We start from the raw sequence: 144,179 nt of genomic DNA, 5'->3' as shown, positions 1-144,179 counted from the left end.
TAATCAAAGTAAAGCTAGGATTTGTGTTTAGAGCAGTGTAGAGAAATGTGTAAAACATCTGCTCACAAAATACCTGGCTTGTAAGTAAATAGAAAGCTTCAGTTTCCATTAATGTGATCTGCGAGCAGTAGTCAACAGTAACTAAAAGCTTGAGTGCTTACTGTTCAGCCCAAATCACACTGGAACAGGCAATTTGGGACTTGTTTAATTTTTTTAAAATGACTATTTTACAATGCAAATATCAACATAGGAAAAAGAAGGTGAGTGAGGATTTGCAATATTTGAAATGTGATCTAGTGCCTAGAGCAAAGAACTAGTTCCAAGTTGCCGATGTGCCACTGAATTACTGTGTGGTTTTGAGCAAGTTGCCTTGTATGTATCTTAGTTTACCCATCTGTAAAGTGAGTATGATACTTACCTGCCTTTCAGGGATGTTGTGGGATTTAATTAACATTTATAAAGTTCTTTGAAGTCCTACAATGAAAAGTGCTAGAGAAATTCAAATTATTCTTATTTTATTATGTACACCCCTCCCACGCCCCAAAGAAGAAATAATGGTTTGGAAAAGGAAGATCCTACATTAATTGCTTCAGCTACAGGTTTTTAAAAAACTGGACTCTTTATTACAAGTATTTTTAGGTATAGTGCTTAGATAGAAAAAACTAATTAAAGACTACCTGCACAATGGAAATAGATATATTGCTGTTCTCCAGGGCCAAATCCTTGTGACCTATCTCATGTGAGGAATCACATTGACTTCAACAGGACTACTCATGTGAGGCAGGATTTTACTTTTAATTTGATTTCAAAGCTCTAACTGAATACTGATTCCAAAGAGTATGACCTAATAACTCCTATGCAGTCTTAACTTCTGTTTCAATATGGTAATATTTAGCACTTTATATTATGCTTTATTGGCCTGATTCCACAATACACTGAGCACTGAGTGTATTGTGGAATCACCCTTTAGATTCAGTTGATTCCAAAGGGAATTGAAAGCACTCACTGCAATTTAGGATCAGGTGCTATATCTTTTAAGAAGTGCTATACAAATATTTTCTAATTAACAAACTTGCCTCCTGCTGACTTCAGTGAGAGCAGAAGCAGGTCCATAAAGAATCACCTTGTCCTAAGTATAATGACAGGTTTCAGAGTAGCAGCCGTGTTAGTCTGTATTCGCAAAAAGAAAAGGAGTACTTGTGGCACCTTAGAGACTAACAAATTTATTAGAGCATAAGCTTTCATGAGCTACAGCTCACTTCATCGGATGCATCCTTTTCTTCTTGTCCTAAGTGTAGTTGAAAAGGACCATGTTGGTTCAAATTCTTAAATTTAATTTCAGGGGAGTCTTTCTAGGGGTCAAAGATAATTCACTCAGAGGCTTCTATCTCTAACCTTTGAGGAAGTGGAGATTCTCCTTTTTGGAGTGTCACTTCTTCCACTCTAGCTCTTTTTAAAAAGATGATTACCAATCAGGGGACTAGATAGCTCAGGGATTGGGATATGTAGGCTCTAGGTTTCCAGTTCAAATGAGTTTGATATTCTCAGGCCAGTTCCCTGCGGTTAAATGTCCACATTATAGAACCTCCATCACAGATCTACTGATTGGTAACCTTTTAGCTCTCTCAACAGAGGTGCCAAGGACTGAAATGGCATGGAAACTGACCTATCGTCTCACCTCTAAAGATGGTCTGACTACTTCAAGCCTGATATACTAGATTTTGGAGGGCATAGATGGAAAGCACTTCTTCTGTAGATAAAGAGATTACTAGAATAGTTTCTCAATAAGCCATTGTGAATATCTAAGGCTGCTCAGACATCAAAATGATCTATGAGAAGCATATTAAATGTTCTAATGACTATAATTAGAAGAGGAGAAAGGGGAAGGCATGCATTCTGTGGGTATGTCTACACAGCAAAAATGAAACAAACAAAAAACCACCCCTGTGGCTGTGCAGACTCTTGCTTGTGGCGTTTCTGCTATGGTACTAAAAATAGCTGTGAAGATGTTCAAGGTTGTGCTGAAGTCTGGACTCTGAAGCCCTGGAAGGGGAGTGGTTTTCAGAGCCCGAGCCCAAACGTCTCCACAGCTATTTTTAGTGCCATAGTCTGAGCCTGTGAGACTGAATCTGTAGACCTGGCTCTGAGATTTGCTGCTGTGTTTTTTTTTTTTTTTTTTTTTTTGCAGTGTACACATACCCCCCCCCATGTTCTCTTCTGTGTCATGCAGTACTTTGTTACTGCTGATTTTAAAATACAGCAAAAGATGGCTGGTGATACATGATTAGGACCCACCTAAATTTCTGCTGTGATATGAAATTTATTGTATATTAATCTCCTATTTGAAGACTCGTGTGTAGCAAAAGCCAGTGTGTGTCCATTAAGTTTTTCAGTTCGGCGTTAAAATGAAGCACTTAATGACCAAAAATCCCAAGGTAGTGATGATCAAAATTTTTTAAGTTTTATATACAATAAGTCTGACTGTTTTTTGTGTTTCTATATGTAAGCTTGGATTTCTATCTGTTCTGTTTTTCGAAAAGATTTGAATGCATAAAACACTGTCCTTAACTGGTTATTTGAAGCTGTATATGATGATCATGTTTTGTGTTTATGTAGTGTTTTCATTCAAGGATCTCAGAGCTTGACAAACATTAATTATGCTTCAAGTGGCCAACACTTCTGAAAGGTAGGTCTGAGTTTCATGGGAGTGCATAGCTCACCGCCTAAAATTTAATAAAGAAATAATATACCACATTGCTTTGTGCAACTGGAAAAATCTGTGCTTTTAAATGTTAATTTCCTATCTTTTTTTCAGAACAATAACATCATGTTTGTGGTAACTTTTTCTTTTGTTGCGTTCTAAAGGCTTGTTTGTTAGACACATTGCATGTTAAGTGAGTGAAACCTGGATTCTCTCAGGATTTAGTGGTTCTCTTTATTCTTTGCTCCATATTGAAAATCATTCCTGTCAGCTGATGCTCTCCAAGCTGCCTGGAAGAACTTTGGCATAGTTTTCCTAACCTTTCAAACAGTAAAAGCAAAACTCTCCTTTGATAAAAAAGCCGGAGGACTTTGGCACAGAGCCATTAAGGATGTAGGTGACTCTGCTGTGATCTGACAGAATATTCCACAAAACACTGAAAAGCTCTCTTAAGAGTCCCTGGAGTGGGCCGCGGCACTTTGCTTGTACTTAACATATATCAACTGTCACCCGACGGCAGTCAGTGTTGAACTGAACACAATGGAACATCCAGATGGTCTAAACAAAGCGAACAAATGTTCACTGCTATTAAAAGCTGTTTACATCAACTTCCAGTATTTCATGGACTGAAGTTTATATTGTGTCACTACTGAGGTGCTTAGCTCCATTCTAAGTTCATATCAGGCTTTTTTATAAACTATTGTTGCTTATGTGTTTAAAATAGCATTATTAAATATCTTAAATACGTGCATTAAATACGTGAGCATTAAAACAAAGTAAGAAATTGGTCATTGTATGCTAATCATACAGTTTCATATATTTTAATTGGTTGTCCATTCTAATTTCCCTTTGCTGTTCACCCCATGCAGCCCTTCCTTCCAAAGCCTCCCCCCACCAAACACACATACAGTGTGCACAACTCCATGCTGTCTTCTCTGATTGGGGTGTGTAATGAATAGCTACTTAACTGCCTATCTGCCTTTGCAGACTGTGCCAAGAATTCTCATTGGCCATTTGATGGGGATGTTTGTGCAGGGAATAGTTTGTTTTCTTCTCCAGCAGACTCCGAGATATCTACTGCTGTCTTATTAGTGATTAAGATGCATGAGTGACAAATGGACATTTTACATCTCCTTCCTCTGACCCTTGTTCCTGGTATCCACTTTGCAAATTTCCAGGTCCCTGCCTTCTACTTGTTACATAAATTCATTGATGGGAGAAATGCCCAACTCACTGTATTGTTTTCAAGAAGCTACAATGAAATTCTTCAGAAGGGAGTGGGGGAGGAAGACTCTTTAAAAACTGTTCTATATTTTGCAAATATCTGATTTATGGTTTATTGCATAATATGCCTGAAACAGTAGAAAAATGAAGTAGTAAAAATCATTAACTGCACTCATTTTATTTTTCTATTTAACTGAGAGAAGTAAAAATCTGTAAGATATATGAGCACAAAGATGGCATCAAATCAACATTTTATAAATTGGCAGAATGTTGCTGTTTGCTAAATATAGATCAGCTATTTCCCCCTTCACCTTGTTTTAAAGGTGAAGCAAAGTGATTTAAAAGTAAATATATACAAAAAACTGCTTGAGGTCCTAAATCAGTAAGTCAATTGGATTGTCAATTCTTTGGGAGAGGAACCACATTTTTGTGCAGTGCCTATAGCGTGTGGTCCTGGTCCAGGGTCGGAACTCCTAGGCACTACCATTTTATAAATAATAAAATGAGAAGAATGAAATGATACACAAATACATTTTAAAATAAAATATTTGAAAATGGTTTCTGATCTATCAGGATCTATTTTTGGACTTCTTTTTCTCCTTACGACGTCACAGGCACTTAAACCAGCATATGGCATGCAGCTTCACGCTGTTGGTGTTAGTGATGTCATTTCACATTCAGGAAAAGTAGAACCCTGAACTCACATTCCTCCTATGAAACAAATTGTATAAAGTTTTATAGGGGCTAAATCTATAGAGTTCTGCAGCATCTAAATAGAGGGTACTATGGAAATGCTCTAAAATTCTATATAGAATTTTATAGGAAGTGATCGTCTTTCTGAAGTGTTTTTACTATGCAGAAGAATGCTATAGCAGGATTATAATTCTCTATTAAATTCTATTGCATGATTTAAAAAAACTGTAGAATTATTTATTTTTTGTGTTAAATTGACAGGATTTTTTCAATAAGGGTTGTTTGTTTGTTAACCTCCTAAGAACTCTGAGTCATGTTTAAAATGCATTGGTCATTTAAAAAACTATTCTACACGTGTATTATGTTAATTGTATTGCAGTTTAGTGTGTGTTTTTTAAATAGTGCAGTTAATCTTTAAACCCACTAATTGGAACTTTAACTTCAAAATTTAGATATACAGGTACTTTATTTATATTGGAGTTTCAAGGAATACAATGTGACTTGTTACTTTGCAAGTGCAATTTAGACTACCTATTTTTAAACATAAGAATGAGTGGTCCATGCTCTCTCTGACTTGGTTAATATAAGTTTAAAAATACTATATTGGCAGCTTTATTTTATAATAAAATATCTTGTTTTGGGGAGCAGCTTTCTTCTTTGACAGCAAAATTTGGACATTACATACTGTATAACATTTGATTTTAAAATGTTAAATGTTTTAATAAGTAGTAGTAGTAGTAGGAGTAAGAATCATGATGATTCAATATCGCCTTTGTCCTGCAGTAGATGTCTGACTGATAACTTTTTGTGCTAAATCCAAGTCCAAGATTTTAAAAAACAGGTGTCTAAAGCTAGGTTCCCAAATCCATATTTAGGCACCTCAATAAGTGACCTGACTTTCAAAAGTGCTGAGCAACCAACAGCCACTATTGAAGTCAGTTCCATTTACTGGATGCTTGGTACTTTTGAAATGGAGACCAGTTATATAGATCCCTAATTATGGATCGAGGAGCTTAACTTTAGGCTGCTGATGTTGAAAATCTTGACCCCATTTTTTTTTTCAGGAATGTGTTGTGGAGCGTGGATGATACTTGTCCTTGTGTTGTATGGAACTCTTTTTATAGTGTTCTATTTATTCTTTATATTATGTGGTAAGATCACCTGAGTGTGCTGTATAAGGGCCAAATCCTTAACTCGTCACACAACCCTAGTGATCTCCTCTGTGCTCTGCAGCCTGTGCTGCAGCCTTAGGGTTGAAATTGCTCCTGGGCTCCTGCATGCCTCTTCCATGGGGTCAGATGAGGGGTAACGCCCAGTGCATCTGAATGACTAAGGACCTATAGCCCACCTCCTGCTCTTGTGCTACCCTGCCACTTCCTTACTCCCAAAATCTCCTGCCCCTTGATACAGAGCACTACCCTGTTCCCATTGAAACTGGTGGTGTAGGATTAGGTCCTGCAGGCTCTTTGTAGGAAGCCAAGCTATTCCCTACAAGACAGTATGTTGGAACATGGCAATAAGAGAGTCAGATGTCATTTCCATATGACAAAAAGATTAATTGCTGACCTTTCCAATCTACTGGTGTTACCACATGGACTGTATGGAGAGCTGGGATGAGAAAATATTTAAAATAAAATGTGATTTTATTACCGTAAACAATTCCCTGATTTCACAAGTCCCATTTTCCTTAGTCATTCAGAGTAACAGAGAAGGAAAGATTTCTTTTATATGGAGGAGCTTAGAGGTGTCAGGACATAAAACTGTTACAAAACCTTAGTTTTCGTGTTTGACAGGGGTCAAGCTTCGTGCCCGCTTTAGATGAGCCATTTGGAGCCAGATTGTCAATCCAAATGCAAGCTGCTCCATTTCCTGTTTATGCCTGTGCAGAGTTACACATCCTGACTCGCTTGCCTTCAGCTGCAGGTTTTTCCGCACTCCCCGGGAGATTTCTTCCTTAAAATGGCTCATTATTTATCATTTAAGTAAGCCATTGGAATTTTGTTAATTCCTGTTTTACTTAACACATGCAAAATGCTATCATTAGCTAAAGGAAGATAATGTTAAGGTAGTAACTGTTACTGATAGTACTAATTAAATGACCTTTGCAAAACAAAACCTGATCAGAGAGTGCATGAAATGAAGAGAATTGATGCCAAGTTTACTGCCTCACAGAGACCCTGCCTATTGTATATCTGACCTGAGGTTATCAGCAATTAAAACCTGGTCTACTAACTTAAAAATAAGCTTTAGGGAAATTCATATATTTTGTTCATTACAGTTTTAGAACTTTTTGCATAATCTGGTGTACTTTGAATTAAGTCTTTTCTATTTAGAAAAGGAAATTAACAGTGAAAAGTAGTTTTGATGTATTCATTTAAATGCAGGGTGTATATATACTGTTGCTGAAATTGCTTGGGATTTTTCTGTTTTTCACTAATAACTTTTCTGGGTCCATTATCCTTTTTAGTGAGCTAAAAATGAACAAACAACATGAGGTACTCTGTGTCGTTCTTTAAAAGCCAAGTTTTTTTATAAATATAGGGCTAATGGCTGGAAATTTGGCTTGAATGTTCTTCAAAATAGCCATTACATGCAGTCAAGTTTATTGCCTAAGTACTGTCAGAGTCAAATGGGTAGTCATAGTCTGCATGCACAATTCCTTTCCATCCATTCCCTGGTTTCTTGAGAATTTTATTTGATAATAGCTGGTGTGATTATTTATATTTTGAGTACAGGAAAGTATTGTTTGATTATCATCTATTTTAATTTTTCCTTATTGTTTGCTTCCTATAGAAGATCTTGATTTAAAATGCAGAAAATAGCAATTTAAGCCATTTTCCTCAGTCAGCCCTTCAATAAGCATAACCTCATACAAATATTGTTCTGTACCCAAGTGAACTATAGAATGATTATGCATCTAATTCCCTTGATGATCATGTTCAGTGTAAGATGTATTAGCACACATTTTGTTTACCAGACCAAAAGAACATCCCATTGAGGGGTTTTCCCCACAGTAATCAAGGTTAAAGAGAGAGCAAGACAGCATTCCCTTCAGGGGGTACATGAATAAAATGAACTCAACAGATGTTGAAGACTAACCTGTAGTACCGATTCATTTCTGTGATATACTTCTAACATGATCTGACTTTGTCAGTGTAGCTAGACAAAATGAATATTTGTTCAAAACCTGTAATTTAATTTGCCACAAGATCTTTCCTCCAAATAATGCTCTCAAGGGTCAGATCCTTGTCTGGGGTAAATTAGTGATACTCATTTACTCTACCTGAGGATCTCGCCTATATTGTGTACCTATGTTGATATGCATGGGAAGCATTTAACTTCTCCTATTCTAATATATAGAGTATGCATTTAATTACATTCTTTCTTGCTGTGTCAATAAGTGTTGCATCACAATGTGAATTTTTTTTTTATTTTATTTACTTACTTGGGTAAAAGGTTTGAGTCCAAACCCAGAAGGGACTATTGTAATCATGTAGTCTAACACAGGCCATGGAACTCTCCCAAAACAATTCCTAGGACATATCTTTTAGAAAAACATCCAATTTTGATTTTTAAATTGCCAGTGATGAAGAATCCAGCACAACCTATGGTAAGTTGTTCCAATGGTTAATTATTCTTACTGTTAAAAATTCCTTATTTCCCATCTGAATTTGTCTAGCTTCAACTTCCAACCAATGGATCGTGTTACACCTTTCTCTACTAGATTGAAGAGCCCATTTTTAAATATTTGTTCCCCATATATGAACTAATAGACTGTAATTAAGCCTCCTCTTAACCTTCTCTTTGTTAAGCTAAATAGATAGTGCTCCTTGAGTCTATCGCTATAAGGCATGCTGTCTAATCCTTTAATCTTTCTTGTGGTTCTTCTCCGAACCCTCTCTAATTTATCAACATATTTCTTGAATTGTGGACACCAGGTTTGTGACCACAAAAATGTCTAACATTCCAGATATTTTTCTTTACAATTACAGTGAATGCTGATTGATAGCATCCCTGATATTAACAAGTTCCAGTTAATAGCAACACTTTACTGGAACCCAATCCTGTCCTATTGACTTTCACAGTAATGGGATTTGGATACTGGTAACAATGTGCCACGTACTGAGAACTCTTTTTGGGAGAAAGGCCCCTGCCTCAGGCAGGTCTGTGGGGCTGTAGATGGGGAAGGAAACACTGGGACGTGCCTTCCTTGGCTGCAGCTCTGCAAACCTGCCTGCACCGGGGAACTGCACAAGAGTTAAGGGGTTGGGGCACCCACATCCCCTCCTAAAGGGGGAGCCCCTGTTGGAGTCTTGGTGCCATAGCCTTGGGGAGGGGAGAGGGAAGGCTGTGGGCAGAGTACCAGTGGGGACAGGTCTATAGCCTGGATGCCAGGCTTTCTTCAGGGAGCAGGGACGCTGGGGGTTGCAGAGTTGCATAGTCCCTCTCCCTGCTGTTGCCCTGCCCACAGCCTCCCCTCCCCATGCTAAGCCCCATCTGCTGTCTTGCCCACAGGCAGGTTTGTGGGGCTGCAGCCAGGGAAGGTAGGTCCCAGTGTTTTCTTCCCTGGCTGCAGCGCCTCAAATCTGCTGTCAGCTCATTGGTAAATGCCAGATAATGGCAATTCTTTGCTGGCAACTGAGGGGTTGCTAATCAGCAGAATGTACGGTGTTATTTCCCCCTTGTTTGTTAGAATTCTCATTCTTGCCACAATGAGGATGTACCCAGCTATGCCCTGGTACAACTGACTGGAATGGAAATGAGCATTCCACCCAATTTGGCAAGCAGGTGAGCACAGAAAAATTAGTTGTTGTTAGCCTCAAGGGATTCCTGAGAAATGCTGTAATTGATGATGGAGCATCATAGCATACCTATTGCTGAGAACTGTGGGTTATACTCTCACCGTGGGGAAGCATGTGGGGGATAGATGGAACCCACTAATGAAGTTTGTGGGGGGGGGTGTGCGTGCGCGCGCGCGCATGCACATCTGCATGTATTTATAGTTCTATTAAAAAAATCCCCTTATACAAGGTGGCAGGTATGGAGAGGAAGGATGGTCCAGTGGTTAGGGCACTGGTCTAGGATGGGAGCGACTCGGACTCAATTCCCTGCTTCAGCCAGCTTGGCACCATCCACTTTTCCATACTTTCTAATAGGGTATTTTTAAATTATTGTAAAAAATGCCGTTCTTTTCCCTGCTGCTTTATATCCTCTGGCTAACAGGAAGTCAAAAGGATAACAATACCACCTATCACTGGAGAGAAAAGACAACAAAAGGAAAATAAAGAAACTGAACAAACATGACTTGATATCCTTCTATAAATGACTGCAGTGCTGTGCAGTGATTGTTCAAAGTCCTACAGCTTACATAGTTTAAGGCAATTTCTACAGAAATGTCTGTGGAATACTTCATCTCAGAGCGCCTCATTACCACTCTGAGGCGCTGTAGGAGGCTATAGGTCAGCAATACTCCTAGTCCTCCTCATATGATTCCAAAATGGCATTCTGCAATTGCGACTATGACCCAGGTGACTATGTGTGCCTGAAAACTGTGACTGGATCCGCGTTCAAGGCTTGTCCTGGTGTCCCTGATTGTTTTACAAACATGGATATTTTGTCCCTGTTTTTGTAATCCCTGCAGACCCCGGTCACCTGTCGGGTGGCTGAGCACATACATATGAGCAATCTATATATTGCTACTTGTCCTCTGTACAAAGCCAACCAGTGAGTTCCCTACTCCTCTCCTATCAAAACTCGTCCTCAAGTTGCCCAAACAATGCTATGCTCCTATCCCCAAACCTCTATCAGAACTGTCACCTGAACTAGGTAGGGGAAGGACATTTATGGAGTTCATGCATGGGTTGAGTTTTCTCTACTGTCAGGAGCATGGTAACAGTTTTTGGCTGTTTTTGATAGTTGCGAACAATTGTGGTGACTGCTTCTCATTATTCAGATGCAGCATGTATTGTTGCTTATGTTGTTCAAAATGTGGCTTGTTTATTTTATTTTTAAAAGGTGAGTCCATCATTTTTGTCCTCTCTCCTGGTGCCATTAGTAATGTATTACATAACAGTTATGCCTGTGTATTTATCTTTGAATAAAAGCATACTTTCTCTAGTGTATATCTGAAACATTTTTTGTGGGGTAAAGTTTCTTAATTTATAATGTGATGGCCTCAAAAAGCCATTGATTCTAAGTTCTCTGTTTTGCTCTTTCTCAAAGTTGAATTTCTTTATTTCATTTTCTTAAACTCTCTATTTTAAGTTCACAGCCATGACAGACGTAGATACAATCAGAGACTTCTATCAGTATTAACATCTTCACTCTAGACTTTGGGATAAATAGACTTCTCCATTTACCACTGAAGTGTGTGAAGAACAGCCTATATCATGATTGAACTCCATTGATTTTTCATAAAAATTTAATAAGATGATACAGGTCAAAAGCTTTGCAAAATTTGTAATAAATCTCTGTGGCGATCTGTACAAGGGGGGGAGGGATAGCTCAGTGGTTTGAGCATTGGCCTGCTAAACCCAGGGTTGTGAGTTCAATCCTTGAGGGGCCCATTTAGGGATCTGGGGCAAAAATTGGGGATTGGTCCTGCTATGAGCAGGGGGTTGGACTAGATGACTTCCTGAGGGTCCCTTCTAACCCTGATATTCTATGATTCTAAGGTTTAGTTGGGAAAGCTGGCATAAAAGGAGTGTAAATACAAGTTGAGTTATATTGAGGGTAATTAGGACTATGAAACTTTTTGGTTAATCATTTTGAGCCTTGTATATCAGATGCTGCCAAAATAACATTGTATTGATTTCAGTATATTTTTAGGTGTCTAATTTTTATAGGGGATTTTTGTATTTTTTTCAGTACATTATTTATCCTAACTATCCATCCACCCAGGCTTTTATAATAGCACCCACTGCTATAGTATCTGAGCACCACTCAGGTTAAAAACCAAATGTACAAATTGCCTGAGACCTTGTTTTCTTCCCTATTTTCCCCTGAGGCAATTGTTCAAACCTGAATACTTGAGTTTACTAAAATCATGTTGGGTTCCAACCACAGTACAACTTTTAACCATGTTGCAACCATGTCAGGGTACAATTCTGTTGTATTGAGTTCCATGCGTTGGTTATAGTTGTAGTATAGGTAGTGTTTGTACACTTAGTAAGAGGTTTCAGAGTGGTAGGCGTGTTAGTTGTATCAGCAAAAAAAACTAGGAGTACTTGTGGCACCTTAGAGAGTAACACATTTATTTGGGCATAAGCTTTCATAGGCTAAAACCCACTTCATCGGATGCATGCAGTGGAAAATACAGTAGGAAGATGTATATACAAAGAGATCATGAAAAAGTGGGGTGTTGCCATACCAACTGTAACAAGACCAATTAATTAAGGTGGGCTATTATCAGCAGGAGGAAAAAAAACCCTTTTGTCGTGATAATCAGGATGGCACGTTTCAAACAGTTGACAAGAAGGTGTGAGTAACAGTAGGGGAAAAAATTAGCACGGGGAAATAGTTTTTACTTTGTGTAATGACCCATCCATTCCCCGTCTTTAGTCAAGCCTAATTTAATGGTGTCCATTACCATTGGCCAAACTGGACAATCTCTACGCAAAAGAATAAATTGACACAAATCAGATATCAAGAATTATAACATTCAAAAACCAGTCAGAGAACACTTCAACCTCCCTGGTCACTCACTTCAGACCTAAGTCACAATTCTCCTACAAAAAAACCTTCAAAAACAGACTCCAATGAGAAACTGCAGAATTGGAATGAATTCTGCTAATTTTAACTGCAAAATTTTTCCCCCCTACTGTTACTCACATCTTCTTGTCAACTGTTTGAAATGGGCCATCCTGATTATCACTACAAAAGGGTTTTTTTCTCTGCTGATAATAGCCCACCTTAATGAATTGGTCTCGTTACAGTTGGTATGGCAATACCAACTTTTCATGTTCTGTGTGTGTCTGTATATATATCTATCTTCCTACTGTATTTTCCACTGCATGCATCCAATAAAGTGGGTTTTAGCCCATGAAAGCTTATGCCCAAATAAATTTGTTAGTCTCTAAGGTGCCACAAGTACTCCTTGTTGGTTTTTTTTGTACACTTAGTAGAAGTAGTTTATATCTCCTGTGTAGATATGCTGTTTGGAGATTATAATGTTTCCATTTTCTCTGTTTGTTCTGATAGAATGTACTTATTGTAGGATCAAGTCCTGACTGCTTATACAGGGTGTCAAAGGGCCTAACACCTGAGAAACTATAAGCTTCCATTTTGTAGGTGAGACAAAGCATCTGAACAGGATGACTCAGCATCCTCTGTGCACTCCAGATGGACACAGAGGAACATGAAATGGAGGAGGGGGTGTATTGCCTCCAAATGAGGGTGTAGCTGCTGGGTCTTCACATGCTGTGGATCCATGTGAAACAGGTGGGAAGCAGTGTGCTGCCTTCATTGCTCCCTCCACCTCTGTCTCCAAGAGTAGCTGGAAATGGAATGGTTATGTGGGTGCCCTGCCACTATAACATGTGCCAAGGCTGTGATTTTGTTCCAGGGTGTTCCAGGATTTTGGTTCCAGGGTGTTTCGGGGTGTGGGTCCAGGATTCCAGGATGTAGTCCTATGTACAGAATATGAAACCAGGAGACATTGGTACTATTCCCTATTCTGCCACTGGCTGGCTCACTGTGTGACTTTAGCCAAGGCATTTAACTTTTATTTGCCTTAGGTGCTCCAGCTGTAAAATAGGAATAATGACACATACCCAGCTTTGTACAGTACTTGGAGATCTACAGGTGAAAGGTGCTACATAAGAATTATTATTATTCCTTCAGCCCCATGGTGGGGCAGTTGATTTTTGTGCAAACAAAGGCCTTTTCATTAGGCCTTTTCTCATCTTTTCAAAATGGGGTTCATGGTTCATTTGCCTTTGCTACATTTTCAGGTGAGGAGCTGAATCATTCTCTCTTGTGGTTACATTATGAGAGATCTCTGTGCCTGGTTTTCTTACTAAAATTCGTGATGTTCAAGTGGGCCTAATGCATCCCTTATGTGCAATAATGGTTTTACTTTGTTTGATTTATGCTTCTGAAGGAAGCAGCCCTACAGGAATATATGGAATGCTCTATGCCAAAAACAACACAAAAATATTCATGTATTTAAAGGAAGAACCCCCCCCACCCAACAATAAACAAATTCAAATCCAGACCTATGTTTGCCAGTAAATTATTAGGAAGTTATGTAACAGCACTTTAATACAGAGTAACTTACTGTAGCTCAGTAGAGGTACACTGCATCCTGTGGGCATACAATAGATTGTTTCCTTGAGAAATACAGTTATTAATGTGTCATGCTAAAGGACGTCCTCTTACGGGTTATGCCAAACCCGGTTGGAGATGTCAAGGTAGGTAATCTTACAATTAGCACACAGCAGTAACAGATTGGTATGCACATTTGCCCCACTCTTTTTGTCCTACCTCATCACCTCAAGAGTCAGTGTTCACCCAGAGGTTCCCTATAAAAGTTCCCCTGCAAATTAGATGGCTGCATTTTAAAAATTGAGAACAGGGACACTTCTATAGCAATAGACCCTGCTACCCTGGCACACTTACTCCCAGCAGCTTCACCTCCCCTGCTGATACTGACCCACACAGCTCAGCACTAGACTTTTCAGATGGCCTTAAAGGTCCAAAGGACTACTGGAAGCCACAGCTACAGCACAAGCTGGGGAAGTACTGTTAACCCACCAATTTGTTAAATCATGAAGCACTAACCACCTCCTGCCTCTATGCCCCCTTTCCCTCTGTATCTTTCTTTGCCAGCCCTTTGTCTCCATCTCTTCTTCCTGCCTCCATTCCTTCTCACTTTCTTCCCTCGAATGCTCTTCTTGCCCCCTTCCTGTTGCCTCAGAACTACTCATTTACCTGTTCTTGTAGATTAAAGGGCCATCCAATGGTATTGACTTTCTACAGAGATTGAGCTCAGCTGCAAAGGGTCTTCCAAATGTAGTAGTTTGTTAATATTGAGCTGAGGGTGCCCAACACCAGCAGACTTTGGTCCTCATCTTTCAGACATTGTCACTGGCCCAAAATAGCTTTCATTCTCCTGAGCAGAACTGTAATAATACCACAAAGACACAGACAGAGATCACAGGAACCTTTGGCCTACTGAAAATCATGATACTGGAGAGAGATGCTTTTCTAACATGTACCAGAGAAAGTGTGCAGTAACCTGTGCGTTACATAAAGTGACCTGTAAACAAGCAAAGGATACAGGATCACCAGGAAGGAAAGCCAAGAAGAGGCTGGAGCTGTTGGGAATCAGCTTTGTCAATAGATATAGAGACTATTTTTTGATTTCAGAGAAATGTTTGCATACAGTACAAAGATATGTTTCAGAGTAGCAGCCGATGAAGTGAGCTGTAGCTCACGAAAGCTTATGCTCTAATAAATTTGTTAGTCTCTAAGGTGCCACAAGTACTCCTTTAGTACAAAGATATGTGGCCTTAGAAACATCATGCTACTGCCCCTGTGTCTGTAACTTCACTCCTGAAAATAACAAAAGGGTTTGATGTAGTAAAATTACCTAGGAGAGAGCTATGTAGTCTACATAGACAGTGGAATGCAGTTTGTTTTACAAGAGGAACTGTAAAGTGACTTATTTATATAATTGTTAGCCATGTTATCAGGTAGACCCTGGCAATCTGTGTTACTGTCTGCATACACTAAAGTGCTATAGCATTTGATTAGCCTAATCCAATATCTGAAAAGTTGCAACATAGGTGAAGCAAAAGAGAGCAGTTAACTGCAGAAGAAGGGAGGAGAGAACAACAACTCCCCTCTCCAATCTCTCAATATGCAAACCACCCTCCTTCCCCCAACCAAACTAAAAAAACACAGTTTTCAGAGCTTTTGCTTGGGACAGTTCTTTTTTTTTTTAAACTGGCTCATCCCTTTCTAGTTGGCTTTGTGAAGGTGAGCTCTGCAAATCTGTTACTGGCAATTTAACAGGTAGTCCACTCTATGGGCTATATTCTATTATACTGCCATGAAGATGAATAGATAGCTAATTAATGTTTATTTCATTAAGAAAAGGACTACTTGTGGCACCTTAGAGACTAACAAATTTATTAGAGCATAAGCTTTCGTGAGCTACAGCTCACTTCATTAAGGTTATTTGTAAATTGCAAGCATAAAGGAGAGACTAGTGGATTGTGTACTTTATGGGTGTGAATTATATTTTCATGGTTCCACACATCTTCACTAAATTTTGTATGTGCGCTGTAACCGGGGGGACAAACAGAGGTTTAAACTGGGCATGATCTGAATCATATCCTTCCCCACTTTTTAGAAAAAAAAAAAAAGTTAGGAGGAATGGATCTTTAGGCCATCCTAATAAAATATATTTTAAATCTGGTATACATTTCCCATTTGTTTTAAGATACTTCCGATTAGGAGTTATTTACTGATCATAATTGTCTTATGTTTCATATTTCATTAGAAAAGCCTATGATCAATAGTAGACTTAGATTCCTTCATGTTATATTCTAGTCCAGGGATTGGCAATTTTTGGCCCGCGGCCCGCCAGAGTAAGCCCCCCAGCGGGCTAGGCCGGTTTGTTTACCTGCCATTTCCACAGGTTCAGCCTATTGCAGCTCCCATTGGCCGTGGTTTGCCACTCCAGGCCAATGGGGGCTGCGAGAAGCCACGGCCAGCACATCCCTTGGACTGTGCCACTTCCCGCAGCCCCCATTGGCTTGGAACAGCAAACCGCAGCCAGTGGGAGCCACAATCAACAGAACTTGCGGAAACGGCAGGTAAACAAACCGTCCTAGCCCGCTGGGGGGCTTATCCTGGCGTGTCGTGTATCGAAGGTTGCCGATCCCTGTTCTAGCCTATAGAGGTGCTCATCACCACGGTGTCTGAGCATCTTCCAGTAGTGTCTTAAGCAATGTGACTAACATCTGCCATGCATTTGTTCTCTCATCCTCTCCCCAAGGAAGAGAAGTGGGTGCAATGGAATGTTTTGTTTTGGAATGTTTAATATATAGATACACACCCAGAACCTATACAAATGTTAAGGGATGCTGAGAGATTCCAGAGAGAATTTCTAGTTCCAGAGAATGGTGGGAAGTTCTGGTCATCATTATTTTGACTGGGGTTTTCAAATAAACTAAGGAATTTAAGCTAGGTGCCCAACTCTCCCTGAATTATTGGAACAAATAGAACAGAAGAACATAAGAATGGCCATACTGGGTCAGACCAAAGATCCATCTAGCTCAGTATCCTGACTTCCGACAGTGGCCAATGCCAGGTGCCTCAGAGGGATTGACCAGAACAGGTCATCATCAAGTGATCCATCCTGTCGCCCATTCCCAGCTTTTGGCAAACAAAGGCCAGGGACACCATCCCTGCCCATCCTGGCTAATAGCCACTGATGGACCTATCCTCCATGAATGTATCTAATTCTAATTCTTTTTTGAACCCTCTTATAGTCTTGGCCTTCACAACATCCTCTGGCAAGGAGTTCCACAGGTTGACTGTGCATTGTGTGAAAAAATACTTTTTTGTTTGTTTAAACCTGTTGCCTATTAATTTCATTTGGTGGCCCCTAGTTCTTGTTATGAGAAGGAGTAAATAACACTTCCTTATTTACGTTCTCCACACCAGTCATGCTTTTATAGACTTCTATCATATCTCCTCTTAGTTGTCTCTTTTCCAAGATGAGAAGTCCCAGTCTTATTAATCTCACCTCATACGGCAGCAGTTCCACACCCCTAATCATTTTTGTTGCCCTTTTCTGAATCTTTTCCCAATCCAAATATCTTTTGAGATGGGACAACCACATCTGCACGCAGTGTTCAAGATGTGGGCATACCATGGATTTATATAGCGGCACTATGATATTTTCTGTCATCTTATCTATCCCTTTCTTAATGAGTCCCAACATTGTTTGCTTTTTTGACTGCCACTGCGCATTGGATGTTTTCAGAGAACTATCTACGGTGACTCCCAGATCTTTCTTGAGTGGTAACAGCTGATTTAGACCCCATCATTTTATATATATAGTTGGAATTATGTTTTCCAAATTATTGAAATTCAATGAGATTTGGGAGCCATGGACCAGTGAATGCTGGACATGTGGAAGAAGGGTATAAAAATAATCTGTGATGCAGGACATGAGAAGGGTCACTGTGGCATTCTGTCAGCTGATCATTAAGTAAGGAATATTTTTGTGGCTCCTCCTGATCGAATATGATCCAACCACATTGGAATTCCAGCAGTGAGAACAGGGAAATGCAGCATGGCCCCCTGGATAGGGCACTGGAATGGATGTCAGAGCTGGATTCTATTCCTGTTTCTGCCACTCATGTGCTGTATGATTTTGGGCAAATCAGTTTCCCATTTTGTAAAGTGGGCATAATGATCACCTACTTTTGTGAAGTGCATTAAGCTTCTCAGATGAGAAAACACTATAGGCCAGGCTGTGGCTTATCCTCTGTGCCAGTGCAAAGAAGTAAGGGGGCTAAGTGCCCTGCCTTGCAGAAGTGGGTGTGGGGTGTAGAAAGGAGGCTGTGCCAGTGCATTGCAGAGTGTATACTGCAGTGGGGCTGGCACTGTTTACTCCCTCTTCTGAGCAACCTGTTGTGAGAGGCAATGCATTGTTGGAGAAGGAGGGAAAACTGTGAGTTGAGGAGTCACAGAGCCCCTTTTGGGCTGTTTTTGCTCCAACAGTGTGTTATCTCTCACAACAGTCTAGACTGCAGTCTGATAATCTCACCCTGAATTAGCACTAAGTATTATTAGTTATTTTTATAACAAAAGAATGAAATGAAAAATAATCCAAACCCATACGCTATGAATGTGTGAAAACACGGCTGACTGTAAAAGGAATAGAATATGACATCAAAGTGAAGAGCTCTGGCAAACTGTCAGAACTGTTCCTTGAGCAGCTGGAGGTGTCTTTGCTCATTTATGCTGTAAAGATTTTGGGGGCAGGGGAGGGGTGAATTGGGCAGAGAATTGTGAAGGGGATTCTAGGGAACCTCCACATTTATCAGGTGGCACTAGCAATCTCCTGTCCACAGGGAACACTTATTTTATTTCTGAAACTTAAAAAAACCATCATCGTGTAAATAAATTGAAAAAAGTACAAAACTTATCTTGATCTTTCTAGCCATTGCTATGTTTTTGAGTTATATATTGTCTAAGCTATGGCACTGCTATGATGTATTAAACTAATATATCATAAGAATGCCATAGCTTTGATGATGTATTCATGTAATACATCATTAAGGCGCCATTGCTCTTGCAACGTATTATTCCACATATTACCAAGTGCTTGGGTCAATGCACAGGGATCTGTGTATGTGGGACAGAAAAACAGGAAGTGTTTCTAAGTACGAAAATACAATAGAACTTAACGAAAATGCTTCACATGCAAAAACAGTTTAACAGGATTTGGAACCACATGGCTTGTGCAGGAATGGTTGAATTGAATAGGAACTTAAGGACCAAAACTGAGATTTGAATGGCAAAATTTATGTTTGAAACATACATATGACATTTAGGAAGAGAGAGCCTGGTCCTATTCCTGTTAAAGTCAATGGCAAAATTCCCATTGACTTTAAAGGTAAAGGATCAAACCAGTAGTCTCTAGGGATGGGCAAAATGATTTGGAATATCTATGAACCTACCTGAACACCTCTTCAGAACTTGAATTAAACCTGCAAAAGTGAAGGAATTTTTTGAAATTTTTGTACAGACTCTTTACAGGACACAGTTTTGCACCTAGCTCTGTACACCTAGCTCCCATTGACCTCAGTGGGAGTTTCATGGGTGTGTCTGAGAGCAGAATATTTCCCTTGCCTTTTACTTATTTTTTTCATTGCTTCTGCAGTTACAATTTCAGCTGGATGCAGAAGTGAAAGTACTCCATATGTGAGAGAGGTTGTTGCTGTCACAGCCTGACTGACATTGGCAAGTAGGGAGTGTCTTTCATGACAGTATGATCTCACAAAATTTCCAGCCTTTGCATAAATTTCTGAGAAGCATCCAAACCATTAATATGCCTGAGGTCCACCCAATTTAATATTCTCCTCAACAAGCCCTGGAAGTTAGGTACACATGGAGATGAATGTACTCAACAGCATCTGAAATGCTTAAAAAACTAACCTAATTATGTGATAACTATGAATTTGACAGTAGCCCATCATAAAATGTATTAATATAGTGATGTAAAATCTTACTCTGGTAAAAAAAACAAAAAATAAAAACCCAACCCACAATGTTTTTCTGCCAACAAAATTTTTTTTGTGTGAAATTTGCAGCCATCTTTGTTACTCTTCTATTAGAGAAATAAAATTTCTTTCTGTGGTATTGTCTTGGGCTGGACAGACTCCATCCTCTCCAAGCCTCTAAAAAGTTGACGGGGACCTCCTCAGCGGCAGCTGGTTGGTGACCCTGCAACACCTTGGGAGACCAAAAGGCTGCAGGTCAGAAAGGAGGGGTGGCTGCCAGAGAGGGTGAGGAACCACTGAGAGCAGGGGCCTTCAGCAACAGACTGGTCAGAAGCCTCCCAGGTAGTTTGACTTCCAGAGGAAGAGGATCACACAGTGTGCACCTGGGAAACAGTCTACAAGAGAGGCATAGTGGGAAACAATAAGAGATGAGGCAGGAGGTGAAACTGCTTTATATAGGATCTCTAGATTCAGGGGCTGCAGAGCACCATTTAAAGTGGAAAGGCCATAGATTTGCCTTTGATCCTCCTCTTCCCTTCTCAGATGCCCTCTCCACCAGCAGCCTGATCCCTTGGTTCATGAGCTCCTATACCCACTGCTTCCAAATTCCATTCTTATATAGGTTTTTATACCACGCACATCACTGTAGTATCCAGGTGCCTTCCAGTTGTGCATTAAGCAACATGACTACACATCTGTCACATGTTTGTTCTCTCATCATCTCCCCAGAAGAAGCAGCATGTGCAGTGGAGTGTCTTGTTTTGCTATGTTGGTGTTTTAAATATACCTGTTTGCTGTGGATTTACATTAGAGAAGGCAAGGTCAAAGGAATTCACCTTGAATTTGGAGAAAAAACAAGTAAGGTTTGTGATAGTCCTTAATTCCTGGGGGAACTCATTCCACAGTCTTGAACCATCCCTGGAGAAGATTTGTCCTACAGAGACCAGCTTTACTTTTATTGTTGAGATTTCCATTGCCAGAGGAGCAAAGTTGTCGAACACAGTCTTTGTTCTGGAGCATTGAATAGTCTTTTAGGTATGTTGGGCCCAGGACAAAGAGCACTTTGAAGATAAAGACTGAGATCCAAAACTTGATTCCAAATTGTATGGGAAGCCAGCATAGAGTGCAGAGAACAAGTGTGATGTCTTCATGGTAGTCTGTGTTGCTGCAGTTTTGTACTAGCTGGAGTTTCCTAAGTGCTGAAGGTTTCATGCTCAGGTATATTGCACTGCAGTTGTCCAGCTGAGGGGTGACAAAGGCGTGAATAAGTGAGGCCAAGTCTTCATCTGCTAGGATGGGAGGGAGTCTCCTAGCCAACCAGAGATGGTAAAAAGCATTATTCGCGGCTATTGCTGTAGCATCAGTGAGGAATCCAAGAGTACTCCTGGACTACAGACTGCATTGACCAATTGTGGATGTGAACCTTCAACCAAAGGAGACTGCACTGTGGTTGCAAATTCCTCTGCCCAACAGTGTTTTGCTTGGGTTCAGCTTCAGCCAGTTGTCCTTAACCCCATGAGCTTATCTCATCCTAGCACTGGACCATCTTGATGGTGGTGATTGTGTTGTATGAGATGAAGGATAAGTAGTGCTGTGTGTCATTTGCATATTGCTGGCCCTTCAGTCCATATCATCTAACCACTTCACCTAGAGATTGAGAAGGACCAGAGAGAGAATTGATCCTTGTGGAACCCCACAAGTGAGGGATCTAGTGGTAAAGTTAACATATTCGTAAACGATCTGGAAAAAGGGGTAAACAGTGAGGTGGTAAAATTTGCAGATGATACAAAACTACTCAAGATAGTTAAGTCCCCGGCAGACTGTGAAGAGTTACAAAAGGATGTCACTAAACTGAGTGACTGGGCAACAAAATGGCAGATGAAATTTAATGTTGATAAATGCAAAGTAATGCACATTGGAAAACATAATCCTAACTATACATATACAATGCTGGGATCTAAATGAGCTATTACCACTCAAGAAAGGGATCTCGGAGTCATTGTGGATAGTTCTCTGAAATCATCCACTCAATGTGCAGCAGCAGTCAAAAAAAAAAAACGAACAGAATGTTGGGAATCATCAAGAAAGGGATAGATAAGACAGAAAATATCATATTGCCTCTATATAAATCCATGGTACACCCACACCTTGAATACTGCATGCACATGTGGTCACCCCAGCTCAAAAAAGATATATTGGAATTGGAAAAGGTTCAGAAAAGGGCAACAAAAATGATTAGGGGTATAGAATGGCTTCCGTATGGACCTTTGGTCTGATCCAGTAAGGCTGTTCTTATCTTCTTATGTAAAGTTGCAGTTTCCCATCACCTGTCCTTGTGTGCGTCACTCTAGGAAGGACTCAGACCATGTTGGCACTTTACCTTGGGCTCCTTCCTCCACTCAGGTGATACAGCAGTACCTCCTGGTCAATGGTGTCCTCATAGAAGTCCAGGAGAATGAGAACAGATACCAGTTCTCTGCCAATTGACGAGGGGAGGTCATCCATCAATGTCACTAAAGAGGTTTCAGTTCTGTGCCTAAATGCAGATTGTGCCAGGTCTAGAATGTGGTTAATAGATCTTTGGCGAGAGCTACCATGAGCTTGCTCAGAAATGACAGGTTTGACACTGGGCAATAGTTGGCTAGGACTGTAGTATCCAGGGTGGGTTTCTTCAGTGTTGGCTGGATGATTGTGTGTTTGAAGGACAAAGGGAATATTCCTTCTCTGAATGAACATTGGCTATTTTAGTGAGGAGTGAGTAAGTAGCATTACAATCTGGTACATGGCGTTGCAACGCCACTCAACTCTGGCCCTCCTTCCAGTTCTGTAGCCTATGGGATTGGAGCCCAGAGGAGTGTGTGTCTGGGTTCCCATACCAACTCCGGCAAGGAGCTATTAAAGCCTGCTGAGCAAAGTCTGAACACCTAGATGGAGATACTAGGGTTACCAGCCTGTTGACTCACTAGAGGGTGAAGACTATTAACTTCACTGCCCTGAGAGGGTAGAGACTATTAACAATACTGTTGGAGGGCTGGAGTTACTTTGAGGACCTACCAGACAAGTGGCTGAACTGTGATTGGCTGAACAAAAGGGAAACTGAGGCAGAATTGACATACCTGTTCGACTGAGAAGGGTGCCACTGGCAGAAAGCAGCCCCAGACCAGCATATATCATAGAGACAAAAGCAAAAGTACAATTCCTTGCAAAGTCTGAGAGGGACTCACAAGAAAATCTACAGGGAATAAGCAATAACATTTTCATCACAAATCACTGCATTTCCTGCACTCAGACTTACGTACCTACTAGAAGCATTTCTCTTTTCGGTTCTTGCCACTGTAATATCTGCAAGAAGTTCTTACACCTTTTAGTCAATTTCTTACATCATATTATCCTCACCTCTAGGTGGTATTGGTAATGTACTTTGGTGAGTAACACATTTTCCATACCATCTCCCCTCTTTAACCCCCAACCCAAAATGTATGGAATTGATGCTATTACAAATTCTTGACTACTAGGACTTCACAATTGTCTCTTTGTAGCATGGTCACTTTGCACTTCACAGCAGCTGCAGGGATAGAACCCAGACACTTCTACTCCTAGAGAGCAAACTCTGTTCTTTGAGCTTAAGACAAATCCTGCTGTCTGTGAGCAGTGAAAGGTCTATGATATACAGTTGTGCAGTCCTGCTTCTAACTAGTAGAAAACCTGTATGTGTACTACTGGTTTATTCATACCAATATCATCCATAGATTACTTTTTCACCAGATAGTCTGTATTCTGATACCACTCCATCTACAGTCTTTGTTTTTGTTTGAGAACTCTTTTGAATTGTATCATATGATCTCACTGGGTGGTGGTGGTGGTGGAGGATATAGTCAGAGTTGTTGGATGAGGCAGTCACTTGAAAAGTGTCATTTCCCTAGAAATATCTTGCACGTTCCCTGGATTTTCATAAGAAGAGTGAAAAGAGAGCTTAGGTTTTGAAGCTAATAGCCTAGCGTATGTTAATTTCATCCTGCAAACACAGAAATGACCAACATTCTATTAAAAGATTCTGGGTACCGTAGTCAAAAGGCATTTCCTGTACTAAGTAGAATTTAATTGGAACTACCATCAGAGGGCAATAAATCAAAATGCAGTGCTATGTGCATATATTATAACATTGTTTTTCCAACCCAATAGAACTGAGCAGTGTTTTGCGCAGTCATGTGCCCATGGGATTAAGAGCTGTAAAAACTTGGCTGCCATCTTTATCATTGCTGTTTCTAATCTTGGACAGCTTTACGCTGTTTTCTTTTACAAAATTATGTTTGAACATAGATTAGGGCTAGGTCGGTGGCTGGTTGGCTTCAACTCCAGGTGATTGTGGCCTAGCCAGCAGTGGGATCTTCATCCAGCCTGGGTGATGTCAGGCTGAGGGTAGAGAATAGAGGTCTGAACGACTGAAAAGAGAGATCTGTGGAGAAAAAAATTGCCAATGGGGGATGAAGAACTAGAGGAGAATTCCAAGGACAGTAAAGGAATTTTCATTATAAGAAACACCTATGGACATAGTCCTGTTCTGGATAACAAATAATTTTGTGTAGCTGAGGTTTGACTAGTTGAGGTATGACTATAGTAAAAATGAAATTTCTAAACTATTTCCAGAAATACTTGCCACTGTTTCTCCATCTCTGTTGCTGTGGCTGCTACTGTTGTGCCATTTTACTGATATTACCCAGCAGCAGACCCAGTGTGGTGGAAGGAGAGTTTAATAATTTTCTATTAAGCTGCATGTGACTAATAGCTCAGAGAGCACACGGCTAAAATGGTGCACTAATCATTGCTGAGGGTCACAGTAAACATACAGAAATCATAAGTGGGCATATAACCTTCAAACTCATTTTGCAGTTTTCACTACATTTTTCTGAGCATAAGTGGATGCACATATGTTAACTGTGAAGATAAATTATTTGCCTTGATTTTGTCAAAAATCTAGCTCACTATTGCCCTGATCTTGCAAAAACTTATGTTTACCAACTTTAACTTCTAGGGTAGTTCCATTGAAGTCAAGATCCCATTGATCCCATTTGCAGGATTGGGACCTAAGTCAGTTATAGATTCACGAGGCTCATATTTTCTGACTTGTGCATCTAGAAATGGAAAACACAGCTAAGTTTCTTAGTAGCAGAAAGATGGCAAACCTTATTTGTGCTAAGGCTGGAAGACCATAGTAATCTTCTGCTGATTTTTTGCAATACAGGGAGACTGTTGTACTGCGGCAGAAAAATGTATAAGCTGTTTTTTGCTGTTTGGGGTTTTTATAGGTTTTGTTTTCTAAATGCTACACCTTTATTGATGTAGATTTTTTTTAAAATAAATACACCTCTCTGCCAATAGGCTTTTCTTGTATGATGGTTCCTGAGATACTTGTTTGTTTTGACAGCAACTCAAGTCGGGTGCGTATGTTACAAATGGTTGCTGAAATAGGTCACAGACAGCTTGACAGTTTGGCACATTTTGTGACAAGAAGCAGTTCTCAGACCTAACAGATGCTACTTCACTATTCTCTTTGATCACTACATGCCTGCTTAAGAGGTACTGCTGCTGTAAGTATGTCATTTTCAGTTCAGAGCTTGCCTATTGATATCAAGTGACCACTGCTGGGACTGAGACTGTAGTCTGCATTACATGGGAACTTAGTGTCTCCTTGGGTATACGCTAGACATAATAAAAATTTCTTTCCATCAGCCGATACAATTTCCTTTGGGATGTTGGTGTTAAAAAGGGATTTAAAAGCTATCCAGATCTGGTGATTGGCTAGGAGGAGATCACTAGTAAAAAAACAAAACAAAACATACTGCTTTAAATATACTAGGTGGCTTTTTTCCTCCTTAGATTATCTCATAATTTGCGTTATTGATGGAATTTACATATCATAAATAGCAAATGAATTGTTTATGAAACAATGGCATGTACTTCCTTTTAATACAGCCTTATTTACTGCAGTAGTAAATGTGTCTTGGAGTGGGAAACCATTCATAAGCAGCCATTAATGGAAATTATTTTAATGGTAGTTTAGTAACATGACATCTTACTTACTGCTACAGGGAAATGCATTTCAAAAAAAGTCCATTTTATAATTCTTAATTGTTATCCAACTTTTTAATAATTAAAAATTATGAAGAAAGTATGCATAGAAATGAGAGCAACAAAAACTGAAAAGTTGCAATGAGTCTAGGAACTTTGCACTGCTGCTTGATACGAGTGGAAGTGTGGGGATTTAATGCCACTGCCACCTCTTACACTCCATTCCTTTAATTAAACATCCACATTATTTAACATTCTCACTTGTATTATTCCTGGGGGAATTCTGTGCCAAAAAATTAAAAATTCTGCACACAATATTTTAAAATTCTGCAAAATTCTGCATATTTTATTTGTTAAAATAATGCAATATAATTATTTTGGTAATTTATTTAAACTACAATACAATGGATGAAGAATGGGAGTGGGGAGCACTGGAGGAAATCCCCAACCCCCTCTGTCTAATAGTAACATAGCTAGTATTAACCCCTCACTGCTGGTTATTAGTCAATAAATATATGCAGCCATATGCTCAGTGTTACATCATAGGCAACTGAAGAGCAAGCGAGGGCTGAGGACTCAAACTCTCAATTTATATTGGCTACTGACCATCTCCAGAAAGGTCAGTAGCAAACAGTTCATGGAGCACATTTTGATAGGATATTTTTTCAGTCCAAAAATTTAGACCAGAACAAGTATTTATAAGGCCACACTGGCCTTTACAATAAGGCTCATTTACACCACTCTGGTAATGTAAAGGGACCTTAAAATTTTTACACCCGTTTTATACTTCTGGGGGAATTCACTAAGAACAATGGGAACAATTCACTAAGCAAGCAAGCTGCTACATTCTGTTCTGCCAGTGAAGACAGAGCCTGCCCCAGGCCTACCTCCCCAGAAACACTCCAAAGCTCTGCCGCTCCACACAGAGCATGCCTCAATAGTGAGTGACAGGAACAGAGTGGTGTTTCTCTCTCACATGCATGACTTCCCAGCCCTCCCATCCCAGCAGTGATTTATGTCTCTACTGGCTGCTCCAGGCACCCAAACTGATCTGCCTGCGCTGTCGGAGTGGGGAGCAAAACCGCTCTTGCAGCTTCCCTTTGCTTCCCCATCAGAAGCCATTTTTCTGCAAAGAAATCTGTGGGGGCCATGAATTCTGTTCATGTGCAGTGACGCAGAATTCCCCCAGGAGTAAAAATTAATATTGTAGTAGTGCCAAAGGCTTCTTGCAGATCAGGATTCCATTGTGTCAGATGCTGTATAAATACTTGTCACATTCTTCACAATGGACCAAATGGTCCAACATTCTTTCCGTTGGTATATAGAGAAAATCAGTGATGTTACAAGAGGAAAATGTCCCCCCAAATTAGGAATGACATCCTTTTTCAACCTGACTGGCCCAAAAGTGAACAACTTTCTTTGCCATGGAAAGGTGGTACAGTAACCTTTTCTTACTATGTTTCGAATTAGGCACTCTCTTCATCATTAATATTTCCTGGGGTGTAAGTTCAGCCTGATCTCTCGGCATGATAAAACTTCTCCATTCCTTGACACATTGCTTTCTTTATTCCAAAGACCCCTAATACCCACAGCTTATACTGGGTGGCTTTACCCCCACAATAAACTACTTAGCATCTGAGTCACAGTTGCATCCACTTTATACCTGCACATTTGAAATGTCAAGTATCCCATCTTAGGTTACAATCTTCCTACAGATTCCTGTCATATTCCTTGTAGATATTTTGATATTGCAGGACTTGGGCATCTTTGAGATCTACTGAAAGAACCGCATCAGAGCTAGATATTATTAATACCTAGGTATTATTAATGATTATTTATTGTAATTTTGTGGGCTTTTCTAATTGCCTGCAGTTTTGCTCCCCAGAAACCCCCAAATAGCTAGCCCTAAACACAGAAAGAAGGAAGGATTAGCTAATTTTTGCCTCTAACTGAACAGAGCTAAAAAGCCCAGAGGGTGGAGCCTTTCTTTAGCCTTGCCTTTCTGGCTTTGTCTCCTTACTATTAAAGTGAAAGAAAAATTATACTAGTAAAATGACTTATTTCATTCTTCTGTCTCTTCTCCCACAGTCAAGCTGGGTTTGGTTACAGTATTGTGAAACATGCCTGCTTTCATGTTGTAAAACAACATACATTGCCCTTCTCTCCATGTTTTCAGAGTTCTTAATGTTTCTGAACAGCTACTGGTCATTACTAAAAGCTATGCATTGTGCTGTGACTCTTCTTCCTATACCCAGGCTTTAGATCAAATTGTAGCTTAATGGTTACCTTTAACTTTTCCAAATGTGCTTCATAAGGGTGAAGAAAAAGTGGGGAGCTTTCTCAGATCCTCTTCATGTGCAAGTCTCAGTTGGGTAGCAGAGGCCAGTAGGATATGGAAATACAGGAGTGGGCTCCTCCAGGACCAAAGTGCAGCTGTTCTGCCTGCTTATTTGAACAATAAGTAACTACAATAATGCAGTACTTAACAAAGTTGGGTTAAAGCCTGATAAAAGCAGAGTAATGAAACAGATTATTGGTTGGCTAATGTGTACTAAATCATCTGCTGTTGGCCATGTTCTCGGTTCTTATGTCAGAATTATGATTCACCAGTCCAGGGGCATTTATACTCTAAACATAAACATCAAACCAGAAATATACTATTTAGAACAGAGTTAGTCCCATTGGCTTTAAGATATGAAGTGCATGTGGGATCCTAAGAAGAAATGGATTGGGATTGGCTGGCTAGAAAGACAATAGGAAAACCAGGAAGCATGGGTCTCTAGTAACTTTATATGGGGGTACAGAATCTCACTTTTGGGAAAATGTAATATGTGCCTAATAGTTTTGCCCAGCCTTTCAGCAATCTTCAATGAAGTTTGGAGGGATGATTCTTGAAAATCAGCTAGAGCCTGAGAGCAGTTGCCGTAAACTCAGACTACTGGGAAAAGTAGGAGAGTGGTGGTAAAGTTTTATTTTAACAAATTCATTGATAGTAACAGTGGTTGTAAATGTTCTTTGTTACTGGCCTAAATATTATTGAATCTCTTGCAGTAGCAGTTTGTACTCTACTTAAGTGTCAGAACTACTTATATGCATTACTATAAACTGTCAAGTACCCCACTCTAAAAAGAGAGGTGGTCTTTGAAATCAAAATAGCTAATTTTTTTATCTATTAGCTTCACAAGGAGTTGCTTACGACTATAACCACTGACCCAATGAGTCAAGCACCTCCATCAAATGCTTCACTTAATGGTGTCTTTTATTACAGTTCGGCGACCCAGTAGACTACATATTTGGTTGCTGTGCTAAGCACCTCTGAGAGCTCAGCATAAAACTTTCTGCATATCAACTGCTGCAAAATGTTCTCTTGTGACTCTGAGCAGGCATTTCTTTTTTACTTTTGCTTAGAAATATCAAATGACAGGAAAATAAATCAGGAAAATCAGTGCTTTCAAACCTCCCATTTATAGTCAGAGATCCCTATTCTGATCAATAACTTGATAAGGTATAAAATTTATAGAACGAATGAAGAAAAAATGAAACTGTCTTTCTGATTCTCTTCTCGCTTACACTGTTGTAAATCAGGAGTAACTTCATTAAGTTACATCCATGTAAAACTGGTATAGGCAAGGGGCAAATCAGACGCTTAGTTTTCAGTGTAAATTGTCTTTAGGCTAAGTCCTTTACAGCAATACAACAGTGAAGATTTCTGTGTGTGTGTGGGCGGCACCTCTATTCTGTTATATTTTCTGTTATGTTTAAAAGCGTAGTATCATCACTTTTTTATCACAAAGTTCTGTTGTTGTTATAGGTTCATCCAAAATTAAATTTAAAAATAATTAGTGAACTTCCTGATAGAAGAAAGGAATAAGGATAAATCAAACAATAATTAGTAATTTAATATTCAACATACCATGTCCTCATGCAGGATCATATACCCCCCAAAGTCATCATCCAACAAATACATGATGAGATCAAATTTCTGAACTAATGAGTGGGATTTTATTTCCAAAGAGGCTATCACTTTGAACTCTAAATTCTGGCTGGCTGGCTGGCTGGCTTTTTTTTTTTTAATGGCACCATAAAGTATATATCTGTACCTTTCAGTGCTGTGCTGTCTTGGATTGATTTTCTTGGACCTAAGATTTTGCAGCCGTGGGACTGACCAGCAAGCAAATAAAATATATTATGCATATTAATTCTGGCTTTGTAAGATAGTGAATTGCACAATACTCCCCCAGCAGAGTCGTCTTCAGATTGTCTTGTACAAAGTTGAAGGAATTGCTTTGGTTGGACTTAGATTGGTAATGAAGCTATCATAGTGTTTGATAGGTTGGCATGTAACAACTGCTCCATGTATTTCAGTTCATATTATCTCTGCAACATGTCTTGGTCTTTTAACAGTTCATTCAGTAAAGGAGAGAGAGGGTATTAATCAACAGTATATCATTGGTATTCTCTGTGGAAGGGCTGCTTGTAAACAATTTCTGAAGGGGCACATACTGTAGATTCCAAAGTAAAATAGTATTTAACATTAGAACATTGGAATTAGACATGGGTAGTATCCAAAACCCAAGATCCCCCAAAATCAGAGACATGTGGAAGTTCAGATCTGAATTTTGAAGCTTGAGATTAGTTGCTGGGAGATGACACTGTCTAATTTCTAATGCTGAAGACTAACCCACTGAAGGAAAGAAAAAAGCTAAAGTGCTGGGTTGGCAGGAGTTCTGTAAGATAAGGAAAGAAAGAAGTTTTGTGTTGTATCTGATCGAAATGTTGTTGTCATTACATTTTGTACTTGTATAACCAGGGGTGCTGAAACAATTTATATAGTGAGGGTGCTGAGAGCCAACCAAACTGTAAACCCTGTATATGATGGAAACTACTGCAAGCCAGGAGGTGAAGCAGCACTCCTATTTCCCTCACCTATGCATATTACCCTCCCCAAATAAATCAACAAAACCCACCTTTCAAACAAAAACAAAGAGATGTTGTCATTATTTTGGTTGCCTGTTGGAAGATGTGCTTACCTCTTTGGTCCTTACTTTTTCTTGTTCAGTAGCACATCAGAAAAGAGGGAGTTAATCAGAGTCATGTCCAAAAAACTCAACTTCTCTAGGATCACAAAGGAGCTGGTGACAGACGAGGGAGTGGAATTTAAGACATTGTGGCTCCCAGTCCTGTGAGAAGGACCATTAGACCACATCTCTTTCTTGAAGAGTGTCCTAGATTTTAGCCTCTTGACTAATAGAACTGGTGGAAATGGTTCAAAATGTTAACACATTCCCCTCTACCCCCCAATTTCTGTTTTTTATACAGCTTATGATACTGGTCAGTTTTTTTCTCCGAAAAATGATTAAATTGTTTTTTGAAAAAAATCTTCACTATATTTTGAGTAGCTATATTGGTAAGTATGACCCTTCTTATAGCTTTGAAATTTGGAAAGAGTTAAATTACAAAGCAACTATTGGGAAGATCAGCCTAGCTTTCACAATATTCTTGGCCTTAATTCTATCACCCTTGCAAATCTGACTTCACTTCCTCTTTGGAATTTTGTTCTTGTTTTGCATAATTACTTTTTATGCAACTATAGCCTTCAACCCCCTGAGTTCTCTTTATTGAATTTCATTTTGCATATGTAAATATACTATGAATTTATTTAAGAACAATGTGCTTCATGATACATTCTGTGTCTATTGAAGAAATAAGTAAAATGTGATACAATTAAATGATTTCCGTAGTAGTTTTTAAAACTCAGCTTGATGGTAGGGTTTCATATATGCTGCTTTCTCAGTTGACCATAGTGTTGAAAACATTTGTGTAGATGAGTCTTTGAATGCTCCTAGGGCTAAATTCTGATCTGGGCTATTTGTGCATGTGTCCTGTTGCTTTCTTTTTAAGGTCTGATTTACTTGTGTAGGAACCACTCATGTGAGTATGATTTGCACTGCAAGAAATCATGTGACTTTTTTTTTCTGCAAGACACACGATAAGTGTCGTTATAACAAAGTTTAGGAGAGCAAACAAAAATCCACATTAATATTCCCTCATCTCTAGATGTCCCATCTGTCCTGTATTGTAAACTCTTTGGGGGCAAAGACTGTCCTCATTTGTGGGAACTGGAGAAAGCTAAGCATATTGTTGGTGCTAAATGAATTAATTATGATAGTGATAAAGTGGTCTCAGTGTTACTTCTGAGGACCAATAACAGTTCATCCTGAGATCCAGTTCATGAACTAAAATTCTCAGCTGTCATTTTTTCTGAAAACAAATTTACTAAATACAGATAGTTATTTGATTCTGTAAAATAGTTTCACTTGAGCCAAGATGCAGCAGGCTGACCAATGACCTTGTCTTTGCTGTTGGCCGGATGATTCTTCAGGCTGATCTGACCAGGGCCAGCTGTTGCTTTTCCTGTTTTGACATGTTTTGGTCATTTTGCTGCTTTATAAACACAGCAGACATGTTATTTTGAATCCTTGAAACTATTTTCAGGTCACATAGGTAACATTCATGACACCTTTCACACATTTTGTTCAGTTGATTTGTAAGCTTTCTTTGAGACATGGAAAAAAGAGGCTACAAAGAGAGAAATGATGTAGATATTAGATGGAGAACAGATTTAGGGGGAAGACTGAGGGGAGAGAGAAGGAGGTGAGAAGGCAGCAAACAGGAGACAGAAACAGAAGTGTGTTCATGTTAAAAAGGACTTTGATCTGAGTAGGAAAGCCTGAGTGAATTAATCATTGGAATTAGAGTGGAATAGATGGGCAGAGATGAATAATGAATAGAACTGGAAGTTAAAAACAAGCAAACAAATTTTCCAAAAGGAATAGAAACAAAATAAAATCATTGCATTGATGAGTGAGGTGTCAGGAAACTAAGTAATGAGAGAGTTAAGAACTTGAGGTAGATGTCCCATCTAGTACTGCGACAGGGTCGGGCCAGATGGCTACAGGAGAGTAATAGAAGGCACATATATTAGCCCCAGGTTAAGTAGGTCCCTTTTCCCTGGGTAAGGTAACAGGGAAGGTTCCAAAACAATCAGGAACCTTCTGGAGACAAGACAGACAGGCTGATTAGAACACCTGCAGCCAATCAAGAAGCTGTTAGAATCAATTAAGGCAGGCTAATCAGGGCACCTGGGTTTAAAAAGGAGCTCACTTCAGTTTGTGGTGCGTGTGTGAAGAGCGGGGAGCAAGAGGCACTAGGAGCTGAGAGTAAGAACGCGGACTATTGGAGGACTGAGGAGTAAAAGCATTATCAGACACCAGGAGGAAGGTCCTATGGTGAGAATAAAGAAGGTGTTGGGAGGAGGCCATGAGGAAGTAGCCCAGGGAGTTGTAGCTGTTGCACAGCTGTTCCAGGAGGCACTCTAGACAGCTGCATTCCACAGGGCCCTGGACTGGAACCCGGAGTAGAGGGCGGGCCCGGGTTCCCCCCAAATCTCCCAACTCCTGGTCAGACACAGGAGTTGACTTTGACTGTGGGTTCAGAAAAACGGTCAAGTTGAGGGCTGCCGTGAAGCTCCAAGGCAAGCAAATCCGCCAATAAGTGCAAGACCCACCAAGGTAGAGGAGGAAGTTTGTCACAGTACACGTGTCTTGGTGGTAAGTCATGCAAGGGGCCATGCATGGGGTCTCCAGAACTGGTGAGTTTCTCCCTTAGACCACAATCCAGCAAAGCTCTTAAACCCGTGCTTAACTTTAAGAACACAAACAGTTCCATTGACATCAACAGAACTATTCATCGACTGAAAGTTAAAGATATGTTCAGTGTTTTGCTGGGTCATGACCTTAATGAACTTGAATTTATGAAGTTCTATTTACAATGAAGTAGAACAAGAGTTCCGTGCTTTGCAAAATGTGAACTGTACATCCAGTTACTTTTACTCACAGAGAAGTTGTTCTGTAGAAAAAATGAGTTCACTGTCTTTTGATCATACTTTGGGGGCTTATATTCTAAATGGAAAACAATCCTTTTACAGTTTGCATTTTCTTAATAGTCTGTGAGAATCGTACTGTATGATTTTAAATAAAAAACGGTTTAATTTAATCAGAGGCTTCAGTTTTCACAGCATGATCTGAATGAATTGATTGATAATTTAATCAATTATGCAATGCTCTGGTTTTCTTAATCATCAGTTTGTATAGATTGAGTAAAACAAAGCTTAGATGTATTAGATGTAAATTAATAACAATGTCACTTTATATAGCAGCTCCCCGATATACATAAACAATAATTTATACAAGACTTGTTAACACTTCAAAGCAATAATAATAATCCAGCATTTTATTTAGTTTTATTTCTTCTAGATTAAAAGTGAACTAAGTTTTTAAATATTTATTAAACATATATGTCATATTCAGCATCTGTGCTTCCTTCTAATTGTATTGTATTTTTATTCTAAGTTCTTTCTCTGCTCTTCCCTTACCGCATCCCCTTCCTGTTACATTTTATGGGCTGTGTTCACAATAACATAGAAATGGACACAACTGCATATTTCTTAATATGGAATGCTAATGCAAATAGTCCTCTAGCTCATCTGTTAGCTCAAGTACGTTGAGAGTACCCAACACCCCAACTGGAGACGAGATGATCAGCACCTCTGAAATTAGACTGCACCAGTAGTTATCTCAAGATAGGAACCTCTAAATTAGAAGACACTTGAAACTTTGTCCCTTTTATCTCTCTCTGTCTCAATTTCCCCATATATAAAATGGGGATAATACTTATCTACTTTAATAAAAATGCTTTTGAGCCTTGGATAAAAGATACTACAGAACTGCAGAGTATTAATTTCATCAGTCTGTAGTGTGCATTGAAGAACTTCTTTCATCCTTTGCTGCATGTAGATCTAGACAGAATCATGAAGTTCCACAAGGTTGTGATCTTCCAAAGGAACATGGCACCAGGTGCAGTTGGTTGTATATGTTATACATGTATGGTAATAAGGAATCAAGAACTGACAAATTACAGTCCTGAACTAGCTTGGGCCCATGATACATGCTACAATTTTTACCAGCAAGTCTGAGATCCTTTGCTCTTGAGGAGCACAGTATTACTTTTGCACTGTTTATGAGGCTACGTTGGACTGATTGACTTGTGTTCTTATGCTCTGTTGAATTTTGTATCATATTTGAAAAACTTTTCCGCAGTACTTGAAAAACAGGAAACTAGCATGAGGGAATGTAAATCACAGAGTGAGTAGAAATCTCCAGCTTCTCACTTTTGCTGTACTTCAAAAGCAAAGTCTAAAGGCTTGGTGGATCTGAGCTCAAAGGAAGAGAAGTCCCACTCTGAAAGCACGCTCACATTAGAAATTAACATCTATCCTACAATGAACCACTGAAATAAAACAAACAACCCAAATTTATACCAAATTAAATATAACAAAGAGAAACTAGTTTTCTTCAAATTCTGCATAAGGAATTTCTCCCAAGCTGAGATGGCATCATATCAAACTTTATCTCTGAAGGAATTTATTATAATTGTCTGAAAACAGGAGTTTAATAATGAAAATGCCACTGTAACTTCACCTGTAAGATACCTGCCACTTCACTCTTGTATGGCTTCTGAGAATGACGAATGGCAAGGAAAACAGCTTGTCACCTGGAATTGCATGATGGGAGCCTTTCAACTTTATCTATGGAATTGCAATATTTTGTGCTAGGTACTATAATATCTAGAATCTGCACTGGAAATCTCCACATCTAGTTTTTAGGTCTATCTGTGACCCTTTACAAGTCAGAATGTGAAGTGCTTGTATGGCAGTCAGTTTAAAGAAATATGCAATAGCCATCTATTAATAGTAGGTTAATTTAATAAGATTCTGGGTCCTGCTGGAGCCGTGGGATGGAATGAAAACTCTGAAACTACTTTTATGTTGGGATGGATTACAGCCTACCTGACAGCTGAGAAGGGAACCCCCCCCAGTCTGTATTTCTGGCAACTAAGGCAAGGAAACACGCATTTTACCAGAACATCCAGTTCTTCCTCTGTTGAATCTCTTTACTTTTAGGTTGATGCTGAATGACTTCCATCAATTTAGCTTATGTTTCTGAAGACTATACTGAAGGAAGATGGGAGAACACCAGTTAACTCTCCAGGAAACTGACCTCACTTCATTATATCCAGTGGTCACAAGAACATTCTCCCCCACTTTAGTGATGCAGGGCTGTGGGAGTAGAAGAATGTACTGTTCAGTAAAAGCACTGGTTAACAACACTTGGGGGCTTTTATCATGTTTTCATCTTTAAAATACTTATACCACTACTGTAAAGGCTGCTGAAATTTCCATTTTATTTCTTTTGGAAATATTAAAGGCAATATATACAACAAATAGTCAGTCTGGAAATGTCCTACAAATAATTAAAAGAAAGTGATGATGCATATTACAAATACTGTGCATTATTGCTGACATTCTCAAAATGCTTTCCAAATGTTAAACAAGGGAGCGTATGGACCATGGGTAAAGCCAATTTGCAGCTCTTCCATTAACCCCTCCTTAATAGAACCTCATCAGAATCTGGCCTGGGTGTGAAGCTGCATGCTAGGGGTGGAGTCTTTCCATACGTAAGTAATATTGACTGATCACTAGGGAGATGTTGATGTATAATGTCCCAATGCTAGCAGCATGTTGAATATAATTATTGATAGCTAACAGATTAGACCTGTTATCAAAGGAGAGGGTATCTATTTTGGAAAGAAGACAAAGTACTCCATCTTTAGGACAGCCATTTCTAAACACATTGTGAAGCTGACAGTTTGGCACTCAGTTTATGAATATGCACTTGGCTCTCACATGGACAATGGCTGTTAAACAGAGGATAATGTGATAAACCGTTTCTGCTACTGCAACTCTACTCTAAAAATTTAATTTGATGCCAATGGTTCCCTTTCAGTTTTATGCTAACTATATATTATTGATGGAAATTAGTAATAACAGCTTTCTGTACATGACATAAAAATTGCCATTTGTGGCATTTGGGGTGTGTGCATGTGTGTATACAGTTACTGGGTGACATCTAGAAATGTATAACACACCAACTGCAACTTCTTCTGGGCCCTTCACACAATTTCACTTTCATCTCTCTAGTGCAGGTTACTATTTGCTATGTTATTACAAATGACATTGTGAATTAATACCATCCAGGGAAACATTCTGAAGCAATGGTTACTGTGTGACTGACATCAGCTCTACCAGAAAGTTTCTGTTCTGTTAAGGCTTCAACTGAGGCTCCTGAACTCTGAGATATATCGCGTACTGCACTGAATGTAAGGGGTATGGATTCAACTTCTTTTGAGTGGCTGCAGCAACATAACAATGCTCATTAGTGTTGCTGGGAGCATTCTGAGTAACATTCTGAGCCTCAGTTTGAGAATTGTTTCCCTCCTTTAGAGTGTGAATTTAGTAATCACAAAAGTAAAAGAGGGGGAACAGATACCGATGTGCAGCATTTCCCCATGTTGCCTTGCTAATGTGTGTCAACCTGTGTGGCGTTATGGAGACAATTCCTGCCGTCCCTTCGCTGTTCTGACTCAGGCAAAGTCCCCACTAATTTCAATGTGCCACTACTGGCTTTGGCCTATGACAGCAAGATTGAGCCACAGGATTGATAAAGAGCTTTTATAATGCTGACAGACCCCGGTCGTCAGCATTGAACTTGGGGCCTTTGGAGCTTAGTGCATGAGCTTTTACTGCATGAGCTAAAAGCCAACTGGCTGTTAGCTAAGGCTGTAGAGCAGACTCATTTAACTCTCTTTAAGTAGTCTCAGTGCCACTAGATGGGACAGAACACCACACACAGAATGTGTGTGGGTTACACTTGCATCTTACCACCCTGTTGCTTTTGCTTTGTGACTTCTTCATTATACTCGGAGTGTAATAGCTGGAGGCCCCCTTGAAGCGGATGGTTACTCTGCAGCTGGCTCTGTTAGTAAACCTGGGACAGGTCCTCAGCTGGGGTAAACTGACATAGTTCCATTGACATTAATGGAGTTGCATCAGCTTATGCCAGTGGATAAGGAGCTGGTTGTCCCAAGACTGTCAGTTAGCGCATCTCTTTTATATTAATGGCAAATTGCTATACTTACACTAATATGAAAGCCAGGGTCTGAGTGAGCTCTCCTCTGCCATCTATTGATGAACTGGGGGAAAAGACCTACCCACAGACATCACTAAGAGCTGAAACCACTAAGAACTGGGCTAAGTGGTGGAACTGCTGAACACAGCATTGCAGTTAGAAGCTGAGGTGGCACTGAGCTGCAGCAAAGATGACGGTGACAAAGGCAAGCAGTGGCAGAGACCACAGTGACAGTAATGAGCAGTGGCAGGGGCATTGCTCAAACCATCTTCCTCCTTCTCCCATTCAGGGGTAGGAGGTTAACTTACATGCACATCCCTGAATTCTGGGACTTCACTGACCTCAGACAACCAACTGTGAGTGGGGTGTGATGGAGGGAAAGAGGCATGGCATGTTAAAGGGACATTTGTCAGACTTTGACACCACAATGTGAGAAACTGAGGCAAAGGTCTATGCCCATGATACTGCAGGGTGGGTGTTTACTTATAGTTTGCATACTTTTGAATAAGTAGTGCAGTGGTTTCCCAAATTAATCCTGAGTTCCTCCTGTTCTTTTGTTACACACAGACTCAGTGCTTGCGAATGGGGAAGTATTGCCTCTTAGAGGCACCCCAGGGGTGGTGTTTAGTTTTCCTAGCTTTCTGGGTGGAGGTTTAAGCTAGTTCTGTTTTGTAATGTTAAAAGTAACTCCTCAGTATTGGACCTGGCCCTTGTTGCTGAGGACACCACCTGGCAGAAGGGTTACAAATTTTTTTTTTCAGAATATATGCAAATAGCAGAGTGCTGCTTTGACACACAGGTGATCTGAATCATTCCAGCTTCACTAGGGTACCTCTATAAAACTGTCTTAATACCACGTCCCTAATGTTGTTGTTGGCTGAACCACGCTATGATCATTGTTACTTTAACACTCTTGGACCTACAAATATTGCCAGCTTAGATATTAGCATCTAGTTTCTACACAACAACTTTTCCTATGAAAGGTAGTAGCTCATTGTGTAATGTTGCACACAGCAAATGCTTTGATGAGAGTGAAAATATTGTTAATATATCTTATGTTAGAGACTGAACTTCAGGCTTCCAGTGAAGGGTTAAAGAAAACTGTTTTTTAGCATGCCAGGAAATTGTCAAGATCACTAAGTGTTGAACTGTGTTGTCCTGAGTTACATTGAACTCTCTCTTTGCATGTTTCCAATAAAAACATACATCAGCTTTCTTCAGAACCAATGTCAAACTTAGTTAAAGCTAAAATCCCCTCCTAGTTTGTGTGTACTGTGGATACTAAATACATCACTCATATATATTAGGAAGTTTTTTCTTAAGTGATGCTAACTTGATAAACTTGACATTATCTTTGCGGGCTGATCCAAAGTTTCTTGTAATATATGCTCCTTCAAAATAAAAACATATTCCTCCAACATTTAAGCCACACAATATTATCTTTAATTTTTTTGTCTCTTTAGTGAATTTGTGTTTCTTTTAAGCAAAATATTTGTACACAACTAATTCTAGACCTAATCTTGTACTGCTAAAGTTTTAACATTGACTTCAGTGGGAGCCTGATCAGGGCTGAAGAGAACAAACACTTTAAGCTAGAAAACGAATTGGGGCAAGGTGTGTTTGATCTCAGTAGTGGGATTCTATTGACAAATCATAGTGTACCACTATTCCTCATGTTCTTGAAATGGCAGGCAAAATAATTTTTCTAGTAGCAGCAACATCTGTCTCTTTGGCAGAGTCCTCTGGCAGTTGAGTTGGAAGCTCTGCAGTTTCCCCTGGCTTTGTCATGTATTTACATTGCTGACAGGTTAGTCTGAGCTCTGCTGTCCCCCTGAATGCTGTTAATTGATTCTCTTTTGTCTTTGTAGGTAACATTGAATATCAAACTGCTATTCAAAAACTAAGAATGCTGTTTAAGAATACATATATAACCATATATCTATAAATATGCTATTTTGAAAGGAGATTTATCTTACCGCTCTTTCAAGTCATGTGTATTGCATTCAGCATATGCATCTACACCATGTTCATCATGATATCTGAGGTTCTGAATGTAATGTTTCATACAGGCAAATTTATATTCCTTTCTGCATCAAATTTTCTTTGGCCTCATCTTCAGTATTTTTTAACTCCTGCTCGAGTAACTGACTTTTCTTTGACTAGGACTTAATTTCCAATGCAATGGGATTATCATAAAAACAATTTTAAAATAATCAGGATGGGCATATCAATATTTATTGAAATACTGAAAAAAAACCATAGGCGATGCATAACTCCTGGCAAGAACTGACATGACAATAGGTATTTCACTGATACAGTAAGAGAACTTCAACTTCAACAAGTAACTAACTGCACATTCTAAAAGTTGCCTGGATTCAAATCCAAGGCAGTCGCAGAATATCTGTAATTCAAATATTCAGACATTACAGATTGTCTGCTTACAAATACAGAACTATAATAAACCAGGCAAAGCCAAAACCTTTGTATTTCAGTCTGCTTTTACTAATATGTCCTGCAATCAATAAGGCAGTCACAAATAAATGTCTGGTTACAAAGTGGTTAACAATTAACTTAGGGAGATTTTTGTTTAAAAACTTTGGGCAATCTGGAGGGATTCTTGGAACCACAGATACTGCTAATATATGTTATAGTTTATCTGAAACTGTTTCCATTAAATTGTATGCAAATTGTTGCTTATCTTTTACATCCTTATATTAGTACTCTTGTCCTGTGCATAGATAATGGTGCTGTGTATACAGTTAGCAACACATTTTTATTTATTTTTTAAGCTTTAATATTCAGTGAGGTTTACTGTAGTGTTTCCATAAAAACAAATCAAGAATTTACAGAATATGAACACTTGAAAAAGAAAAAAGAAATGTTATACCCATGTTGTACATATGTGACCACAGCAACTTCACTACCACCCTCAAATGCCATTCACATCTTACTTTCTATAAGTTTAATTGTTTTGTTTTTTTCAAGTGATACTTCGATTCCTATTGGTTATACAAGATACTCAGGTGAAATATTTTCATATTAACATTTGATCTGTAAAACAGCATGAGTGGTGTTCCATGATGTGAGACAGACATCTACGTGCTGCTGACACTAGGCTTAGCTAGGTTTGTACCCTATACATGGACGGAATATTAGAGATTATTAATACAGATGATTAAAATAATCTGTTTTATACTAATGCAGAAATAACTGATGTCTTTGGTATACAATGTACAATGTTTGGAAAAGAATTTAAGATAAGAATGCACCTTGTTAAATTCACATAAACCAGAAGAAGCTACAAGTCACATAATTTACAATAGATTTAAATAAACTACATTTAGGATTATGAAGATTTACAGACATTTATCAAGTGAATGGTTTTAATTTGTAAAGACCCTTGTATGTCCCTGAACTATGTTCCACTAACTTGAAGACATGCTACAGTAAACACATATATTTGGCTTCTTCATTCTGGCTATATCTTATATAAAGATGAAACGAAGGACCAATAAATTAGCATCATAATTGTCTACAGTGGAAACTATGATATACAATATAAATAAACTATTCAAAAGCCAGCGATCTTCATGAAAAAAAATTAAGGGATTAGGAGTTTATACAGTTTCTACAAGTGATTGTGCAGCCGATAATCTCAAAAAATTAAAGTTTAAATGAGATTCCCTTTTTGATTTTAGTGTCTCACGACATACAGTAATTCAGTACTGGTAAAATAATTACCAATCAGAAAGCAACACTAAGGGAATCACTTCTTTGCAATCTTATCACAGATTTTTTCCCACAGGACCTAAAGAATGTAAACACTAGGTTCTTTTTAATGTAAAGTATTAATACTCTTATTTTAAACATATGTTGATCCACATTTGCCCAGTTACTTTGTAGGATAATGAAATAAGGCATGACTTTCATAACTGTGGCACTACATGTTATAATACTGATATCTTCATTTGGATAGAGATGTAATTATTTGTCCTTCTCCAATATTTGTTCTGCAGCAGACTTTGGTCTACAGAGACATGGCAGTATCACTCTTCTTTACCCATGTAGAATATTTTAATTACTTAACTTTTTTTTAAAAAAATATTTGTTTTATTTAAATTTTGTGTTTAAAACTTACTTTCTTCTTTTCTTGATAATTTTAAAGATCACTTCTTAGCAAGCAGTTTGACTTCATCAGCTCAGACATTTTGATTGTTGGTTTTTTTGCATCGCTAAATGCACTTTAGATGTTGACTTGCATTATTTAGCAATGTTACCATTTGAAATCTGAGAAGATTTTATTTATTTTTAAAAGAAACTAACTTTAAACAATGGCTAAAAGACTGAGAAACTTCAGCAAGCTTATTTGGCATGAAAATCTTAGACAATGCCAGAGCCATGTTTTTGACACTGTAATTGAAACATGGTTGAATTGGCGAATTTGCTTTGGAGCAACTATTTGTGATGTTTTATATCCATCCTATGTAATACTAGTAGAAGAGGGATACTGCCTGATTTAATTACATGAACACACAAAAAACAAACTTCAGAACATATTAAGAATGTCAAGCTAACTTATTAACAGACTCTTCATATTATCTATTTGCAGGCCTGAGACACAGACATTCAAAACGAGGCTTTTATGATTTGGTGGAGTTACTATACAGTATGTGGCCTACTCCAGACCTTTATTACAGATTGAATAGTTGCCACAACATTTATCACAGGCAAAGTAAGTGTTGGGTCCTTGGAAGGATGATAGAAGATGTTGATGGTGCAGTTTTGCATCCTTTAGAGTTGTTTTAGAAGTCCTGCTGTACAATGAAGGATTTTAGTGCACTCAATTTCTCCACTATATTAGCTTAATAACACAGATCAGTTTGTTCCTAAATTTCTTCATAGTGGCGATCAGAAAAGTTAAATATATAAGAATTGTTCCGGTTTTTTTCATGTTGACATTGGTGGTAGATCCACTAGTAAGCTTGTTTCATTCCAGTACAAAGTCCTATACAGATTCCTTTGGGGATGTGTAGCATTTGATTCACAGTTTGCAATACAAATACCCTGATACATCACTTATTTACTATTAAGTATTTGATTATTATACCATTTTGCAAAGTCTTAAAACCAAGTTTTTAATTAGCATTGCTTGGAGCAGTTCAGAGTGTTTTTTTTTTCTTGAAAGCAGAAGCTCTAATGGGTATAATTTATGCTCTCTTCGCATGCAGCATTTCAATGAGAAGGTTATTACATGGCACATCCCCATTCAGGTGTTTGTAGTAGAGGTATTCTTCGGCCTGCATACTGATGGCCCGGATTTCTGGTAACCGCAGGAGAAGCTGCCCAAATTTGTCTGTCTGTTGTGGATAGTTGCACATTGTATAGTCCAGCAGAGCAGCATTCACTTGTTCCTGAACACCTTCCACAAGCTGGAAGTTCTCAAGGTTTTTGACATCTGATGGGGGGGGGAAAAGAAAGTAACATTTCAATTGCATTTGCATTAGTAAACAGGAATTCAATGTTTTACTTAAAGGATGTTTTTTTCTCTTGACGAAAGCATACTTTACATGCTGCTGAATATTCAGCAAATCCATTCCCCAACTTTCCTGGGAAAATGATCACAAAAGAACTCTAGCAAAGTGTCTTGTTGAAATTTTGCATATACCTCAAATCAATTAGACACCAATGGATTTTGAGCAAGGTCAACTCTTTTCATAGCTTACAAAAGGAAAGGTTGAAGATTTCTGAAGTAGATGACCATAATATATTGCCAGCAAATGAGTCCCCAGAGGAAGACCTATCTTTAACCCAGTATATTAAACAATTCATATAATTCTGTATTAATTTTTCTGACCCAAGGTGAAATCTTTGTTCAGGGTATGATGTAGTTAATTCTAATAAAAAGTGACAGGGTTCTTGTTTCTGTTTGACATTTTCTAAATGATTCTGAAAGCCTTTGACTTGTCTAGCCTATGCTAATGAGCCATCTGGTACACTCCAGTGACTGCCAAAATAATCTTACCTACTAGAAACTCTCTAAAATATATATTTCAATGACTAATGATCTTTATCAAATAAAACCCATGTCCTTTGAACAGAATAAAAGATAAGAAAAGTGCCCTTTAACCTGAATATGGTTTATAAATTCTGATACATTGATCTTCTTTGCTATTGGACAACTGTCATTCACATTGGTGAGGTGGGCACTGACAAATTGTTCATTCTAACAACATACGATTATCTATACAGCACCTCTGAGCTCTCTAGGAATGTTGAAATAGATGGTTTACTAAAAGGTAGTTTGGTGGCATACTTATTTTGATGTGTCTATATTGCAGTATTATATAGTTCTTAACAGGAGATGCTGATCTTTTTTTATTATTCAAAAGAGTGTAAATTAAAGTTCTGTTCAATGCAAAAGACAACACTATTGGAAAGCTTAGTTAGAAACTAAAACACAAAAAGATCTAGAAATTCAAAATTTCAGGATAACTAAAATAATCCTGCTTACATGTATGCATCAGATGCTGTTAAATTAACAACTTTATATATATGTATGCAGTGATCAAGGTGCAGTTGCTGTGAGAAAGTGTCTTGGTTGTCAGCATAACGTTATGACAAAAATGAATGTTAGCAAGAAACACAATAACAATGTTAATTAACATGAATGTAGAGGCTAAATTTTCTCCTGTGCAGATTTTTCCAGCATAGTAGGCAGGGAACTTGCTGAATTCCCACCTGTGGAGTCTCCTTCAACTCTTATTGGTGAAGGGAGGTGAATGGAGTTTTTCATTATGAAGAGCAAGAATGGGTTTTGGCCCCGCCCAAACTCACCAATGGCTTGGGATACATGTGGCACTCACTCAAGCCCAAGCTTTGACCTAATTTATTTTAAGCTTTAGGCTATTAATGCTAGAATGTGTTTTAATGCTTTTAATAGTTAAAAGTAAGGATAAGAGTGCTTGAAATGCAAGTAGATGAACACATGGTATAAATTACAGGCTTGGCAAAAAGGTGAGACCTAGCAAGGCCTATAACAAAGTTGGCATAACTAAATCAGGAGTTCGCATTAATAAGTCACCTAGGGTCACCAGTTTTGGGGACTTTTTGTGATTTGTATCTTGTGACAAGCAAGTTAGCCATACAGAAATGAAAAACAAGTTACATAGTAGCTTTTGGGGGGATTTGGGGTACATGTATCCATGGAACTGACTACACTGATGTATCAAAAGTAGTGGGAAAAGAGTTGACCTAATAGTGAGGCCAACTGTAGAAAGTTAATTATTGGTAGTCAGCATACCAAACAAGGTTTCCCAGAATATCACAAATGGGTAGGGGCTGAACCATTGTCAAATATCGTCCCAGTCATGTGTAGATGTAAGGAAAGAAAGGGGTATAAAGAAGGCGTGTATCTGATCTTTGGTGAACACCTGAGAAGCTGATGTAAATTGGACCATCACTTCCAGATTATTGGACTCCACTGACTATATCTATTTTTATCTGTTTCCTATGTTTTCAGAAGTTTTAGTATGACAACACTAGGACTGGCTGTTTCTATGCATCTGATTTTTGTTCAGTTGCGTGAATGATTTGGATGCTTTGGTTATTAAATAAAAACTCTATTCATGCGATTCACCAAACTCATTTATTAAATAATAATTTATGTAGCTGCTAGAGAGGGAACCTGCTAACTGTGACTGGTATACTTTGCACCCCAAATCAATTTTTCAGCCTATATGCCAGAGATCAGGTCCATCGACACCTATTCCTAAAAGTACTTCTGATGGAGCAAAGCCTGGTTCCTGCGCAGAGCCCAAATAAATTCTGCTGTGTGCAGGAAGACTTTGGAGGTGATTGAAGGACAGAATTTTCCCATTCCAACCAGGAAACAAGGTCTGAACCACTCTGAAGTTTCTGCATGGCCATTAATGCAGATTTGGGGTTACAGTAGCATACACAGCTCTTTATATGGGTTGTCCCATAGCCCCAAATCCCTATTATGTATGCCTGCTGCAGAGACTGACATCCAGCAGCTGCACTCTTCAGCATGCTGAAAATATGAGGTTTCCCTCCATGGTGACTCTGCACCTTGCTCCTTCAAAGTGCTAGTTTGACTGTGTGTGTGAGGCCTCCTGTGACCAAGGTGTATTTGGCCCTTACACTCTCTGTCTGAAGAGAGGAACAGCCTATGCCTCTACATTGAGCTGAGTTCACTTATCAACCCTGGGCAATCCACTTGCCTCCTTTTTATTGTGCTGCAGGCCTGAGCAACTGGGAGCACAACCTCCTCATGAATTGCTGTTTGGCCTTAAGGAAGCCAGTGGGAAATCCCTAAAATTGGAGCAGGTTCTATCCATAGCTGGGGGTTCTAGAAACCAGACTTCAAAGCCTGATCAGCCACCTCCCCTAGTTATCCAAACCCTCAGTTATCCAAAGTTTTCTGGTGTCCCCAGAGATCTTTGGTTTGCATTACATTTTAAAAATATACCATGCATTGTTTTTAAAGACATTGTTTCAATGCTCATAATTGCAAACTATGTGGCTGTAATTAGTCCTCCAGGTGGCTGTAATTAGTCACTTTTACTCTTTACAATGTCTTGTGTGGGAAATGGCATAATTTCATTTTCTCTAGTCTACAGAAAACAAAGTGCACAGAATTAAATGTGAAAAGTTGTACTGCTCTCCATAAATTACCACTGCCATTTGCTTTTTAAAAGAGTAATGACACTCACAAGGTATTTTGCAATTCTGCAATGGTTTAAAAATCTGTCTAAAATATGTTTCTGGGAGGTTGTTAAGAATACTAACATTACAATTATTTAAAATGGGTTACTTTCAAATATGAAATATAATCACTAGTTTGCTGCTATAATGTAAGAAATTCCCACAGGCACTGCAGGTGAAGTAAAAGACAAACAGATAAATAGGGAGTATACAGTTTAGACTATATTAAATGAACAATGATATGTTACAAAATCGGTATGTCGAACATCATCTTATAAATGTAGCTTTTGAACTGCTTTCAGCTACTGTGGACCTGATCCAAAACCTATTAAAATTGATGGGCATCTTTCAACTTCAATAGATTTTGGATTAGGCCCTATTTTAGGTTAAATTATTATAATATTTTTATAATAAGTTTAATCCTGACTTCTGCTCTATGATCTTAAATATTACTTGTGTTTTCAATTGTAACTTCACAAAACCACTCAATTTTTAGCAGAGAAGAAGAACAACCAAAGTCTGAAAATACACATACTTCTTAAGTCGGTGTTTTTTTCTTCTTGTTTTTTGTTTAAGATATGGAGGCAAAGTATGTGCTGTTGAGAGACATATTTTGTTGTCAGATGTGCTGGTATCATATTGGAGTCAGTGGGGCTACATCCTGCTCTCAGTTAAACTTGTGCTACCTGTGACCTATGACATTCGTTACGCCTATGTGACCCTTTGTGAGATCAGTGGCTCGATTTGATTTAATGGAGGATGCATGGAGGTGAGGGCAGAATCTGTCTCTGTGATATTTTCTCACTTCAGTGCACAGAGCTTTAAGCATTCCTATAGAACAGTGGTGACCACTCTAGGAATGCCATATAAATAACTTCAATTAACAATGACATTAAATACCAGTGCTAGTATTGTGGCTAAAATGCCACATATTCAAGTTGAAATTACACTTCTTAATGCATTTGCTTTAGAGAGGTATTCTTAATAAAGTATTACTATTGTCTGTGGTCTCGGAAAACCCCCTTGGTCTCATAAATTATGTGCAGAACAAATGTAGAAAAACGCAGGAGATAATTATGCGGCATTGATATAATGGGAGTACATGATTTTAGGCTTCATTGTGAGGCCCAGTACCCCTATAAAATATAGCATTTACTTCATAATTTTTTTCATGGAACCCTTATGGATTTACTTAAAAGTAATCACAGTAATAAATGTAAATACTTTTTAAAGAGATAGACAAGGTGGGGAGAGGTCCACCTCTGAGAAGGATGAGTAACAAGGGAAAATAGAAAATGTAAGGTATTTCTGTTGTCGTCTTCAGCTTTGCAGGTTAGAGCAAAGGAGATTATAACACTATTGGGTCCATTGCTGCTTCCTGATGCTTGTGTATTTAGCTGATTATTCATAATGTGGTATTTAACAGTAATTTTGATTCTTTTATTTTAGCTATTCTAGGATTTTTTTTAACATTTGTGGTTGTAGCTCTGGGTAAAGAGATTTGATTTATTATCAAAATATTTGTCTTCTGACTAAAGATTCTGTGACCACTAATGTTTTATGGGGACAAAGCACATTATACTGAAATCAGTTGGGATGAAATTCACCTAACAAGTATAGTAAGAAAATCTGTAGTGCTTTTTATAAAATTATTCAACCTATTCAGGTTTTTTTTGCAGTCTATATGTCTCCTATCTATCTTTGTATCTCTTAGTGAGATTTTAAAGTACACATGTTTAAACTTAAAGTAATAAATTAGTTTCCAAGATTTAAAAACTTGTAAAATAAAGTGAGCAGAAATAGACCCCCCCCCCCCCGCACCCATACACCCTTTAAATTCTAGCAACTAGAAAACGCAAGTCCAATCTCTTATCTCATCTGCTTTATTCACTCAGGGACTAATTACCAACTTTTTACATGAAACAGCCTTACTGTGAGCTCACAGTGGGGCGCACATCTTTTTCCATCCTTATTGGAGAGTACACCCTTAGGTCTTCTGGAATATATTACATGTTTTACAAGAACTAGCAATAGCTATTCTGTCAAACATAGACTTTGTGTTCTCTATAGTTTACTTCTGAAGATGAAGACAAAAAAATTATTATAGTGGTGCCAGTAGCAGCCCTATAGTCACAGTAAAGGTCTGTCAGTATTCTCACTAAATCCTCAATTTTCACGGGTTCATACCTCTGTCATCATATTGTGCTCTAAGCTGAAACTTTGCATACAAGATAAGCACACTTGGGTTTTGAAGAAAACACTTTTGCATATTTTCCAAAAAATGGGTCTGGCCTTTAGAGGGGGGAAATATTTAGGTTTCAGAGAGATTTCCTCCTGTCAAGTTCCAAACTTGAAACACTGAAATTTGGTGTGCTATTAATCTATAGAGAGCTCTCTCTGGTTTGGGAATTTTAAAAAGAAAAATGAAAGGGAATGAGAGATTTAACTTTGAAAAATAGTTACTGTGCAGGAGCTGTGTAAATATTTTTCAAAGAATGTTAATTAATTTTTAGTACTTCATTTCACCAGCCACTCCTGTTTGTATCACATGAACCAACTCGCCATGCACATGCACAGAACCCATACTTCCACTCTCTCCTCTCTGGACTTTGGAGTTCTCAGCTCCTACTCTAGTTCCACAAATGAGAATGCTAAAGTTCTCAATATTTTAAGATATGAGAGCAGAATTTTTCCAGAAGTCAAAAAGTGAAGTACTTTAGAGATGAAAATTCTGAAATGGTTCCTTTTTGAAATGTTTACATTTTTCCCAATGTTTCCTTGCCTCTCTTCTCTTAGACTCCTAAAATCACATTGGGCTGCAAAATTTGAAAGAGAGAGATTTCGACAACATTTTGTAGCAATAGGTTTTGTGCTGTATTTATAATACTTTAAAGTAACTTGTTATTCCAAAAGACCATGATCCATACTTCTGCAACAGATCTGCTCCCTATAAGTGTTCAGAATCATATCTACTTACTTTTATGTCAAAATATTTTATAACTGCTTCATACTCCAGTTAAGTTCTGGAGATAAATATGACTAGGAGAGAGTGAGGTGGATTCTGTTCCTTCCTTCCTTCCTTCCTTCCTTCCTTCCTTTGTGCATCAACATATTTATCACATCTGCTTGCTCAACCCCAGAAGACAAAGAGCTTTGTACAGATTCACCTAGGCCTAATTTGACCTCCAGAATCTTTATTACTGGTGATGATGCATGAAAAGAAATGAAGCCAGCTTGACTCTCAGATCCCAGGTTGAATTTGCAGGGCTGGCAGATAAAACAAAAACCATTACTACTTTTAAACTGAGGACATTTATCATTGAAATAATTGAGACACAGTAAAAATGGAACCCCACAGCAGCATATTTACCAAGTCACTTTTCAAAGTAGAGATTAATTTAAGTCCTGCTCCAATCCCTATTGACTTCAGTGGGCTATAGATAAAATTCTTAAATGTCTTGTATATTAAACTCTGTTTCTCAAAGGACTCAGCTGTAGGGAAAACATATGAACAAATACAGTGGTATACTTGATGTATACAAACTGCTTGGGTGCCCTGTTTAAAGACCTTTGTTCTCCTCTGCCTCCTCACCACATTTGCAGCTGCTGAAGCACCATTCAGCCTCAGCCTCTTGAGGTCACAACTGGCATTTACACTTGGACTTTTTTGGCCTATCAGCAGTCAGATGCCTGAACCTCCCACTCTCTCCTCTTTCTTTCTCTTCTCTTTTCTCCTCATGCCTTCATTTCTTCCCTCTCTTCCTTCTGTCCAATTTATTTCTTCATTATTCTTCTACCTGCCCATCCAAAGAATAAAAAAAGCAAATCTGGAACTAATAAACCATGTGCCATCCATTCCGGTGATCACATGCTTGTAATTTGCATCCTTTCCCTACATTATTTATTTTTGTCTTTTTAAACTATATACCCTTCAAAAGAGGGACTGTGTCTTTCCATATACAAGGTTGAATAGCAATTATGATATTTTGGGGTCTATCAAAAATAAGACTCCCCATAGGTTTCTAAAGTTGAACAGCAAAATTATAGGATATTTTGGACAATTTGGGCAGAAGTGACTTGCTGAAGGTAATATAAGGAGTCTATGGCAGGGAATAGACTATATCTACATTTATGGTGGCGTGTACAGAACAGGCACTACACATGTCACTACCTGGTGCAAGGAAAGAAGGCAGGCAAGGTCCATACTTGTTACTGCGGTGTGTAGCTACATGCTACAGTGAAAGGTTCTGGCAGTGGGGGAAGGATCTGGGAGCAGGGAGATAATGGGGAAAGGCTCTGGCAGCAGGGAGTTGCTGCCAGAGCCTTTCCTCATTGTCTTCTGGCTGCCAGAGCCATTTACTCTGGTGGAGAAAGGATCTGGCAGCAAGACTCTATACTGCTAAAAACAGATGTGGGAGGCTCTACTTGGGCATGTAGAGAGCTGTGTGGACAGTGTCAGGTATGTACACAGGGGTTCAGGCACGTGGGGCACACTACTCGTGTAAGTTGTGTCTCACTGTCTCCACTGATATTTATAGTGCTGGCTGGATGTGCACTGTCTGTACTCTACACAAAGAAAAGGAGTACTTGTGGCACCTTAGAGACTAACAAATTTATTTGAGCATAAGCTTTCGTGAGCTACAGAAAGTTTATGCTCAAATAAATTTGTTAGTCTCTAAGGTGCCACAAGTACTCCTTTTCTTTTTGCGAATACAGGCTAACACGGCTGCTACTCTGAAACCTGTACTCTACATGTTGCCATAAGCGTAGAACATAGATTAGAACCCATATTACTTAATTCCTAGTCAAGTCCCCACAGTGGCTAATGGCTAGAAATATTCAGCTTACCAAATATGGCAAATACTTGTACTTCTAAGCAAGCTAATGATTTCATTGGTCTAATAATTCTTTCTTCTCAGAGCCTCTTTGTTTCAAGAGTTGTTGACTGAACTAACGGTAGTCATAGGAACCTGATTTGTCAACATATAATGTTTACAATTTGTAGGTTATGAATATTCAGAAATCAGTGTAATTATATATGAAATTCCTGGAAATGGTGGGTGGGGCAATCTTTCAAAAGACTTGAAGCTGAGAACAAAGGTAAATAAGGTGTTATATTTAGTTAATGACAAATCACAATAAAACTTAGAAGGAATGTGGAAATACACATTCCTTGGATGGGAAGGTACTGAAAGTTTGGAATAAAGAAACAGGGGTTTTTAGATAGGCATTTTAGGGGGGGAAGTTGGAATATTATGTTTCCTCTTTACTAATTAAACACTGTTTATTAGAGGAATAATGCGCAGATTAATTTCAGGTGTAGTTCCACTTTAGTCAGTGACATTACACCAGGAATGAATATGACCAAAGAAGAAGTACAAATATTTTTTGAAAATATAGCCTATATAAATTTCTACTGTGGTTAAAACACAGAAGTGCAGCTGTCACTGAAACCCTCTTGAGTATCAGGCTGTATCCTTTTATAAAGCCCATCTGTCTCTATGAAAAATGCATGATCATAAAAAGCAGTGTTCCTTAGGGAAAAACCTCTCTGTGCTAATCTTGTAGACACTTTACAAAACATTTTTTTAAAACTTAAGTTTGCTTTTGATTTTCGTTCTGGAACTTTTGTGTTTTTGCGAAGTTTTCTTATTCTATTAGAATAAGATATGAGGTTCAGTTTGTTCAGGTGACAAGTCCAGACTGTGAATAAGCTATGTTATAATATGAAAGAGAATTAAACAGGCAGATCCAAGTGGGGATATATTAAGCCAAATTTAAGCTCCAATTGTTGAATTTAGCCTGTACTGGATGTCTGGTTTGCCTCGGGATAAATTCAGCTTTTAAGCTAATTGAATGAGGAAAACTGCCTCAGGTATGATAAAATTTACAAGAGAGCTCAGTCAAACAGTTCTTGTTATAAATATTAGCTTAAAGGCATTCTTATGGCTTTTGGATCAGGACTGTATTTACATTTAATTATTACATTTAAAACTTTTATCAACTTGGCTAAAATGTTAGGTCAGCCAGTTATATTATGATACTCTATAGGTAAGAGTAGAGCTTCATACTCCTTTTACTTTTTTATTATTCTGTGAATTTTGTTTGGCTACACAATGCCATTTGGTTTCAGTGTAACCAAGTCCCCACAAGAACAAGAATTGTAACTTCTTTTCTTTAAAATGAGAAAATATAGCTTATAGTAAAGATGTTTTAGTGATTTACTAATCTTGGAGACCCTGTACAGTGCCATGTTTTTCTGCCAACATAATAGATACCTAATTTAGTAATTAAAACAAAACAAAAAAATACAGATAAAGAACATAAATATTTAGGTGTACTGTGGAATCTGGTTGATAGGTAGCTGTAAATTTGTATAAGTTTTAAGTGCTAACCATAGCAACATGTTCTGTATGGTATGGTAACACACAGCCCTCTCCTAATGGAACACAGTCATAGACCGTTTGTATTTTTTTTTGAAGTTTTGCACATTCTACAATGTGAGTGGAAATTCTTTTTCCATTAAGCAAATGACTTTTCTTAGTCTTTCTTCTTTAGTCTTTTGTTTGTATTCACTTGAACATTTTAGCTCTTACCTTAAAGGGCTCACTACTGCAAGAAGCTGAGCACTCTGGTCTCAACCTAGCAAAGCAGTTAAGTGTGTGCTTTACTTAATGTGTGTGCTAAGCGCTTTGCTGAATCTGGACCAGAGTGCTCAGCAGGATGGAGCCCACTGCAGCAACAAAACAGTGCAGGCACACTCACTATGATCACAATTCACTTTCCTGGGCCCAATCCTACACCACTGAAATCAGTGGAACTTTTGCCATTAGTTTCAATGGGATGAGGATCAGGCCCTGACATTTCCACATGGCAAGATTACAAAGCCGGGGCCAAAATGAAGGAAAATAATTCAGGGTCCAACCAGCATCTTATTTCTGGGGGAAAAAATCCATTGTCAAAGTGATTTCCTAACAAGGTCATTAAAGCCAAGTTCTTATCAATAATTTTTTGACATTGTTTAAATTATTAATTCATCCAAGTGCTTTGGGAAATGTATTTTGTGTATGATGGACAGTAAATCCATAGTGTGATTTTTTGTCTTCTGCACTCCAAAGCATGTGGCTGAGTGAGCAGCAGGGATACTGACCAAAGGAATCTCAAAGTATATTAGCCATTGTAGCTCTTACTTTTTATATATATATGTACAATGAGGTGTGTTAAGAATGGAATGACAGCCTCACTCTTTTCCATGCGTTCAGTGCTAATTGTAGGGGGTTTTGTTGTTCATAATATCTATTTTGCTATATCTGGCAAGTAGTTACCATAATGAGAATAAAGATTTGTATAATTGTTATGGTTCAGTAATGTGCTGTGCAGTATGGTATGATAACAATAGTGGTAATAAAGTTTGACTATTTTTACATAATATCAATGAAAAACTTGAGCTTTACTATTATTACATATGGGATAGTCTTTATTGGGAGCATCTGTGTTTTTCACAATGTAGGCTTTACAACTACAAAGATGGCTGGAGACTGGTAATGAAATATGGGGCCTTTCCATCTAGGCCACTGGTTCAAATCCATCCAAAGTTAGAGCTGATCAAAAGTCATCTGACGCCAGTTTGGTGTCCTATGTAAAATGAAGGGATGGGAAGTCCCATTCCTCACTGGCAGATGTGGATGTCACAAAATCCACCATCAGGGCCGAGTGTGAGAATCTGTATCTGTGCAGATAATAGGTACTGCTCTTGGCATTCTTGGCAGAGAGGCCCAGGAATGAATGGGTGTGGAGACTTTTCACCTTTCCCCCCTAAAAGTGGTCCCTCTAGGTCAAGGCGGGGCACTGCTGCTTCTTGTTCCATAGATAAAAAGCAGGCTTCACTTTCAGAAACCTTGACCTTTCACTACCATTAAATGCAGTTTAACTATGTGATTTACTACTAGAATATTTCAAACCATCTTTCTTTTTACATAGCCTTGTTACTTGCCTGAAAAGTGGTAACATAATTTTTCTACCAAGACTTTTTGTCTACTCTTGGATATAGAAGTGGTTTGGATACTTAAATTACAGAGATAGATTTCATCCTGTGGCTTCCACATGTGCACAGGCACTTTTCAGGTACAAACGCTTGCATATGTACTTTAAAAAGTCTTATACCTGTACACATGCAAATGTTAAAATCTGTATTAATTATTTTCCCCCATTGGGTCTTCTGTATCAGTTGCTAACTTGCATATGCAGATGTTTACAATTTCATGCACACACATGTAGTGGCTGGGTAAAGACTCCACTGAAATTTTACCCCACAGTGTGATGCTTTCCACAGCACAACTTAACTGTAGATTCATGTCTATGAATTCTATTATTTATTTGTATTCCGGTAGTGCCTGTGGGCCCCAGTGGAGATCAAGCCCTACTGTTCTAGATGCTGTGTAAATAAATAGCAAGAAGCAGTCCCAGCCCCCAAGCACTCACAGTTTTGGCAAGATAGACGGGGATGGGGGGAAAGGAAGTATTATTTTCCCTATTTTACCGATGGGGAACTGAGGCATAGAGAGATAAACTGACCTGTCTAAGGTCACACGGGAAGTCAGTGGCAGAGCCAGGACTTGAACTCAGATCTTTTGAGTCCCAGTTCAGTATCTTAACCAAAATCCCATTCTTCCTTTCTAAATATTATTTTATTTTATGCTTGGTGGCCATTCCATTTTGAACACATGACATTCTCATGAAGTGAGCTTTAATTTTCAGTCACCTCCTTCATTTTCCTAGTCACAAATCTATTCAGAAAGGCTTCTATAGTGTAGCAGCAGAGCACATTTTAAAAGTTTTCCCTGGTGTAAATATGAGGGCTAATTAGGGATGGGTGAGCCAGGTTAAGTAAATCCTAGATCTCAAATCAAATTTGAACCATTGCTGTGAATAAATACTTGATCCTGTGAGTTGCTGAATGCCCTCAAATAAGTCAATGTGAGTTCAAGGTGCTCAACACCCCAGAGGATCAGGCCCTTAATTCTGCCTCCACTATCAAATCTCTGTAAAGACTACTAATCCTAGTTCCATCTCCCACTGCTGTTTCCTCTTCCACAGGGCTCTGGTGGGCACTAGGCTGAGCTCAGGTGCACCACTTACTGTCACCTACTGCTTCTCCTTTAGGGACCAAATCCAACTCCCACTGAAATCAATGGGAGTATTTCTGTTGAATTGATTGGTATTTGGACCAAGTCCTACTTGAAAGTAAGTGTCCCAATGCACCTCAGAGCATGTGAATTTTTCCAGCTTTGAGTTTCAGCAGTGTTTACTTGTGGACAGGGTTACATTTCCCATTCACATTTTATTTTAAAGAGTGGGATTTATATCTTCATTTTAATTTTTTTTACAGATTCTCATTAATCTTTCTAAATTAACAGTAGAAGTTACCCTGGCTGGAGCTACAGAAATCTTTAAAGAAGTTTGAGTTTCTTACTTTTAAATGTGAGGTCATGACCGCGAAATATTGCTTTTCCATTAAATCACAGTACTGAAACAAGGGGGATATATGTTTTGTGGGATATAATTTAAGTAAGTATATACCCGCACCCATGTGTTATATATTTATATAAGCATGCTGACTTTCAAGTTCAAAGGTATTCAGCAGCAAACATTGGATTCTCTGGTTATACAGGATCATATCCTAGAAACGCCAGAGGAACTGCTAAAATTTGCTGCAGCATTCTCCCACCCTTGCTGCAGAAAATGATACTTCACTGCTGGAGAAATCTAAGGGCCCTGATCATATCCCAGACTATCAGCTCATAAATTTTCTTTTGTTTCTCTGCATTCTTGATTTACATTCACTAATTGGAAGTTAATGTGCTCCCAGAGGCACATAAATCATATTTAATCTAAAAATCATACTACTTTCTTCCAAGGTGTGCTTCAGAAGGCCACTGAACATGTTAAATATTCTAAATGCCATCGCTGTATCTACTATGTCTTTGGTAATATTATAGTGAACCTTTTTTAGTAGGTAGTGGTGACTGGGTGTTTAACACAGAGGTTATTGTACCGTTCGCTTTAATCAGAGAAAGTTTTCTGAATGTGGACTAGTGAACATTAAAGCAACCCTCACTATATCTGTCCAGCTGAATTTAATTAAATTATTGCAAAATAAAGCAGTGAAAGATTTCATCTTGATATTAATTTCCTAGTTCAGCTTTTGGGGTAAACAAACAAACAGTTCCCAGTGTAGAAAAGACAAATCAGCCTTGGCACCTACCCTGTAAAAGAATTACCAGGTAGAGTAACGTGACATAGGATCCAGTTGCATCAAAAATCCCAGATATTTGATGTTTCGAATTCAGACATCCTTCATTTAGACCGAAATAACAGACATTTATTGTGTACCTTGCAGTTGGTGACTATTTAACAGCAAGGTGCTCTCACAGTATGGTACTCTTTACTTTATGTGCACAGTAATGAAAGTTCACTATTGATTTTTTGTAGCTGCTTGTAACTATTATAGTTGATACATCAATAGAAAAGGAAAGCACAATGTTTCACAGGAGGCAGAAAATCAGAGAATACATGATGCTGTGATAGTAAATCATGGCATAATCTCAGGAATTGATAGATGGTTACTGCTCACTTGAAACCCATGGCTTTCTCTGAAAAGACTACCCTATAATCGCCCAATATGTTTTAACAGACTGACTGCCTGTAATAGTGCTAACTGACACAACACAATGTTTCATCTTCAAAGTAATAGTTTCCACAAGCTCAGTTGTTTTGTTGTTGCAGAGTCCATTTTGCATCTTATTGCAAAGGGAGACAGAGAGAATATGGTTTGAATATGGGTAGGACTTGAACTTTGTAAGAGATTATTTCCAGAAAAGAGCACAGAGGATTTAAGTAAGTTGTCATTAATTCTCAGCTTGCAGAAGTCTGCAGGTCTCGGTAAAGGAAATGCCTAAGAATTGGTTATTGTTGGTGTCAAAATATTTGAGCTGTTTTGTCAGAAAAGACAACTGCACAGAAAATAGATTTACCACAACCACTTCCGGTTCCACAGTGTTCTGAAAGGGTGCCAGAAGTCATGTGAATAATTGGTGAGGCTCTTAAGTGTCTGCTGCTGTGTCTGCAGAATGTTTTCAGGGCACAAATATGTCTGAATTGTACAGTATGCCTTGTGAGGTTTTTACCAGGAATGCGCTCAGCTGCTCCATTCCCTTTTCACCCCTGTCCCAGCAATGGTAGTTTTACTTGTGGTTTTATTAACTGTATGGTCCCATCTCACTGCTAAACTTTTAAAATGTAAAGATCTGTGGTAAAGAAATGGGCTATTACTGGGGGCAAAACTCCAGATAACATAGCTGGCTGGATGAAGCTTTATGTATTATTTATGGCTCTCACAGTAGCTATTTACCCATGTTCCTGCACTTGTAGAAGTCCCTTCTAGTTCTTTTTTTGAAGAGTTCAGGGTTTGACTTTTGGCCTTCTCAGCCTTCCAAAAAGCAGCAGATGATTCCATCTCTGCAAGCCTGGACATCTGCCAGAAAAAATGGGTATCCACAAAGGGAACAGACATCCTCAGAAAATCACCTGCCTCCCTACCGAACTTGGACAGCAGCTGCCCTTTGAGGAAGAGTCTATCTACAGTAATTTATTCTGTTTTGGTCCATAGGCATTTTTGGAGAGGAATCATCAGGAGGAGGCCCAGAGTCCTTGCCTTCCCTGTCCCCAAGCAATCCACCCCCATGAAGGGTTCCCCTGCAGTTGGGAGAATGGAGAGGGTGCTGTTGAGGTGCCACTCCCCATTTTGGTATCCTACCCCTTCTGTAGCTCAACAGCAGCAAGTGGAGGGATATACTGGGACCCACATTTCCAAAGGGCACTGAAAGTCACTGTCTGGTGATGATGTTCAAAGTATATTTTCCGCATAAACTCTTGAGTTTAATTTATAAAAGCAAGTTAAGAATATCCCCAATAATTAAGGACAGTGAGTGAATCTTGTGCAGGCTGAGGTTTTGGAAACTGCATTGAGTATTTTGGGGGCTTCTAAAGCTAGTTCCTCTCTGCTCACTCTCTGCTGCATGCTCTGCCATTGTGGTAGGCACTGTACAAACAGATACAGACATAGGGCCTCTTCCCTTAAGAGCTCATGTACATAATTATGTATCTGTATTGTTGTAGTGTCTAGGAGTTCCAGACATGAACTAGGACCCATGGGGCGAGGTTCTGTAAACACAGTACAAAAAGACAGTGCCTGCACCAAAGAAATTGCATCTAACTACTGAAGCCCGTTTCTGCACTTTCTTCCATTGCTCTTTTCCTGTTCATTTATTTTTTTCATTCTTCCTCCATCTCTCACTTTTACTCTTAGTTCTATTCCATTTTTCTCTTTCCTTTCTGCCAATTTTCTCCTCCCCACCTTTTAATATTTTTTACTTCTTTCTCATGACCCTCCATTCTCTTGCCATCTTTTCCTCTGACCCCCATACCATACTGTTCTTACCCTTCATCTTTTACACTTTCACCACTTCCTCTTTTGTCCTGACATGCTCTTTTTCCTCCCTGAACTTCCTTCTCTCTTGTTGGCCTGCTCTTGCCTCCATTTTCCTTTCCCTCCCTCAGATCCACCCATTATTTTTTCTTCCTCCTTTGCTAGGAAGCCACTCAAACTGCCCCAGTTGTTCCTTCTACTCCACCCAGGGTCCATATTCCTTCCTTTTCTCCACTTTCAGGTCTCTCCCCCTTCTGTCTCTCTTTCCAGGTTGTCCCCTCTTTGCTCTCTCCCAGGTCCTCTATTACATGTCTCCATTAACTACCTCAGTCCCCACTATTACAAGAGTACACCTCTAAACGCGGTGTCTGTGTGTATATATATAGTTAGTTAAATAATGTACTAGAAGATGGTGCTTAAGAATATGCAGCATTGCACACAGGTTTTCTAGGAGCAGTAAAAGTTGTTGTTGTGCCCTGCAAATGGACTCCTTTGTGCAGCTCTTTACTTCAGTTCTTAACTGCTTTCCTGTCTCCACCCTGGCTAATTCCAGCTGTGTTTTCTTGGCTATAGGTAGGATAGGCCCAAGAATCTCTTCAGCCTGGCTGCAAAGATTCTTTTGATGCAGAGCCAGGATGAAGCAGGAGCTACTGCTGCTATGTACTTGCATGGCCCTCCACATCAGACCTCTCAGCAGTAGGAAGCAGAGGTCATGTCCACTCTTGCTGCACAGCAAAGAGGCAGGCAAGTGTACATTTGGTTGGCCAGCAGGTGACAGGAATAAAAGCTGCCATTTGGACTGGAGAAGGCACTGCTCTGCTCGCAACCTGGCAGGGCTGCTACAGCCATAGTCAGGCATCAATGGGATGAGAGAAGTATGATGGGGAATTTTGGCACACTCTGCAGCATGTGTTCCCTTAGAGGCTGACTATCAAGTTTATGTTGGCTTTCAGGTGATCATCTATGTTCATGCTGTGTTTAAACATGTTTGTAGCCAACAGCTCTGATTCCAATGTGGAATGGGCCTCTGTTGGGGTAGATTGTTCCATATTTCAGATTTAGCTCATAGTTATTTACAGAACTTCATTATTCCCTTCTACACCTCATCATAAATTAATGTTTGTAAACAAACTCTCGAGATGTTAGAAATTGGCTGGGAAAATCACTGTTAGGATTTTTAAAGGTTCCATATATTTAGTACTGCTAACTCCTACAAGTTAGATATTATGACCAGATCCTGCCAATCCTTACTCATGTAACTAGACACATTGCTTACTTACAGGAGTAAGGATTTGCAAGAACCTCTTAGTTTTACTCTGGCAGGGGGGAGTGATAGAATTATTATCAGTTCTATAATTATCGCTTCTACATAAAAATATTTAATTCTCAGCCTGGTACAATTACTTTCAGAATTTATCCATACATTCAGAATATTACCTTATGTCTCAATTCAACAAAGTACTTAAGATCATGTTTATCTTTAAAAATGTGAGGTGGGCCTATTGAATTCAAAATTAATTTTGATAAATTAATGGATAAATTTTGCTGGATTGGGGGCCTGGGACACCAAAACAGAGGAACCGGTCTAAGGAGTTTACTGCTTCTGCTTACAGTACTTGAAAATTGTGTATGTATGCTCATTCCCTCCCTCCCCCCAAACACATGCAATCCAGTACCATACAAATATTGAACATATGTAATCTACCTTAAAGACATATATGGGGTGCACAAATTCCAAAGTGACCTATCAGACCCAACTGTGGATATGTGCTGTTTTCAGTATAGCTGTTAGCAATGGGGGAAGCATCTAATACTATAGTGACTGACATTCTATAAATTCATTAGATAGATAAAGTCCCTTGGTGTTATGATTGCAGAAAATACTGGTAGGCTTATTCTGAAATCCCCACTGAATGCATATAAAGGCAGTATAGAATACAAACATCACTTGGATACCCATGTTTCTAATTACTGACAAAATTGTATCTAACAAATATGTGACCTAATTTTCTTTTCAGCATCTGATCCTTTTGTTGTTTAAAAAATTGCATTTTTAAAAACCCAGTGAAAGAAACTGCAGGCTTTTTTTTTGTCTTGAACATCCCCCCCCTTCCCCAAAGGTATAGTGACCATATCGGAAGTAGTTCATGCCTGGTGTAACTCCATTGAGCTCAGTGGAGTTACACCAAGGTGAATCTGCACCATTCATTGTGTTTTATCAAATAAAATCAATGCAAATGAATGATTATTTAATTTCTACATAATTTTGGCTTACTGCACTTGTTAAAACACAATCAATATACCCATAAAACAGAAGGGTAACTCTGCTTCCTTTTGAGGAGTTTATTAACCATGACTCTAACATCCAGAGCTGAGGTGAATTATAAAGGATGAAAAACCAAAATGGCTGGTTTAATTCCTCCTCATAATTTATTAATCCCCCACCTCTGTTCATTTTACTCCTTTAAAATAATTTACTTTTTCATAGACACTGAACAGATATAGATTGAGAAACTCTTTGAAGAAAGGAAAGTAGAAAACAAATGTTAACCGTCTGTTTTTCTTCTGAGCTGATTGTACAGTGTTTGGAAACCAGCATGGAAGGCTGGACTAAAAAATTGTCAGCTTGCCGAATAAGTATTGTCCAAGAAGCAAAGAGTAGTCTTGCATGGTCAACCCAGTTTATCAAAAGCGGCAAAGAGTCCTGTGGCACATTATAGACTAACAGATGTATTGGAGCATAAGCTTTCGTGGGTGAATACCAGTTTATCAAAATCCTCACTCCACACATCATCATTTAGCATCTGTAACAACTTCAGGAATCAGGACTCATTTTCCATTATTTGGCTTTTTGTTGCTGGTTATGATGGATGAAGTAAAAGGAAGACAGCTTGATTTCTTTCCCTATATTGAATTTAGAAGGTCCAGAGTAGCAAAGGAATATGGTTTTGATATAAGTTTGCAAAAGAAAGTCAAGTATGTGTCATTTTTTGCCATACAATATATGGAATGTAAGTGTTTGGGTGTGAAAACTGACCTTTGAAAGGATTAATTTCAAAGGGTTCCACACAGTTTTAGCCCCTTGATTCCCACTAACATGAAAATGTAGAAGGTAACTCCTTCAGGACAATATGTTACACAATTTATAAAGAAAAAGACTTCCCCCAACATCCATAAAGGTTCTTGAATCAGGGGCCTTTAGCTGCGACTTTTATGGAGTCAGTTATAAGGCATCCCTGCCTGGAGTGCCTGCCTGTGACAGGCTGCAGTATAACAGTCATGCTTGCCTCAGTTTTCCCTTTCAGAGGCCCCAGTAACTCTATGCAAGCTATCTAGATCTACTTCACTCACAGGGTCCAGTCACCCTGTCTCAGTGCCAGATGATATTTTGATTATGATACTTTCAATTATATAGCATCTTTCATCCAAGCATCTCATTATTACTTACAAAGGTGGGTAGAGGCTATTACCATTTTACAGATAAGGAGATTTAGGCATCATTTGAATAATCCAAAGCCACATTGTGAATTTGTGACATTCAGTAATAGAAAACAATTCTCCTGACACCCATCCCCTTGGGAAAATCCTTCATAACATGAGTTAATCCTAAATCTGTTCAAATCTAAAGCAGTTAGGATCAAAGACATAGAAAATAAACAAAAGCAATATGTGAAATATCTTTATTGGGCCAACCCAGTTAAACCAAACTCTACTTTAATAGATTTTAAGGCCAGAAAGGACCATTATGATCATCTAGTCACAGGTCAAAGAACCCCACTCCCCCAGTAATTCTTCCATCAAGCCCATAACTTCTATTCAAGCTATAGCATATATTTTAGAAACACATCCAGGCGTGATTTAAAATCTTCAGGTGACAGAGAATCCACCATGTTCCTAGGTGGTGGTTCAATAATTAATTATCCCCCCTGTTAAAACTACACCTACTTACTATGACCTGCCTAAAAAATATTTATTAGCTATCTCACCAGTTCCATTTAGGGCACACTTAGGGCTTGATCCTAGAAATGTGAATAATCCCATTGACTTCAGTGGGATTACTCACACTAGTAAATATTTGCAGGACTAAACTTTTATCTGATAACCAGGGCAACTCTACACTAATAAGCAACCAACTCAATGAATTTAAAGGTGTCTCCTTGCTTGTGCAAGTCATTCTTAGGCTGGGAGTAAAGAACAGGGAATGTTCATTTCCAAAAGTAATCTACGTTAAATATCATCAGTTAAGTAAACAACACTATTAATGTAACAAGCATCACATGGGATAAATATATTGTCAAACTGCTGTTTGAAAAATATACTTAAATTCATGGCGTTTTTAGCTACTGCAGCCAGCTGCCATCTCATAATAAATGAAATTCATTCCTTCCCTTGATATAAATACATATTGATTAGGTTTAAACTCTGAACTTCAAAATGAGTTATATCTGACCATGGCTCAACTGCTTTGTTCACTAGACAGAGAAAAAAACCCCAACAACTCCAGCACCTATTATACTGCGTTTAATTAAGACAAGCATCAGCTTTATGTACAATTATTTGCTTCTGCCAAGTCTCTATGGTACAAATATTGAACGGTCACATCTCCTGAATGCTAATCAATCCTTTCTGAATTCCAAATGATTACATAAATTTAAGGAAATGTTTATTTGCCAGTATTATCCTCCGATGCATACATTAGTTAGACATTAGGATCAAGATATGTGCATCTATTTGAAAAAGTGTACAGTAAGTATTTTTTCAAAATTAGGCTATCATATGGGGAAAGTTAAAAGCCACGGCTGCATGCTAATAATGCTGAGAACCCCAGGATATTTCTCTTGCTTATCTGAGTTTACTAGATACAATTTTTCTAATGCACTCGGGTAACAGTATGTGATGAATACATTACAAAGACCTCCAATGGTTATCACTTAAAACCATCGTAATATTAGACCAGTTATAAAGAGGTATATTTTATAAGCTATCAAAGGTAAAACAATAAATCTGGAGTGATCACGATGCTCATTCTGAATAAGATTAAATTAAACCATAAGTACTGTTTGTTACTTTCAATAAGAATCAAGCATATTTAAAGCAACAATTCTATCTTTGCATGCATGTGTGCAGTCAGCTTTTACAGAACTCAACTAGAGATCTGCATTAGCTATGGGGGCAGAATTTGTCCCACAGAATACTTCACTTCCACCTTGTAAAACTTGTTTTGAGATCTTTGAATGAAACATGCTATATAAATGCAAAGTATTAGGAGTATTATCTATGAGCCTCACAACAGCCTTTAAGATAAAGAACTATTATTGTTCCAGTTTTACAGACGGTGAAATAGAGTCTTAAGTAACTTAAGTAACTTGCACATGTGAACTGGAAATAGGACTTCTGGGAATAACTTTGTCTGACCTAATCCTTCCTCCTGTTGTTTTATGTTCCAAAATGTATAGCACCTTTAGTGAACTGTGCCTTTAACCCAAAAGCAGCCCAAACCAGAAAATTCAAGTGGCTGGGTTCAGGTGTGGTAGATGCAGAATGATCTCTGAGGAAGCTGCATTAAAGGTCTGTTTGTTGGGTTGTGTCTCTGTGTGTGATAACAAATTGAGGATCATATACCCCTGCACTGATTAGTTTCTGTCTAGCTCTCTGATATTGTCCTCTGTTCCCTCTTCAGACCCCTTTGCCCTGCTCAAGTCACATGACTCACTTTGTTCCATCTCACACTCACCAGATCTGTGCATCCCTAAGCCTTGAAACTCCAACATAAACCAGTCCCCATGCCCCCTTCACATCCCTCTTTAAAACATACTGCTTTCAAATGATATCCTAGTGTTCCTCACCCAAGATGGGCTAACTAACCATGTGATAAAAAATAAACCCTCAGCAAAAACTGTGGAAGTGACAAGTTGCATGTGAACCACAAAGCTTTAGTAGTATTTGTTGCTAGCTTTTGTCTGTTTAGATTGTAAGTTCTTTGGAGCAAGGGACCATTCCTTGTCTGTAAATCACCCAGCACTCTGTGGATGCTATAGAAGTAAATAATAGTAATAATTAATAACAAAATGCTTTTCCAGCTTCAGACTGCTGCTGAGCTCTTGGAACCAACTGAAAAGCGTTGCTGCACAGATTTCTCTGTGTGCTTTCCAAGAAGCAAATGATGGAGCACAATAATGAGAGCTGTCCTCTCCCATCTGTGCTTGAGTACTATAGAGAATACACAGACATAAGTACAGGTTTCTTTGCAAATATTGCTCCTACCTGGCAGAAAAGGGGCACATCCCTAATGGACAATATAACATCCAGGGAGAGTGAATCACAATTGTTTCTCCATGTGACATGGTGGCCTGCTTGAAAACTAAGGCTTTCTTTGCTTTGTTTAATAGCCCATTGTTTGCCATACATAATGATTAAACGTTTACTGTTTGTACAAGTCCCTGTTGCCTCATGTTAAGTGAGATGCAAGATCAATAGTTACTCTGCAATTATTTGCCCATTGATAAAGCCTTCATTTCTTAAATGAAGTACATTTATCTGTGTTCTGACAGTGATGAGAGAAGTACCAGTCAGTTGCTGCCTATTCTAGCATTAAACTCCGCAGGCAGACAAGTGGCTGGACATGGGGTCAAATGATGTCTAACTTTCTTCCTATTGGCATTTCACTTCACAAACTGTTCTGATGGAAGCGTTGACAAATCCTTGCTGAGTTCTAATGATGAAAGCTAGCAGGACAAATAGGAAGTTTTGGTAAAGGGAAAACAATGGCTGGATTTCAGTTTAAATGACTTGACTGTAAAAATACTGGACAGCAATAAAGAAAAGATCTGTTGCACCTGAAAACTGAAGATGATGGAAAATATCCCAATGAGAAACCTGCTTGGTTGTTAAAATGTCCATCTTAAATTAGTCATTTAGGTAATGAAAAATTAATCTGAACTCTTTTCTTTTGTAGAAAGGGGACCTAATTTAGAGCTCAAGTGTGAAATCCTGGCCTCACTGAAGTCAGTGGCAAAATTCCTATTTGTTTCAAGGGAGCGAGGATTTCACCCAAATTATGCGGTGTATCTGTTTCTGCTTTAGGGTTGCAGAATGTTAGTGCTAGTCAGTGAAGCAGCAAGGTGACGATACTGTTCTGCTGCTAAAATGCATGCACTTTTCTGTTCATGTGTGTATGTGAAGAGGAATATTTTTGACATTGGATTTGTAAATAATTCATATGTTTGTAGCTTTGTTTATATTAGCTATTATTATCAAGCAGTCTGCAACTAGTATTTTAATTATGTTAGATGTTTAGTTTTGTTGGGGGAATTGATAGCTGTTTCTGTGTGTACTGATTATTTTATTTAGATATTAATTTTCAAGGGTTGGGTGGTAGTATAATAAGCAGTTAGTACCTGTGGCTACTTTGCTTTCTAGGTCCAGTATTTGGAGATGGAAAATCTGTGCATGGGATGTTAATACATTAGGGACTTTATCCTGTGAGATGCTGAACTACATGTAAGATATGCTGAGCACTCTCAAGTTCCATTGATTCCAAGGGAGAATTGAAAGCTCTGAACCCATTGATGAATCAGGATCTGTCGATAGAACTATTCTGAGGAATTAGGTATTAGGATATTAAAGCATCTATTTTCTACTATTTTGACCCATCTTGGTCTTCAGTTCCCTGTAAAATGAGATCAAGTTGTATCTGTCTATTTTTGAATATAGGGATATAGAATTCCAGACCATAGTTTGCTGCCCTGTTTAGAAATGCCCTATAAAGTTTAATAGAAAAATAATTTTTCTGTAGGTTTTGGACCATCTTATAGAAAATTATACTCCTGCTGTAGAATTCTATTGGATATTTCTAAAATCCCATAGGAAGGATCCCATTCTTGTTAACTTCTATAAATGTTGAAGGTAATTTCAACAGAACTCTGTTTAATCCCCATAAAATTCCATGGGATTTTCCATAAGAGGCTCGCTGAGAGTGATCCTGCTCCCATTGAAGACAAATGCAAAACTCCCATTGACTTCAATGGGAGTAGGATCAATCCCATGAAGAGCTCAGGCTTCAGTGGCCTGTTACATTTTGTGAATGTCTGGAATAATTTCTCGGGGGTGGGGTGGGAGGGGAATTAAATAGGTAACAATTTAGTTATATTTTGGTGAGACTTGATTTAATTGTGGCAGAAAAGGGGTGTTTATTGATTTCAGTCTAATTTATTTTGGTGTTATGATCTCTGTGGGTCACATCCTGCTTCCTTAAAGGGGATGCTGTTTCCAGATACCTGGACTTGCTGACTCTCTCCTGATATGCTCTGCTCTAGCTCCTCTGCTCTCTATTCCTTGCAGAGTTAGGCTATGGACTTAGATCAAAGGTGTGATTTGTAACTGGAATAGGCATACTTGTGCTAGCTTTAATGTAATTAGCATAGTTAAAAATAGCAGTGAAGACATGGTGGCATGGACCACAGAGTGGGCTAGCAATGTGAATACCTACCCAGGGGGACTGGGCTTGGAGAGGGGTCTTCAGTGAGAAGAGAAGAAACAATGGGATAGGGGTGGGAAAAAGAGATGCCAAAAGGAGCAAGGGAAAAAAATGGAACAAGGAAAATCTGTAAAACTCTCTCTCTTTTCTGGTTCCTAGCTAATTTTGGGATTGGCTGGACTTTGGGACTACAACATGAATCCTCTCATTTAAGCCTCAACATCCTTTTATTATCTCTGGAATCAGTCAAAAGCATTTTTCTGCACAAGCCCTTTGAACCGCTTTACTAGCAGATACTAACAGTCTACTTCTTGAATTTTATATCTAGACCAGCGGTTCTCAAACTGTGGGGTGAGCCTCCCAAGGGAGGAGTGGGAATGTGTCAAGGGAGGTGCTGTGTGCTTGTGCTTTTTTTTGTGTGTGTGTGAAGAGCTCTGGCTGTCAGCACTGGGTGGCTGGGCTGGGGCTTGTGCAGAAGGGCCATGACACCTGGGAGGCGGGGATATGGGGACAACCGGAGCCCCACCACCCAGGATTGGGCTCTCCTTCCCTCCCCACCCCCCACTCAATCCTTCATTGGGAGGCAGCCTGAGCTCAGACTCTCTTTCTCCCCCACCCCCAATCCCTCACCTGAAGGCGACAGGGCTCCAGCTGTCAGCCTTGGGGTGGCAGTGGCAGGGCAGAAGTAAGGATGGCAATGGCATGCTAAGTCTGCGGTGAAAAGTGATATTGACAATATCACTAGGCAACTATCTGCATCTTTATGTGCCTAAAAACCTTCAAAAACCTGGCCCTTAAACACATACTTGGCTTTAAGCCTGTGAGCAACATCATTGACTTCAGGGGGATTATTCATCTGCTTAAAGTTAAATATGTGCTTAAGTGCTTTGCTGGAAAGGACATCTGTGTTTACTATATTAATTGTCTCATAATTCCACTTAAAATTTCTGCCTTAGTTAAGTGAAAACTTCCAATGATGATGAGGATGATGATGATTAATATGTTTACATTTTACTCTTAGAAGGATAACACCTAGCTTCAAATATTGGGCCAAATTCAAGCATGCACTAAGTAGGAGACATTCTACTGAAGTCAATTATGTTATACTTGGATGTGCTAGGCCTGAATTTGGCCCTGTGAGTAAATCTGTTTTCAGATGCACTGGACCTCTCTCAGGTACAACGCTTTAAACATGCTGATACATAACTCCTTTGATTTCAGCAGAGTTGGTCCTAATTTACACTAGTGTAAGTGAGAGGAGAATCAGACCCTCTGTCTCTGCAAAGGGCTGGGCACCATTGCAAGATGCTGTGTACCCTCAACTCCTTTGAAGCCAAGCTCATTACCTTGCAGAATCAGGCCAAGAGCCAAAAATATAAAGGCAGGGAGCAGAATACTTCCTAACTGAATGGCAAGTAATTGAGGAGCTGATGATAATGATCGGACATAAAGACCGCTTAAAGTAAACGTGAGTGTTTTCCAAATGTAATTCATTTTTTCAGCTAATTTGAAACACCACTGAAGAGAGATGAATTTCTCTAAATATTTTATCAGGGAAAAGCTACAAGTCTCCTCAGACCTTTCTATAACATTGTCTAATGACTACAAAAATATACTGTACTAGAACTAAAGAAGCAGATGCCTTGCTTTACACCATGTTAATTCATAAGACAATACAACTCCTGTCAAGAAAGGTCTGCTTTTCCTTCTCTGAACTTAACATATGGGAAGAGACAGATCTCCAAATATAGAATGTTAGTATGTTGCGGTCAGTAGATAAATTACACCTCATTTGTTTTTGGGATTGAGCATGCACAAGCCTTGCAATCACCCGGTAGGCCTGCCAATGCTGACATCTTCAGGTTTTTTCCAATAACATTTCTGGTTATGTTATTTCACTATACGTTCTATGTCAGAAATTATTTTTTCTTCTTTAAGATGCCTATATTTAAAATGAGTTTCCTTCACAAACACTCTAGTTTTCAACAAATGCTGGGTGGCAAGTCCAAGAAGCATGCAAGGCACTAGGGGACAACTTTGAACATTAGGATGTAGCTCTCGGATTTATGCTGCTGCCCAGTCATTTTGCTCCTGCAGTTTATTTACAGATGTGTTGCAATGATTCTTTATTTTTAAAGTTTTATTCCTTTGCACAAGAGCTTGTAACTTGAAATTAAAGAAAAAATATCAGTAAATTTCAGCATTACTAGTATTTATTTGTTTTTGTTACATTTGGCTCAGTCCCGTACCTTCTATTTGGACAAAATGCCCTTTGATATAAATGGGATTTTTGTCTATGGAGGGATGGCTGGATCTGACCCTATTTATATTTTTCAAGTCTCCTCCTTCAACTGTCTACAAGCATATAATAAATTCACCTGGCAAAGCTGTATTTGCTGGCTTTATTAAGTCAACAAAACGCAAACCTAAAACAGAAGACAGGCAGAAAAATCTGGTCTCCGGAAATCAATAAGAATCCATCTCCCTAATCCCTTTTTTATTCCTGGCAATAGTGATTTTTCTTGACTGATTCATTGGGAGCACTGATTTAACTAATTTGTCTTGCATAGGTATCTTTTCCATTCTAAGGCCTTTCCACTAGTACAAAATAATCTCCCCTTTAAAGTCTATTTCCTGGATAGATCTTTCATAAAATGACTGCCATTTATTTACACTTTAATAGTGCCTTTCATTGTGCTTTTAAAAACCATTAGTTATGTTGTTGGTTTATGTGTTGCAATACTGACACCAAAATACTAACAAGACTGTGTGTACTTACCATGCACACTCTTTCAAAATACATGTATATTTCAACCTTACTACTTCTCCATCTCTTACAGAATTGCTTTATAGAATTCAACACAAAATTATGCCTTTCTATAGTTTTTCTGAACCCTCCTTTAGAATTTAGTAAAGAACTATATACCTGGTTTAAAATTTTATAGCATGTTAAAGTACACATTCAAAGCATATCATACCCTTTTAAATCCCATAGAATCATTTCCACAGAACCCTATTTTGTAAATCCCTCCTACATTGTATAGCATTTCTCCAAACATGATAATTCAAAAATAATTTCCAGGTTACTGTGAACATCATAAAATATTTTTCAAAGTCTTACTTCATTTTTCAGGAAAAAAATAAAAAACATTTTATAAAGCCAAAGATTTTCAATTAAAAGATATCAATATTAAATAATGCACAAATAATAGGATTTACCTACCTAAACTAAAGAGCACCAAGAATTTGAGACACACAAACTCTCGTAGATCAAACTGCAGGGAACGAAGTTTTGCTACTAGCTCCTGTGCGTGGCTCATAAGGTTGTTGAGGGTGGCTCCCGCTTGAGATGCTATTACTGAATAATCCATCTGTAAAAGAAGGTCACATTTTTGTCTGATTATCATTCCCAGATATTGTGTCCAGTTGGAGAGTCTCAAGAAATCTTATGCATGTGAGATACCCCAGGAAGTAAAACATTTTACTTTAATCTCAAAATAATTATGGAATCAAATCAAGAAGATTTTGTTTAGAAACCTATTCTTGCATGGCATTGTACTTTTCAGATGTTATTGGTGTAAAGCATTATGGTATGTAAGAACATTTTTGAGTACCCCGGTTTGTACTAAATTAAAAGATAAAATATTTTTGATATGACACTATGTATTATCAAAACTGTCTCATCTATCTGTTCGTTGTATCCAACTGTTCTGTCTCATCCTATACCTAGATTGTAATCATAAGATCCTTCAGGCAGGGACCATCTTTTCATAGTGTGTGTGTACAGTACATATCTGACCCTTGATTGGGAACATTTGGTGCCATTACAAACTGGAGCATGAAAATAGTTTGATTCAAGGGGCTGAAATCCTGCCCCTAATAAAGTCAATGGTAATTTTGCTATTGACTTTAATGGGGGCCAGGCTTTCACCATAGGACTTTATTTTGAGGATCAAAAAGGTTACTGTATTTAAAATATAAGGAGCCATATCTGGCCCTCATTTACACACTCCTGATTTCAGTTGGGTTGCTCAGATGTAAATGAAGGCAGAATCTGGCCTGACTTGTCTGCTCTGCAGTTGAAGCCTGTACTTTAAAAAAGGAATTTACAATGGAAAGCACTTTTAAATTTATGTTTGAGAAGGGCTATATAGGAGCTAATTATTATTATTATTATAATTATTTATTATGAGATGAAATCCATCCTCAACTTTAGATAACACTTCACTGTAACCGAGTTGACTGAGCGAAATTTACCCATTGGAAGAGGTCTTGTACAAGGCCCTCTGTATTAAGGAAACATTGTGGTACCCTTGCTTGGAGGGCACTGGTTGAGGAGCCTCATAGGCTGGTCTTTGCTCCTGTTGTGTACCAAGGAAGTGGCCTCCGAGCCTGCTGTGAATATACTGATCCAGAGGAGACTGGTGCCAGGTGTTTGAGAGGAGTGATGCAGCTTCTGGCAACCTCCATAAATGAGACATTGGGGGCAGTGTCCTCTCTTCCAGCCCATAAACTGGAGCTACAACTGTAGTCTCATAGAAATTCCTAGGGCTGTGGGAGTGGTTTCTCTCTCTCTCAACCCCTGTCAATCCAACAAAGTCCCATTTGCTTTAGTGAATTCCAGTGGACTTTAATTCCTCTCAGAGGAGTGAAGCAGGAGTGCTACAGACAGCAGCCTCATCCACAACACACCATTCCACTGCTGCAACGAATGTAGCAGATTTCTTTACATAGGGAAGAAAGCGGGACTGCTTTGGGGGTTTGCCTTCATTGGTATGTACCCTATTTACTCTGTAGAGGAGCTAGGACTGGCTATGAACTTTCCTACACTATCCTCACATGCAGAAAGAATTGACTGTTGGAATTCATACCCTGAATTACAAAACTTGGTGTGCATGCACAAAGCACATTTTTTTTAAAGTAGCTTTGATAAATAAAAGCCAATTTTCACCTGCCCACTTATTTGCAAGAGGGAGACATTCTGTCTGATAAATTTCAAGTTTCAACATCATGCACTAGAACTGTTTTAAAAAAAAAGTCAGTGACAAAGCCAGGATTTAGAACCCAGGATTCTGACTTGCAACCTTGTGTTCTTGTCTCTGGCCCAAGCTGCATCCCACAAACCACCTTAATCACCAAAATAAGTTAATTGTTTCAGTAAATAATTTTTTTTAATGTTAACATAGCTGTCAGAACCACAATTTTCTACTAGTGACATGATACTACTTACTGCTGTGAAACTATTCACAGCAAAATCATCTCATTCACGACTTAATTTCCCCTTTTGTAATTGTACTGCTTTGTTGGGGGAAAAACATCTCTCAGTGCTGTACTAATTTCAGAATCTTCATGGGTAAAATATGATCTTCACTTCCTAATAATTTAAGATGTTTGGATGGATTTCAGGAATATTATTGGCCTACTGCTATGATTATACTATAATGGAAAAACCCAATAGGTGTCTGAATGTCCCACCTTCCCTCTACTGGAGAGCTCTCGGGCAACCAGCTACTCTTTCAGGTGCATTTAATATTTGCAGCACCAACAAATTTGTTTGGGAGGCAAGTCCTCATCTGCCACTCACCAAGAGCAGACTGTATTAAATTTTTATATTTATTGACATTTCATTACCATAATTGACTGCACTTGGTTCTCTAGTAGAAGGCACAGGGCTGCCTCCTAAGCAGGAGAATTGGTCCCTTGAGGAGGATTTGCAATTAAAAACAAGACAGAATGGATTTTTTTATTGTGTAAATATGATGAGTTGAATTTTCAGCTTTAGCTAGAGAATACTGGGTGTACAGAAGCCTTTTTCAAGAGTGAGAAAAATTATGAGTCAGTGGAAAGACGACCCCCAAAGGTGTCAATCAGTTTATATAAAGTCAACTGTGCATGAAAAAGCCTCAGTTAATGTCTATTCTGAAAAAAAGTGTTCATGTTAAACAGCATGGTGTCCTATTTGCCTTGTCTGTGTGCACTGTACACAACTAGAGGTGTATAGTCAGGGTGGTTTTATTTCTGTATCGAAGCAACTAAATACTAGAAACTCACAGATCCAGTAACTATCCGAAATGCACCAAGCAATCTGTTATCTACAGCCAGGCACTCAGATACCACAGAATATGCTCTGAGGAGAAAGACTAGGACATATATCTTAACATACAACCACCTTCACCAAACAAGGACACTCCACCAAAAAAGTAGACTCCATCATGGAATGGGCTACTCAGAGACCCAAGAGAACCTGCTTCAGTACAGAAATACCTCCCCTCAACCATACACATCTAGTTGTCACCTACCACCACACATTGGAGCCCATATTGGATATCATCAAACAATTACAACCCATACTTGATGGGGATCATCCTGAAAGAAATCTTTCCTGAACCCTCTCTTCCGGTCTTCAAACAACCCTCCAACCTCATCATCAGAAGCAAGCTCCCCCAGACCAGGACTCACCAATTCAAAGCACCAGACCCTGCCAGAACAACAGATGCAAAATCTGAGTATATCTCCACTGCTACAATGATTAACACATCTTTCAAGATCCATGGGTTCTTCACATGCCTATCACAACATATGGTGCATCTCATCCAGTGCACTAAATGGCCCAATAACTACTGTGTGGATGAAATGACGTAACCACTACACTTTCAAATGAACTCACACAGAAAAATTATGTAAGACAAAAACACCATATCACCAGTGTGTGAATACTTTTTACAAAGCGCTCACTCTGTATCTAACCTCTCAGTTCTCATCCTCAAAGGAAATCTGCACACCTTCAAAAGACAAGCCTGGGAGCTTAAATTCATAACTTTGTCTAGATATTAAAAATCATGGACTGAATAGAGAGATTGGATTTATGACTTATTTCAACAATCTATAACCTACTTAACTTCCCCAGGTTTTTTCCTTTCCCCTCTATGACTGGAGAGATGTTAAAGGGGCCACTTCACCTTGAATGGTCCTTTGAAATGTGTAAACTACTTACGCTAAACAATCTCTTCAACTTTGTATTTAGCTGTGATGTTCTGAGTATATTTCCCAGATCTGAAGAAGAGCTCTGTGTAAACTCAAAAGCTTGTCTCTCTCACCAGCAGAAGTTGGTCCAATAAAATATATTACGTCAGTTACCACGTCTCTCTAAAAACCCCCAAATAAACTACAGTACTTGTAACTTGAGCTGCAAATTCACGTCATATGCAATTGCACACTGAAAAGCATAACTTTTACCTAATAGTGAGTCGTACTGTGCCATCAATGCTGGTTAATTAACCAAATTAACCAAAAACCTGTTTGAAATTAAATGATGATTTCCGCCTTACGATTGATGGTCTCAGAGTAGCAGCCGTGTTAGTCTGTATTCGCAAAAAGAAAAGGAGTACTTGTGGCACCTTAGAGACTAACAAATTTATTAGAGCATAAGCTTTCGTGAGCTACAGCTCACTTCATCGGATGCATTTGGTGGAAAAAACAGAGGAGAGATTTATATACACACACACAGAGAACATGAAACAATGGGTTTATCATACACACTGTAAGGAGAGTGATCACTTAAGATAAGCCATCACCAACAGCAGGGGGGGGAAAGGAGGAAAACCTTTCATCGTGACAAGCAGGTAGGCTAATTCCAGCAGTTAACAAGAATATCAGAGGAACAGTGGGGGGTGGGGTGGGAGGGAGAAATACCATGGGGAAATAGTTTTACTTTGCGTAATGACTCATCCATTCCCAGTCTCTATTCAAGCCTAAATTAATTGTATCCAGTTTGCAAATTAATTCCAATTCAGCAGTCTCTCGTTGGAGTCTGTTTTTGAAGCTTTTTTGTTGAAGTATAGCCACTCTTAGGTCTGTGATCGAGTGACCAGAGAGATTGAAGTGTTCTCCAACTGGTTTTTGAATGTTATAATTCTTGACGTCTGATTTGTGTCCATTCATTCTTTTACGTAGAGACTGTCCAGTTTGGCCAATGTACATGGCAGAGGGGCATTGCTGGCACATGATGGCATATATCACATTGGTAGATGCGCAGGTGAACGAGCCTCTGATAGTGTGGCTGATGTGATTAGGCCCTATGATGGTATCCCCTGAATAGATATGTGGACAGAGTTGGCAACGGGCTTTGTTGCAAGGATAGGTTCCTGGGTTAGTGGTTCTGTTGTGTGGTGTGTGGTTGCTGGTGAGTATTTGCTTCAGATTGGGGGGCTGTCTGTAAGCAAGGACTGGTCTGTCTCCCAAGATCTGAGAGAGCGATGGCTCGTCCTTCAGGATAGGTTGTAGATCCTTGATGATGCGTTGGAGAGGTTTTAGTTGGGGGCTGAAGGTGATGGCTAGTGGCGTTCTGTTGTTTTCTTTGTTGGGCCTGTCCTGTAGTAGGTGACTTCTGGGTACTCTAATGGCTCTGTCAATCTGTTTCTTGGTCTGATATTGTGCAATAGATTTTAATGCAGAAGAAGATGGTTCAACATGAAGATTGACACTTTCAAAAATAAGAGCTTAAAACTAAGCGCCTAAATCCCTGTTTAGATGCCTGAGGGTGGGATTTTCACAAGTGCCTAAATAACTTAGGAACACAAGTCCCATTGAATTCAATGGGAGCAATGTTAGGCCAATGCTGAGTACATTTGAAAATCACATCTTAAAACTGTGAAAAATGATGTTGTATTTGGGAAAACTTATATTGGAAACCAGATCAAGTAATCTCTAGTTGATCAATACAATTGTAAGATACTTACTTAGATGAGGCCAAATTCTGCGGTCCTTACACACAAAGATCTCTCTGAAGTCAATGAGAGGTTTTGCCTAAGTAAGAATTTAAGGCAAATCTTGTTTACAAGGGAAAACTATATTCTGGGCTAAATAAGCTTTGAGCCTGAAAGCCAGGATATGAATACGACTGAGTTAACAGGGACCGTCAAATTGATTGGTGCTCTTATGATTTATTGTGCTCTCCATCTCACATGTGCTCTGACCGGCTACTGCCCATGACTGCCTGAATTTCTTCCAAACCTGTCACTTGACTTGTGGCTGGCCTTGTCCACAAGCAAAAGGGGTTGTGGCATTGGCACAATGAATCTTTTGTGCCCTGAACAGGTGCCAGCAAGCATTTGGGAGCAGACCTAGCTAGGACTACTTCTTCGAGACCTAGCTGAAGAGTTGGCCGTCGTAGTCGTTCGCCATTTGGTCTGTTCCTGCCTGGCTGCAAGGGTTTGATGGCCTGAGAGTCCAACATCAGAACAGATTTGATGAATCCATGTAATAGGGGATCTGCCTCTTGGTTGCTTCCACCTCTCGGTTTGTGGAATTTTAGCCCAGATGTTACAAGCCACCCAAAGAACGGCGTTCGCTGCAATGTCTTGTGGTATTCTCACTAGGACTAGTAGCCTCTTAAACATAGATTAGGAAAGATAAGGTCCTCATCCCTTTCACTGGACAGCAGAGCAGCACTGATCTGAAGGGGAGAGTATGCTGCACCCTCTTGTAGGGCAGCAGAGGTCCTGCTGCAGTGGGCTCCTCAGGAGAAATTCTGGTTGAGCCAGCCAGAATTCCACAAAGGATTCCGCTGCAATAGAACTCTTCCATACAGATCCTAATACAAGTCCTAAAACGTAAAAGCGCAATCTGGCTCCTTTCCTGCACTAAAATTAATTCTTTTTTTAAAGTTAAATTGTATTTAACATCTAGGATCAGGTGGAGAAATAGAGGGCTGGTGGGGGAAGCATGTGAGTGGGGAAGTTGAAGCTGAAGTGGTCATATTTGCTGAATGCTTATGGATGGGGTGCAGTAGCCAATCATAGTGTAGTGATTTTCCATAATCACTGTATTGTCCTTTTTCAATAATTAATCCTCTAATTGGCTAATAATTGTCCTCAGACTAATAGAGTACAGTGACTTTCACAGTGTATAGTTATAAAATACCAACTGTACCACTGAATTTTACATCCTCTTCAACCAGTGCCAGGAACTGCATAACTGAGGAATAAAGCTACAGTTACAGATCAATAACTGGACAGCAACTGGACATTCTGACTGGCTGAGATAATTTAATTTCAGTTTAGTGACATTTAATTCATATATAATTTAGTAAATTAACTTACTGTTTGTGGATAAGTGGGTGTGTTTGGGGGAGGGGGGTGGACAGGCAAGTGACTTAACATAAGTTAGCTTCATACCTAAAACTTTCTCATAAGGATGTGATACTATAGTGACAAGCATGGTTTGTAGAGAAGGATTATTTAATATCACAAACATAATTATGTTTCTATTGTTTGCTGAAGCGTGAGACTGTATACCGTTCACGGGCAACTACATTTCACTTTTCACTACATTTTTACGTAGCTATTAAAGCTCATTTAGAACTTTTCATGTATAACTTGCCTCAATAACTTAATATTTTTCATAAATATTTGCTTCCAATTTCTAGAGCTGCCTTTGTTTTACATAAATTGAGATGGGCTCATATTGGACAAAGACAGGAAGGTATAGTTAAATCAGTTTTAGTTATATTAATTAAAATTGTGATGACTTGTACAGTGTAAGATGCCTGTCATTTTAACATAGTACACAATAATAGAAGATAATGAATTAAGTTGCCAGTGGACCTTTCCTTTAGAATGATGTTATTGTGGTTGCTAATTAGCTATAATATGCAAATAGTAAAACTGATAACACTTCAAAGTACTGTATTTGTTTTGTCTAACTTACATTATAAAGACCATTAGTACATCAAGATAGGAATGGATTGCAATTTACTGTATTGGGCCATATATATATTATCTACAGTAACTGATTTGACTTTGTTATAAAACCTATCATTGTAAAAGTATTCTCCAGGTGCTATACAGAGAGCAGTTTTAATCAATTACTTATTTTTTTTATAGAAGTAATGACCAAGATCAGGTTCTTCAAATTAACAACACTATAAACATTATGTTAAAGTAACATGCAGGACCTGGCTAACTCAGTCACCACAATACATTGTTAAAGTGCCCACTCCATCCTTTGCTCACCTTATCTTGATTAATACTATCACATCTGTTCAGAGACGTCTACAAAATCACTATAGAAATTACTATAACGAATGATCCTCCCCTTGGCGTACAACCTACGTAGAGTTGACCTGGAACCAAATCCCTGAGTCTGAACATGCCAGAACTTTGGAGAAGTTTAGATCTAAGATCAGAACTTTCCACTTTTGTGAATGATTACACAGATGCCTTTGTGTCATACTAATTCACTATTTTCCCATTGATAAGGAGTGAGAAGGTGCTTTTAATTCCAAGGATTTAACATTTCCCTTTTTACTCCCCCCTATTCTCAAAGATTTTCAAATCTCCTTCCACTGGAGGAGGACTGTCTATGCTCACTCTGGAGACCATCAGTGTCACTATTGCAGTTTCTCTGAGGGGTTGCTAGAAATGATATAGTGTCCACTCCCTCCAGGGATACTGCTTCTGAAATGCTCCCATTGCTTGTTGGTTTTAGAGCTTGAAATCTGATATGGGACCCATACTGGCACCATCCTTGTGGTGCTGCTACCAGCTTGCCAGTGTATTAGCTCATGGTTTGGCAATGTTCCTCTTTGTCTTTCTGGAAACACTGTATTAAAGAATGAGAAAGGAAAACATTTCTCAAGGAAGGGTCTAGTTGTTAAAACTGTGTGAAACAGCAATTTTGGTTCACAGGGATTAATAGAAGGTGTTCTCCTTGCTGTGAGGATCCTCATCCCTATATATTTTTTTGAGTTTTAGATTCAAACTGAAAATCTCAGTAGTAAACTGGTTTTGTATTGAATGCGTAACATAGCAAAGCCTCTTAAGCAAACACTAATCATGCCAAGATTGCTGAAAATCTTGGCCCAGGGTTACTTAAAAGGTTCAGGATCCTTAGCAAACCTTTAGACCAACCTGAATTTGGCATTTGTGATTAAGCCTGCCGTCTGGTGAGTTTTGTGTAATTTGGGGTGTCACTGTAAACTTTTAGCACAGCTAGAATGAACACACCATTTTATCATCAGAGATGAGAGACTGTTAAGGACAAACCTAACACTGTTTTAAATATGTGGGTTAAGGTTCTGTTTTTTCCTTCCCTTTTGGTCAGAGATAGCTAGATCAGATGAGACTTGGGCAAATCTGAACACAAGAGGACAATAAACTGAACACAAAACAATCATTGCTATACACTGTTTGTATTCACCTTGTCCCAAATCCTGCAGCCCATTGCCTGTGTAATGACTTCAGGATTTGGCCGCTTGTGCACAAATTAGTACCGGATGCTCTGTGCGCTGATGCTCTTTTTAAATTTACACCACCACGAGCTGCACTGACTGCAATGTGATCTTGTCATAAAGTTAGTAAGAAAGCAAAAAGAAATACCATTTTGTTTTCAGAACAATTTCATGCAAAAGCTAACATCATTACCATATGCCTCCTTTTATAAAAATCAAGGGTAATTATCATTTTGTTGTTAAGTATTGCAATATACTGACTGTGGATTCCATTTCACTAATAAACTAGGGGTGAAATTCACCCCTGTAGAGGACTAACATAAGGACTATTTGCCATTTAGTTCCTACTTCAGCCCTTAAAATTTCTTCCAATAATATTGGCTGAGTGCAAAACAAAATCTCATATACTTAACACGCAGCAAGTTGGAAAATTTGAAAGTTCTGCCTAAACACATCGGATGGACAAATTCAGAAATTGCACTTTAAGAAAAGTTGAACACCTGTAACACCAAGTATATATCAGATATTTATTGAATGGAACTGGGGTTTATAGTTGAAATGCCCTGTGGAATGAAAAAGTGATTGAGTAGATTATAAATAACCCCTAAACAACATTAAAGGTATTTTTTTCAACCCCAGGAGAAATAATTTTCCATTTTATAATCTAAAACTCTAATTTATATATTTTTTCATTCCTTCTCCACAAAATGGAGAAAGAGAAGAACAATTCACTTATGTCCCTTCTTTAACAGCCCCTCTTTTCCTCTCTCCCTCCAACTCTTTCTCCTGTTCCTCCTATAATTTTATTTAGGACTGCTTCTGAAATGGATTCATCTTTCTCATGAAGTTGTGTGTAGCCAGCACTAGGAAGCTCAGCTGTGCCCCCAGATCTCTCCATGAACTATGTGCTATCAGGGTGGATCTTGAGGCAAATTTGGTCTCAGCTAATATGGCTGAGGTGAGTAAGTGTAAACCAGAAATTATGGCAGCGCATAAAAAAGCCCACCCACTCCCCACCCTGCCAACATCTGATAGTAATGGGGAATTGAAAGAAAGCTGCAAAGTATTTCACCAAGAGATGGGTTCAAACCACAATATTTAGATGTAGGTTGAGATTCAGATCTTAACCTGCTTCAAAACTTGACGTTGTTTAGAACTTGGATTTCAATTACAGCCCATCCTCACAAACTCAATTGGGGATAGAAAATCATGTGACCTGTTTCAGTCAATTGGCCAACCAGTCAAAAATTTTAAAAAATATCTCAAAAAAGTCTGAGTTTTAGGCAAAGTTGTGAGTCATTGTTTTTTATTTGAATTGATTTGACCAAATGTGGTGATCTGGGGTAATCTGTCTGTACAATTTTATGAATTAAGACTGGTGCTCTGAAGCTGTTCTTATGAAAATACTGTATTTTGGAATACCTCTGTGTAAATGTGGAATTCACCGTGTGCTGACAGGGCCTGTAGCACATACAGACCAGATTAGAGATGATGGAGGGTAGTTAACCATAATGATTGTACTCTGCCCATATAATAGGTATGCTAAGAAGGTTGGCTGATGCAAGGAGAACCAGTTTTTTCCAACCCCTCCACTGGGGAATGGCATTTAGAGCAGTGGAAAATCCCCAGAAGCAGAACAAAGGACATATTTTTGTTGGTGGGACCCCTCTCCCCTTCCGCTCATTGGAAAGTTGGCACCTGTAGCTACAGCCCCAGAGTTGGTGCCTATGCAAGGAGCCAGATATTAACTTCTGAAGAGCCACATGCAGCTCTGGAGCCACAGGTTGGCCACCCGTGCTCCAGAGGCTTAAAGCACACAGGATACAGTGTTTGGGTTCCCTCACAACTGTCTGATGAATGTCCAGTAGGGGGAGCTCAACTAGATTTCTAATACCATACTAAGAAAGCCCAGGATTTTACTGCAATTATAAGGGGAGCATGGGTAAGATCAAAATTAATAACTCATGTCCTGGCAACTTGGGCAATATATCAAATGTTGCACATTTAACTACTGCAGCAAAATGCATGAACAATGAATAATAATCCGTTGTAATTTGTAATGTCTACTCTTGAGTTCTGAGAACAAGAACAATGATCAGCAGCTTGTTATGTAGAGAATCCAGTAGGATAGCACATAACCCTGGAGGAATTAGTTTCTCTTTAATGGGAAATGGTTTGTTACCATCACATACCACGCGGTTAGCCTGTGAAACCTGGAACATGGAAAGCAATGTGGCAATGATTTACAATTAACTAATACAGTGCAACTCATTCCTTGGTTGTTTTGTGATATGAAATTTGAAGAGATGTAAAATGCACCTGTGCTAGTTTATGTCCTTTTGAAATGGTAATTACTGTTGCTGAGGGGCAGCATTTAGTTCAGAAAATGAAACGTGCACAGAAAGGAACTCATCTGTGAGGAACTGCTGAGGGACCGTAATGATCTGAAAAAGTGCTTTCCCGCAACATCCCCCCTGCATTATTTATGAAACTCCAGCCAAATAAATAAATTAAAACAAAGCCTTTCTGTGCAAGCCCCAGTGCTTGCTGCTTTGCCACTGACTGTGCTCTTTCCTATCAAGGGTCAGAATGTGGCTGAAAAGAGGGCAGTACAGCTGTGCAGAACTCCAACCAGAGCCCCTAGACATCCTGTACTTGATTCAAAACCTTTGAAAGGGTACAGAGTGTGCTTCATGCAATTGGCCCTGTTCTGCTGGCTGGGGTGGAGTAGGTGAAGTTTATAACACTTATTCATCCTGTTCTTCCCATGGCCTTAGAGAAGGTTGGCACCACAAGCCAGGAGCAGTCCTTCCTCTATGAGAGCATAGTGGCTATGATTATAACCAGCTCATGGGCAAAGGTGCAAGGAGGAAGGCTTTCTGGGCTCTCCTAACTTTATTACCTTGCAGGGCTAGTCACAATCTAGCTTTTAATGTCTCCAAGTTAACCAAGCAGACTATATAGGATTCCATTTACAATAAATGATGGGCTTGTACTCAAAGATAGTGACAGCCAGAACCACAAACATTTCTCTTGAAAGCTTGTATGTTGCCCTATAATCTTGCTTATAGTGAGGATGATAATGATAAATAATATCCATAGCAATTCTCAGTCAAATGACTCAAAGTACTTTCCAGACATTGAGCAATTTAATGTCATGACAATTACTTAATATAGGCATTATTGATGTGATGCAGGCATTATCTGCATTTTACTGTTGGGGAAACTGAGTCACAGCTTTATATCTTGGGAGCTGGGCAGCAATCAACAAGCACACAGCACGCTGCACAATAGCAGAGGTTGGAAGTATTTTGGTCTAGGACATTGGCGCCCCAGAATTACTAAAAACACAGTGGGATCTTTAGCATCAATGTAAAGCTGACAACAGTTTCTAAGCTTTCTATCAAAAATTCTCCCTGCATAGTAAGCCATAGTTTCAGTTTATCTCTCTCAGATATAAATAGGATGAGTTTATCCTGCCAGGATTTGAACTTGTGGTTCTAGTAAGTCTGGATATTTTAAACCTGATCCTTAGAACACTCAGCTAGCCTCTCTGTAAAATAGTTTCTTTTAGTCCTGAATGGCCTTTTAAACTGAGTGTTTTAAAATTACAAGTGGCAAATTACTTATACTGGCATAGTTAGAGCAATTCCATAGTTCCCTGCTAATGTTCCAGGGGATACGCCACTAGCATAAACAGACACAGTCAATGGAGTAGCGTGCACTTCCACTAGCAATAAATTTGATTCAGTATTGATGGTGATCAGAGTAGGATGAGACTGCATACCTAGAATCTACCAGCTGTGTGTTTGATTTCAGACTATTTACTGTCTTATTACCAGCAGTCTCAGACTGCTGTTATTTTTGGATAGCCTATTTGATCCAGCTGCTGTTCATCTCTACTTCTCAGTGAAAGTCTATAGGAGATTAGCTGGAGACTAAGTTAGTTCTCAGCATGAGTGAAGTGAGCAGTAGCCAATCCATAAGGAGAGGCACTGAAATTGGTTTTTGTTGTTGTTCTTGCAGGGGGGTCCCTCTATTCTCTAAACATTTCCAGTTGAAGGAAGAGTGTTCAATGGATGAGGAGAAACTCTTTGAAGGGGCTGCTGAGAGTGCCTGCACCAACTAATGCAGGACTAATGCTGGAAGAGACGTAGGTGAAATTGAGTCTGAAAAGAGTACATATTAGACCAGCTTGTCAGTGGTGGGGCAAAAATGGATGCAATCAGTCCAATTTAGTCATATTTTGAAACTCTAGTTTTGCCTGGAAAAATAAATTTTCCAAGCAACTCTGATAATTTGTAAGCAATGCAATTATTATATAGCCTGCTGTGCATTATTGCCCAATAGTCATGAAATGTTCTGCTTTGTCTTTGTATCACAAGCACATCTTTTTTTTTTTTTTTGTTTTTTAAAAGTACAGGCTAAAAGTGAACTAGGCAATAAGATTACTATTGCATATAAATGGATGCAATGCAAGGGAATAAGTTAATCATAAAATAAATTAAACATTAATTTACTACAACCCTCAGGAATAGAAAACTGCCAATGTGCTCATAGTAACAGATAGCATTTTCCATTTTGAAAGGGAATTATAAACATAAAAATCATAAGCATCCTTGTGTGGTAGGTAAGCCGCTACTATTATCTTCATTTTGCAGATGGGGAAACAGAGGATCAACTTTGCTTTCACTGACAACAATATAAACCCAGAGTAATTCCACACATTTCATATGATATCAGTGTGGGGCAGAATCTTGGCCTAGGGACATTAAGTTATTTGCCAAATGCTGCAAAGGGCATCAGGATTGGCCAAGATTAGAACGTGGGAATAGTGTGGCTGCCCAATCCTGGTCTAGCACCAGTAGACCATGTCTGTGATGATAAACTTTCTAATAGTAAGCAGAACACTTCTTCTGAGCATAGGGAAATGGTCTCCATTCATAAAATTATGACTAAGTCTCTAAGCAAATTCTGCACAGCATAGACACATGCATGATGTACTTCTGTAGTTGGAAAAAGGAGTTGTTTCCCATTGTGCATATCAATCTAGGCAGCTTAGTTTTACTCCTGAGGGCATTCTGCGCCAAAAAATAAAAATTCTGCACATGGTATTTTAAAATTCTGCAAAATTCTGCAAATTTTATTTGTCAAATAAATGTGGAGGCTCCATAATGGCTCCACTGGCCACACAGGCCACTGGCTGCACAGAGATGGGAGGTCACTGTGCAGCTCCCACCCAGGACATGGACTCGGCGATGAGGCTGCACTCAACCCTGACACAGTGCAAGTATTGGGATTGCCCCAGAACACCCCAGGGCCTTGACCCTCCATGCCAGGTGCACCAGGCAGGCTCCAACTGTGAAGGGGCTTAGTGTGGGAGGGATCCAGGTGTGGGTTGAGGAGGTTTTGTGTGGGGCAGGTAATCTGGGTGCGGGCGACTCAGTGGCAGATCTCAGTGCAGAGGGTTATCTGAATGCACAGAGGCTTGTTGAGGGATTCTGGGTGCCAGAGTAATAGGACTCTGCAGGGGGTCCAAGTGAAGGTGGTTGGGGCTCAGCAGATCGGGGTCTGGGTGTGGGGGGCTCAGTGGGGAGTCCTGATGCTGGGGAGTAGGGCTCAGTGTGGTGGGGATCCAGGTGTAGCTGGTTGGGGCTTGGTGGGGTAGGGATCCGGGTGCAGGTGGCTCGTTGGGGAGGTCCAGGTGCCACGGGAATGGGGTCATCGTGGGGGGCGGGTTGACTGCTCAGGTAAGGGAGTTAAGGCTCAGTGGGAGGGTCTGGATATTAGGGGGTCTGGATGCATGGGGGTTGGGCAGATGGGGGAGCAGCTCCCTGTAGAGGGATCCCTCCCACTGTAGCTGAAGAGTGATGGGTGCAGGAAGCAGGGGGTGGGGGGCAGAATTTTCAGAGCTTCCTGCAGCTGGGAAAGAAATTGGGGGATGGGTCTGACCCAGCACTGGATGCCATGCAGGGGAAGAGGAAGCCCAGTCCTCCTCAGCCCAGCCAGGACTAGCAGCTGAGCCCAGTGCAAGAGTAGGAGCCACCAGCCGGGTCTTCCCCAGTCCCGCCCCCTGCCCCACAGTGATTTACCCTTCTGCAAGCTGCTGGGGCACCGGAAACATACTGCTGGGGAGGGTCGCATGACTGCTCTTTTGTCATTCCTTTGCTTCCCTGTCAGAAAGTCATTTTTCTGCAGGGAAGCAAAGAAATCTGTGGTGGACATAAATTCTGCACATGCGCAATAGCACAGAATTCCCCCAGGAATATAGTTTGCAGTTATTTAAATACCAGTGGACCATCATTTGTTTTCATTTTGAATCAGGAACCAAATGTACAGGCACACTCTTCCTTTCACTGATACTGTACATTTTGTTCCATTAAAGTCTGAATATGTATTCTATTAATAGGTTCTCAGTTTCATTGTCAAGCCCATTGTACTTTTGGAAATTTTAAACGATTCAAAGCTTTCTATATTATTTTGATTTTCCCACAATTTTCCTCATTTCATAATTTAGCCTGTTTTTTGCTGTGTCAGACAGACTATACCTCTGATGCCTGGAGACAATCAGCTCTTTGAGAAGCTGTTTAGCAACACTGGGTAATAGCTGCAGGGAACTTCTGAGCTGACCAGCGATTATTTTGAGTAAAACAGAATTCTCAAAGAAAAATAAACTTTTATTGCTCAGGTCTAAACCCTAGTTTTTGTCAAAAAGAAAAGGAGTACTTTTACTTACTTCATCGGATGAAGTGAGCTGTAGCTCACAAAAGCTTATGCTCAAATAAATTTGTTAGTCTCTAAGGTGCCACAAGTACTCCTTTTCTTTTTGCGAATACAGACTAACACGGCTGCTACTCTGAAACTAGTTTTTGTCAGAAACCATCTGAGCCCTAGGAAATAAAACTTCTTGAGAGACACTTCTGGTCTCTCTTTCAATCATAGTGGTATACAAGTAGATTGGAAAAGCAAAATGCTTATAATTATATCTGCTTTTATAAGTTTAACGGTAATCATTGGACTAGAAACAGAGTGCACAAGTCATTTTATCTACATTATTTGTAGCCAATCTCTCTATTTCAGAACACAAGTGCTTCTGACCTAGTTAAGTTCCTGCTATTTTGAAGATGATTAATAAAAAAAAAACACCTCTTGGAGTCTGCACACTTACTTGTTGCCCAGTAACCAGAAGGATAGAGCCTTCTTTCCCATGTACCACTTGCCGGAAAATGTGATCTAGAATTAAGAGTTCACTCCAGCAATTCTGAAGCAGCTTCATTTGGTCATCAACCTGTAAAACAAACAGAAAAATTGATAAAAAGAAAAGGAGTACTTGTGGCACCTTAGAGACTAACAAATTGATAGTATTACTTTGGTAATAACTTTTACAAAACTCAGACTGCACAGATTGCTGAAGGAGAAGAGGGTAGCATACCACCCTTTTTAGTTGTCTAGTTAAGTTTCAGATATTCAGATTTAATGTTTTGAGAACTGAAGTGATGTCAATAATTATTGGTGTCAGAACACTGATATCGCAGCTAATAGGCCTTTGTCAATAGATGGCACAATCTACGGTTAAGTAGAATATTTACAACTGATTAACTGCTAGAATAAGGTGATCCATGAGCATAATATTTATATATTTATATATATATATATATATATATATATATATATTTATAAATTTACCAAATTATATCGGACACCTGGTGAAATGCCCACTGACCACTAGGAGCAATTAATTTTATTTTTCCACCTATTAGGTGTTTATCTCAGGAGATCAGCATTCTTTTCCTTTAACAACCACTAGCCTGCTGCGTGACATCATGCCTCAATTTCCCTAACTGCAAAATATAGATGATACTCACTTTCCTTTAGACTGCTTTGAGATCTATGAGTGAAACGCTCTGGAGAAGAGCTGAATATTATTATATGCCTATTATGCTATTATGGCAATGTTCTTTTAAACTGGAACTTTCACCATGGATTAATATAAATTGAATAACTGAGCATGACACACACTTGAAAATAAGTAATTAAAGAATTTTAGGCCTTCTGAAAAAAAAAACAACCCAGCTTTGAGGAGTGGATCTTATTTGACTCACAGAACAGGCACAGAAAAGACAGTGCTAGTGCAAGCATCTCCATGCTCCCTGCCACTGAGCCTCGCTCTTTAGAAGTACTGGAGAATCAGCAGAAAAGTATCAAAAACCCAGATGCCTTAACAAGCCCAGGTCCAGGATTAATCCCGTGACAAGGAGCAGGCTGAGGAAGAAGTAAATACTGCATCCATCAGTGGTGGTGTTACACTGAAAAAGGAAGGATGCTTCCTCTCCACAGTTTACTTCTAGAAACAAAATGGAGCAGGGTGGCTCCAGGCAGGAGAAGAAAATATATGTACAAGCAGTAGTCAGAGAATTTGTACAGTAGTAAGAGCTGTATCACTGACTGCATCTGGTAATAGCAGAAGCATATCTGACACTAGTCCTGATTCTGACCACCCAGAATATTGTCCAGGCATTGAAACATAGCAATTATAATCTGAGCAGAGGACAGACTGGAAGAGGCTGAGATTAAAGGAGTCTGTCTTCTCCCAAAAGGGAGGAGGAGAAAAAACATGCAAAATAAAGGGTACATTTCCTGTGAGTAGTACACCTTCCTGAATACAGAGAGTAAACAGTGCCAGAATGAACCTAGAGGATTCATGGTGCTACTATATACTGAAACCAAGATTTTCAAAATGCATTCCTGAATTTAGGTTCCTAACTGATTTAGGCAACTTAATTCAAATGTGCTGAACATTTGAAATCAATGGCTGTTGCTATGTGCTTTAAAACCTATGGATTTAGGAGCACTCATTTTTTAAAAACTTAATCTGAATAAGTAGGCGTGACACAAACTAAACCAATGCTGTGGCATTAGGAGTGGGACCAGTGAAAAATAATCTTTTTGAGAGAAAAATGCAGGTAAAGTGCACAATTTCAATGTTTTTCTTACAGAAAATGGCCCAGATGACATAGATGATACAACATGAACAGCCACAGACCTGCAATTGTAATAAGACTGTATAATAGTCATAGATGAAGCTTCAAAAAAAAGTGATAATTTTTTATTGCCACATTGTTAATCTTATTTCTATACTTAGAACATATTGTAAAACATCTAGAGACTAATGGAACCATATTTAATATCTTTATTAATGCTCAAAAACTGGGGGCATATTGCACAGTACTGAAACTTGAATAATACAAAAGGCTTGCTCCAACTATCATTAAAATTAAGGGAAAACAGCATTTGCTAGAACTGCCAGAATGAGTGATAATAGCGAATAGCAAATTAGAGAGAAAACTTTAAAATATGATATGGCTGCAAAGAACTGGTTTGCAGTATGAAGCTGCAAACAGGTGGCTTGCAGTACAATGTATATATGTGCAATGCAGTTTGGGTTGCTTATGTAAAGAGGCACCGTATTGCAGAACAGGATGGTCCCAGCAACTGTATCTCTCCGTGAAAATGTGTGTGACTGCAATTGGAATATTGTTTTTAGTTTTGGACTTTCTTTTCCTGGCCAAAAAAAAAAGAAATTGCAGGGGAATCATATAAAAGCAGCACAATTGTTAGGGGGTGGAGAGTCTGACTTTTAAGGTATGATTAAGGGCCTGACCCTACAGTCTCATTACGAGTAGTAGTCCTACTGACACCAAGTGAAGTTTTGCTTGCTTAGGATACTGCATGATTATGCCCTAAAAGAATACATATTTGTACAGTAGCTTTGCTGGGCAACAGTTAAATGGGAAGCATGGTAAGATTCAACAAATATTTAAAGGCTGTAAACACCACTGATGGATAGGAACTGAGGATAATTAAAATGTTTATAATTCAGAGAAATAAAACAAAATTACAGATGGGAAAATTTAAGCTGAATATCTACCTAAAACGATTTCTGAGAAACAGACCTATTAGGCTGCAAAACAGCGTCCCAAAGGAAGCGGTGGACACTACACAATTTGATACATTTAAAACTAGACTGGACAAAGCACTAGAAAAATGTAATTCAGGAACAATCCTGCATAACTGGAGAGCTGGAGTAGGTGATATAATAGGTCTTTTCAATTTTTAACTTCTAGGACTCAATGAACTTTTTATCAGTTGCACCCTTTCAGACTTAGGCTACAGCCAACAGGGTGGTACTAATTTTATGGTTTGCTTAGCCTAAGAAACTGAAAGCTTTTATTATAAGCAGGGCTAGTAGTGCTGCCTATTATTAAGGCTGCCTGACACCTCCGATTATAAGTTCCTGTTTTCAGTTGCCTATAATTTTGTGAAATTTTATCCATTTGGGCTGAAATTTTCCATGGTGGTTGTCTGCCTCAGCCTAAATTGTTGTGGAAAGTTTCAGCCAAAACAGTTCAACCACTTTCCAAGAAAGAAACTCTGGAAAAATGCTTTGTTCTTCCCCTGTTTAAAAAAATCCTGGTGACCTTTTCATTGAGAACCTTTAGCTCTCCCATGCTTTGGAGCAGGGACTTTGGTCTTTGTATGAGGGATGTATCTTTTTCCAGCCCCGTAAAATCTGCCCAAATTTGGTCAAGTTAGAAGCCTTTGAAAAATTGCAGTTCACATATGCTCAGTACAGACCTTTCAGATTTTTAGCAGCTAAATTTTCTGAAGATTCTGTCTGTACTTGGCATGTTCCAGCCTAGTACTGAGCAGGGCTTCTGCTGCAATTGCAGTGCTATCAACCAATACCTGTAAAATACCTTTCTCTCTTCTCCCGCTATCCTCCTCACAGAGGATGACAGCCTACTACTGTTATCAGTTACTCCATTAGTTTAAGTGGTAGAGATATGTGGTAGAAATTCCAGACCTGCAGATGACCTATATAGATATCAATTTGATGCCACATGATGGAATTTTGTGGGTTTTTTAAAAACCTAAGAAATTACACACAACATCTACAATAAAAGAATATTATTAAAATTACAAAGTCAACCACTCAGAAGTTAGGTAACGCCAGAACTCAAGTTACCTGTGCAACTTTAATTTGGCCTTGTTTTGCATATGCATTATGATACGGCTTTTAGCTGCATAATCACATACTATTTTTTCCATAGAACCCTGTCTCATTCAGTGTGCAAGATGGACCTGCTTTGGGGCTGAGTGAGGATTTTGTAGTGAAAATATTGGTGACTGTAGGATACCTGCTTCTACCTTGCAGAATTTGGAAGGTACATACTATTTGTAATACTGGGGCTGGCGGGTCTAGGCCTGCTCATAACTAAAGGCCCACCTCCTCAATTAAAGAGGGGGAGCCACTAAGTCCAGGTTACAATTTATTGTTGGGGACAACAAAGAAGAAAACAGGAATGGGAGTGAGGTTAAAGGTTGAATATTAGGAACCAGAAGGGGACACTGGGCAGAGAGCCCCGGACAGTACCCCCTGCTTCCCAAAGGAGCTCAGGAGTCAGTGGACACTGCCCAGAGGAACTCTGCCTGGAGATGTGGCAGACAAGGGACTGGAAATAAGCTCCACAGTTGCAGAACACCCCTGCCCTATCCAGCTTTCTCCTCCTGGTATGACTGATGGCCATCTTGGCCAATGCCAGAAGGAGGTTGATGAGGAGGTCTCGTGAAGCAGGGTGGTGGATGGGGTGTGCGAGGATCAGGAGATGTGGGGAGAAGTGCAGAGACAACCTTAGTAAGAGGTTCTGGAGGAGCTAGAAGAAGGGCTGCAACCTGATGCATTATGTAGATTTGTACCAGGGTCTCCCTCTCACCACAAAGGGAACAAATGTTGGAGGAGTTTGGGAGCTATGCCATGTACATACCCATGCTCATAGGTCCATGGAGGAGCTGTCAACTAATATCCCCAGTGGATCATATATTGGTAGGTATGTAGTGAATGAGGTGGGAGATTGTGGGAAGAGAAGAGATGGTCTCACTGTTAAGGCAAATGAATGCTACCCTAGAAATTAGTCTATCTCTGCCTCTGCTACAGAGTTCTTGTGTGATGCTAGCCAAGTCACTTGAACCTGTCTTTTTACAGTTGTTTAGTAATAGTGTATTCCTCATTATCGGTGTGCCTGAACTGAGATTCTGGGGTCTCATTTGTAGAAGTGCTAAGTATTCATAGCTGCAGCTGAAGTCAATGGGAGCTGTGCTTTGAACACATAAAGTGCTATATTATGGTAAGTACTCTAAAAAACCAGGTCCTAGGTGTCTCAACGTGTGCACCAAAATTAGTGGATATTTTTGACCTTAATCTCTCTGTGCCTCACTTCCGCATCTGTAAAATGTTCCTTCATCTCACAGGCATGTTGTGAAAGTAAATTCTTTAATATTTGTGAAGTATTCAGATACTATAGTGGTGACCACCACAGAAAACACCACAAGGAAATTAATACTTCTGTCTTCAGAGAAGAGTTTGAATAAATGTACAATAAATAAGGCCTGGGGCCACATATTGAACAACATGTAGAAAAAATATTGAATAGTTTCTTATTCAGTAGCACCATCCATTCTGTGCACTGCACGAGGCAGTGGTCCTGTGGAAAAAATAGTATGTGATCAGATAATTAAAGACTGTGTCATGATTCATACGCACAAGGGGGACAAACTAGAGTTGCACAGACCATCTTTATTCTGGCATTTCCTAACTTTCGAATGCTTGACTTAGCAAAAATGTTCTTTTAACGTGTTTTTATGTGAATAATTTTAAATGGATTAAAAACCCCCTTGCTGTATTTATTACAATCACAGGGTGCAAGCCAAGTTAATATATGTATGCTCCAATATCAGCTACAATTCACATATCCATTGGCAATAGAGACGGAGGAGAGAAAGAGAAGTAGACTTAGTAGATGGATATATTATGGATCAAAGTGAAGCTGGAGCTATCACAAACTCAGCCTTGTTCTGTCCTGATGTTGTGTGTGGCCATGATAACTCATTTCTGTTCAGATCACAGAGCAAGGCTGAGTGTGTATTAAAAATGTTTCTTTTCCTCTGCCCACAACGTGTATTTGACACCCCTTGCCATTTCAACCAAGCAACATGTTAGCTGGAGAGAGGATTGTAAATTACAACATTCATACACACCCAGAAAAGACTATGGGTATGTCTACACAGCAACCCACCCTTCGCCCCTGGCAGCGATGAGTTTCAGAGCCTGGGACAATTGATTTGGGCTTATGGGGCTCATGCTATGGAGATGAAAATAGTGCCTGGGATCCAGCCCAAATCTAAATGTCTACGTGGCTATTTTTAGCCTCACAGCTCAGGTCCCATGAGCTTGAGTCAATTGATTTAGGCTGTGAGATTCTCTGCCATGGGTGGTTTTTTTGCTGTGTAGATGTACCCTATGGGCCAGATTTTAAGTAAATGGAATTACTTGGAATTTACAATAGCATAACTGTATTCAGAATCTGCCACTATCATTTGAATACCTGAAACTCTGCTTTGTGGTCATTTTGCTGTAGTCTATGCTGCACAACAAATATTATAAAATCATTTAAACCATGCTCTACATATAATAATCTCCAACATAAATTGCAATTCGCACATTACTGTGTCTCTAACTCTGTTTACCACATAATAAAACAAGCTTTGAAAAAAGTTTAATCATACAGTCTTCATGAGCAACAACTCATAACTGGAAAAGAGGCCAAAATACTTGACTCCATTAATGCAACTGCTCATAGAATATATTTTTAAAAAATCTACCTCTCCTACAGGCAGCAACTTTTGTGAACAAACTACATTTTGCATTTCTGGTTTTAGAAGGATCCAACAGCAGCTAACATTATCAAAGCTTACCTCCCAAGTTTTTATCATCTCATTACAAAATCAGTGCTGGGAAAGCGCTGTGAGATGACAAATTCACCCCCCCTCCCATGTTTTCACATAATCTGCTCCTGCTGTTGTACAAGATTCATAAAACTAGCAACAGTGAACATCTGCCAGTGGCTCACAAACTCTGTACCTATTTTAATTTAATGAGCAAGAGCCCATAAAAGCAGTAGAGAAAAAGCAAAATACACATGCACAAATTAGTGCGTTCTTGAGAGAACCTAACTGATGCATCTCTTTTGACACAGAATCATAGAATATCAGAGTTGGAAGGGACCTCAGGAGGTCATCTAGTCCAATCCCCTGCTCAAAGCAGGACCAATCCCCAACTAAATCATCCCAGCCAGGGCTTTGTCAAGCCTGACCTTAAAAACCTCAAAGGAAGGAGATTCCACCACCTCCCTAGGTAACACATTCCAGTGCTTCACCACCCTTCTAGTGAAAAAGCTTTTCCTAATATCTCTTAAATCTCCCCCACTGCAACTTGAGACCATTACTCCTTGTTCTGTAATCTGCTACCATCCTTCTTGTAGTGTGGGGCCCAAAACTGGACAAGTACTCCAGATGTCGAATAGAGGGGAACGTTCATGTCCCTCGATCTGCTGGCAATGCCCCTACTTATACAGCCCAAAATGCCATTTGCCTTCTTGGCAACAAGGGCACACTGTTGTCTCATATCCAGCTTCTCATCCACTGTAACCCCTAGGTCCTTTTCTGCAGAACTGCTGCCTAGCCATTCGGTCCCTAGTCTGTAGCGGTGCATGGGATTCTTGCATCTATCAGAGAGGCTGGTAGAGCAGCAGAATGTTATACAGTTTGCATTAGAAGGCCACAGAGATGAATCTAAAGGTGGTGGTGTTCTACTACCTCTTACAGGATGTGATCGTTTATGGAATATTCCTGTATGCTTTTGTAAACTGGGAAGAGCCACATAAGATATTGGTATAAGTGAAATAAACTTAGCCCCACAGTCCACCACTGGAAAAAAACATGGTAAGACAAGATGATTGATTGATCAATGATGTGTATAAAGCCTATAAACGAATAAACGAGGTGCTGGTATATAAAGGTTTTTCAAAAATTGCACAGCTAAACCACAAGGACATCACTACCTCCAAGTTACATGTATGTATAACCTACCATAAACAAAATCAACCCCGGGCTAAAGTAAGTAAGTGTCACTAGCATTGTTTCCTGATGGCTACTCGTCTCATATTCTGGTGGCCCAATAAGTGGAATGGATTCCCAAGATGAGGGGAGCCTTCTGCTGAAAAAGCCATACTGCTCATCCTGCCAACTTTAATCCTATGAACCAACAGTAAGATCATGCCAGCAAATGTTAACAGGGTCAGTGGGCTGAAAGGTAAGAGGTTGGCTCTTGGTTAACTGAGTCCCAGAATGTTCAGGACTTTAAATATTATCAGCATCATCTTGAATCACACTGAGAAGTGAACTGGAAACCAGTGCATAGACTTTCACTATTAGATGAGAGGAGAGAAGACGTACAGAAGAAGGTAGAAGTAAGGTAAAACCTTGAAAGCAAGGATGATAAACCTGGACTTGATTTAGACTTGAAGGATTCAAGTGTAAGGGTGTGTGTGATGTGACTGGACTGATGAGTGAGCAAGATGATCTGCCCATAGAGGAGGTTACACATAATTAGTGAGAGGTGGCCAAAGCATGGACCTGTGCAGTGTCTTCTCTCCTTGACTTGGAAGTGGACACACACAGGTTGGGGAAGAGACTAGAATGGAGACTGGAGCATCATCCTTCTAACAGTGCAAGTTTATGCATTGGTTTAGAATCATAGAATATCAGGGTTGGAAGGGACCTCAGGAGGTCATCTAGTCCAACTCCCTGCTCAAAGCAGGACCAACTCCAACTAAATCATCCCAGCCAGGGCTTTGTCAAGCCTGACCTTAAAAACCTCTAAGGAAGGAGATTCCACCACGTCCCTAGGTAACCCATTCCAGTGCTTCATCACCCTCCTAGTGAAAAAGTTTTTCCTAATATCCAATCTAAACCTCCCCCACTGCAACTTGAGACCATTACTCCTTGTTCTGTCATTACTCCTTGTTTAGGTGGGGGAGGAAAAGAAAGCCAGCTACCCCCTGACTCCGGCTTAGAGTTAAGGGGAAGAGAGAATACCCTCGTGTAGTCCTTGGCATCTACCTTCTGGTCAGTGGGTGCCTGGGAATGAAGAATGGCAACAGGAGTCCAAAGGGAGTAAAGAGATCTAGGATTTAAAGCTCCAGTAAATTCAGCTCAACCCCTGTCCAAGTGATGTCCTTAGAAGCCAGTTTAGAAGGGGAGACATAGAGTGAAAGAACTGGGAGCTAGATGTAAGCTTGTATCTCATGCTGCTTGGATTATTTGTATAATCTCCTTCTGTAAGTAGAGAGAAATACATAGTTGTCACAAACACCCAGCAGAAAACATCCATTATGCTGCCTATCAGTTGCTTCTCCAGTGGGAGTCTCTGCATTTAACAACCAAATATCAGCCTTATGAGGAAAGTGCCTGGCATGTAAAATACTGAACAAAAAACATGGCCAGTTTAATGGTGGGCTCCGGCTGACTATTGATTTGCACATGGAGCTTCCACTGATGGGTGTTCTGCATAGGGTTACCAGATAGCAACTGTGAAAAAAACGGGATGGGGGTGGGGGTAATAGGGGCTAATATAAGAAAAAGTCCCAAAAAACGGGACTGTCCCTTTAAAAACGGGACATCTGGTCACCCTAGTTCTGCATGCCGGCTGATGGCAGGATACAAACCTGTATTTGTTGATGAGGATTTAAGAGTTTTTCATTTCAGAATTGGCTCAGAATGTGTCCAGTAAAATTAAGATTGTTGTTAATTACCCAAATGCAAGTATGAAGATAGGACTCTTTGCCTGAGTTCCTCCACTGACTCACTGTGGAACCTTGGGCCAATTACTTATGACTCCAAGTTATTTTTAAAGAAAAGTTTGAAGCTCTTTATGAGATAACTATGATTAGAAAACAGCTATGCATGAGAAATATATGAAATATATACTCATTTTGGCTGATTTCTCTTACATAGTATAAAGAACATAAAAGGATCCAGTATAGGATATTTTTGTGTGTGAGGTAAACACATCTGTCAAAAATGCAAGATCTGATTCTGAGCATTGTGGCATCACAGTGCCTCCAGGATCAGAGCTATCTGAGGAGTCCTGCCTAATTTGGGCCCAATCCTTTCCTAAAGAAATCAACAGAAATTTGTCATTGACTTCAGTGGAGCCAGGAGCAGGTCCTTGCTGACACTGCAATACAGAACACATGCTTATCAAGTCTAGTTAAAGGAAGGACTTATCTCAAAAATGTTGGCTACTCATCGTAAAAATGATCTATGCTGGTGTTATAGATGAGGGAGGCTAGTGCAATACAACGGTAGTATTGTTGGACAGTGTATACTTCCCACAGCACAGAATGTTAATCATTAGAAACTTTTGTTTTCTTTGAAGAAGAACACTGAAACTGGCAAACAGTAAAATGAAGAAAAATGTGTATGTTTTGCTGAAATGCACTATAACCTTATCAAAACCATACTGTATCCTTCTTTTTTAGAATAGCGCTTCACAATACTTATCGTATTGTAATCAACAACTGCAGTTCTATTTCAGTTTTCCTCTTGAAGAAGTGCTTTCCAACTGGAACTTGATGAATTACCTTTATGAGTTTTCAGGGATTACACATTTTTGTGCACTGCATAAAGGTATATATTTTACTTATTATTGTTGCAGTTTTTTTGAAAGAACGCAACCTGCATTCCAATTTTACAGCTCCTTTTTTGAGAATCCTATTTCATGCAAATATAAGTTGCTTTTTAAGTTGCTTCAACTGCCAATATATTTTTGTGATCTATTGCTAGTAAAAATTCAAGAGGGTATCTAATTACTAAAATTAAAATCTAAAACTGACATGATAAAAAGTTATAAGTGTTAGCTTTGGTTGAATTGCTTTTACTTATGTTTCTAAAATTCAAGAAGTAACTTGAAGCATTCAATTCAAAATGTTGCTTTTTAATTCCTAGGCAATTGAATAGCCGTTTCCCAGTGAATCTGAAGTGATTAAACATCTGTCTGAACTGTTCAGCCTGAAGCACAAAAATTCAAGGGATGCTGGAACTTTCTTTCAAGAGTGGTTTGGAGATCACTCAAAAGTCTTTGCACGTCTATAGCTAAAGCAGTTATTACATTTTCTTATGCTATGGTGAAGCAAATCCTCCCATATCAAAGTTTTATAAGACAAGTGCCACTTGAAGGGCCAATTTCTGCCCTGGAATGCAAGTGTAGCTCACAAATTGTTACACAGGTGGGGAGGGGTTTGGTAGATCTTGATATGTCGCTGGTAACAATGAAAAATTCTTGCACACAGCATTGTCTTCTGAAAGCAGGGTATAGCTGTCTATGTGGTTTTAAATGACAATGCATATTACTCGCTGAATCAGTGAACACTATTATAAAGTTTGATGATTATCTGTATGCTCAGCAATAAAGTGCTACAAAGTCCAAGAAAAAATGATTTAATATTAACTCTGATTGTTCCACCATCCACACGGTACTGTAGTAGAAACCTATCTTCCAATAAAAGTGCCCCTCCTAATTAAGGGAGAGGAAATATGTTTACAAACTAGGGGGCCAATTCACTATTGCCTGTTATACCAGTGCAGAGTGGCTATCAGATCCATTCTGATTTGGTAGCATTTTACGTCCACTTGGTGCTTCTGTGCACAACTCCAGCAGGTGCAGGGCAATGGTGAATCTGGCCTAGGATAGCCTTAGGTGGGCAATGGCTAGTCCAGTGTATTTCAGCGCTAATAGATATACTAGTTAACTGTACATTTTATCATGATTTGTCTATGCCGGGTGCTGCTCATTTATGGTCTGTATAGGTGGCCTTTTAAAAAATTTTAAAGATATATTAAACATTTGGAATATCAAGACCTGGATTCCCCCTTTCAGTCTGTGGAGGACTTGGAGAGTGACACCTACATTATATCTTCCCCTCAGCTAACAGTAAGGGGAACATGAGGCTAACATCCCCTCCAAAGTCACCCTTGCTCCAGGGTGATGTATGATGCCTTTTGTTTAGCAAGGCCTGAACAAGTTGTTTCCACTGTGCTCCCAACCACTACCAACCTCCTGGAATGAGATGCAGGACTAAGGAATAGACTTTAGGACTAGAGCTGGTTGGGGCGGATGAGGGAGAGAATGTCAGCTGAAACGTTGCAGATTCGGCAACAGCAAAAAGTTTTGCAAATTCATGTCAGTTTTGCCAGATTATTCACATCAAAAAAATTCTGAAGTCTAACTATTTCATTTCAATATTTAAAATGAAACATTTTCATTTAAAATTTTTTTTTCCAGATTTCCTGCAGTTTTATTTAAAACATTTGAAAATGCTCAAAATAAAAAAAAACATGTTTTGTTTTGTGTCAAATCAGTTTTTGACTTTTCAATATGCTGAGAATTTTAAAAAAAATTGGGGTTGACCTGTAATGATTTTTTTTCCAGAATTCCCAGCAAACCAAGTCACAGCTCTACCTAGGACTCTGACATGCAATGCAGGGCTCTTGTTGCTGACTATTCCACTAACCATTGTCTTTTGATAATTCAAACTCCTTCCACTGTTCTGAAAAAGTACGGAAAAATGTGTACTGTATAGTCAGCTGCAACATACTGGGCTCTTCTATAGTAGCTGTATTTTGACTTTGCATTTTATAAAGCTGCACTTGAGGATCAAATACTCACTTTAATAATCTAGGGTTGGTTTCCTCCACTTACACAGGCAGAAAGGAAGAAATTGTGTGGTAGAAACTGTGCAAACGGAGAGCAATGGCTCTGTGGCATGCTCCCTTCTGATATGCCCATGAACACCTATGCATAAGATCGCTGCAAAGTAGGGACAGGCCAACAGTCAGGCAGCAAGAGATTGCCAGGGTGCGGCAATTTCTAAACTGCATACTTATCTCCCAAACTTGCAGAAATACTGGCATTAACAGCACCAGGACAGGACAAAGCTGGGTGAATTTTAAAACGCTGTTGGTGATTTTATTTAAGAACATAAGAATGGCCATATTGGGACAGACCAAAGGTCCATCTAGCCCAGTATCCTGTCTTCTGACAGTGGCCAGTGCCAGGTGTACAGAGGGAATGAACAGAACAGGTAATCATCAAGTGATCCATCCCCTGTTGCTCATTCCCAGCTTCTGGCAAACAGAGGCTAGGGACACCATTCCTGCCCATCCTGGCTATTAGCCATTGATGGACCTATCCTCATGAATTTATCTAGTTCTTTTTTGAACCCTGTTATGGTCTTGGCCTACACAACATCCTTTGGCAAGGAGTTCCACAGGTTGACTGTGTGTTGTGTGAAGAAATACTTCCTTTTATTTGTTTTTAAATCTGCTGCCTATTAATTTCATTTGGTGACCCCTAGTTCTTGTGTTATGAGAAGTAGTAAACAACACTTCATTATCTACTTTCTCTACACCAGTCATGATTTTATAGACCTCAATCATATCTCCCTTTAGCCATCTCTTTTCCAAGCTGAAAAGTCCCAGTCTTATTTTTGAATATATTGAATCAGCAATTATAAAATATGTTACAACAGCCTTTGATTAAAGTCCCTATTGACATCTTTGAGTCACAAGTGTTTTAGCATTATGTAAAATGATTTCTAATATTTAAAGTTTATCTCCTGCTTGGTGATTTATTGGATAGTTATTGCATCACTTTTCTCACACCTACCCCATTTTTGCAGCTGACACTTATTTCAGTAGTCTGTATATAAAATTTACCACTGTATTAGCTCTCATTTGTGAAATTTATTATAAAACAGCAACATCAAAACCTGAGAGAAATCAATACAGCACATACAGATGCATTGCTAACAAAGATTAAGGAGGGCCTTCATCCTAGTAAGAATGGAATTTATTTTTTGCAATAAGAAAAAGGCTATTAACAATCAACTAAATATAAGATGGAGAACATATTTATTTCTTGTGCAACAGAGACATGCTAATTTCAGAAAGAACCTCTGTCATCATAATGGACAACTAGAATAACCTTTCTATGCATGTAGGGTTCTGTACTTTCAAGTGCTGCATGCCCCATAGTGCTGATTTTTGCAGACATTAAAACACACAAAATGCTTAAATTGGCTCTAATTTAAATTTTGCTATGTGTATATTTTCCTGTCTATCAGGCTCTGCATCTCTTGATTTCCATTATTGCTACTCAAGGGGGTGGGATAATAGGAAAGAGCCAGGGAATAAGGGAAAGGAGGTGTAACCTTTCTCACTAAACAAGTGACACCTACATATCTTCCAAGAACTGGTTTGTACACAAGATTCTGCCAGATTCTGTTCTCAATTATACCAGTACTATTCTACAATTACTCCACTGACTTCAACTATAATTATAATTGTAGTACAATCTCTTTATCGTGAAAGTTGAACTTACAAATGTAGAATTAAGTACAAAAAACTTGCATTCAAAAATAAAACAATGTAAAATTTTAGAACCTACAAGTCCATGCAGTCCCACTTCTTGGTCAGCCAATCACTCAGACAAACAAGGTTGGTTTCAATTTGCAGGAGATAATGGTGCCTGCTTCTTGTTTACAATATCACCTGAAAGTGAGAACAGATGTTCACATGGCACTGTTGTAGCTGGCATTGCAAGATATTTACTTGCCAGATGTGCTAAAGATTCATATCTCCCTTCATACTTCAACCACCATTCCAGAGGATATGCTTCCATGCTGATGATGGGTTCTGCTTGATAACGATCCAAAGCAGTGCATACTGACACATGTTCATTTTCATCATTTGAGTCAGATGCCACCAGCAGAAGGTTGACTTTCTTTTTTGGTGGTTGGGGTTCTGTAGTTTCCGCATCAGAATGTTGTTCTTTTAAGACTTCTAAAAGCATGCTCCACACCTTGTTCCGCTCAGATTTTGGATGGCACTTCACATTCTTAAACCTTAGGCCAAGTACTCACATCGGTACCTTCTTTGTGTTTTGTCAAATCTGCTGTGAAAGTGTTCTTAAAATGAACATGTGCAGGGTCATCATCTGAGACTGCTATAACATGAAATATGTGCAGAATGCAGGTAAAACAGAACAGGAGACGTAAGACGTGAGATCTCCCCTCAAGAAGTAGTCACAAATTTAACTGACCCATTATTTTTTTTAATGAACATCATCAGCATGGAAGCATGTCCTCTGGAATGGTGGCCGAAGATGAAGGGGCATACGAATGTTTAGCATATCTGGCATGTAGATACCTTGCAATGCCGGCTACGATAGTGTCATGCGAATGCCTGTTCTTACTTTCAGGTGATGCTGTAAATAAGAAGTAGGCAGCAGTATCTCCCATCAATGTAAACAAACTTATTTGTCTTAGCGATTGGCAGAATAAGAAGAAGGACTGAGTGGACTTGTAGGCTCTAAAGTTTTACACTGTTTTGTTTTTGAGTGCAGTTATGTAATTGAAAAAAATCTGCATTTGTAAGTTACACTTTCACGATAAAGAGATTTCACTTCAGTACTTATATGAGGTGAACTGAAAAATACTATTTCTTTTGTTTATCATTTTTACAGTGCATATATTTTTAATCAAAAATAATAAAGTGAGCACTGTGCACTTTGTATTCTGTGTTGTAATTGAAATCAATATAGAAAAAATAGAAAAACATCCACAAATATTTAATAAATTTCAATTGGTATTCTATTGTTATAAGTGCGATTAATCACGATTAATTTTTTTGACTTAAGCGCATGAGTTAACTGCGATTAATTGACAACCCTAATTAAAATGTTTTTCCAGTAAGGGAGTTGGTGCTTGTTCAAGGGACAAAATGAACATGGACCTTACAACAAAGTGAGTATGGAATGCTGAAGCAGTGGTCAACTCACTCAGTTGGACACAGCCTTGTGGGAACACCTCTAAATGTTGCTCAGTGAGTTCCTAAATGCCTATATGCAAGAGCATGCTCTTCCTTAGTCTGGGAAGAAGTTTAAGAGGCTGTTCCACCCCAAGTTATTAGGTTTTCTCTGCTCATTTCTGGGTGTCAGCCAGGGGATGAGGAGCTATGTTGCCTGTGGATCACTCCCCTTCATCCAATGAGTACCTTGCATGCAGTAATTTGTCAATGAATTAGACCTAACTAGATGGTTCAAGAGCTCACCCAATATTTATTCTTTATTCCCCTGAAAGTTATATGATCTTGTAATAGAGAATGCAAGGAATGCATAGAAAATTAAGTTTTCCCTATGTTGTAGGATCTGACAATCCACAATTAATCTGAGAAATTTGTGTGCTAATTATTTTGTAACTATTTGATTATAAAATTACCTCTGACTGTCAAGGCTCTCTGGATACTCAGTTATGAATAAAATTATTGTACATTTACTGTCAGCTTTATCAAATTAAATTCCATTGTGACACCCCAATTTTAACAACTTTTTACGGGGTGCAGTAGAAGAATACTTTAATGCAGGTGCATAACTCTATATCTGGGAGAAAATTTAAAGGTAAAAAAAGCAACTTGAACTGATCGAGAAACACATTCATTGTGATCTAATAGACAGCGCATTGGACTGGGAGACAGGAATTTTTTGGGTCTGCTATTAACCTGCTGTATGACCTGGGCAAGTCTCTGTGTCTTTGTTTTCTTTCCCATCCTTTGTCTGTCCTGTCTATTTAGATGGTAAGCTCTCCAAGGCAAAATTGTCTCTCATTATGTGTTTATACAGTACCTAGCATAATGGATCCCTGTCTCAGCGGAGGTCTCTGTGCTATTATAAAAATAATAATAGTAAAAGGCTGCTTCACTGTGTGGAACATGCATGGGGACTTCTATGTACATAAAAAAAATCTACCATTCCCCATAAATGGACAGTCCCCCATATAAAGCCAGAATGTCTAGGGAAATAATGCAGCAGGATATTATTAGCAATTTGCTGTCTTATTCCATATACATCATCTTAAGAATACAATGAGAATGCCTAACTCCATGTCCTTTATAATATTGCATAGTTGTGTATCCTGCAATCAGACATATTGAAATTGGGCTGTATTACATTTTATTATAAATACTTTAGAGCCTAATCCAGTAGCCAATTTTCAGACAAAACTTCTTGACTTTAAAAAGTGATCAGGCCCTCAGTTTATACTGCTTTATAGTTGTAAAAACTCTGACAATGCACACATTTTAAAACTCAATCCACCATTAGCCAATTTTAAATTTGTTTTCTGGCTGCAGTTTATTTTGTATCACAGATTTCCTGTTTCATATGTAGAACCCTACCAAATTCACAGTCATAACAAACACATCAGGGACCGTGAAATCTGGTCTGCCCCTGTGAAATCTGGTCTTCTGTGTGCTTTTACCCAATACTATACTAATTTCATGTGGGAGACCAGTGTTTCTAAAATTGGGGGTTCTGACCCAAAAGGTAGTTGCAGGGGTGTTGCAAGGTTATTTTAGGGGCACTGTAATATGGCCACCCTTACTTCTGCGCTGCCTTCAGAACTGGGTAGCCAGAGAGTGGCGGCTGGTGGCCGGGAACCCAGCTCTGAAGGCAGTGCCACTCCAGCAGCAGCACAGAATTAAGGATGGCAATACCATGCCGTGCCACTCTTACTTCTGCACTGCTGCCTTCAGAGCTGGGTGGCCGTGGAGTGGTGGCTGCTGACTGAGGGCTCAGTTCTGCAGGCAGCAGCACAGAACTAAGGATGGCAATACCATACCATGCCATCCTTACTTCTGCACTGTTGTTGGTGGCAGCTCTGCCTTCAGAGCTGGGCTCCTAACCAGCAGCCACTGCTCTTCAGCTGCCGAGCTCTGAAGGGATCGCTGCTGCCAGCAGCAGCAATGCAGAAGTAAGGGTAGCAATACCGCAACTCCCTCTACAATAACCTTTGTGATCCCCCAACAACTCATTTTTGGGTCAGGACCCCTAACAATTAAAACACCATGAAATTCCAGATTTAAATAGCTGAAATCATGAAATTTATGATTTTTAAAATCCTATAACTGTGAAATTGACCAAAATGGACTGCTAATTTGGTAGGGCCCTTCTCATATGCGATAACACAGCATTAAAATCCAATGTTCTGTATCGGATATATGCATTTTGCAAATGTGTGACTGGCTGATGAACTAGGTTGAAACTGGGGTCCTGCAAATGATCTTTAAAGATGGAAAAAATTGCATTTTTTATATTTTAACTCAAATTTTGCATGTAAATTATCACTTAAAAGTCTGAGCTGGACAGACCATACTAGTACTATATGGATATATATATATACTTGGATATATATCTATATCTATATCTATATGTATATATATATATATCATCAGTATCCTGTCATGATATAGAGGGTTGGACTACATGACCCATGAAGTCCTTTCTAAATCTAATATCTATTATTACTTTGCATTGGAAAAATAACATTATAAGGTCAATAATATGTGGTTGTTGAAGGTAGTCACGCTTAGCATTTAGGTTATTCATGGCTACTTTTTATGTCCCGGTTGGAAAAGATTCAGTATAGTAATAGTATAAATCAAAACTGAAAAAAACCCTGATGTCTTGTTCTGAATAATTGATAAAACAATTATATGACCTTTATTCCCTTATTATGTGAGTCATGCACATAATGAGCCACCCAAATGAAGTGGTGAAAACATCTAATTCTCCTGTCATGGGTGGTACCCTGATAGAATCTTCAGGGTCAGAAACCCATCAATCTCTTTTCACACATGAGCTAATCAGTTCAAGGAGGGAAGTGCCAATGAGCTATTAGGTCAATATGATGAAGTATGGAGATTGATCTTATCCCAGAGTGACTGCATTAACAGACTCATCAGTGTGACCTCTGCCCTATAGTGCAAATTATACTGTACCGCAAACCTCATATCTGAATGAAGACCTCAGGTCGTTGCTTTTAATAAATCTCCTTTGCTACAGAGAAAAAAACATAAAGCTGAAAAGAGATGACTAATGAAAATACAGTGTGCTTTTATTTTCCTCTTGCTTTTTAGTTCTTATAGAAATTACACCAGCCTGGCACAATTGTTATGGAAATTTTCCAGCCCAGGTACATACAATTCTACTTACTCACTTTTACCATAATCAATGAAGATAATGGATAAAATACAACTAATGATACTTTACTGGCCTGTCAACAAAAAATTACTAGCCTTGGCAAAGTGGATGAATAGAATTCTTGAAAGGCTGAATTATTGTAACCAGTGGTTTTCAATCTCTGGTCCACAGATCCCCGGGCAGTGACACTGGAACAATTTGTATAGTAGGGGTGCTGAAAGCCATTGAACAAAACTGTAAACCCTGTTTATGATGGGTGGGAGGTGCTGCCATACCCCCAGGACCTTAGTTCCAGCATCACTGCCTAGTGACTGCAGACTATGTCTAAGGGGTCCGTGAAAGGGGTTGTCGTTACCATAGAACAGTGGTTTTCAACTGTTTTTGACTGTCTACGATTGCCAAAGGGGTCTGCATCTCTATTCAAAATTTGTAGGGGTCCACAAATGAAAAAAGGTTGAAAACCACTGCTGTAACTGATTAATCTAAGCAACAAAACTAACAGTTATGCTTAAATTATGGAGGTCATGGCTAGTGTACTTTCTTTAACATAAAATTGTAACAGCTGCCATTGCTGCTAAATTTGTTAATAAAATTGCCATGTTCTGCAATTACTGTGTAGCAAGCATAACCCTCATAATATTTCCTGTTAACTCTGAACAAGTCCTGAGGTTCTTACTTAGCTATCATTCAAACCGAACCCTACTGACTTCAGTGGGAATTTGTCTGAGTAAGGACTGAGTCAAAAGTTGTGGGTAAGTTCCTCAAAAGGTAGCCCTTACTATTACCACTTTAGGAACTGATCCTGCAATGGGATCCTAGTAGGCAGACTCAAGTCAATGCACTCCATTAGAGCTTAAGTGTTCACCTGCTGCTCAGAACCTTTTGGATGCTTGCGGCTTTGTAGTATTTAGGACTACTACATGCATACTTCTTATAATAGTGCCTGGCTCTTTTACGAATTAGCTCTCATATTGGCATTGACCTTAGTGGGAGTTCTACATGGGAAATTATTGCAGAACTGGGTGTAATCTATATGTGATGTCTCATGGAATCATTTCAGCCTTTCTTTTTTTAAACACCAAATTTTTGTCTAGTATCGGGTTTCAAAAATGTTCAACAAACCATACTTAGTAGCCCAAAATCTTGACGTTCCTATGTTAATACATATATATTTAAAACCCTGTATAATCTGACTGTAATACACTATTTATATATAAAGCACATTTTATTACTGTATTTTTATTATACTAAACATTTTTATTGTTCAGTGTATAATTGAATCAATGAATTAGAAGAAGGTTACTAAAAAAGGATTAATGCATTTTTAATGAAACTGAATGATATAACTTCTGTTATTCACTAAGAATAATGGCAGATCTATCAGGCTTGTATAGATAAGAGCTTTGTGAGCTTATCTGAAAACCTACATAATGACTCTCATTTAACTGTAACCTAGAAAAACAGACTGAGATCCTATTCAGCTTTAAAATTCATTGTTTATTTATATGATCTCTAGTCCTTTTTGTAATCAGTTCACCTGTCTAAGCATGAAATTGTAAATCATTTTAACAAATATATTCATTTCTCTTAATAATACACTTTTTTGAACAACACGGTTTCAAAATCTAGATGGAAGAACTAAGATAACCATACAATACCACTGGGAAATATTTTGAAACCCTTAAGTTAATAGACAAGAGAACTGGTGAGAACTTTGTTTGGTAATAATGAGAACGTGGATATTTCAATGTTCGCACAGCTCTAATCTTTAATTATCCCAACAGACTAAATTATAAATGCTTTCCAGGTAATTACTGATGTGTTTAAACTAATTTCCCATTAAAAAAACCCTACATTAATATAACATTACATTTGAGATTTTAACAATACACAAATCAGTAAATTTATAGTTAAGATTGCCACAGTAACCTTAGCTCTGACTCTTTATAGACACAGCCCGTATTGCAATATGATCTTGCAATTACTATAACTCTTGGGAATGAGAAATAATATTAATCTAATAATACAAAATGATAATACAAGGCAAGACGAACTTTTCCCTACAACTTGAAGTATATTTGCCTTTTGCATTAGGAAGTGCATTATTAGGCTTCAGTTTGAGGAATATTACACATAGATGCATCTATCTGTCTCTCTCAATACACATTTGTGTATATGCCTACAGAATATCTATCTTCTATATAGTCAGATGTATTACATATATACAATATATAGATATATACTAAAATATATGTTATATACATTATGCTGTGGTATAGGATGAAAATTTTGTGACATGAATTTGTGGGACCACGTAACCTGCAGTGGTGAAACCATGTGACAAGTCACTAAAAATGGGCAGCAAGAAAATCTCTAGACAGCACTATGATATAGTTTTTAAGCACATATTTGCTGGATAACTTTATTAAAATTGTTTTAGATTTGCATTTTGAAGAAGTTTTAGTGGTCCTGATGTTTGTATTCTTCTGCCCATAAAGCTAGGAGCTTGAGCCCAAGCTCACAGGCCTCGGAGGGGCTCTGATACAGAAAAACACTTGTGCACTTGTTTAACTTTTAAGCATTTGCTTCAGTCCCATTAAGTACCTGGTCAAGTACTTTTGTGAATAGGGATGCTTTCCTGAATTGGTGCCAGAGAGAAAAATGTATAACCAATAATTTTCAGAGACCCTGAATAACAGCTAAAATACCTTTTCTGTAAATCATAATGTCCTTTTAAAATCCAGTATCTCACAATCTACCTGTGCTAGAAGCAAATGTTCTCTCCTAATGGAAAGTAGGGGATTGCTAGCTCTCCAGTTGGATAAAGCACCCATTTCTAGCCCAGATAGTTTATCATACATTGGACCTTTAAATTTATTATGGGTTTATAACTGAATATTTTTTCTCTTAGACCTCGCACTGAAGTAGTTTCGTAGGGAAATTCCACACTGGCAGGTAAATAAGGAAACATTTTTACAGCAAGTTGTTTTTTAAAAAATGGCAGCTGCTTGGAAGCTGCTGAAAGGCTTGGAATCTGAGGCAGCAGAGATGGATTAGTGGGCAGAGTTCAGGTGAGGCAATCAAAGTGCATGATAAATTATTTATCGTATAAGTCTGTAATTTATCATATAGTTCCCCAATTTATAACTTGGATACCACTACTACATGAGTTGTACCAACAGATCTGTTTATCTGTTCATAGTATCTATTAATAATGTTACTACTGATAGATATTACTACCTATACATCTAAATGATGGTTATTTATACAACTACAAATAAATTGTATGCATAGTTTCTTAACCAATTAAACATACCACTTTTCCACCTTTGGATAATTCAGAAATGGTTTAATAGAATTTTATAAAACTTTCAAAAAGTGGTTGCTTATAGACAGAACAACCATGAAAACTTTCAGCAGAAAAAGATAGTTTTCTGGGAAAGTTACAATAGATTGAAAATAGTATTTCTGTTCTATACATGTATCTCAGCCTCCAAAGAATAAATAATAAATGCTTTCCAGGTAACTACTGCTGCTCTTTTGATAACATATATATTAATAAATTAAAAATATTTGTAGACTGACAGCAACTGTTTTGTGGGCTTATACTGGAAAGCCAACAACTAATTATGAAAGCCTGACTTGACTAATCAATTATTCAGATGAACATTAGGTGCCTATTATATACATAAACTTGGGAATTGCCTTTCCCTTAAGTAACTTACTAAAATAACAAACTCAAAACATGCAAATTTGAAATAGAAAGAAATGGCAGCTATAATCTGATACCCTTATGCACTCATTGCACATACAAAAGCTGAATTATTCAGGGAGTGCAGAATCAGGCCTGTTGGTATTTTGACTCTAAGCAACACAGCAATATGCCAGTTGTATTTGTTATGTGTACAATATAGATTTAGCTTATCCTTGCTGGTAGTGTTTTAGATTCGTTCCATGTTGAAGGGGTGGAGGAGAGAGGGAGGAAGTATCAGTGGATTGATTTTTGCATCATATGTTTTACATCTATTGTACACTCAATTATCTTGTAAATGAATAAAGCTACAATTTCTATTGTGAAGAAAGGGATAAGCATTGTAAAGGAGAACATTTCAGGTACTGGATTGTGTTTTGACAAGGTTTACAGTTGCTCTTCCTGAATTTAAAGATCCAGTGAGTGCTAATATATAAGAAAATTACTGAGTGGATTCATTGGCATTTCATTTAATTTATCACAAAATAAACACAATAAGCTAACACATAATTGTCCTTTGCATTTAAAAAATACCAAGCTCTTAAAACAGATTGCAGCAGTAGGGAAACCAGAAATAGATGTGACCAGACACCTGCTGACAAATAGTGACAAATCCCACTGACACTGCAGTGACCCCCAGTTAGTCAAGATTTAATTAAGGAGTATAATTAAGTCAGTGGAACAGAACAGTAATGAGTGTTTTTTTAATACAGGTAATTACACATAAGAATACAAAGTAAGATGAGGCCCTAAATATATCGTTAAAATGAACACTATAGAATGACAAACAGGGCATTAAGTATGCCTTTTGCTTTGGCTGGAAGAATGCAAGTTGAAATAACTCAGCTCCACTAAAGCATTTACTGTTGATGAGCCCGATCCTTTTAGTTCTTTCTTAGTCAAAACTCATTAACCTCAGTGGTGGTTTTGCCAGAGGAAGAACTGCAGTATCATGCCCTGCCAACATTTAGTACCAGCTATACTACTTATTGGCATAAGTAAGCACTACACCTGATCTCATTGACCACTCACCATAGAAAATGCTATGGGCCCAATCCTGCAAATGTTTAAGCATGTCAGTAATTTGAAGTCAAAGGGAGTATGCATGAGTAAAGTGGATCATGTTTGCAGGATTGGGCCCTATGCCTGTTGTCATGTTTGCACTTGTTTGTTTCATGCAGGGATCACTCGTTCTAACATTTGATATTGCTAGTGTAATTCCCATTCCAGGTATAGAACCCATTGATTTTATAGTGTCAAACATTTTGCCTACAAGAAAAGAGCTAAGCAACTGACTACAAGCAAGTTATTACTTCCAGGGCATGTGTACGATTATCTGAGTCCTAGGTCCAATCCCTTCATGTTCAGAACAAATGAGAGATCTACCAAGGCAGCAGAATTTTATATTTGATCTAGTTCTTTGGTATTCTGGGATTCCTCATTCAGTTAAATGAAATATCTGAAGTATTTTGTCTATTTAATGATAGACAAATAACACAGAGAAGATAAATAAAAATAAATTTTAAAATAAACTTAGATGACAAACATTTTAAACATGGACAGAAGATACCCACATCAACACTGATGACGATGACAAAAACAACTTCTCTGTATTCTTTATAATTTAAAAGAATGCCTGTGTAGTCTGGGAGCAGCCCTCCACCAGGAATATTCTATTTGCTCCCAGCTGGTATCTTCTAGTTCATGACAGCCTTTTATCCATTATCAAAGCAACAAGTGGAAAAGCAGATCCTCCTGACTGCTAACACCCTCTGTTCAGTTCTCTCTATAGAATTTCTGATTCTAAATCTTTCCTTTTAACAAGTTCTCAGATTTCCTTCCTACTGCTGCAGTCGGTACTAAATACATCTCTCAAGTCTTTAGCTCACTTGTCTAACCTAAACTCTGCTGGATTCTAAAAGAATCCATAATTGCTTTACAACAGTGCATTATCTACAGAGGCTGACTGAAATACAAGATGATCTTAATCCTGTTCCCACTGAAGTCTATGGTGGTTTTGCCTTTAATTTCAGTGACAGCAGAATTAGGCCCTAAATCCATAGGCTACACGGCAACGTAGGAATACTTCTGTTCAATGTTAATTTCAGATTGAGCCTCCCATGATTCTAGGTTTAGTTTTTAACGTAACAACCATTTTATAAAAATCAAACAATTATTTCTATAAACGCAAACTCTTAAAGACAGCACAAACAAACAAACAAACAAAAACTACACGGTGACTTCATAGATATATATATATATATATCATGATTTTGTTTGTTTGCCTGTTTTATCCAATATATCTGTAGCAAAAATGTCAATAATAAAAATGTGGCAGATTTGAAAATAATTAATATGAACTGTTTTAAATAAAATCTACTGAGTAAGGTGAAGTCTATTAGAAAATAATTTTTAAAAGAATAATATTTTATGTAGCTAAATTATAGAGCCAACTTTTCCTAGATTCATGCTGTCAAAGTATACAAATAAATTATCTCCAAAATAAAGTCTTATAATAGTTATCAGGAAATAGAGACACAAACATTATATGTGTATTTAAACATTCTAAAGATCAAAAGAAAAACTTGTTAACAATCTGCTACTATCCAGAGGCACTTTAAACAAAATGCTAGATGATAATTTATCATGGCCATACAGCCAAAGGAAAGCCAATGGGAATTCTGGGTGTGCAATGAATGCAGAATCAAGCTCTTTGCTGAATTGAGAGCTTTATCAAAAGGTATTTAAGCATATGCTTGTAACATGTGTTAAGCATGTATTTAAGTGTGTTGCTGAATCAGGCCCCAAATGAATGTATAAATTAACTTTCAGAGTAGGGGCCTGATCCTGCAAACACTTACTGTTGGTTGTGGTGCTTACCACTAAGCATAGTTCTATTTAATGAACAGGATTATGTTTAGTATTAAGCACTAATCTAAGTAGTACATTTTTGCATGATCATGCCCTATTGGCCTAATCCTGATGGTTCAACTCAATCATATATTAATGATATCAATGAAAGCAGGATTGGGCCCTAACTGTATAATAACTTAATTAAAATGTAGTCAGTAAGGACCTCATACTACAAGGTATCGATTTTAGGATTTTTTACTTAACTGGTTAGAGCACTCATCCAGGATGTGGGATTCATCAAAGGGGAGAGTTAGGTTCTATTCCACCTTACAAGGCACTGAGCACCTCATAGTAAGTGTACAGCAATTCCCAGTAGGCATTCAGCACTGTGCTGGATAGGCCCCCTCAGTAAAGCATCTTTGGCTATGGATTGGGTGATTTATTGCATCACCAAATACTCAAGCACATTTGAAAATAATTAGTAAAAATGAAATATTATAAATCAAAATGATAGGGGACTGTGAGAAGTTCTCTAAATTGTTACATTACTCTGTGTATCCTTACATAGGTAAAATGTCAATACACAAATATTGCATTTGAAGATCTAAGCTCATCTTAGGACCCTGACACACACATTCATAATTGATTCCTGACATCTATTTCTTTTGTTGTTGTTGCAAGGACACCCTTATCAAGTTATGTATGAATGAACAGAAGTGTCTTTCATCCCCCACTTGCCTCCTGGTTCAAAAGGAACTACTAAAATAGCAAACACAAAAATTCAACAGCCTGCCAAACGGCCTGCACACGTCCCATTCTTAAAGGCATGTGAAAGGTTGGAGAGCTCAGCAAAATTTTTATGTACGGGAGCAGGCCCAAGGAAAACTCACACGCCATAACCAATTGTGGACAGAGGATCATCTATCAGCAGACAAATGCAGGAACTCCAGAATGTCTCTCCTCAAATGAAATAATATATCTTTGAAAGCCAATGCCCGTTTTAGGCCTGAGGCCCATATATCAAGCCTGAGAGGCTTGTGGATACGCTCCAGGGCCATTAACCTTCCACCTGTTTCCCCTTGTCCTTCAGGATGAGACCCTGCCCTTGATTTTACTCCCTTCCCCTGTTCATCTTCCGACAGAGTGTAAATGTAAAGCAGAGGGCCTGTGAAATAATTCAAAGGCAATGGACCAGGGACATGGTTACAAATCTCTGCCACTGGCACTGTGACTTATGCAGGCAGTTTGTCACACATGAGCCAGGTGACCTCTGTGACATAACAGGGAAAAATATTGCCTGAGATCAAAAGATGAGATTCAGAGCACTCTAACTCTGGTTTACAAAGTGACATTATACAGTGTCCAAGGATTTCCTCTTTTCCAAACAATATTTGTTCTAGTTAATAAAAGGTAGGGCAGGTTCTTTCTAATTTAAGTTCTCTCTGATCTTCTTTGAAATCCTTCCTGTAACATTAAGATTGAAATTTGTTTCCAGTATGAGTTTCTCTTTTTTTAACACCTAAATGTGGCCTGGCAGGAAGGTACAATCAGAAATTATTCAGTGGACATTTAATATGTTAAAATCAACAAAATTTTCAAAATGGACTAGCTACTTTTACAAAGAAAAGACTCCCCCCCCCATAATTATTGAAATGCTAAGTAATAGCAAAACTTTAAGATAACCACATTCTAGAGACAGTATTACAATTAAAGGTCTTAAAAGTTCCAAAGTGTTTATTAGAGTTCAATCTGCATGATGGCTAAAACAAGATTAATATTAATATTGAAAAAGACAATGCACCAGACAACACAACAGTTATAAATCCATATTTTACAAGGACAAGGACTACAGGGCCAGGAAATAGGGTTTGTTTCATTTGACTATTTAGAATTAATTTCTAACTTAGATTCATTATTCAAGTTGTATACTACACATGAAGTTTCCCAGCTGTTTTGTGCATTCAGGGCTTCTTCTCTGTTGGGTGCAAGGCCTAATACAGTCTCCCCTCTACCCCCTTAACCTAATGGGATGTCTGGTATGAACGTTTAATTTTGTCATTTTCATAAATTAAAGATCTGTCTGTACAATCCAAGGCATGATGATGAAGTGAGAAATGTAACTGCTGCTCGATTAGTCTAAACCCCTGGTCAAATGCAGATTCAAATCTAAGCCTAAATCATTTTTGGCACATGCCAACTCCTATGTGATGAAAATCTTAATTTAATCCAGGCACAAATATACACATGCACACACTCAAATATATATATATATAATTTATGGGTTTCAGAGTAGCAGCCGTGTTAGTCTGTATCTGCAAAAAGAACAGGAGTACTTGTGGCACCTTAGAGACTAACAAATTTATTAGAGCATAAGCTTTACAGTCCACTTCATCGGATGCATAGAATGGAACATATAGTAAGAAGATATCTGATCAGCTAATTTGTTTAATTCGTATCACATGATGAATTTGGAAGTCAGGCATGGAATTTAAGATTTTAAAGGAAATCATTTGAGGAAATAGTGCTCTTCCATTACAACTATTCTTTTACAGTAAGTCTAAAACCATTAAAGTTGTGGGATCATAACGGGAATCTTAAAGTTCAATGTTCTGATAGTTTAACGCGCGCCACCCCACAAAGTTGAGGATCAGCTCATGTTTTGCGCTGATAAAAATATTTCATGCAAACAGTACTAAAGTAGTCTGTTGCAGGTTACGTGAAGCAATGAGAGCAAAATTACTATTACAGAAATTCTGTCAAATACTACCCCATGTCTTTGTAAAAATGAATCAACACTTTGGCTTTATAGTTTTAAAATTATTTCACTCCTGGTTGAACCCTATCATGAATATAGTCTTCTTTTTCTTTATTTTCCTATTGAAACATGCTCACATAGTTGATTTTTGTAGCTTCAATTTGTCACCAGATCAGAGGTTTGCCATTGCCTTCACTGGGCACAGAATCAGAGCTAAGATGTCTTAATTTTTAAATGTATCTTGAACATTATATCACAGATTTGCTGTGTAAGAATACAGTAGGAATGCCCCTGAGTTATGACAATCATGTCTTTAACTTTCATTATGGCTCATATTGACAAGAAATTGTTTTCATAAATATAGTCACATGGTAGGCTTGATTTCAAGTAGCTTTTCTGCATCCAGTATATTGTTAAATATGGTTGATGCATCTCTAAAAATTAATATTTAATTTAAAAAGCACCTAGGCTAATCCATTGTCTCTTACAGTAAGTATGATCTAGTGCTTTTGCTTTTGTAATATTCATGATATTTTCAAATCAAGGCTAGGCATTCTATTCTATTCTCATGAGAAAATTTTACTATTTTGAGTGTTTGATAATTTTTGAATGATCAAAAAATCCTGAAAAAATTACTAAGAAACAGAGAAGCCATTAAAATAAATTAACTGTTTTATGTACGAGAATGCTAATTTGTAACTTTTACAGAAGAAAACTGCTGAGTCTCTAGGAAAATAGATAGATACTATGGACCAGATTCTTTGCTAGTATAAATGAGTGCAGCACCATTGACTTAAGTAGAGTTTTATGTGTTTTATAACTGAAGTGAATTTGACCCTGTGTGCTTAACATTTTCATAATAACACTGAGAATAGCCATGACTCTGGGGAAAATGCTGTAAACATTGCTCGGTAAAGTATTACATAGATGCACCAGCATACTGTATTTTGATTGTTTAATTCCCTATTCTTCAGTCATTTAGATGTGTAGTACCTAGCAAATGAAAAAAATAATCATTTGGGCATGAATCACTCCTTACATTCTTTTCTATCCACAAACAATTTCAGTTGGGAAAAGTGCCACATAGTATCGACAGTGACAACAAATTGTATTGTCCAGTGAACATCTGTTTCCGACTCCCACACTGATATTGCAGGTTGGGTACTTATGAGTGAGTTAGTCTTCACAAGCTGCCTGGCCACAAAGGAACTGGAAATTACTGGTACGTTCAGCTTTTATTATTGGAACACAGGAAAACTTTATCATCATGCTGGGAAATTCTGTATCTTTTGAAATATTGGAACAGGGGTTATGTGAGCACATAAAACCACATGGAATACTACTTCTAAAGAGAGAAAAATGCCTCTTGTTCAGTATGTCTTTTGGGTATATGTGGGCATGCAAGCTTGAGATCAAAATCCCAAAGCAGAATAATATTTTTTGTTCTCAAGATGTTAACTACAGTTATTTTGTTGTTTAAAAAAAAAAGTCAGGAAGCAGTGCAAACTAAGGGACAGATTCTGCCAGTCTTTCTCAAGTTGAGTAGCATCTTGTCACAGAGAGTCCTATTAAAATCCATGGGATTGTTTGCATAGTATAGTACTATTCAAGGTGAGTAAGGGTGGCAGAATCTGGCCCTAAATATGGTAGAGAGAATTTTGGTCCCCAACACAGAAAATGTAATTTTTCTATCTTATGTATGGGGTGCTAAGATTAGCATCAGGATAATTAAAAATATTTAGCTAGCTAGATACATATGTTGCTGTTTTAAAACAAAACAAGATAATTTGAATAATTTATATAATTAATATGAATTTGCCAGGGTGCTGAGGTTTAATTTTTCTTCATTGGTATGATACAGTTATTTGTGTGGCCTACAGAAAGGCAGGTCATGTTCCATAGTGACTGTGGTAGTAAAAGAGAGAATAGAAAGGATGGTCCTGGTAGACAAGGAAATATGCTAGGCACTGTAAAACGTATAACAAAAAGATGGTCTCTTTGATGTCATTTTTTGCAGCAATTTAACTTTTCCAAAGAGTAACAAGTATTGGCAGCGTGGGTCTGATTCATATTAAAAATTACTGCTAAAAGATTTTAAGCCTCAACGTTTTGGCATAAAATAGTCTGGTCATGCTTTTTATGAAGAGGAGTTCTACTGCATAAGTTATAGTTATTAAATGATCTCTTCCAAGCTGCACAGAAGGGGGAGACAGGGAGTTCTACATCTGTGGCACTGTTTCCCCCTCTCTAGCACCCTATGAAGTCCCTCTGCATGGAAGGGACTCTACCAATTGTGGGAGTGGATACCAAGTTAAGTGGGAATGGAGCACAAGACAGGCTACTCTGCACAGCCTCATCATCTGTTAACAGCTGGATTTCTTGGTTGAAACCTGGGGGAAGCTAATAGAGTTTGGACTGGCTACCTCTGGGCTATCTTTGTGGCTGTTACTGAGCTCAGAAAGAAAGCCACTGGAATATCACAGAGGCAGAGTTTATCCATGCAGAAGATTCTCTTCCCATAGATTTGAGGCTTCAAGAGGGATGGGAAACCTTATCCTCTTCCTCGCCTCACAACCCCACAAATTCCTCTCCCTTGAGAGGATGATTCACAGAGATGCCTCTGGAGGAATCTCGCATAATTTTTCTGGCCCCTGCTGTGGGTTTTTCTGTGGAGGGATGCAAACTGACCCATAGATATAAAGAGCTAAAAATGCTACTTCAGGTGCAAAGCTGGTGCTAATATAGTTTTCAAGAGGCAGAGAAATGAAAGGAAAAAGGGGTGAATATGTGGGAAGTTGGAAACAGGTGAATAATGTCTTAGAAAAATATAATAGTGAGCGATTTAACAAGGGAACTCCTACCAAAGAAACCAGGCAGACACTTCACACTAAATTCTACATATACATATGTAGGACCCAAGACTGCACTCCTTATTCAGACAAACTCCCATTGACTTCCATGAAAGTTTTCTCCCAGTAAGATATGTTAGACTGAGTCCACACACACAACATTACTCACATTGATAATCACTAAGGGCAAGGTTATTACTTTCTCAATCACCCTCCTAGGGAGCAAGGGGGTATAGATTCCTCTCAACATCCTTCCACTGCATACCACAGGGGTATGCTTCCCTCCCGAGTCCTCACCCTCATCCCCTCCCTCTGCAAGGGGGGAATCAGAGAATGAATGATGACAAAAGGCTTGTCTTCACTGCTTTAAAAAAAAAAGCTGTGTTTTTAATCTCGGGTAACTAAGGTACTTGGACTATCTTGAGGTAAATCATAATGAAGACCAGGCACTTCAATTTTACTGTGGGGTTAACTTGCCATAATCAGACTTATACTTCCACCTGGGGTTATCCTTGGTGAATTTACCTCCTGGCAAAACTAATGTGCCTGTGTTTTTACCTCAGGCTAGCTCACATTCATTACTTACCCTGAGGTTAAAAAAAAACACAGCCTTTTTAGCAGCGAAGACAAGCCCTCAGAGCACAATTCACAGCACTGTCCCTTACTTAGGGCAGATTGTGAGGTTACAATATGACCCTAAATATTCACGAATAAATACATAAAGGTAATCAGTTGAGACGAGTAGACCATGCTCATTGTAGCACTAGAATGAAGATATAATTCTTCGTCTCATCCAATGTCACTTAGGAAGGATGATATTTCCTGTATATAGGAAACATGCCAGTAAAAGAATTTTCTTGGCAAAGAGACAACATGGAAATGTCCTTTTAAAATCAGTTAATAGCCACAGAACTCTTGAGCTAGCTAGAACCATTTCCTATGCTATGGAAAGAACACTTGAATAAGGTTAGCCAAGACATTTTACCCTCCCCCCCATATCTATTTCTGGATATCTTCTTTTGTTCACCCTTTGCTAATTATAGTGGCCTAGCTTAGGTGATATTTATAGTCTTAAAAGATTTGCCTGACTTTCTGAACACTTTATTCATGTATATTTCCTGTGTTTATTGTTGCTTTAGCACATTATTAATTAAATTTATTTGATCCAAGATTTTATTTAGTAACAAACTTTTCTAAGCTATTTTTCTTTCTACAAACGAAAGAGCTGTATTTAGATGTAAACAAAGCATTTTTCTATTTCTGTATTAATGAAGACAGATTTTTGTTTCTTTCCAAATACAAGAGTGAGGACCACTATAGGAGTCTCCAGAAATGGAGAAAACAAATATTCCTTTTTTCAGTAATGTGTTTATTCAGTGTCTTATTAAACATTTCCTTGAACTTTTCTTGTAAATTGCAATTTTTTTTAGCTATTGGTACTTTATCAAGACACAAGTATTCAATAGTTTTAAAATGATTCAGTGTGATTTGATTTTACCAGCAGTGTATCTATCTATCATGCTTCTAAGTCACTTGTCACCATAATATCCATGAGAAATACAAATCTTTCTTTCTTTCGTTCTTTTTGTATTTGCCCTATACTTATCCTGACAACCTAATAGTAATGACTCCAGTTGCAACTGCTTATGACCAGTATTTAAAATGTATAAATAAGGGGCAAAACTTGTAACATGCCTTTTAACTCTATTGAAATCAATTGGGTTAAGAAAAGTTTTGGAGGAAAGTGTGAGAAAATGATCAATAATTTGCTATTCAATAGCTAGCATTAACTCAAATCTACCACTGGGTCAGAAACAAGGGGAATTGCACTTATGTGGAATACAAACCTGAACAGGTGGTAGCCTAACTCCTTATCCTATTTATCATATGCTGTCTTGAGTCTGTATCCCAGTTATCTTGCAACTGGGCAGATGTAATGGACTTTGTCCAAAATGGCTGCTGTGCACTGCAAGATCAGGAGCAGGAAATTCAACCCAAACCACTCCTCAATCTATTCTGAATCCTTACATATTCCCTTCTCCTGCCTTTGTGCCAAGATGGAAAATGCAGGCGAGATGGGGGCAAAGGGAATGGGTCAGAGTGGGGTTAAATTCACCCCTCTGCAAGAGGCCAGCACTAGGCTTATATGCCATCTCAGGCCTACTTAAATCCAGTTTGGAGGGTTTATGTAGTGCATAGGCCTTGGTCTGGCCCTCTGTACAGAGGGTGAATTTCATGCAGGGTACAGAAGCTTGTGCAAGTTACAGATTATCTGACAAGTTTGCACTTGCGGTATCTCTGTGCTCTTGTGGTGTACAAAGTCCTTCCCCTGCCCCCTTTTGTACTGCATAAGATTGACCCTATGCTGTGAACATCAGTGAAATGGAAATAGACCTGCTGTCAAACAGCTAGATTTGAGATTTTAATCTGTAAACTAGTTGCTGTTAGGCTAATGCTTCCCTGAAGTATGTTGCTTTTGTTCAGCAAATAATTGACATTTTTTTTCTCATATCAACATGAAGTCATTTCAACAACTAGGCTACAGTTCTGTACTCCCTTACTTAGGCAAAATTCCTATTGATGTCTATGGGGGTTTTGTCTGAGTGAGGGCTGCATGTCTATTTCTGTTCGACACACAAGGTAGTGCAATCCTACATCCTGCTGCCAAGCTGAATTGACAAAGCAGTACATCAAGAGACTATAAAGTACAAATGTAATGATAGTTTGAGTCCTTTTTAAAAAAAATTAGTAATTTTTGCAGAAGTACAAATGAAAGAGCCATTTCAAATGAATGTTACGATATGGAAAGCCCACAAGTAAGCAAAATGTACTCGAATTTAGTATTAACTCATCTTCATTCTCTGAATATAAACGGTGCTTTTTAGTAAACAGTACTTACTTATAAAACCTTAAAACCACAAGAACAAGGTAATTAGATGGGTTTTTCATTAGAAAATCAATCAGAAAACAAACAGGAAGTTAGAACATTCAATTCCCAAGAGCTTTCTTTTACCAAAAATATTTTTTACCATTTTGCTTTTTAAAAACTGATCATACTGGAAGGCTCAAGGGAAAAGGGAATAATTTATAGAAGCGAGCAAATAATTGATTTTTCAGTTCAATGGCTGAACAGAAAAAATCAGAAAAATAATTCGATTTGTTTTGAACTGAAACTAAATTTTTTAAAAGGTCTTTCTTGCCAAAACAAAAAATATTTTTTTTGTTTGGGTCAAATGAAACATTTCCAATGTTGATTTGAAACAACATTTTGAAATGGAATGTTGATTCAAACCGACATGTCATTTTGAAAAGGTTATTTCAAAGCTAAATGTCAAATGTCAATACAAATGTTTCAGTGTTTCCAACTTTTTTTTTTCAGGTTTCTTTTCTGACTGAAACTAATTGTCAAATTCGACCCAAAGTCATGAATAGTTTTGGTGCCACAATAAATTAAATATTCACCAGAAGGTTTGCCTGCTTTAGTAATTAAATAGCCATGTTATTCATCATGACTCACTGCAGGATTTGTCTTATACCTATGTTAACAGAACAATAAATTTTGGACATAGTCATTGTATTAAGTGCTACTCTCCAGTTTGGCTGATTGTTTTGTGTTGAGTTAACACTGGGAAAAATTACATAGACACTGTAAAGTCAACTCAGATATAACCTAATTATTGAAACTATCACACTCCCACCTTGTGTAATGAAACTATGATGGATTTCACATCAAAAGTGAAACTTGCTCTGTGGAGGTTGTTTTTGCTCCTGAGAAAATAGGTAGAGTAGTTAGCATGAAAAATAATTAAGCAACTGAATTCACTTTCCACTGCATGACTTTACCTCCTGCTTGAGTTTGCAAGTAAAGATGGCAATAATTTGAATGCTCAGAAATTGAGGCTGGGTAATGGAACAAACCTTGATGTATTCAATAAATGCCAAAAATAATTTTAAAAATCTAGGGATCAGATCTTTGGCTAGTGTAAAATGGTACAGCTCCAGTGAAGTAAATGGACCCATGCCATTTATGTACCAGTAAATGGACCCCAATGAATGATCTGCTCCCTAATTTATATTCACTAAAACTAAGAAATTCAGTCTACATGTTTGTTCCTTCCTGCCTGTGGGGCTTAAACTGATTTTTATAGTGCAATCTTAAAATCAAAGATGGAAAAAACATAGTAAATCATCTAATTCACTCCTCTGCATATGTTGGACAGTTCTCTATAGTATACAGCTGAATACTTTGTGAAGACCAGTTTTAAATTACTCAAGCAATAAGACTTTCACTGCTTCCCCTAGGAGACTATTGTGCAGTTTGATAGCTCTTGTTGTTAGGAATGTTTCTTGACAGTCAGCCTAAATTTTCCATTTCTTAGTATCACTCTATTACTCCTAGTGCAGTTAGAACACAGTTCTTCACTGTCCTTGGTGTTTGCTTCATTCAGATACAGCACTTCTATGTGCTTATGTGGTTCCTGAGATGGTTGCTTGACCAAGCTCTGCATATGCAGTTCTTTTAATCTATCTTTAAAGTCAATTTCTCCAATCTCAATTACTATTACCGCTTTTCTCATAGTTACCTCCAGTTTGTCAATATTTTTCTGCCCCAAGAATTTAATGCATTATTCTAGGGGTTGCCTCCAAACTGTATATATTGTATATAGAAAGATAATCATCTCCCTACTCTGTAACAACATGATACCCCTATATATGAAGCATAAAATTACATTGGCTAGTCCCATAGGGGCAGAATCCCCACACCTTTGAACTTAGTAAGAGTTTTGACATTGGCATCTATGAGACCAGGATTTTACCTTAGGTGTAGCATTTGCTAGGTGCAATGGGTTAAATTAAAGATGCCCTTAAATCTACATCTCCTTGATAGAACTGGATGAGAAAACTTTCAATGTAACTGAAAACAGCCTTCCCTCCAATTCTCTTCATTGTTTGCAAAAAGCAGGGCATTTTGTTATCACACAGAACTTTTTGCAAAGATGAAAGACCTTTTTACAAGGAGCAACTTTCCACCATGAAACTGTAACATTCCTCTGTGAATGGACAAATCTGTGATTTTCCCCGGGACTGGAATTTCTTCCTTTTTTCATGGTTATAAAAGTTGTGTCATTTAACAGAGAATGAAATTGCACTCTACATCAGCACAGCAAATAATAGTCCAAATAATAGTTTGGAAGATTGTGGACCATATCATATCCTTCTCTAGCAGCTCCCAGTGCAAGGGGTGTAGAGGTGGTGAGTGCTGCCTCAGTGGCACACTCGAACATCTGTGTGTGAAATGGGGCAGGCAGTGGGTACGGAAATTGTCTCTCTACCCACCCCATGGTTCTTTAGTAGATAACTTGATGCTGATCTAGTCAGCATCAAACTTAATGCAGCTTTCCATCTCCATGAGTAGGAACATTCCCCACCTGGGAGAATCTGAGTCAACCAGCCAGTACAGAAGCGCTAGAATGTACCCCTTGAGGAGAGTACCATTCTCTCCTCAATTTTACTCACAATGGGGCAGATTTTCAAAGGTATTTGGGAGCCTAAAGATGAAGAGAGATGCTACTGGGATTTTTCAGAAGCACCTAAGCAGCCTCGATAAAAACAAAGGGAATTAGGCACCTAACCTGCCTACCTGGTTTTGAAAACTCGACTAGGTGCCTATCTGCATCTTTAGGCACCTAAATACCTTTGAAAATCTGGCCCATTATTCATTGTGGCCCACTTTCTGATCAAGGGACCAATCCTTGCTTGGATTGACTTTAATATAATTTTTGCTTGACCAAAGCCTACAGAATGAGGCCCCTAAAGAGCAGCATCTTTTCATTCTAATCTGGACGGATAAATGTCTCCCATGTAACAGTTCGAAGTTCAGTGCAAATGGTTGCCTTGAGCTTCTGATTTTGCACCTCGGTTTTGAAAGGGAAAGTTAAACAAATGGAAATTCTGAAATTCCTTTACATGTCATGTTTCCAGCTAATTGTTGTACTGCGTGCCTTTGCTTATCACATCAGACCCTAGTTCTAGGGTGGACTGGGTGCCTCATGGCATCATCAGTAGTTCAAGTCCCGCTCAGTTCATAAATGACTAAACATCATTATTACCTGCTAGCTATTCACTAAGGTGGATTGGTGAGTCTGTCTACTCTAGTGGAAAGAGTCTACCTCAAACATATACCCCCTTAAGTGGGCTGCCTCAGCACAAGCCCTGCAGTAATTGGGCATGGAAGGTCAGCTTTCTTATCAACCCAAGAAGGCTTGGGATCAGGACTGAATATAGTGTTCAAGAAGGATGTCAGAATAACGGCTCTAGATACTGAAATCCTGTATTTATCCTTAGAACAGATACAGCAAAGACAGTGGCAAAGTAAACTTGCACACACACTGCACTGACTGAGAAGGCTCACCTCTGGATGGCGTGTGTAGCTTAGTCTCCATGCTCCATCCATCCTTGTCCTCTCAAGAGGCTTTTCCTTTTGTAATATTGATTTTACCACTGCCTTCCAAGTCTTCTCAGATAAAAATGTCAGTATGAACAATTGTTTTTCATCAAAGTACACTCAGCGTTTGTCAATGTAAAGTTTTTTTTAAATGAGTAATTCTTTTTGTTGTACAAGATTAATACTTTCACCCAATATTTCTTCCACACAGTTTGAGAAACAGACTAAGAATGAAGGCAGGTCCTATTTCCATATCATGGATACATTTCCTAAGCGTGACCAGAAATCCACGACTATACATGACAACATGTTAACTAGCTAATGTAATCATTGATACTAAGGGAAATCCTGAACCTAAATGTTTTAAATTTAAATGTTTTAAGCTGTTCTCTCCTTATTTGCTCTGGAAGATCCCTGATTGAAAGAACATTGCAAAAGATTCCTTTCATCAGCTCTATTAGTTACATTTCCTGCTTTGATAAATGTAAATACAAGAAAAATCTAAAGCACTTCAAGCTACCCAGTTGCATTTGATTAGTTAGTCTGAATAATGTAATAGTCTTTCAGCACTCAAAGGAAAACTTTTTGAGTTCCACTGCTAATATTTTTCTCCACAAACAAATATAGATTTCCTACTCTATATAATTATCTTATAAGAGATAATTTAATATTTCCTAGACTTCTGTAATTCAATTCCCTCTTTTTTATGGGTTCTGTTTTGGGATGTTTGATTTATTTGTTTGGAATTAGAAATTTGGAATTAAAGGTGATGTATGAAGTATTGTCTGTAATGCTTTTGGATGGAAGATGTAGCCGAGTAATTTTGTTGATTCTGTCCACACTATACTTTTTACCATATTTAGAACCCATTTTAGTTTCTGCTAACTATTGTACTGATGGTGAGCATGGGATCTAAATTTATTTAAATGGCTTTTGCCCAATTGCCATCTCTCTCTGCTACCAGGGTAAACAAATTTCCAAGTGTTTATACAGCAGAAGTGGCAGAGTAGACTGGGTCCTATGGAACATAAATTGTCAAACCATGGTTTCTTAGAGAATTTAAAACTTTGGAAGAAATATATTTTAAGTCAAAGGGCCAAATGCAGGTTTGATTCAAGTATGGGCATCTTCACTAATTTAGATGAAATTAGACCCACTTACAGCAAGGAGGATTCTGGCTCTGAACTGATACAGTCAGAAATCACTGGATTGTCCAACTCAGTCTACAAACTCTGGATCCATGGTTGTGCAGGAATAAAGGACACAGTATCCTTAACCCAGCTCTGCGCTGCCCTGACCAACCCTGAAGACAGTAAATATATTGGAAAATGGACTAGCACCTTCTCCTAGGGTGCAAAGCCACTTAACGGGGAGGCCCTCCATAAATCTGGTTTCCCCTTTTCCCCTGCACAGGAGAAACAACGGCTCCTGTAGCCCCAGGTAAGCATTAACTTCAGTGGGATTGCCACACACAAGTTGAAGAGGTCCAAAAACATCATTGCTAGAGGGGTTAACTAAGAAAGCAGTTTCTGGAGGGCCCTATTGGGGGTCTTTCCTGTACCAGCAAGGAGGGGAGAAAAGAACTTTGCCTTAATAAATGTGTCCTTTCAATCTGTTTTAAAACTGGGTATGTTCAAGATACTCATTCCAACTTTAAATTGCATGCTCACCTTGTAAGAATCTCACTTCCTCACTATTATCCTGTCTTGACTACATTATCAAATTGTCATCAACATAATAAAAATGATCATCTTAATGACAAAGAATGTATGGGTTGTGGCTGGGAGAGGACTTACCCCATTGTGACAACAATACATAGATTAAACTCCTCTCATTTCAGCCCCTGTTCCTCAAAGGTCAGTTAAATGACATATTAATATCATTTCTTTTCAGCAATGTAATGAGGGAAAAGCAGTCTAAAACAGGAAAAAATGGGGCAATACTTGAAGTTACAAAAGTCACAAAGAGGAGCACCCCAGACAAGGAGAAGGGATTTATGTAAATGTGGCTTTGTATACTCTGTGTAAGCATGGTTTACATACCAGAATCCTCCTTGCTGTAAGTGGGTGTAATTTCATCCAAGTCAGTGAAGCTGCCCACACTTGCAACCATTTGCTAAATGACCTCACCGCGCATTAAATGATAGGGGCCGATGTCTGGCTTATAGGAAAAATGTGCAACTTGTGGAGTGGGGGGACTACTTAAGTCCACCCTGGTGCAGGAAAAGCCCTCTCTAACCTGGACCAGGCAGAGCTTGCACACTTGCACCCAGACACTTGCACCAACCCCTCCCCACACACCCCATTGGAAGTAGTTAAATGCCAGGTTTTGTCATGATCTGCTGTGGTCATTATGCTAGTTACTCCTTTCTCAAAGGGCTGGGAAGGACTTTTTCCCTCACTGCCAGATTGGCCTAGGCAAGGTGGGTTGCTTTCTTCTTCCCACAGCAGGATGGGGGCTTAGTTGGGATGGACATGAAATGGAGGTTAGGCTATGATGTCACAACTCATTATGTAAACATGAGGTGGATGTCCACTGCAGGTACTCCATAGGGAAGGGATACAGTGTTCAGATAACACAGATTGGTAAAGAATTTAAAGGAGATATTCTTTAAAGGAGAGAAAATGGGTTTTGGGACGCCTATGACTGGTACAGCTGGCAGCCAACCCCTCCTCCTTTATAGCCCCCCCTTTAACTCTTTTTTGAGGTGGGCGGGGGGCCCAGCAGCAGGTTATCTAGGGACCAGAATGAGTAAAGGGGAGGGCTGACATCACCCCCCTAAACTTTAGTATATATAAATGATTATGGGATTACCTGCACTGTGTGCTTTTTCATGCTGGGTACTCCCTAACATTTAGGAATAAAGTTGCAGCCTAATTAAACCACATTCAGTGCCTCCTATCCTTCTTCTAGCATAGCTGGATAATGGGATTTTGTGGCCATATAGTATTTTGACCTATAATATCCACACTCCAAATTATGGGAATAAGTTGAGGTAAACATTACATGATCCTTGCCTTTTAGGTACTACCAACCTCAGTTAATTTTCGGAGCCCAGGGCCCTTGCTACTTTCCTGGATATTATGCCACAGCGTAATCAGGACCACATCAAGATGAAAGCAATTTGATGGCTACTGGGTCATGGAAGTGTTATTGTCTTTCTGAGTTATGCAGCAACAGAGATTGTTCCCCATTATGGAGTGGGGAATATGTTAGCTTTGATAGCAGTTGTGAACTCTTCTGTGGCGGACTAACATTTTGATCAGGGAAGATGGAGGCCACTGGAACTTTCTGTATCCAGTCTTGGGGCCATGCAGTTTTTGGACTGAAGAAACTCTTGCAATGTTTTCTTTTGAGCCTTGCAAAGACCTTTCTCCTGGATAGCACAGCCTGCTACACAGCCATCATCTAGGGCTACACACAAGATATATTTAAGTTTGAGATATTAGCAAGATGTTGAAATCAAGTTTCCAGATTGCAGCTAGTCACTTGGAGACAGATTTTGACATCCATATTCCCTGATGCATAGTACTTTACTTCATGTGGTTCTATTAATTTCAGATAGGACAACTTTCAAAATAAGATGCCACTCATTGTAAAAACTGGCAGAATCTGGCCCTTAATAAGTAAGATTAACAGTCTTAAAACATTACGTTTTCTTAATATCATTTCACTACCAAGCTTGAAAAGTATTTGTTATGCATACTTTATAGTTCATTGCTGCAAATGATAATGAACATCATTTGAAGACTCTAATGACTCCTTTCTCTCTTTCTCCAACATGAAAAGGATGATCCCCGAAATTTAACTCATACATGGATTGAAAAGATCTTTAACTTCATTCCAAAGATCTGAAGAGTCCAGTACAATGCAAAGAGTGTGCTACAATATATCATTTAACTGACCTTCAAGGAGCAGGGTCCAAAATGAGGAGTTTAATCTATGTACTGTTGTCTCAACAGGGTAAGTTCTTTCTCACTCTCTTTTTTTTCCTGGTGTAAGTCTACTACTCTAGTGGTAGGTGTTTCCTGTTGTATGTATGTCATGGACCACAGAAGAGATGTTGCATTTTGATAGAGCAGATACGCTCAGAGGAAGATGATCATGGATAAACTGAATAGAAACTTCAAGACATAACCATTTAAGAAGTAAATATGCATTTATTATCATGTGAGTTGATTTTAAAATAATAATTATAAATTATAAAATAATGAACAAAATTCAGTGCCATTTCCCCAAGGATTAATTTTTCCTAATCCATTTATGAACTAAGACAGCACATTGTCATCATGTGTCCTTTTCAGTCCCGAGTTAAAGGATGTTTAAGCTTTCTGGCTCCAAATCGGTAGGGTTGGGACAAAAGAAAAGGTTCCCCCTTTCTTGTGCATCAAAGAGATGAGCATGTAACAATGGGTTTGGAAGGAACTGAATGGCTTGCTAACACCCTGTTTAATATTTGCACCCATTTATGTAAGATGTGATCTATATGCATTGGATCATTATGAATTTGTTACTAGCCACTATTTATGCAGATTTTTTTGTTACATCATTTGTGATTCACTCATCTAAGGGAAACTCTTATTCCCAGATCTCTTTTTATGCAGCTGTCTAACCTGCAATGGATGTTCAAGATTCATACTTTAAACTTTGAGAAGTAGGAAATAATAAGAGATACATTTTCTCATTCTTTTTACATACTTCTCATGCTTCTCAGCTGTGACTATTGATTTGAATCAATTGAGACTGGCAAGACGAGGGCTAGTTCATTTGGTGATCTAGTCCCTCTTTCCTCACAAGCAACTCCCACTCCCATACTGCACTTGAGTTCTCCTAGTCATATCCACAGGCCAAATATCCTTCCTTCAGTATTCATGCTCTGTGGAGCAGTCTGAGATGTCTGCTCCTTTTGCACTGACCAGGAATGGACACCTGAAACTGATGCAAAAGGTGATAGGAAGGGGGGACCTGGGAAGGAATCCATGCACAGATAGGAACGTAAGTCCTGCTTTAGTACTGTTTCTCTCATCTTCTTTTAGCAGCAAAGGGATATGCTGTTGTCTTTCACTCTAGGACCTGATCCACTGAAGTGCTGAGCACTTACAACTTCCACTGAAGTCACTGGGAGTTGAACATGCTCAGCATTTTGCAGGACCTGGGCCATAAAATCCATCAGGTGTGGAGTGATTTCCTATATGTGCTGGTGAGCTTCATTATCTTGTGATTTTCCAGGGATGCTCTGTGGTTTAGTAGCTCATTGTCCAAGAGAAAGATCTCTGTCAGCAAATATTAAACTGTCTGAAGTATAAGGTCCTATGGTGTAAAAGGTACACATATTAAGATGAAAAAAGTGCCTTTAAAAAGCCTCTTTTAAAAAAATCTGCTTGCTGGGTACAGAATGTATGTAGTCCCCATACTTCTGTAGCCTCGAAAAGTTGGTTCTCTCTTGTATGGAACACGTTCCTGCATCTTGTGTGTTTACTGTAGTGGATGGAAGGGATAAAGAGACTCTACAAGGCTGATGCTGGAGGTAATGGCTGTCTCCTATAACTGTCCTCACTACAGCCATCTGAGTGGTTAGTCTTCATATGCACTGGGTTTTGGGACACCAAAAGTTGAATGTTTAAGGAACATCTGTTAAAGATGTTTTCAGATTATCATTTTATCACATAACTCCATAATAATTTTAGGCCAGATCCTGCCATTTTTGCTCACATTGAGGAGTACCTTACTCTTTGAATAGTTTCAGTGATTTCAGTGGGTATTCCTCAGTGTAAGAGCAGCAGGGTCTGGTCCTTTATAAATAAATTTGACTTTTAGGAAATGGTTTGCTAAAAGTTTGTTTCTGCATTTTGTATCTTAAAATTATTTAAAATAGAGCATATGGCTCATTATAAAATCTTAAATAATTTATATTTGCAAATAAATCAGAAGAAATTATACATTTATTTTTCCTTTTTAAATCACCTTCCCTCTAAATGACCTTCGTCATCATTCAGGCTGAGTAAGCAGTGATCCTGCAACTACTCTCATGAATGGAGAGGGAACAGACATCTGAGGTCAGAGTCACCCATACTTCAGTTGCCTAGGTAGCACAATGAGGTTCCTTTAACTTCCTTTGAACTGGCCTTCAGAGATCACTCCAAATGTGTCTTAGCATAGTCATGCTTATAACAACCAACAACTCTGATGCAGTGAGCATCCTATTCTGTACCTGTGCCTTTTTTAACAGGGTCCCCCTTCAGTGCTCCTGATTCACAAGGGAGGTTTCAGTGCTCAGTGAAACTCTGCAGCAGCAGTTCTATTAGCATATTGGATTACCTTCCATTGGCTACAGAGTCAGCCTACAAGGACCCAATGACTGTCACAAGGCTGTACAACAAATGATGTTGAAGCAACAGCATCTCCCTGAGTAGCAGAAGGAAATTCAGAAACAGGTACTAGAGCAGGAAGTTTCAGAGGTGGATTCCAATGCATCTTCTCTTTTGGAGACAGAAAGAGACCATTTGGTCATTCAAGAGCGACCCCCCTATTAAGCTAGTGGTTATAGAATGCTCTTGTTTACCCCTCTAACATTCTGGGCCTGATGTTTGCATCCCACCCCACATCCCCAGTCCTTCTATGCCAGACCAATTGCACAATAGGCCATAAAGCTGCCCTAACAAATCAACTGGGGAATCCCTTGGTGTGAGGGAATTCCTGCCTATCACAGAGCTGTCATTCATGTTTGTTAGGGGTTCCAGCTGTTTAGTGCTCTGGCAAACCTTGGCCTGAGTAACTGCCTCTAATGGGCTGTTGCAGCCAGCATGGGTTAAAGCAGTCCATTGGTACCTCTAGGATCAGGGGAGTGCAAAGGAGACCTTAAGCCACCATTGCTTGCTCTTCATCAGGTCCTATGCTCCAGCGGTACACAGTAATTTTGGGGCTGTATATACATAAGTGTATAAAGTATTTTTCCCCATATGTAACCACAGTAACAGGACCAATTAGGTAAATGCTACCTATAGTGGTGTAACCTGCATACAATATACTCAATGGATGTATTTAGAAGAGTAATTGATTTGTGATCAGGGGGAGAGTGAGAGAGAAAGAGAGGGAGATGCATTAAATATAAAAAAGGCAGAACAGTGCCTAGTCTTTCTTATATCCCACATAATAGGTTAAAATAGCAAAATCAATTGAAAGTTTATTCTCATTATAGTAAACCTACATGAAGCCAAAGTAAAGTAAGCAAGTGTGATGCATTTTAACAAAATAAATCATATTCTCTTGCTTAAAAACCTGTATCTAAAATAATATGAGCTTTTTACCTACCTTAAGTTCTCTAAAAAAGATGCTACTCCTTGCCCACTCAACAATGGAGAAGAGGGTTTGGTCAGCCATTTTACACATAAGCCCAAATGTGTTGAGCTTTTCATGTTTGCTTCTGTTAGCTTGCTCCTGCTGCAAATATGCCATGATCTTAGCCTGGACTTGTGGCTCATCTGGCTCGCACTTCAAGAGTTCCAATATCAGATGTGGAATACTTGCTGGTGAGCTTGTCTGATAACTATCCATGTATGAGTAGCCCATTATTGACTCTGGAGAGCTAGTGTAAGGGTCAGGATACTCAGACTTGATAGCACGGCTTGGAAAGTGGCCATAGGTTTGGTAACCTTGTAGGCTGCCATGAGGTGGCATTGTCATGCTAATTGGAGAGGTTACAAAGGGACTTCTGTCATAGTCTGTAGGAGGCAAGGCAGTATGGTTCAGAGGTAGGCCTTTGGAAGCAGAGTGGATATTCTGGATTGCAGAGGATATTGTCAGGTCAGTGGGCATTGCTTGGATCACTTGAGTCATGGCTTCCAGTTTAAGTCCATTTGCTCGGATAAGGGCTTTCTTCTGCTGCTTCAGTGCCCTGTCTCTCTTGTACATTGGTCCAAATTTGTTTCGACCCCCACGCATTCGGTCAGCTCTCACAGCTGTTGGGGAAGAGAGAAGGAAGTAAGATATTCGTTAAAACTTAAGCAGGTAACATTCTTAAATTGAACACATGTTTAGGAAAGAGTGGCAAGACAGCAGCACTCCCTTAATTTACTTTGATCAAAATATCATGATTATTCCAAAAGGAAAAAAAATCTTTTGATTTAATGAATTTTAATTGTCTTAGTTACCTATTGGACAAATATTCTTAACATGTATGAACTCATTGTTTAGGTCATTTAAAATGTAATAATTAGGGACAAACACAGTGGTTGGCTGCACAAATTTCACATATCATGAGATAACGTGATTCCTGTTGAGATCTCATACTTTTTTTTAACTGCAACCCACGATATCATTAGGAAAAAATGGCTTCTGTCCCGAACTCATCTGAGAAGTATCCTGAGGGCCATGTTATCTCATGATAATCATTCCATTACTGCATACCACCATTACACAAAAATTGTCTGAAATGTAAGCTGTAAAATGCTCAATAGGCATAAAGGTGAATCTGGTTTCTTTGGCAAAAATTAAAGATTTTAATAAACCTTTATGGTTTATGTATATTGTTGCAAATGTTTAAGGAACATTCCTCATTTTCTAGAGATGTTTCAAATGCAATTTGAATAGGCATAGAGAAAGCTGCCCGCTTGCCATATTCCACACACAAGCTTGAACTGACTCAGAAACTACTGACAATGTTATAGCTTGTAATATCTCTGGAATTAGAAATAATTAAAACAAATCTACTTCAACAGCTGCCTCGGGAATCATATTGGTGGTCTCTGTCACAGCAGTATCTGTCACTATGGCATATATCTAATGGACTAGTGAATAGTTCTCGCCAAGCGCACCTTGCTCAATGGCAATTAGATAGAAACAGGAACCTTTGACAGCTTGGTGCCATGATGAGACTGCTGAGATTGCTGGAGGTTAAGTTCATGAGCTTTTTATCTTAGGGATTAGTGTAACATTAAAAATTTATTATGAATCCTAGGTACACAATACTGTAAATTATCATGAAGACTTTAACAATTAATGATTTTTGGTATACATGGTAATTTATTAACTAGAATTCAAGTCTACATATCACTATCAGGGAAATAGATATATAAATGTTACAGGCATTTATTATTATGAAAGCATGTGTTCTTCCAATTTTCCAGATAGAGAAATAGAAGTTGTACAGATGTGACAGAAGGATATAAAGATAAATCTTTTATAGTCTCTCTCTCTCTTGGTTTTAGTTAATGCTGTAGTTTTTTGCTGCTAACACTATCCCTTATGAATATGGCAGGAAACTGAAAAGTCTTATACAATATTTTGCTGATAAATGTAACATATATATCCTTCTCAAAACAGTTGCAACATGCTGCACAATTAAACATTATAGGTCAAATTCACCCTGAGATACTTTGATTTCAGTGGGAGTTGCACAAAAGTGAGTTGTATGTAATCATATGATTACAGAATTTGGCCCTGTATGATTATCTGTAATTAAAAACAGTTAGAAGTAGCAGTTACGCAATATATTTTCAACCTGCTGATAAATGTCCATACTGACTAAAACATTAAATGACTTATTTTACCACTAGTTTTCAGGGGGATATACTGCAACCCAAGATGTTTCGCTCATTGTATATACCAGTTTGATCTGTGCACTGTAGGCAAATGTAATGAGTGTTGTATTTACTAAATTGCATGAGGCTGTCTGTATATTTGAATGCATATTTGCATTTATATCTACATATTTCAAAATTCTCTTACTAGCCTCTTGACAGTAATTTTGCATTCTGTTATTTCAATAGACTCTTGTTCTTCTTCTCTGTATGTGAATGATCTTTCTGAACTCTAAAATCTTGTATTTCCTTTAAATTTTTCAAGAAATCTCATTGTGAAAGTATACCTATTCATAATAGCTTTATGACATACTTTTAGAGATTTTTACCCCTATTTTTAATTCAATTCTTCAGTCACTCTGTGTACTGAATTCCCATTGAAATCCATTGCAATTTTGCATGAGGAAAGACTCTTAATTTTTCTTTATTTCACATTTTCTTTAAGATGGATATTGCAAAACAAAACCATAACAAAAACAAAATACTCTATAAAATATAAATTAAATAAAATAATGCCTGATACTAAAGACCAGAAATTAGTTGAAATTATTAATTCCCCATTCTGTATTCTGTTTTTATTCTGAATTAATTCTGTTTGTTCCTATAAAGTTTAAAAAGTAATTTCCATGCTATTCTTACTCTTTTATCCAAGTACTCCTAAATGCATCAAACTATCTATAAATCAAATGTTTTCAATTTTTTCTTGTGGTTTTAACTAGCTTTAACTTATAATTGACCTGCTACTACTTATGAATAGTTTAAAAATATCCCTTATTTAAAACATACAAGAGCAGCATATAATAAGTTACTAGCAAGTATTTTTAAATGGGTAGGGTAAATTATGTGCAACATAATTTGTATAAAACTAAAATGTATGTAATATTTTCAATAGTTTGTATAGATTATAAATATACAATAATAGTAATAATTCTTACCTTCTAACTTCATTCCAACACTTAGACATTTTTGAAATCGACAGTAAGGGCAACGCTTTCTCTGTGTTTTGTCAATCTGGCAATTCTGATTTTCTATACACGTGTACCTTTTGTTATTCTGGACCGTTCGTTTAAAGAATCCCTGTATGATAGACAAAGAGTCAACCCGTTTCACTTTAACAGTAGGTTTCAGCATTTTATTTTATGGAAATCATTGTCAGAAACTTGTCATGTACCACTCAAGTACTTGTGAGGTTACGTGGTTTATTTTAGATTTCAGCAAGATATACCCTGGAGAAAACTGCTGGACTATAGAGGAGTTTTTCTGGTAGTAGTACTGCGTTTTTTGTAGACTTACGACAAAGATTAGTGAGACTTGCTTGTACGCCACTGCATCCCTAACAATGTGACTATAAACACTGATGCTGACCAGTATCTCTTTTGTCTGCTATTTAATATTCATAAAATGACTGAAGTCTGCCTTTTTCAAGTAATCTTATATGGAATAAATGATGCAAAATGTAATAGAAACATAAGATACATTGGCTCTTTGTATATTGTTATTGTGTATACCAGAGGCATAATAAATATTTGACATTCATTGTCTCGATACATTTTTTTAAAAACAAAAATGTGATTTTCTAGGTTTATTCTGCTTGCCATACAGTGAAATGTTTAAAATTGCATTGTTCTGGTGTAGAGGGTAAGAGATTCTGCTGTTAGAAAACTGATTTAAATGGTTGTATATAACTTTAAAAGGTTTATTCATGACAAATTATTGCATTCACTTACAAGGCTCAGCTATATTTAATAGTTGGTTTCATTAGATATGGATTTAGTTTCCAAATATGTGCACAGGATAAATTACATGTATGAATATTCTTTATTTAATATACTACAAGAAATTATTTGTTTGACTTTAATTGTGTATATGTCCAAGTAAATACTAAAATAAAATACTTTGTAGGAAGAATAAGCATGAAATTGTAATGACAACAGAAATTTACATTTTTATATTGAAAGGGAAAACCTTGGAACAGTGGCATTAGATTTTGTAAAACTGAAATGTACTGAGGAAACCAGTTTGTCACTTTATCCTACAGGAACAATAATACTCTAAATGTATATAAATCACTTAAAATCAATAGTTGGGTCACTTAGGACTGAAAGTTCTACAACTCTATCACTTCACAACAACAAAATATTTAAAAGCAATGGACACAGACATACAACAAAACAATCTAACTTCTTGTTTTTTTCCATTTGGGCAAATGAGGTTTTTCAAAATTTTGGGTGTGAATCTAACAATAAATGGAATCAGAAAGAAGCCAAACCCCTGTTTGTTTATTTTTACCAGCATTTTCCTTTAGCATTTTAAAATATTTTAAACCATTTTGATTTGTATTCTATTAAGTAATTTGTACTAAACCTTGCAGCTTTCACAGGTGAGAAGTCCATAATGGTAACCAGACACTTTATCTCCACAAACTGGACACAGTTCTTCCAGGTCTTCATCATAAGAGTAATTCACCATTTTAAACTGAGACACTGGAAAAAACAGAAATAACACATTCAATGAGCATTTACATAAGTAGTTCAAAAATGCTTTCCTCAGCTCCAACTATCAGACATTAATTTTGACCTGAGGAAACAATTCATTAGAGAAACACCTTCTGCAAATTAAATAAAAAGACTTTTAAAAAAAATCCAAACAAACAAAAAAAACACCCCACCACCACAACTCACACTGAAACATGAAATTTTTAATTCAACAGCAAAACACTATGGACTCTTCACAAGTAAACAAAAGTATAAACTTCAGAGTTTTGTGTTGTAAGAAAAAATTCTAGAGTTATTCAGAATTCCAGTGCTCTTAAACCATCTACAGTCCATCAAACCAGAAACTATGTTAAATGATTTAATTTCACCACTTATCAGGAAAGTGCTTTAAAAAGTTAGAACCAAAATTGACAAGGTTAGATCTCACTGAGGTATGTAAACTAACTTTAACTAGGTTTGCTTCCTTTAAAGTTTTGTTAAAATAATGCCAATCTGTAAATATTTACTTTATTTAAACTTGAACCCACATAACTAGCACTCTCCTAATGCGTTGAATGTAAATTACTTACAGCACCAAGTTAAAATGCTGTCCTGACACCCAAAACCTTGTATGCTTGATTCTGATCAGCAGCTCATCTTTAACAAAAGCCTGCTTCCTGTAATACCTAAATCGATCAGTTTTAATATTACATGTTCAAATTTCTTATTGTTTCCCATTTTATTTACTTTTGCCTCCAAACATTTTTAACCCCCGGAAACTAGAGAAAAGTAAAGAAGGAGACAAGCAGAAGGCACGGGGGTTGTAAAGTACCTAAACCTAATTAATTTTATATAATCACCATGCTAAATTAAACCCAAATCAAACCCCAACGATCCAGGATGAAGGTCCCAGGCGCAAGTAATCAACTTCCTCGGACAAAAGTAATCAGTGTTTGCGGGAGATCTAAAAGATGTACAGAATGTAAACAGGAAACGCAGCAGTTCCTATGCCCTGATTTTCCCAAATACCCCTGTGCACTTTAGACAAAACCCTGAAGGAAAAAACCTGTCTGTAGGAATCTAATGCGGCCTCTGCCACTCCGAGGAAAGGTGGAGGAGAGCTGGGAGATGAGGGGGCGCGAAAGGACCTGAATGAAAGAGAGAGAGAATTGATCCGGATTCACCCCACAACCAGTTCAGTCAGCAGGTCTGATTATACTCCCCCCAAAACACTCCCACCGCTCACCGCAGAGCCAATTTCCTTCCCTTTTCCTGCTGCAAAATACACCAGGCCGCTGACAGTTTGTAATGTAATCAATGATCTCTGTAAGGGGGTGATGGACACAACAGCGGCAGAAGTTATGATTTTGTTCCCCTAGAATCAAACAGCTGTCACATTTTTGAGTCATCTAAGCGAGTTACATCTAAGTAGTTGTATCAAGGGAGAGATATCCCAGAAAGCGGCTGAGGATGCCTTGGAGTTAAGAGTCTCTGGGTTAAAAAAAAGATGTGCTAAGACTTAACTAACTAACAGCAGCCGTGTCCCCTAAGGAAAGAACCCCCAGGCTCTCTCTGGGAACTAGAGAGGGAACTGGAGTGAAATTAACACGGCGTGAAATAGCCGAGGGAAAATATTTTCAGAACGACTTCTTCACGGTTTATGAATCAGGGCCAATCTGATCAGAGAGCAGAGTGTGTGTGTTGCACACTATGGGCTCTCTCGCTACCATCTCCACGCTTGTTGATTTCTTTTATATACCTGACCTTAGGTGGGCGATTCTTTAACTAAGATTAAAGAGCGGATGAATGTAGTTTCTCTGCTCTCGGTATGCAGGCAATAAATACACCGGGGAGAGAGAGAACGACTAGTCCCTTCTTTCTCCTCACGTTGTCTGGGCTGCAGGGGCCGACGCAAGAACAAAGTTCCCGGTGTCACAAGAGAAAATAAATGGAGAAAAGGGTCAGTAGGGAAAACAAGGATTTTTTTCCAAGCGCTGTCCGGGAGCTTTGCAGGATAACACAGTGTTGAGCGGGACACATCCAAAGAAAAAGAAAGTCTGAATTATCCTGACACCCCAACCCCCTTACAATTTCTGCGTCCCATTAGCCTCGAGATAGAAAAGGGCCCCTTGAAATCGAACAATTTAGGCTGAAACAAGCGACCGGTAGAGAAGTTTCTGCTAAAGGGTCGCCCAGAGCCCTCACTCCTACCCGCTTCTGGAGTTGAGTAGCACATTGTGCTAAAATGGGGCATTTCTACAGTGAAGAATTACCGCTGTGTCTCTGGCCAGCTAGCCCCACCAGACACCTGGGCCGATAGGATGGGGAGAATGCCCGAAATGGAGACCCAGCATTTAGGGGATCCTCTCTGCTCCTCCATTTAGGGGAGTGATTGGGGAGCAACTCCAGCGCTGTTGCCGAATCTCTCTGTGACATAGCGAAAGCCCCCTGCCTTTAGCATGGCAAATAAGGATCATCTTTAACTGAACTCAGGAGCGAGCTGAGAATCGCTCGTTCCCCGGCCACTCACAGCCACTTCTCTGAAAGAGCGTTCAAATCTCCTGTCCCGAGCTCAAAATTAACGCAGGTTAAAGCGAAAGTCTTTGGGTTTCAGACAGAAAGTTTCCAACTCCACTCTGGAGTTAGGACTTTAAAAGATCCTTCCTGCTAAACTATGGTACCCCAGCGACTCAGCTCCAGCGCCTGCATTCTCTGCCCACCCAGGAATGAAATTCAGAGGCATAAATACACCGTCAGTTTCAGGACTTGCTGAATCAAAGTTTCCCAACGCATCTGGTTGATCACCTGTGTCATTTGTACTGAAAGACAAGCTGCCCTTATTACCACACTTACTCTCACACAAAGCCATAAATGCAATTAGCAAACCGACAGGAACAGCCCAGAAAACGACCGCTAATAACGCATCAGAATGGCTAAAACCCTGCTTGGAAATGGTCCCCTGACAGCTGTGTATTTCGAGGCTTCAGCCTCCAAGCCTTATTCCCTTCGAGTCTATGCCAGGTAAAGTTGTAAAGGGGTGGCGAGGAGCATTTCGAGAGCAGAGACAGAATCTGGGTCGTGCAAAGGGCGAGTATGGAATTGCTGCAGGGATTTTCCTGATGTCACCCCCTCGTTTGCTTGAGATAAACTTCGGAGGTTCTTTTACGCGAGCCAGAATATGGAGCTGCCTTTTTTTTTTTAAATAAAACGCGTTTAAAATAGAGCCAGTGGGATGGATATGTTTTCTTGCGAGCAATCAGGAGCTAGGAAAATAAAGGGGACCTGGAAATCCCCGCTCCCATAGGCCCCATTCCCCCCTTAAAATACTAGACAACGGGTCCGAGTTTCCCTTCACAGCTCAACCCTGCGTCTGATGCTTGAGGATACGACTGCACCGTATCACGTCTCCCATGCACTGGGGGCAGAGGGTAGATTCGGATCGTTACCCTTAGTCCTCCCTCCCAATCATTGCTTTCGGGCTGAATTTCCGAAGGCTTTAAATCCCCCCCCCCCAAAGCTTTTAGTAACTCGGTTCTGGAAGTTCAGCAAACTTCCCCATTGTCAGGCACAGCTGCCGGGTCAGCCGGGCTCCAGCTGCCGGTGCCGCTAAGCCCTGCCGGCTCGACCTGGCTAACCGGCAATCGCTGTAGAAACCTCCGCAACCGATTGCTCGGGAGCCACCAACTTTTTCCGGAGGGAGCCGCGGAGCTCTGCCCCCGGGGCTCGGAGCCCTGCCCGGCAGGTACCGCAGGAGCGAGCGCCCCTGTGCTTACCTTGCATGGTTTCCGGCATCTGCCCCTGCTCCCCATTCGCTCGGGCGAGTCCCAGGGCTTCCGTCTCCACTTTGGGCAGCATGACAAGGCGGCTGCGGGCCGGGATGGGGGCTCCGTGTCCGTCCGGGAGAGCGGCACCTGGGCACGGCAGCACAGATTTAGCTCGGAGAGGGGGCGAGCGGCGGCGTCCCCCCCCCCCTTCCCCACCCCCACTCCGGCCCGAGCCCTGCGCGCCCCGCGGCTGCCCACCCCTAGCGCCGCGCGCCTGGGGCGCTGGGGCTCGGCGCGCGCCAGGGGGCAGCCCGGGAGCCCGCGGCGCTGCTCGGGCGGAGAGCGGCGGCAGCCAGGCTGAGCGCCGGCCCGGGGAAGCCGCGCTGCGGCGGGGCCGGTGCGCGGGCTGGCCGGCTTCCCCGCCCCCCTTCTTCTCCTCCCCCCGGCCGGGCAGGGGCTCCCTCCAGCCGCGGCTCTCGCCCTGTCACAAGTGTGGAGTTGCGAAGTTCAGACCTTGCGGTCCTGCCTTGTTTACTCCACATGCACCGAGAAGAGGCACTTCCCAGCCGGCTGGGGTTGGGGGAGGGGGGCTGGGGAGATAGCGGTGTGAGGGCTGGGGAGGGGGGGGGGGCTGACACTGCCGCTGCAGCCAATGAGGAAGAGGCACAATCTGCAACCAACCCTTCCCCCTCCACTAAAGCCCCCCCCCCGCCCCAGTTACAGTGGTTAAATCACCCTGATATTCCAGGGCTAGTAAAACAGGCACGGGCCGCCTAAGGGAGCGAGGTGCACCGGCCAGCAGCTTGCAAACACCCCTAGCAAGCCAGGTGATCTCTGCATCCAGGGGAACTAAGACATGAAGGTGCCGTGCAAGGAAGGAGCCGGGCAATGCATTATTCCTGCTCCGTGGAAGGCAGGGCTAAGGAGTCTTCTTTAGTCATCACAGGCTGTTTCCTAACTGTGCAGCCGTGCTCTTGCCTTACACTCTCACCCAGCCATTGTGCGTGCACAGGGGGTATGTGCAGGGCTGACAAGAGACGTTCTTGTCTATCCCATTTTCACCCATCAGGGCTATTCCCCGCCCCACAGCAGCGACAGCTGGAGTTGAACTCTCTCCAGCGGAGAGTACGTTGTCGCACATGGTCCTAGGCTCGCCGCCTGTACCTGGTGGTCTCAGGTGGGAAGCTATCACCCCCGCCCCACTATGATAAAGGAATTATATATCTTTGCAAACACTGCCTTGATCCCCCTTGTTTTACATTTCCTTCTTACAGTCCGATGGAGACCTAATGGAGGTACGGTTGGGTTTTCTGTCTTAATTCTACATTTTCTAGCGTCTTGTGAGACGTATCAAGACGAGCTACATAACTTAAATGAAGCAAATGTCCTAAAGAGCAATCTGTTAAACAGCCAACCTGCCGACTCAAAGTGCAGTAAATGGCACCAACTAAACGTTACCAGAAAGACCTCGTTCAAATAGTATTTTTAAATGCTAGACTATTTACTTATCGGTGCCAGCTTTTGCAATCCCACAGTTATTGCAGCCATTCGCAGTCCATTCTAGTGAATGGGATTTCAAAGATTTTAATGTATTCTATTTGAGTAGCACGAGGAGCAGAAATATTTCAATCAAAACTCACCACTAGTTGAGGTAACACAATTACTGTGATATTCGAATTAGTATTAACATATATGTATTTTGTTGACATTAGATGAACAAGCATTATTTCCAACTTCAAAATAATCAAAACCTCCTCTATCTGACAGTTAATCTGATTATTCTTCTATAACTTGTTAATCATGTTCACGTTTATTGAAAAATATAAATATTTGGAAAATAAAAATCCTTTTGAACTGTAAGTATTATATGCTATTGACTATAATAGTGTATGGAAAATAAAGGTTCATGATTGTTAATCCAGATTCTATAAAATTGAATTACTGCTCTAACTTTATTAAACAATTTTGATCACCAAGGTGCTGATAGAAAAGTGGCAAAAAGTCTTTTAAGAGCGATAACGGACTCGGTTGTGCTCTGTGCTTAGTTAGTTTGAACTTTTCCCATCAAGCAGTTAAAAGTAAAAAATCTAAACTTAATTTACTGGAGATCTGGATATCTCCAAACATCAATGTTACTGCAAAATAGGTTCTTCTTTCTTCTTTCTTTCTTCTTTCTTTCTTTCTTTCTTTCTTTCTTTCTTCTTTCTTTCTTTCTTTCTTTCTTTCTTTTCTTTTCTTTTCTTTTCTTTTCTTTTCTTGAGACTTCCGGACCTGAAATGCTTGGGATGGGTTAAATGTGGAGAGGGAATCAGACCTGTAAGTGTTGCGACTTAAAAATCTTGAAATAGATAATTTTTGGGAAAAAAATCCTGCTCAATATTAACATGATTTCCAAACCTGGAATTTTATCTCTCCAATTCTCTTGTGGACAAGTTTTAAAAATAAATACTCCCTCTTACTAGGGAGGGCTGTTTGAGTGTCCCCTGAAAGATACCTTCCTCTCAGGGGAGCAGACGGGTATGAGATGAAACCATACAATCTTGGCATTTGTAGATATATTATTTACTTATTTTTTAAAACCTATAGACTTTGCTTCTATAAAATTGTTGTAAGCTCAGGTTGAAAGGGCTCAGCAGTTGTAATACCACCAGAATAGAGGCAAAGAGTCACAAAAGTGGATCTGATGGACTTTGGACTTCCTGTCTCCGCAGCAAAGAGGAGTAGATCAATGGATAAAAACACAGAGGTGCTTTCGAAGAGCAGGTCTTAGACGGAAAATTCTGATTTGGAGATATGTAACAGAATAGACTGACGCTGCTTCTCGCCCTACATGCCCACTGGTTCCAATGGGTGCAAAGGTAGCTATCTGTGACCTATTTTAAAAGCACCTCGTTCTCTGTTAGAGGGATCTCTGCCCTGTCCCTCCTACCCCTCTTTACCTCCCCGCAGGACATAAATTATGAAAGACACAGCCTATGACAGTATTTACAACAGACCTTGGAAAGTTAGATTAATACCTATATACAGATCCTCAGTCCTACAGCTCTCTAAGGTTTCCTGGGCAAATAAGAAGGGCCGCTCTCTATTCCTTTCTGCCCTGTATTGTTCCGGGGAAAGTGATTTCATGTTGTTGTCCGATAAACTCGCAGCGAGACAATCCATTTAGTTTCTCCCGCTCTTTCTGGTGAGTAAAGAAGATCAACATTTTAGCCCACCAAGGCAAAAGCAGAACAAGACCATGCCAACTAGGACAGTATAGCTCAGTCTCATAGCTCCTCTAGGACCAGATTATGCATTGAAATCAATGGGAGTTTTGAGCGCTCAAATCTACTCTGGTTAAGATCAAGCCCTTAATGTTCAGATTTTCCCCATTACTTATTTTCACATCAATACGAGCCAGGCTTCTTTCTGAAGATACTATCTATTGCTTCATTTATAGCTCTTTATCTCTACCTCTACTCCCCATCACCCCCCAGTGGTTTACTCCCACTCAGGTATAAACAGAATCCACCCTCTAAATGACTCTTTAGTGCTTAAGTCTCTGTTTAACTAGGACTTGTAGAGTTAATGTTACAGGCAGTATCACTCCACAGGGGCCTGACTTGGAAGGAGTTCAAATGGTACATTGCAAAGCTACTCCAGGAGTTATTAGTGTCGATGAAAATACTTTGGAGTGGTTATTACACATCTACATTTCTCCGAAGTAACACTTTAGGGCAGTAACCATTATAAATGATACCTGCTCCCTCGTGGCTACGTTAAATTTAACTTGGAGCTTTAGCT

General features: G+C 38.9%; 1 protein-coding gene and 1 long non-coding RNA gene across 2 annotated transcripts; one reads left to right on the top strand and one right to left on the bottom strand.

The window, feature by feature from the left end:
* Window positions 1–41,718: 41,718 nt before the first annotated feature.
* Window positions 41,719–140,665, bottom strand: NR5A2 (nuclear receptor subfamily 5 group A member 2). The gene is made up of 7 exons (XM_038413306.2): window positions 140,406–140,665; window positions 136,523–136,641; window positions 135,094–135,235; window positions 131,892–132,538; window positions 87,103–87,222; window positions 70,929–71,076; window positions 41,719–43,473 (listed from the first exon to the last, which is right to left on the bottom strand). The coding sequence occupies exons 1-7, from the start codon at window positions 140,485–140,487 to the stop codon at window positions 43,226–43,228; spliced, it is 1,506 nt and encodes a 501-aa protein (XP_038269234.2). The 5' UTR covers window positions 140,488–140,665; the 3' UTR covers window positions 41,719–43,225.
* Window positions 101,658–119,372, top strand: LOC122455548. Its single transcript, XR_006273796.1, has 3 exons — window positions 101,658–101,804; window positions 109,773–109,780; window positions 119,361–119,372. It is a non-coding gene; the product is annotated as an uncharacterized LOC122455548 (long non-coding RNA).
* Window positions 140,666–144,179: the final 3,514 nt, after the last annotated feature.

The sequence above is a fragment of the Dermochelys coriacea genome, chromosome 8 (genome assembly GCF_009764565.3).
Source record: "Dermochelys coriacea isolate rDerCor1 chromosome 8, rDerCor1.pri.v4, whole genome shotgun sequence".
In the NCBI taxonomy this organism is placed as follows: domain Eukaryota; kingdom Metazoa; phylum Chordata; order Testudines; family Dermochelyidae; genus Dermochelys; species Dermochelys coriacea.
This window is presented reverse-complemented; position numbering and strand designations above follow the sequence as displayed.

Bases quoted from the DNA above. Each gene is read 5' to 3' on its own strand.
- NR5A2 (XM_038413306.2), bottom strand. From the start codon at position 140,487: ATGCTGCCCAAAGTGGAGACGGAAGCCCTGGGACTCGCCCGAGCGAAT. The intron at 132,539-135,093 runs GTAAGAATTATT...CTTCCCCAACAG, and splicing joins TGTTGGAATGAAGTTAGAAG to CTGTGAGAGCTGACCGAATG. The intron at 43,474-70,928 runs GTAGGTAAATCC...CCCCCCCATCAG, and splicing joins CTTGGTGCTCTTTAGTTTAG to ATGTCAAAAACCTTGAGAAC.